Genomic DNA, 144,179 nt, shown 5'->3' on the forward strand with positions numbered 1-144,179 from the left:
CCTTTAACTCATTCAGAGCTCCCAAAGCCCTGACACATTCTCCCATTCCACAACCAGGAGAATCTTTTCTGGTTTCTCCTAGAATCAAAGGCCCCACCAGTCTCAGTGGAAGTGGCAAAGCCCTTGACCTATGGTTCCCCATCTGCACACCTTCTCTTTCCCTGCCAACATGGCTTCTTTCTTCAGCAATCTGCCTTCTCTCCTGTCTCACTCTGCAAACATGGCTTCTTTCTACCTCTTCTCCTTCTTTGTGAAACAGGCTGGGGACAATCAAAATCCCTCCCCCAACAAACATTAGCAAAACAATGGCCCTTCCTAAGCAGGAAGGTACTTCATAATTTCACAGACCACATATACTTGGCGCTGCTCAGTGCCATTTTGTAACAATAAAAGTGAGCAAACTCAAAAAATACAAATTTTACAAACTCAATTGCCAAACAAATTATGCAATATTGTGGCAGATGAGTGAGGGAGCTGGTGTCCCCCAGTATGTTTACCTACGCCACTTTGGACTGTTAAAAGTGCAAGTGTTCCATTTCTGTTAGGCTAGGATGTTTTTCAATTTACATCAAAATTCAGGTTACATCAGGCCCTGGCCGGTTGGCTCAGTGGTAGAGCGTCGGCCTAGCGTGCAGAAGTCCCGGGTTCGATTCCCAGCCAGGGCACACAGGAGAAGCGCCCATCTGCTTCTCCACCCCCCCTCCTTCCTCTCTGTCTCTCTCTTCCCCTCCCGCAGCCGAGGCTCCATTGGAGCAAAGATGGCCCGGGCGCTGGGGATGGCTCCTTAGCCTCTGCCCCAGGTGCTAGAGTGGCTCTGGTCGTGACAGAGCGATGCCCCGGAGGGGCAGAGTATCGACCCCTGGTGGGCGTGCCGGGTGGATCCCGGTTGGGCACATGCAGGAGTCTGTCTGACTGTCTCTCCCCGTTTCCAGCTTCAGAAAAATACAAAAAAAAAAAAAAAAAATTCAGGTTACATCACGGTCGTAGGAACAGAACCGTGCTATAAGGCCAGGACCCCCGCCCCCCATCGTGTACACTTTTACTTTTAATCCAGTCCCAAAGATTTCCCTCTGAATTTTCTGTAACCCCCATACATCTTCCCAGTTGATTATATTCTATGAAATAATTGGTAATCCCACCAATTTCTGGAGCATTTTCTCAATTCATTGAGACTGCTTTTCAGCAATTATCTAAAGATATTAAAATTCTTACAGCTTTTGATGTTTCTTAGGTTGACTTGCCCTATGATTTATCAAGACTCTCTCATGCCTCTGGAATACAATTAATGTGGACAGAAAAATATCTTGTATAATCCAGGAGGAGAGAGCAAGAAAAAGAGAATATGGTATAAGAAGGTAATTTAAAAAAAGTGTTCTGGATACTTGTTTTTTCTTTTTTCTTTTCTTTTTCTTTTTTTAGCAAGAGAGGCAGAGGCAGAGAGAGCAGAGAGAGGGACAGATAGGGCCAGACAAAAAGGGAGAGAGATGAGAAGCATCAATTGTTCACTGTAGCACCTTAGTTGTTCATTGATTGCTTTCTCATATGTGCCTTGACCAGGGGGCTATAGCAGAGTGAGTGACCCCTTGCTCAAGCCAGTGACCTTGGGCTTCAAGTCAATGACCTTAGGATTCAAGCCAGCGACCATGGGGTCATGTCTATGATTCCCTGCTCAAGCCAGCAACACTGTGCTTAAGCTGGTGAGCCAGTGCTCAAGCTGGCGACCTCAGAATTTTGAATCTGGGTCCTCTGCATTCCAGGCTGGTGCTCTATTGACTGTGTCACTGCCTCGTTAGGCCTGGATCCTTCTTTGAAATAAGTTAGTAAAACCTGATTATATTCTAATCAGTCAACTTAAACACACTTCTTTGGGGTGGATGAATTGACAAGATAGTCTAACAGAAATTTCTCTTGTTATATGAGGTTAGAATATAGGAGAAATCATCAGTAGTCCTTCCAAATCTGAACACATTTATCTGGTATTTCTGTTGTATTACACTATTTGCATAAAAAACCTAGCTAGTATTAGTAGAGCAAGCATTTAATCTACATGTCTAAGTGATTCAATTCTGCTCTGCTGCTACTTTTAAATCTTCATTAAGAAAATCAGGGTGCCTGACCAGGCAGTAGTACAGTGAATAGAGTGTTGGACTAGGATGCGGACCCTCATTTTTGAAACCCTGAGGTCACCAGCTTGAGTGAGAGCTCATCTCGTTTGAGCAAGGCTCACCAGCTTGAACCCAAGGCCACTGGCTTGAGCAAGGGGTCACTCATTCTGCTATAGGACCCTGGTCAAGGCACATATGAGAAAGCAATCAATGAACCACTAAGTGCTGCTACAAAGAATTGATGCTTCTCATTTCTCTCCCTTCCTGTCTGTCTCTATCTGTCCCTCTCTCTGTCTCTGTCACAAAAATAAAAAACAAAACCCCAAAAAACAAAACAAACAAACAAACAAAACCCATCAGGGCAACATTGCATGAGCCACAAAGACAATAAGAGATCGAGAGCTCGAGTTTTGCATACGTCTTAGAAAGTGTATGGAGAATCTGTGTTTCTCTACAATAACAAAAAAACCCCAGAAGCTGCTTGTTACAAAAGAGGCTGTATGTACGAAATACAGAGATATTACTTCACTTGCAATCAGATTTCTGATGAGACATAGAGATAACACAGAGAGAGGGGCATAAAGGGGATTGGAAAAGGCTGCAAGCAAAAAAGGAAGGTGAGACAGAGAGAGGGGTCATCTCTCAGCATAAATCCACAGGCAGAGACAGAGTCACACATACAGGAGAGGTTCAAGGCCTGTGTGCCTGCCTAACACATGAGAGCAATGAGAGCCGAGAGTGCCTATCGCTGGGGCCCCTGGCACCTTACTCCTCAGACTTCAGCATGTGGTGGGGCTCAGGGAGGATCAGAGACCAGCTAGGCAAAAGATGTGAATCTTAGACTTACAAAGAAAGGGCTTTTCTACTTTTTAAATAATAATTTCAACAGTGTATACATTTCTACCAAGTTTGCTTTTTCTTATGTGTTCATATGGTAAGGTTATTTTAACATATAATTTCTCAGAAATGTCAAAAGTCCATTTTTTATACTAATGCTACATCTGAAACATAAAAGAAAATAAATTCTTCCATTTCATTCAAATAATTTCTGTCCTCACAAATTATAAGTAGCTGTAAAATATATTAAAAAGGCTGGGCAGAGCATCGCCCCCTGGTGGGCGTGCCGGGTGGATCCCGGTTGGGTGCATGCGGGAGTCTGTCTGACTGCCTCCCCATTTCCAGCTTCAGAGGGATATAAAAATAAATAAATAAATAAATAAATAATAAAAATATTAATAAAAAGGCAGATATTGGGAAAACACCTGTGTTCGGCTTGCTCACGTGTACTTTGCATGATTAGTGCATGAGCACATGGCAGCACCATGTGTTTGTAGTCTATGTAAGGCTATGGGTGCTTTGACTCAGCATGGATTGCGGATTGCCTACCCACCACTGCAGGGTTCCATTTTGTTGTTCATTCACCTGCTGCCTGGAGAAGCGGTTTTTCTCCTGCCCATTTGTTCATCCTCCATTGCAAGACTCTATTAAACAGGAATGGCCCAATGCTTTTCAGCTCCACAGGTCCTCTACCATCTGCCCGAATCTAATGTGAAACTGCCTTGCCTTGGCTACCAGCATTACATAGTGGGCAGGATTCGGATCAGGATTGCACGAAGCCACTAAGGGTGGAAGAGAAGTGTGGCTGTCCCCTATGGCTCTCCTTTTGGGGATCATGGGCTGGTTGTTTTTTTTTACAGCCCTGCAAGCAGAATCTGAAAGCTCTGTGCAAGAGGCTGTCTGAGGTCAAAAGCTTCAGGATGAGCTGCAGACTGAGAACCAACAATAGCTTGAACTACAACAGTTGCTGGAGAAGGAAAGAGACTGACCACTTTTGAGAGCTGCAGTGTGAGATGCAAGCTGACACCAATGGCACCTGGAACCGAACAGTCGCTAGAAGCAGAACACTGACAAAGGCAGTTGTTAGGGAAACAACTGTGTGTTCAAGAGCTCAAGCTTACACTTCAGGCTGAGACCTGGTAACACAGAGCTGAAGCAGTGGCTGAAGAAGGAGCTGCATTCACGCTGGCAGAGTGGCTCTCAGTCAGCAGTTCTAGCTGTTTCCAACTCTTCTGAGGAGGAGCAGATTCGGGCTGAAACTGTCATTGGCAGACTCAGAGCCTGGCCAGTGATCACCCAGAAGGTAAAAACCCAGTAGCCTAGAGTGTCTCAGAGGCAGGCATAACCCTCTCCACAGGTAGTTGAGCACTCTGTGGTCAAGCCCTACACCCAGACAGAGTTGATGGAGTTAGGGGTACAATTTGGGCAGAAACCCACCGAGTCCCTGGCAGCTTGGTTGCTGCAGTTATGGAATATAGGGGTGGATGGCATCATGGTCTCCAGAACAGAGATGGAGAAATTGGCTGCCACTACCACACATTCCTCCTTGAGGCAGCATTTTCAGGACTGTTATGATAACCCAGGAAGCCATACCCTATGAAAATGGGTGGCGGTTGTCAATTATATGGTCTGACAGAATGCTGGGGACTTGCTGGGGGCACTAAGTTGGTGGCAGTTGTATAGTGAGCTGCAGTATGTCCTCCAAGAACTAGGTATGAGGAATGCTGCTTTCAGCCTGAGGTCCCATGGGCCAGATGAGGAAGTGTTTATGGCAGAAATGAGAGACCTTATTCTTTATAGTGTGCCGTCAGCCTTTTTGGGTCACTAGTGGCTATCTTGGGACCCTGTAGTGCACCAATGCAAGTCCCCTGCTGCCCATGCTGTCCCCTCCCCCTACTAACAAGAGAAACGGGCCTGTAAAGGTAACCTGAACACAGTTATGGGTAGATGTGATTGTGGCTGGGGCAGATGGGCAGAAATTAGATAGCAGGCCTAATAGAGTCCTGTTAGAGTTTTAGCAGCAGCTTAAGCTGCAACAGAGGTTCAAGCCACTGAAAAGCGAGGGAAGTGAGTGGCCCTGGAAGCTGCCCAGAAAATGGCTGGCATTCAGGTTTATGATTTCAAGATTACACGTTGGAGACAGCTGAAGGAGAAGAGGATTCCCAAGACATTATTCCAGTTTGAATAGGAGGAAGGCCAAGGGAACCATCTAACAAGGACGGGTAGGGCATGAGGCCCCATGTGGAATCAGTCTAATGTGCAACAGGTATTGATAGGTGCTTTTTGCAGTAGCAGCAGCAGCAGCAGCAGCTAAGAGAGCTGTCAAGGTAGCATAGGCCTTGAGTGTGTTTGACTTCAGCAGGCCCTGTAAACTTGGACCTCTGAGGGGTTTGAATGGGCCTTGTAGCAATGGACAGAGTGCTTACGGAAAGGTGCTAAGGTCCATTATCAAAGAGCTGTATGGCTAGTTGCTTGTGAACCTTTCCTTGGTGATTTGTACAGACAGCTGGGCTGTCTATTGTGGACTGATCATCGAGTGGTACAATGGACTCTTGAAGCAGGGACTGTGACAAGAAGGGTCTCTGTCTCCATTTCTGGATGGAAACTTTGCTTGTGGATAGTAATTAGAGACCCTGATAGGCTAACCCAGTACCTGTGGAAGCCCTCCTGCACCACACAGCTGCTCCCATCCAGTTACAGAGATGCAACAAGGACACTTTCTTCAGTGGCATAACCCTGGATAATATAGGCCCTCCCACCTACTATGCAGCAGGAGGATGGGGGGGGGGGCTTCCAGTTAACTCTCTGGTCAGAGTTCTCAGGGAGACATTGTAAAGGGCACCTTTGTCATTATTGTCATTTTTGGAATAGCTTATGCTTTTGTAATTCTGTTGCTGCTATCTGTACTGTTTCTGCAATGTAACATACCTCAATCCTCACACAGGGACCATTGCAGAAGACACTTGTCATGTAGATAGTGAGGTGAGCAACCCTAAAGGGGTGAATTGTTGGGGAAAATCTGTGTTAGGCTTGCTTGCTTCTACTTTGCATGATTAGTGCATGAGCACATGTCAGAGCCACATGTGTCTAGTCTATGTAAGGCTACGGGTGCTTTTACTCAGCATGGATTGTGGATTTTCTGCCCACCATTGCAAAGGACCATTCACAATTTCCTCTGCCTGTTTGCTCATCCGCCATTGTGAGACTCTATTAAACAGGAATGGCTCAATGCTTTCCAGCTCTGCAGTTCCTCTGCTATCTACCTGAATCTAGTGTGAACCTGCCTGGCATTGAACACTGGCGGAATAAAGAGAAATTAAAATTTGAGTTTTGGTCCTCTTTGGCTCTCATTGCTACTTATATACAAAGGTTAATGATATTCAGTAATTGAGAAAATTTGTGAACCCAAACCAGCCTGTAGGGATCTGAGAAGTTGACGAGCTGTCCTAACAAGAAGATGGCCAAATTGAAAATTAACAAGTCTTCTTAAATCCTTAAAATAAGTGAGGGCAGAGCAACTCAGTACCTTAAAAAATAGACAGACAGTCAAAGATAGAGAGCTACAACTTACCAGAGAAGAAACATTCTCCTAGCTGGTGCCAGGTATGGAAACAAGAACTTCAATCGACAAATTGCTGGAGGCTCAGAATGGTCTACTTCAAGTGTTGAAAGTTTCAGGGAGACCCAGGAATTAGGTCTCTGGCCCCCACACTTTTGGAGTTCTTACTAGGTTCTCCCACTGTCTCTGTGAGAAAAAATCCTGTGCTTCAAGCCTGGGGAGGAAAAAAGAAACTACATACTTGGAAATACACCAGGACATGTTATACTTCTTAATGAGGTCAGCCTTCAGGAGAAGCTAATTAACTACATATTAACCAGCTGGGGTATTATCAGAGCCTAGTTGATCTGGGGGAAGAGAAATAGCCTACTCCTTGTGGCTACCTAATTCCAGCCTGCTCTAGCCATCCCGCCCAACCTAAGCAGGGAAATACTGACAAGCACCAGTGAAGCTCACAGCACAGAGGCTCACATGCACTAAAAGACTGAGACCTAATCAGGGGTTACAGAGCTCTTTTCAGCCCTATTGCTAACATCTCATCAACAGCATTTCCTTTTCCTCAATACATAATGTCCAGTTATCAGGAAAAAAAATCATAAAGTATACCAACAGGCAAAAAAACAAAGAAAAACCCACACCGTTTGAAGAGAAAACATAAAACTAGGCATGGCAGGAATGTTAGAATTATCAAACCAGTCACAGAAAACAGCTTTTAATAACCTAAAAGCTGTAATGGATAAAGTAGACGGTATGTGAGCAGAAAGATGGAAACCCCAAGAAAGAAAGAAACAAAAATGCTAGAGATAAAAAACACAGTAAAGCTGTAACAAAAATATAGTATGTCTTTTCCGGGCTTATTAGTAGGGTGGACAAAAATAAGAAAAAATTTTGGCCTTGAGCATTTTTAATAAGATCTTTAAAACTGAAAACCAAACATAAGAAAAGATTGAAAAATATAATAGACTATCCAAGAACAGTGCAATAACTACGAAAGTAAAGCATACACATAATTGGAATAGTAGGATAAGAAAGAGAGAAAGGAAATATTTAAATTTGTAATGACTAAGGCTTTTCTCAAATTAATCTCAGATACCAAACAGAAGATCCAGAAAACTCAGAGTACACCAAGTAGAATAAATGTCAAAACACTACACAAACGCATACCATTTCAAATTACAGAAAAAAAAGAAGTAAATAAAATAATTCTGCAAAAAGACAGAGGTAGGAAAAAAAAAACAACAACAACACAACTTTCCCCCACAGGAAAATAATGCAATCAAGAAGGGAGTAAAGCCTGACCAGGCGGTGGCACAGTGGATAGAGCGTCGGACTGGGATGCAGAAGACCCAGGTTCGAGACCCCGAGGTCGCCAGCTTGAGCACGGACTCATCTGGTTTGAGCAAAGCTCACCAGCTTGGACCCAAGGTCGCTGACTCAAGCAAGGGGTTACTCAGTCTGCTGAAGGCCCACGGTCAAGGCACATATGAAAAAGCAATCAATGAACAACTAAGGTGTTGCAACAAAAAACTGATGATTGATGCTTCTCATCTCTCTTCATTCCTGTCTGTCTGTCCCTATCTATCCCTCTCTCTGATTCTCTCTCTGTCTCTGAAAAAAAAAAAAAAAAAAAAAAAAAAAGGAGTAATGAAAAATAGTTAAAGCATTAAGAAGGGGGAAAATTCATTAGTGTAGTATTCTGTATCCTTCAAAATATACTTCAAAAATGAAGAAATAAATATTTGTCAGACAAACAAGAATTGAGAAAATTTTTGCTAGTAGACTTGCCTCTTTTTTTTGTGACAGAGAAGAGATAGACAGACAGAAAGGGAGATGAGAAACATCAATTCTTAGTTGTGGCATCTTAGTTGTTCATTGATTGCTTTCTCATAAGTGCCTTGCCCAGGGGACTACAGCACATATAGTGAGTGACCCCTTGCTTAAGCCAGTGACCTTGGGCTTTAAGCCAGCGAACTCTGAGCTCAAGCTGGTAAGCCTGTGTTCAAGCTGGTGACCTTGAGGTTTCAAATCTGGTTCTTTTGCATCTCAATCCATTGCTCTGTCCACTTGGCCATAGCCTGGTCAGGCATAGCAGACTTGCATTGAGGAAATGTTTTTTAAATTTTTTCAGAACAAAGAAAAATGATATATATTAGATAAAGATATACATAAAGAATAGCATTACGAAGTAAGAGAAGATAAAATAAAAACTTTTGTTTTTTATTTATACTTAATAGATGTTTGTTCAATATAATAGCAACAATGTGTTAAATTATGTTTGTGTATATATAATTACATATGATTATACATATGTATATATAAGTGAAATATTAATAGATGACACCAATGATACAAGGAATGAAAAAAAATTAAGTTATCTTGTTATTAAAAGATATTTATATTACTGGTAAGTTAGTAGAGTGTTATTCAAAAGTAGAATTGGATTAGTTGTAAATTTATATCACACACTTTAGGGAAATCACTAAGAGAAGTAGAAAAATAACTATAACTTTTATGTTAAGGAAAGAAAAAATATGGAATCATATTAAATGCTCCATTAAAATCATAAAAGGCAGAAACAAATTTAGAAAATATATAAAAAAAAAGAGCAAGGGCAACAAATAAAAACTGAAAATATAAATATGAATCCAACTTTCAATAATTTCTTTGAACATCAAAGGTCTAAATGGACCAATTAGAAGTCTTGTAAGACTGGATCCAAAAATAAACCTATATGTGGTGTCTAAAAGAAAAATGCTACTAAATATATATAAAGATACACATAGATTAAAAGTAACTGGATGAAAAAAGATGCACCATAATACCACTAATTGCAAAAAAGTGGGAGTAAATATATTAATTTTAAATAGGATAGACTTCAAAGAAAGGAAATTTATCAGGAAAAATGAGGAGCATTACATAATGATGAAGAGGTCATATTTCTAAAAATAATTTTAAGATTCTTTGAAGTATATGTGCTTAGCAAGTAAGTATTAAAATAAATTAAGAAAAAATCAGACATATAGAACTGCAATAAGGAACATATGACTCTACTATTACAGTATTATTCCCCTCTATCAGAAATAGACAGACCCACTATAAAGAATATCAGTAAGATCATAGGTGAATTCTCAACACTATCAATAAATTGAATATAAAGGACATTTTGAACTACTTCATAAAACAGCAGCAGAATACTTATTATTCTAAATTTCATATAGAACATTTACCCCAATAGACACATTTTGAGCCATAAAACCATAAAACATACCTTTAAAAATTTAAATTAACAGAAATAATGAAATGTCTGCTCTCAGACCACAATAAAATTAACTAAAAATCAATAATAGAAAGATGCATGAAAAATATAAATACTTGAAAATTAAACAACATACTTGTAAGTAACACATGGATTAAAGAAGGAAGATAAGAAATTGAAAATTTTAACTAAATAAAAATGAAAATATAACTTATTAAAATTTGTAGGATTCAGTGAAAAAAGCAGTACTTAGAGGAAAATTAATAGCACTGAATGTATAAATTAGTAAGAAGAAATATATAACATAAATCATCTAAGATTTGACCTTAGAACTAGAAAAAACAGAGCAAGAGAAGATATAATAAAAATAGAAAAAAGTCTATGAAATTGAAAATTTTATCTAATAGCATTTGAGAAAATCAACAAAGTTGTAAGCTGATTCACTGGAAAGATCAATTCAATAGATATGCCTCTAACCAGGATATTGCAGAAAAAAAAAAAAAAAACAAGGGAATACAAGTTACTAATATTAGAAATAAAGAGGGACTGCACTACTGGTCCCATGAAAATTAAAATATAATAAAGGAATATTATGAACAACTCTATCCTAAAAACTTAAAAACCAAGAAAAAATAGACCAGTTCCTTTAAAGACAAAATTTGCCGGACTCACACATGAACAAATATACAATTTGACTAGGCATATATCTATTAAAGAACTTGAATGAACAATTACTAGCCATTCAAAACAGAAAATACCAAGGCCTAGATGAGTTCACTGGTAAAATTTTTTAAAAACATATAAGAAAGAAATTTTACCAACTCTTTATTACACCTTTCTGAAGAATAAAGGCAGAGGGAATACTTCCTATTTCATTCAAAGAGGCCAGCGCTTAATACTAAAAGCAGACAAAGAAATTACTAAAAACTAAGTACAGACCAATTCCTTCCATAAACTTAGAAGCAAAAATTCTGAACAAGATATTAGCAAATCATATACATAAATGTATAAAACTAATTATACACTACAACTAAGGGTGTTTTATCGCTGACATTCAAGGCTGGTTTAGCATTTGAAAATCAATTATAATTCATAACATCAACAAGCTAAAGAAAAAAAGTACATGATCATATCAATAGGTACAAAAAAATTTGATAAAATCTAACACTCATTCACAATAAAAATTATCAATAAATGAGAAACAGAGAAAAACTTTTTCAACTTGATAAAGTATATCCATAAAGATCCTACCACAAAGATCACACTTAATGGTGAGAAACTCAAAGCTTTTCCATGAAGAACAGACAAAGATGTTCCCCCTCACCACTCCTTTTCAAATTGTGCTGAAAGTGTTTGCAAATACAATAAGGCAAATAAGGAAACGAAAGCTATACAGATTTCAAAAGAAGTCACAAAACTCATTATTCACAGATTACATGACTGTGTATGTAGAAAACTCAAGAGAATGAACAAAAGACCTGAAACTAAATAGAGATTATAGCATTTTTTAGAATTTAATATACAAAAGTAAATTTATTTCCTGCATACTAACAGAGAATAAGTAGAATTTGAAATTAAAAGTACAATAGCATTTACTTAGCTAGCATGCCCCCAAATATAAACTTTATTAGATTTTTAGATAAATCTAACAAAGATGTACAGATCTATATGATTAAACTTCAAAATTTATAATGTAATCAAAGAATTAAATAAAGGAGAGCTAGTCCATGTTCCATGGAAAGGGAGACTCAGCATTCTCAAGATGTCAGTTCTTCCCAGCTTGATCTATCAAAATCTCAGCAAGTTATTTTATAGAGATCAACAAACTGATTCTAAGGTTGCTGTGGACAGGCAAAAGCCCCAGATTAGCCACATAATAAAAAAACACAAAGTTAGAAGATTGATACTACATGACTTCAAGATTTCTTCTAAAGCTATTACAGTAACCAAAATAGTATGGTATTAATGAAAGATTAGACAAATAGATCAAGGAAGAGAACAGAGAACTCAGAATTGGAACCGTATAAATATAATCAACTGATTTTTGACCAAACAGCAAAGATAATACCATGTAGCAAAGCTAGGGTCTTCAACAAATGGTGCTGAAACATAGCAGACAGACACACACACACACACAATATATATATCTAGACATAATCCTTACACCCTCCCCCAAGTCTGTCAAGTACCTAAATGTAAAATGCAAAATTATAAAACCCCTAGAAAATAACATAGGAAAAAATCTAGGTGACCTTGGGTGTGGGTGGAGTGCAGAGCTCATCCCTAGCAGCTGTGGCTGATGCAATGCTATGAGAACACGCCAGCTCCCAGAAGCCTCCTGGGCATACTCAGGAAGGAAGCTTGCCCGCTATAAGGAAGTGACTCGGTGCCAACCATGCAGCTCCCTGATCTTTTCAGCCATTGGTATGAACAACATGCTGTAACACCCTATAGGCTGAACTCATGTATATAAGCTAGCTTACTTCCTGAATAAAGTGAATCTTCATCACTGAACCTGGTCCCCGGAGTCGGGTCTTTGCGTCTCCGTTGTCCTCACCCCCGGCAGGACTTGTCCACACTTCGGTATTTTTGATACAACACCAAGGACTTGGTTCTTAAAAGCAATAACAGATAAGCTTGACTTCATTAAAATAAAATAAAAAGTTCCATTTTGTGAAAGACAATATCAAAGAATTCCAAGACAAACCACAAACTGGGAGAAAATATTTGCAAAGATATTTGATAGGTGTAATATCTAAAATATTCAATAGGCAATAAAATCTCAGATATTTCTTATAGCAATATTTTTTTCTAATGTATTACTCCAGGCAAGGGAAACAAAAGAAAAAAATAAACAAATGGAACTACATCAAACTAAAATGTTTTTGCATAGCAAAGGAAACCATCAACAAAATGAAAATACAACCCACTGAGTGGATGAACATATTTGCCGTGATATAGCTGATAAAGGCTTAATATCAAAAATTTATAAAAAGCTTATAAAACTCAACACCAAAAAATGTATTTTTTCTTAAATTAGCTTTAAAATACCTGTTGCATAAAATGGTCTAAAAAGAGAAAAAAGAAAAGAACAAATTGAATGAAAAAATTGCAAGAAGAAATTAATAGTGAAAAAACAAGAAGTCCTGTATGAACATAAAATTATAGTTACTATAATGATAATAACAACTATAAAATTATACAATAAAACCATTTCTATTTTTCAGGATAGAAAAATCTGAAAGACTGACAATTTATTCTGTTGGCTAATATATAGAAAATGTTACAACCTCTATTAAGTAGAGTATTATTTACTTTTATAAATATAAAACAATATAATGCACAGGCTTATTGTTATACTATTTTTATTACAGAAAAAAATGGAAATAATCTTCACAAAGCTTCAATATGATAATAGATAACTAGTTGTATAAACTTTGATACATGTACACCAGGGTGCACAAATTAGTTATAAAAATAAATAAAGAAAATGTTTATTGTGGATTTATTTCTATAATATATTGTTAAGTTAAATTCAGGTTCTAGATATTTTATATAGTTGGCTATAATTGTGTACAATATAAGGTATAATAACAGAAATGTGTGTTCTTGCAAAAAAAGATATTGCAGAAAACATTGAAAATTATTTGTTATGAAGAGGGCCAGAAGAAAGAATAGAACTGGTATAAATGAAAGTAATGCTTCTCTAAAGATACCATTTTAGAAAGTTTTTATTTTTAAACCATTTCTTTGTTTTACAGAGTAAAAGTATATAATTCAATTTTTTAAAAAATTGCAAGACTCTATTTCTGATATTATATTAAATAAGTTAACAGAACTACATCTCAGTTATTTAACATAACTGCAAAGAGAAATAACTTTTATAATAAATTTTAACATATTACTTTAACTGCACATTCTTTGTAGGCCATATTCAAAGGACAATGGAAATTGCCAAGGAATCTTAAGCTATAATATTCATATTCTAACTTCTTTTTATAATTTTTAAATTTTATTTAGAAAATTGACTTTAACATGGTGACATTGATGAAAAAGAGTACATAGGTTTCTTGGCCCTGGCCCATCGGCTCAGCAGTAGAGCATCGGCCCAGTGTGTGGAAGTGTCAGGTTCGATTCCTGGCCAGGGCACACAGGAGAAGCGCCCATCTGCTTCTCCACCCTTCACCCTCTCCTTTCTCTCTATCTCTCTCTCTCTTCCCTTCCCGCAGCCAAGGCTCCATTGGAGCAAAATTTGCCCCAGGCCCTGAGTTACAACTCCATGGCCTCTGCCTCAGTTGCTAGAATGGCTCAGGCTGCAATGGAGCAACGCCCCAGATGGGTAGAGCATCACCCCTGGTGGGCATGCTGGGTGGATCCCAGTCAGACACATGCGGGAGTCTGTCTGACTACCTCCCCACTTTTAATTTCGGGGAAAAAAAGAGTACATAGGTTTCAAGTAAACATTTCTATAACATTTAAACTGTGGATTATGTTGTATACCCATCACCCAAAGTAATATACACTTCCGTCACCCTATATTTGTCCCTTTTTACACCCTTCCCTCCACCCCCTCCCCTTTCCCCTTTTCACATACCCCCTTCCCTCTGGTAACCACTTCACTTTTATCTATGTCCATGAGTCTCAGTTTTATGTAACACCTATGTGTGAAATCCTATAGTTCTTAGCTTTTTCTGATTTACTTATTTCACTCAGTATAACATTCTCAAGCTCCATTCATGTTGTCATAAATGTCACTATATCATCATTTCTTATGGCTGAGCAGTATCCCATTGTATATATGTATGACTTCTTCTTTATCCAATCCTCTGATGAGGGACACTTTGGTTATTTCATGTCTGGCCACTGTGAACAATGTTGCAATGAACATGGGATATAAAAAGCCTTTGAAATTATCATAGGATAACACAAATAAACACACATGTCAATATTACTAGTATAATGTTTCATATTTGAGAAAAAATAAATATAACATTGATGAAGGTCTAAAAATGTTTCAATATTATATATAAGTTGAGAATGTTACTAAAACTTGGCTTTTAAAAAATATAAATTTAAAAACTTCCAGTTTAACTTTAACATGTACAAACTTGAAAGTTTTTCTCCCTCTTTTGTGTGTGTGTGTGTGTGTGTGTGTGTGTGTGTGTGTGTGTGTGACAGAGACAAAGAGACAGAGAGAGAGAAGGATAGGGACAGACAGGCAGGAAGGAGAGAGATGAGAAGCATCAATTCTTCATTGTGGCACCTTAGTTGTTCACTGATTGCTTTCTCATATGTGCCTTGACTCAGGGGCTACAGCAGACCAAGTGACCCCTTGCTCAAGCCAGTGACCTTGGGCTCAAGCCTGTGAGCCTTGCTCAAACCAGATGACTCCAATCTCAACCCAGCGACCTTAGGGTTTCAAACCTGGGTCCTCTGCGTTCCAGTCCAATGCTCTATCCACTGCGCCACTGCCTGGGTAGGCATTTTCTCCCTTTCTTAAACCAGAAACACCTGAACAAACTAAAAATCAATCACCTATCTTGGACTCATCAGGAAATTGGGGTTGCAAGGCAAAATGTCTCTTTGAAAGTCAGGGAGGCAGGTAAATCCATTACCAGCTGCTGGGATGACAGCTGGTAAGCTCCTCACCTAGAGAAGAAACAGGTGAAATGGTAAACTTGGTAAACTCGTAGAAAGAGTTATAAGGGAATTTTGATAAATTATTACAAGACAAATATAAAAATAAAGGACAGAGTGAGAAACTCTTAGGGTCTAGAGTCTTGGAAGATTACAAATATCTGTGAGTTTCATCTCCAGGAAACAAAACATATTCTCAGGGTGAAGAAATGCCAAAAAAAATGTCTCTTCCTGAATCTGTCATAGGAGATAACAAAGGCCTACTCTCCAGAAAAAATACCTTCTTAAAGCCTTATTGGACCCTGGAAAGAGTATTTTTTCAACACTAGCCCCATCTGGCTTGCCTGTCTCACTGATGAAGATAAAAGCTAAATAAAAAATAATAAAAAATAATATAAAATTAAAAAAATAAAAATGCTTACAAAAGCTATACCTCAGGAACACAGTGCCACTAGAATACTAAACTTAATCATAATTTTATAGAATGCTTTTCCTTCCCCAGACCTAATTGCACATAACCACATCTAGTATAATAATAGATATGCAAGTCTCCATCTAAAGAATAATTATTAAGGAAGTCCAAAGACAGCATGAACAACCAAAGCAGGGATTCTAGAAGACATTGAATTTTCTGGTGCCTACAGCTATAGCAAACATTATAAACACAACTTCTAGTCATAATGACATAAATGCTCACACTAAGGTCTATTTACCTAAATTTCTAGTTCCTTATACATCCTGTCTGGCATTGAATAAAAAATTAAAATTGTGTTAAAAGGCAAGATGAAACAGTCTGAAGAAACAAAGCAAGCATTAGAAACAAACAGATGTGACAAAGATGTTGGAATTAATAGGGGATTTAAAATAACTATGATTAATAGGATGAAAACTCTAATGGAAAAAGTAAATAAATTATAATCACATCTGAGAAACACAAAAATTACGATAGGAATGCCAAAGATGAATTAAAGACTATGCTGAGAATCCAAAAACTCACATTCATAGCTGACGAATGCTATAATAAACTTTTCAGTGGACTCAACATGTCCTAGAAAAGAATCAATGATTTTGAAGTGATGCCAATATATATACCTCCCAAATTGAAATGCAGAGATAAAAGAACAATAAAAATATAAAATGTAACATCCAAGAAATATGGGACAATTTCAAAAGGTGTAATATAAAACTGACTAGAATATAAGGAGAAGACAGAGTAGAAAAAATGTTTGAAGCTTTAATGGGTGAAAATGTTACAAAATTAATAAACATATATCCAGGAAGGTCACAGTACATAAAGCAGTACAATCCCCAAAAATTTATACCTAGGACAATCAAATTCAAACTACAGAAAAACAAGGAGAGAGACTCCAGAGAAAAAAATTACCTAAGAAACAGAAATAAGAAATACAATTGTTTTCTCATTAGGAACCTTCTAAAAAAGAGAGTCATTATAATATATATATATATATATATATATATATATATATATACACACACACACACACACACATATACATACATATATATAATTTAATATTGATATATATAAAATAAAGTGTGTGTGTGTGTGTGTGTGTATATATATATATATATATATATATATATATATATATATATATGAAGTGTTGAAAACAATATTTATCAGTGTAGATTCTTTATCAGGAAGCTAATCCTTTATAAGTGAAGGAGAAATAAAGATTAAATATAGATAAAATTCAATCTTTAATTTTTCTTATTCTTAATTAAGATAATCCAAAAGATAACTTTCTCTGAAGTACAAATAGTAATAACATATTGGGTGACTATTGAATATGGATAAGTTGAAGGAATGACAGCAATGCCATAAGGAATAGAGTAGGGAGAAATTGGAAATATTCTGTTATAAGCTATACCTATCACAGATGAAACAGTATAGTGTCATTTGAAGGTGCACTTATATTAGTTGAAATATGTATTGTAAATCACTTAAGAAGAGAGAAAGAATTAAAATTAATATGCTAACAGCAGAGGTTATCAAATCAGATAAAGCATGGAAGGATGAAAAAACAAAGAACTAATTACACATACAACAATTATAAATATAGTAGATATTAGTCTAACTAAATCATTAATCACTTTAAATGTGAATGATATCAATTCTACAGTTATAAAACAGACAATCAGAAAAAAAATTTTAAAAGACAAAACTATATATTGCCTTCAGAAAATCCAATTTTAAATATTAAGTTTCACATAAGTCAAAAGAAAAGGATTAAAGAAAGATATATCATGGTAATCAAAAGAAAGCAGATGTAGTCATATTAATTTAAGATAAATTAAGCTTTGGAACAAAGAAATTAATCATAGATACAGTCACTTAATAATGATAAATGGGTCAATTCTGCCAGAAGATATCGAAGTCTTTAATGTGTATGCATTTAACAACAGAGAAACAAAATATTTGGAAAAAAATTTACACATTTTCAAAGAGACATAGACAAATCCACTAACATTCTAGGAATTTTTGCAACTTTCTATGCCCACTAATTAGATAATTCAAATGAAGGAACCAGATCTCTGAAAGACACAAACTATTGTACCAAAACCCACATAGTGAAAAAAAGATAATCTATAAAGGCCAATATTTATTAAAGGAATTAAATCAATAACTAATAATCTTTTAAGGAGCAAATAACCACATCCACATGGTTTTATTGGTAAATTCTTCCAAATGATTAAGGAAATAATGATATCAATTTTATATAGTATCTTATATAATATAGAAGCATAAGGAAAACTTCTTAATTCATTCTATTAAGTTATCAGTAACTCAATACCAAACAAAATACTTTAAGACAAGAAAAAAAACCTGTGGACTGATGCCTCTATAGATGCAAAAAATCCTCAACAAACTATCAGCAGATAAAATTCAGTAATATTTCAAAAACAATTATATCCTACACCCAAATGGGATTTATTTTAGGTATTCAGGGCTGTTTCAACATGCAAAAATCAATGACCCGCCACATTAACAATTGAAACAGAAAGATAATTTGACAATATCTAATATTCATTAAGAATAAAAACTCTCAGCATACTTGGAATAGAGGAAAACTTTCTCAACTTGATAAAGATCATCTATAAGAAGATAGTTAACATTATATTTAATGGTGAGACACTCTATGCTTCCCTTTCCTCTCAAGGATGAGAACAAGTCAGAAGTGTCATTTCTCATTATTGTTATGCAACACTGTGCCAGAAGTTCTATGTAGTGTGGTAAGACAAGAAAAAATATACATACAGAGTGGGAAGAAAACAGTAAAACTGTCCTTAGTCTCAAAAATCAGGATATTTGTAGAAATTCTCAAGAATCAATGAAAAAAATTCATAGAACTAATAATGCAGTACAACAAGTTAATAGGACACGAAGTTATATAAAAGTTAATTACTTTCTATACACTAGCAATAAAAAATTTGAAGTGAAAATCAATAGCATTTATAAGAGCATCCCAAAAATAAATATATAATATAAATTGAACAAATTATGGGTAGAATCTTTATGTGAAAACTACAGACTTCTAATTTAAAAAATCAAACAAGATTTAAATAAATGGAGAGATGTTTCATGTTTGTAGATTGGAAGACAATAGTATATCAATTCTCCCCAATTTGACGTGCAGGTTCAATACAATCTCAACCAAATTCCCAATAACCTGTTTTGGCAAGTAGTATGTAATTAATTTGCCTTCTAGGAAGTGAAGTTTAATTCCATACTCTTTAAGTGTTGTCTTCATATTTTGACTTCTCTCTAAAGAGTATTTTATGAAAATAGGGAAGAAGGCACCTCAAAAGTGGAGAAATATGACAAACCACTACCTCAGCCAGGAGATCAAGGTTAATAGCAACTGAAAGATAGGATCCCATGTACTCTTGATGTAATGTGCTAAAAACGTCACTTCGCCTTTGGTCTTCCTTAGAAAATCCCATAACCGCAGTCTCATCATAAGGAAAACATTAAAATTTCTAAGTCTAATTGAGACCATTCTAACTGAGAAACTTTCTACGGCGTACATGCACAGCACTCCCCATGGCTTTCAAGCTCACTAAAAACAAGGCATGTCTGGGAAACTCTTACAGCCAAGCAAAGCCTACAGAGACATGGTGACTAAATACAATATGGTATCTTGGATATGATCCTGGAACTGCAATGGAACACTATGTGAAAGTTAATAAAATCTGAGTTAACAAAATATTTTATTCAATATTCTTCTCAGTCTAGAGCAAAGCCAATGTACAAAGAATTATTAGTGTTTATGTAAATCACATACCAATGAGGTGCAGACTTTTGGTAATAATGTTTCAATATTGGTTAATTAATTATAAGAAATACATCAAACAAATGTTAGATGTTAATTGAAAGAGGAACTGAATTCAGTCTAAGGAAACTACACTCTTTGCAACAATTCTGTAAATTTATTATAAGAAAAAATTCCTTTAAAAATATATTATGTATCTGTTCACTAAAAACATCTAAAAGCAATGACGCCTCAAGTGCAATTAGCATACCTAGCACACTGGTCTGAGTTTTCAACTACCATTTGCCACTAAAACAAACTTGAATACCTTGAGAAATGGCTGAATATAGATCTATGGCATAAAAAAATGCAAGTGAGACTGATGTATTTTGTTACACATGAAGTATTCAACCACTAAAGGAATCATGTAAAACAAAACTGAATGCTGCTTGAAAGAGCTCCTGTTGGTCACTTCTGGTGCAATTTGAGCATCAAAATAAACAGTTATAGCCCTGGCCGGTTGGCTCAGCGGTAGAGCGTCGGCCTAGCGTGCGGAGGACCCGGGTTCGATTCCGGGCCAGGGCACACGGGAGAAGCGCCCATTTGCTTCTCCACCCCTCCGCCGCACTTTCCTCTCTGTCTCTCTCTTCCCCTCCCGCAGCCGAGGCTCCATTGGAGCGGGGATGGCCCGGGCGCTGGGGATGGCTCTGTGGCCTCTGCCTCAGGCGCTAGACTGGCTCTGGTCACAACATGGCGACACCCAGGATGGGCAGAGCATCGCCCCCTGGTGGGCAGAGCCTCGCCCCTGGTGGGCGTGCCAGGTGGATCCCGGTCGGGCGCATGCGGGAGTCTGTCTGACTGTCTCTCCCTGTTTCCAGCTTCAGAAAAATGAAAGAAAAAAACAAAACAAAAAAAAACAAAAACAAAATAAACAGTTATAGTAATCATTAAGTAATAAAAAGCATGTAAATTAATACCAATATATAAGAAGACATATATTGAGATAGGAAGAGAAAGAACATTCTATGCATGTTTAGTTCACTTTAATTACTAAATAATCCAAAACATTTAAGAAACTCAGAGCAGTGATTAATTTGAACTTCACTAGCACAAATTTAATCTTTTTATGTATATACATTTATACATACACACACACACAAATATAAACACAAATTAAGATTTTAGAAACAATGTAAACTCTGCAGGTAAGTACATATATCAGAAGTATTAATTCAAAATTAGGCATTTAAGCATCTTGAATCATAAAGAGTATTTTACTGTATTTAGTAAGAATAAATTGAACTAAAACATATATAAAGTATTCAAAAATGTACCAAATACACAATATTTTATATAATTATTATTTAATAATAATCATAAAATCAAAATGGTTTGAAAAGACATAGTGCTTTTTTCATTTGTACCTATTCTCTAGCTCAGTTGTTTTTAAATAATTTTTCTCATAAAATTTACTGTATATATTTTCATCTGTAGTATATGTAGCTTATTTAAAGGACATACAGATGCAATTTTTTATACCAGTAATTTTCACCTTAATTTGAACCTGGCTTTCAAGAAACATGTAATCCTAAATTCTCTAGTATATTAAAAAACATTTCACTGTTTTCATTTCATTATATGATATTGCACAGGTATTATTTCTCATCCCTTAGGCTTGTTTCAGCAAGATGCACTTCAGAAAATGTGATTCACTTTTCCCTGGTATATAACATTACTGGGTACATAGAATTATGTGTTCAATGAATCATTTGCAGGTTCACTTTTTATTAAAAAATTTTTTGTTCAATATTCTTTTCAGTCTAGAGCAAAGCCAATGTACAAAGAATTATTAGTGTTCACGTAAATTACATGCCAATGAACATAACCAATTGAATATTGAATCTCTAAGAGGCAATGATAATTATTTGTTTTTAATTAACCATTTTGATTATAAGCAAAGTTTTTCAATAAGATTAAAAAAAGGTATACATGCAACATACAATAGTATCATAGTATATTAATATAAACTTTGTTCTACACATTTTTATTGGTAACATTTTTATTATAGACATATTTTATTTTATAGAAATATATTATTATAAAATATTTATTATAGAAATAATTTTAAAATTATTACATTAGAGTACTAGATATTCAACTTCCTACTACTTTTTTTTACCATTCATTATGGTGATCGATATGAACAGATTGCAAATATCAGATGTTTGACTTCCTATGCTTGGAAATTTCCATGCTTTGGTCTTAAAACTTCCAACAGTGAAAGTGGACATCATGATAAATCAAATAAAAAATTACTTATATAGTGGTAAAATTAGTCAGCTAAAATTGAATATTTCAGGTTAAAAGAAAGTTGAAAATGTATCTCTCTCTTTGTGTTTTCTTCTTCAAGTACAAAATGTGATTCCTTAGTAGTCTCAGACCTGTGGAAAAAAAATATCAAGCAGATGGAATTGAATACATTTGGAAAGGTCTTCATAAAGGATTCCAAAATGAAGGATAATAAACACTAAGACCTTATTATTATGGTGACATAGAAAAACTTCATCAGTTCAACAGTTTCATATAGTTTTTGTATTTCCAATCTCCTGCCTAGAAAATGATCCACAAATAGGAGAAAGGGTGAAGTGGAAAAGAACTTACATTTATTAAGTACCAGCTGCTGTGTTTAAATCCTTTATATTCTCGACTATTTAGAGATAATAAACCCCATTTAAAAATTTTTTAAAGAAAGTTTATCAAAAGGTCGCAAAGTAATTTGCAGAACTCAAATGCTGAATTTAAATCCACCTAGACATTTATAGAAGGCAACAAGTTACCTTATTAACAATTCTGAGCATAGGAAGGATTCAAAGAAATATCTTGAATGAATATGACTCTGAAATGCACTATGGTCAAAAGGATACCAGTTTGCATTTTAAATACTATATAACACAATTTAAAATTAACACTGTAATAAGAGATATCAATTTTACAAATCTAACATAAGCATGATAATTGCTAAGACAATGATATATTTGAGAAAGTATTCTACACTTATAACCATCTCTGTCATCTTCACTGTATACCAAACAAGGAAAGACATTTGTAAATTATAGTATGAACAATTCTGTAGCAAACACTGCTACTATCAGCATGAATTTTTTTCCTTTTACCTTTCAGTAAGGAACCTTCCAAATTTAATTTAGGCATATGACTACGTAGTTATCATCCATTTCTTTATTCTCTTGCATATAAGTATGTCATTGACTTAAGCCCATGCTATGGGATGTGCTAGCAGGCATCCCCAAACTATGGCCCGCAGGCCGTATGTGGCCCCCCGAGGCCATTTATCCGGCCCCCGCTGCACTTCCAGAAGGGGCACCTCTTTCATTGGTGGTCAGTGAGAGGAGCACTGTATGTGGTGGCCCTCCAACAATCTGAGGGACAGTGAACTGGCCCCCTGTGTAAAAACTTTAAGGATCCCTATATGTGTGTAAATTCTGATGATAGTTACACTGAATTTCCTTCATAATATTTCCTGGGGGATGGAAGATAGATAAAGCAATGGGTCCTCTTCACCCATGCAGATAAGGAGACTACTCAGCGGAATGACACCACAACAAGAATGCAACCATGTTATGGTAACCTGGGCCCTTGAAAGGCATTGCTGAGGACCAGTGCCCTAACAGCCTACATTGCTCAACAACTAACTGCATGTGCAAGAGAATAAGCAATCTGTGTAAACTGCCATTCAAGCAGTTTAGCTGATAATTCATTAATAAAATATTAACTATGTTTTATTTTTCTACTCCTTCTGTTCTCCTCTTCTTGGCCCTCTTCTCATTACTTTTCTGATAGCATGATAGCAAGTCATTCTATGCTCACACCTAAAAGAAAAGATGTGGAAAAACACATCAGGAAAAAGAAAACTTCATCATATTAATTACTAATAAAGACACCCTAGTAAGTTTATGGGAATAACAGTTAATATTTGGGTATTACTATGTGCCAGACAAGATCTTGAATTTTTACACATATAAACCATAAATACTGGCATCATTCCTATCTCTCAAATGAAGAAAGCAAGGTTCAAAGTGGTTAATAAGTCTGCAAAGCTAGTGAGTGGACATGTAGGTGTTCAATCCTAGTCTGACTTCAGACTTTAAATAATTCTTAATAAGAAAATCAGGTTATAGGCAATAGACATAAGAAAATATGGGTAAGAAACTATAAAAGTCCCTACCAATGGGATTGCAAAAGGAAGATTAATGGTTAGCAGACAAATTTAGCAAGAAATTAGATAATATTAACATTTGAAAAAAATATCAGTATAGTAGAAAGTCTACAGTTAGATTAATCATATTAGAAAAGTCTTCATAGAGGATTAGAAATATTTGGTGAAAAGATGGAAGCTTTAAATATAAATTATGGTTTTCAAAATTTCAATAGAAAAGTAATGAGAAACTGATCATTTCAAAGCGGAGTGTAATATAGAATAAAAGATGATTAATTTTTTAGTATAAGAAAGGATCTTTTTTTAAAAGGGAAGGTGGAATATATTAACAAAACTTGCCTAGATAAAAAGCAAGAATGCTCATAGGACATTAATTGTTATTTTCTTTTTGATTAGCACCCATGACTTGTACCAAAACTGTGTAGTGACCCTAGAAAAAGCATGTATGTCTATATATATACATATCTATCAATATTTATCTATCTACAGACAGTCATACACATAGGAAAAGAGAGAGAGAATAATGTGTGTGAAGATATGAAGCTATTTCCCTATATAGTTATATAATAACCAATTGACAAATTTTCTGCAAAAAAAGTGCTCCACAAAGCAATGCGTTCTCATAACTTCGCTTGGTTTTAATTATCTATTTTGTTAAAACCAGTAATGACTTAAAATACCAGAAGTAAAATTTTTTTTACAAAATCCAATGCAAACTATTCTAAATCATATAGACTTACATGATTACTACATGCTAGAGGGATTCTTGGAAACATAAAATGTTGTGAAAATATTATAACAATTTTTACCACTCACTTATGCCTTAATAGTATAATTTCATTTAAAAATTTCCTCAGTGAAGAATTAATGTTACGTTCTAGTTTGCATGTAGATTTTATGGTCAGGAGTATAAACAAATTCTAAATTTCCATGACTTCTTGTGGAACATAATTTTAACAATTATACTAATGTGTCAGTTCTTTTTATGAACTTCAAGACTCATATCCTCTATGAGTTCTTAATTAAAAGATTGTTTTCTGAAGACACAATTATCAAACCAGGTTCTCAGTTTCACCCTTCCCAAAGGATGTTTTATTACTTTTTTACTATTTGAACTTTTGGAAATAACTTCATAAGGTCTCTCTCATTCAGGGGACAGGAGCATAAGGCAACCAATATTACTGAAAACTTAGATGTTTGATTTTACAAAGAAAGTGACAAATCAAGACAAATTCATAAATTTGACATCTAGCCTAAAATTTCCATTTTATTTATATTAATTGGTTTCAACTTGTAAGCCTAATGGCATATATGTTCTTTATGACAGTTAATTGGATGCTTTAGATCTAAACCTGAAATCAAAGCTTTTGATCTAAAATGCAAACCAATAATAAGATAAAAATATTTTTATTTAACTAATAGGAAAAATCTTAAGAAATATATAAATGCTATATTTTGTATTAAAGTCAGAATGAATGGAATATTTACTATTTTATGTTTAGAATATTTTGGTATTAAGTTCTATACTTAACAGAGATCTTAGCAGTTCTTAAGAACACTATTGATGCAGGGATAATTGTCATACTGTAAAAATGATACTATTATGTCAAGATGATATTCATTTCTATATTGTGATAGAAATAAAAATATAATAAAATATTATTGTAAATAGAAATATGACAGACCCATTTAAGACCAGTGTTTCTTTTTTAAATTTGCAAACATAACAATGTTATATACTTTAAATAATGCAGTTAAAATATATTTATAGCTAGTAGAAACAAGTTATACATTAGGTATACCTTCTCAGAATCCTGCTTCTTGCTCATATATCATTTCATCAGTATCTTACAATTACCCAAGCTCCTTTTCATAATAACCTTAAGTCAAATTACCTAAATTGTTAAAACAGTGTGGACTGACATAAATTCTTGTGGCAGACCTCACTGATTACATGGTCATTAATTGCCAGTAATATTTTCTAATCCAGGTAAAATTGATTATAGTTCAAGTGATATTTCTTTATTGTTTAAGAAACCACTGTTCCTAGTCCAGAAGCTGTGACATTATTTTTATTCTACTACTCTCAGGGCAATTACTAATCAATTCTGCTCTTGTTCTTTTTAATTTATACAATAAGGACAAAACTGTCTGCTGTGTGTGTCAGAAAAGACACTGCAAATTAGAATTTTTAGTGTTAACAAAAATCTTTTTTTATGGCTTTGGATTTTCAAAATGTAAAGAAATCATGAAGGTTTAAGTCCGTTTTAAAATCAATTATGTGACAAATGCCCTTTTATCTGGGTACACATTCATAACACCTTTATTGATTGCATCTGTTAGAATAATCTGCAGACCAAAGATGCAACATTGACTTACTTTCATATTTGACCCTGTAGGTCTCTTAAGTACAAGGGCAATTTTCTGCAAGACAAGGAAGGACAAAGGCTATTTTTTTCCTGTTCCCTGATTCAACAGCATGTAGAGTGAATTGAAGTCTCAACATATTTTTTTTTTCAACTATAAAGGCCTCATAAAGGGAAATGGAATATTGTCTTAGTTTCATTTTGGAAATTTATCGCTGGCATTGCTATTCAAAGCCATGATATGATTGATAATATTTATAAATTGTTAAATGATGAAAAATAAAAATAGAACTTTACCCTTAATTTATTATATCATTTTGCTTTAATGACATAAAGCCATAACTTATTTGGAAGTCTGTAATAATAAAAAAATCTCAAAGTTTACATATTGGCAATTAGGGAGAAATTGAATATTGTGGTGCCCCTGAACCCAAGAGATAAGTTCAAAACATATGCTATTTCTCTGGCACCTAAGGAATTTCATTTTCACTGTAATTCTCTTCAACAAATATTTATTTTATTTATATGTCAGTTATAATTTACATTCAATATTATTTTATATTAGTTTCTGGTGTACAGCATAGTGGTTAAAGATTTATATAACTTACAAAATGATCCCCTCTGTAAGTCTAGTACCCAGCTGGCACTAAACATAGTTATTACAATATCATTATTTTCTCTGTGCTATACTTTATGTCCCCGTAACTATTTTAAAAGTATAAATTTATATTCGTTAATATTTTCACCTTTTCATTTAGTCCCCCAAATCTCCACCTACCTACCAACCATCAGTTTGTACTTTGTATCTGTGAGATTTGTCTTTCTCTGTTCGACTTATTTCACTTTGGATAATACTCTATAAGTTTATCTATGTTGTTGCAAATGTAAAATTTCATTCTTTCTTATGGCTGAGTGATATGTTAATATATATTATGTACCACTGCTTTTTATCAACTCATCTATTGATGGGCCCTTGGGTTGCTTCCATATCTTGACTATTGCAAATATTAGAGTAATAAACATAAGGGTGCATGTATCTTTTTGAATTAGAGCTTTGAATTTCTTTAGATAAATACCCCGAAATAAAATTTCTGGATCACAGGTAGTTCTGGTTTTACTTTTTGAGGAACCATCACACTTTTCTTTATAGAAATTGTACAAATTTGCAATCCTACTAACAATGCATGACAGTTCTCTTTTCTGCACATTCTCAATAACACTTTTTGTTGATGACAGCCATTCTGATATGTGTGATGATATCTCATTGTGGTTTTAATTTGCATTTCTCTGAAGATTAGTGACATGAAGCATCTTTTCATATATCTATTGGCCATCTGTATGTCCTCTTTGGAGAAATGTCTGTTTAGGATCTCTGCCCATTTTTTAACTAAATTGCTAGTTTTTTCAGTGTTGTCACATAAATTCTTTAAAATTTTTAGATATTAACCCCTTATTAGATGTATTATTGGCAAATATGTTCTCTCAATTGGTAGGATGACTTTATTTATTTATTATTTTTATTCTTGTACAAACTTTTACTTTTATTATATTAAAGATTAAAAATTTAGTAATTCTATAAAAACTAATTTTGCTAGTATAATTGCTTTTACAACTAATTTTATTCATGGTTTGCTCTACTTTCTAGAAGAATTCCATTCAACTTAGTTTTATACTTCAGTTTCCATATTTTTAATTGCTAAGATTATATTCCATTTTATAGCATTTTTTCTTCTTAAATAAAATTTTTTTTATTACAGAGGATATTACAGTTAATTTTTGAAATTTTATTTTCTCTTGATTTGTTTCTGTTAATAATAAGTGTTCTTAATATATTTATCATTATTTTGTTGTTGTTGTAGTGAACAGTATAGATAAAAGGCAGACTTCCTGACCTGACCAGGTGGTGGCACAGTAGATGGAGCACTGGCACAGTGGATGGGGCTCAGGGGACCCAGTTTCAAAACCCCAAGGTCACTGGCTTGAGCATGCATTCATCTGGCTTTAGCATGGGCTCACCAGCTTGAGCAAGTGGAGGGTCACTGGCTTGAGCCCAAGGTCACTGGCTTGAGCAAGGGATCACTCACTCTGCTGTAGCCCCCGATCAAGCCACATATGAGAATATAATCAATGAACAACTAAGGTGCCGTATTGAAGAACTGATGCTTCTCATCTCTCTCCCATCCTGTCTGTCTGTCCCTATCTCTCCTTCTGTATCTCTCTCTGTCTCTGTCACAAGAAGTATAATAATAATAGCATCCAAGTGTTACCATGGTGACTATTGTTGATATGCACATCTGAAAATTGTTAAGAGAGTTTACCTTGAAAGTCCTCATCACAATAAAAGTTATGAACTAGGCATAGGGATGGTTTTAAAGAGACTTATTATAATGATCATTCTATAATATACAAAAATTGCTGAATAATTATGTTGTATATCTGCAAGCAATATAATGTTATATGTCAATTATACCTCAGTGGTTTAAAAGAAACAAGAAAAAAAAAAAACACCTTCCTTTGCTGTGTTGTTTTGGACAAGTCACTTAATTATCTTTATACATCAACTTCTTCATTATCCATTTTTAACTTTTTTCTTTTTTATTGACTTTATTGGAATAACCTTAGTAAACAAAATTATGCTGATTTCAGGTGCATAAGTCAACAACACACCCTCTATACTCTGTATTGTGTGTTTACCACCACAGGTAAACTCTCCATCCATTTTTTTAATGGAGATAATAACGGTGTTAAATCAAATATTAGCTGTGAAGATATATTTTATTTTTTTACTTTTTAAAATATACTTTACTTTTTATTGAATTTATTGGGGTGACATCAGTTGATAAAATTATATTGGTTTTAGATGTACAATTCTATACTATATCATCTATATGTGTATCCATATTACATCTTTACCACCCCAAGTCAAGACTCCTTCCATCACCATTAACAACCCTCCATACCCAGTTCTATCATCCCCCACACTGCTTTCTCTCTGATAATCACCATACAGTTTTCTGTGTCTGTGAGTTTCATTTTTTTCTCTTTTGCTTAATCTGTTCACCTTTTTTAAACCAGCCCTATAGCCCCCATCCTCTCTAATAGTTATCAGTTTGTTCTCTATGACTTTGTTTCTATGAGTACTTTGTTATTTTATTTTATTCATTAGATCTCACAAATGAGTGAGATTATATGGTACTTGTTTTTCTCTGACTGGCTTATTTTACTTAGCATAATGCTTTCCTGGTCCACTCATGCTGTTGCAAATGGTAAGATCATTTTTTTTTTTTACAACTGAGTAGTACTCCATTATGTAGATGTAACACAGCATTTTTTCTGCTCATGTACTGATGGACACTAAGGCTGCCTCTAAAAGTTGGCTATTGCAAATAATGCTGCAATGAATATATAGGTGCATATATTCTTTTAAAGTAGAGTTTTGGGCCTCACTTTGGGTAGTGTAGTGAATAAAGTGCCAACCTGGAATTCTGAGGTAGTCAGATTGAAACCCTGGGCTCGTATGGTCAAGGCACATATGGGAGTTGATGCTTCCTTCTCCTCCTCCCTCCTCTAAAATAAATAAAGTCTTAAAAAAAATCTTAAAAAAACACACACAAAAAAAGTCTATTTTGGCCCTGGCTTATTGGCTCAGTGGTAGAGCATCAGCCCTGCATATGGATGTCCCTGGTTTGATTCCCAGTCAAGGAACACAGGAGAGATGGCCATCTCCTTCTCCACCCCACCTCACTCTTGTCTTTCTTTCTCACTCTCTACCCTCCTGCAGCCATGGCTCAATTGGAATGAGTTGGCCACAGATGCTGAAGATGGCTCCATGGTCTCCACCTCAGGTGCTAAGAAGAGCTTGGTGCAAAGCAATGGATCAATGCCCCAGATGGGCAGAGCATCATCCCCTAGTGGATCCCAGTCAGGGAGCATGTGGGAGTCTGTCTCTGCCTCCCTACCTCCTACTAAATAGTAATAAAAAAATTAGTGTTTTGGGTTTCTTTGAAAATATTCCCAGAAGTGGAAGCTCTGTGTCACAAGGCAGTTTCATTGTTCATTTTTTGAAGTGACTCTATACTGCTTTTCACAGTGGCTGTACCAATCTGTATTCTTACCAATAGTGCACAAGGGTCTACTTTTCTCCACACCCTTGCCATGAGATGAGGAGACGGTCAGGCTTCAGGAAGGAAACTAGAGCAACATAATTCAGTCTGTCCTAGATTTTGCCCTGATCTCAGCAGGACAAAGTCAGTAGGGGTTGGATAGGTGGGGCTTCTGGAGCCAGAGGGTGGTTCTAGTAGATTTCCCTTGAGGGGATGTGCCATTGTGGTTCACGGGAAAGTGAAGTGAATCCAAACAAATCAGTCACTGATACCCCCTGAGTCTTCCCAGAACTCTGCACCCTGGCCAGGGTAGCCAAGTCCTCAGCAGGGTGCAAAGTCTGCAGTTTGGAGGGAATGAGTCCAGAGGGTGGAGCTATTGCTTTCTCCCAGGCTGATGCTACACTGGAGGAGATTGCTCCACTCAAAAAAGATTGTGTCTGTGGTATGGGAGAATTATCAGCACAGGGATTCTGGCAACTGGCCATTTAGCTCTCTCCTCAGAGCCACAAACCTCTGACTCTACTTAAACAACTTAAGTCTAGTCCACCTCCCTCTACCAGAACCCAGGGTGAGTGGCTGCATGTGAAAATATTGGCCCTTTAAGAGGGGGCTTGTATCTCTGCAGACTCCTGTCTCTCCCTGACAGACAAAAAGCCCACTCCTTTTCACAATCATATGTTATGTGGGTGCCTCTTCCCAGCTCTGGTGCTCTTGGCTAGGAAGCCTGATTTAGAGTTTAAGGGTCTGTCTTTTCAGAGAGATCCCCTCTGCAGCTGAGCTATCCCTCTGGAAATTTAGTCTCTACCTGAAGGAGAGAAACTAGGCCTTTTTTTTTTGCATCTCTGCCCTTCCTACCAGTCTCAGTGTGGTTTCTTCTGTAAATACTTTGTTATAGGACTTCTCTTCACCTAGTCTTTAGTTGGTTATTCAGAATGATTATTCTACAATATAGTTATAATTCCAGTTTGGTCCTGGGAAGAGCTAAGTTTAGCTTCCACCTACTCCACTGCTATCTTGGATTCCCTATAGGATGTCTTTTTGTATTGTTTTCAATAAATATTTTTAAAAATAATTTCTCAAATTTAATCACCTGATGCTCAACACAGAGTCTCTTATCTGTATTTTCCTCCACCCAACTGCATTACAGAGAGATATTACTTAACTATTAACTTTAGTGAAAGAAGTACATAATGAAAGAGAAGTCTGTGTTATACATTATGTCTACAAACATCTATTCAATTAGAAAATAAGTTTTAAGAAATTCTTGTGCTAATTACTGTAGATACATAAATAACTGCAACATATAATGATAAGAACAGTTATAAATAAGAAAGAAAAGCACTATAAGAGGCAGGTACAAAGCAAAATTTGGTGATTTAGAAATTGAGGTGGATATGTGTATTAAAAATTATTAAATGAGCCCTGCCCAGTTGACTCAGCAGTAGAGTGTCAGCCCAGCATGTGGAAGTCCCAGGTTTGAACCCTGGTCAGGGCACACAGGAGAAGCGACTATCTGCTTCTCCACCCTTTCCCCTCTCCTTTCTCTCCTTTCTCTGTATCTCTCTCTTCCCCTCCCACAGCCAAGGCTTCACTGGAGCAAGGTTGGCCTCAAGCACTGAGAACAACTCCGTGGCCTCCACCTCAGGGACTAGAATGACTCTGGTTGCAATGCAACAATGCCCCAAATGGGCAGAGCACTTCCCCCAGTGGGCATGTTGGGTGGATCCCGGTCGGGCATATGTGGAAGTCTGTCTGCCTCCTCGATTCTCATTTTAGAAAAATACAAAAATAAAGTATTAAATGTTCTCACCAGATATTACTTTGATCCCATTTTCTCTCTCTCTTTTTTATACTAGGACTCCAATTTTTGATATAGCAGAACTTCTCACTGTGTCTCAATGTTTCTGACACTTTTATGTTCTTTCCCACATCTGTTTTGCTCTTCATGATTCAAACTAAAAGTTTCTATTGACCTCTCTTTTAGTTCACTAATCTTCATTTCTGATAGTTCCATATACTAGAATATACTGAATACTTAATTGTATTTGTCAGTTATAGATTTTTCTTTTGATTTTCTAAAAATATGTAATTCAATTCTCTGGTGTAGTTCTCCATCTTGTCATGTCCCATTTCAATATATTCATTGCAAATGCTTCAGTTCTATGACTTATAAATCCAATTATTTGAGTCATCTGTTGGTGACATTGACTCTTGGTTCTGAATCTTTTTCTGTAATTTTTGGTAGACTATCAGGCATTTTATCATCTTCTCTCAAGACAGGCTGAATCCTATTCTCTCGATAAACAAATAAGACAGGAATAAAACATGTTAATCTAATTTTGCTGAGCTGCCTGAATGCTGGACTAAAGTTTCGGTTAAGCTCTGCCTATGCCTGTGTCATACCTCAGAAGAACTACCTGAGAGCCCCAAGGAAGTTTGCTGGGGCTTCTCTTCTTCTGAAGTTTCTGAATTCCAATATTTGTTTCTTAATCATTGTAAGATTGCTATGAGCTGCCATCCATTTCAGCAATATTCTGCTTAGTTGGGTTTTTTTTTCCTTTTTTTTTTTTGAATTTTTCTGAAGTGGAAGCAGGGAGGCAGAGATATAGACTCCTACATGTGCCCAACTAGGATCCACCCAGCAAGCCCACTAAGGGGCGATGCTCTGCTCATCTGGGGCGTTGCTCTGTTGCAACCGAAGCCATTCTAGTGCCTGAGGCAGAGGTCATGAAGCCATCCTCAGTGCTGGGGCCAACTTTGCTCCTTTGCTCCAATGGAGCCTTGGCAGCAGGAGGGGAAGAGAAAGAGAGAAAGGAGAGGGGGAAAGGTGAGGAAGCAGAGGGGTGCTTCTCCTGTGTGCCCTGGCCAAGAATCAGATTTGGTACTTCCACACGCCATGCTGATGTTCTACCACTGAGCCAACTGGCCAAGGTTCTGCTTAGTTGTATTTATTTATTTATTTATTTATTTATTTATTTATTTATTTATTTATTTTATTTACTTACTTTTGTGACAGAGAGAGAGACAGACAGACAGGAAGAGAGATAGATGAGAAGCATCAATTCTTTGTTGTAGCACCTTAGTTGTTCATTGATTTGTTTCTCATATGTGACTTGACCAGCTGGCTACAGCAGAACAAGTGACTCCTTGCTCAAGTCAGAAATCTTGGACTCAAGCTGGTGAACCTTGCTCAAACCAGATGAGCCTGCACTCAAGCCAGTGACCTTGGGGTCATATCTATGATTTCACGCTCATGCCAGGAACCCTATGCTCAAGCTGGTGAGCCCAGGCTCACGCCAGATGAGCCCTCACTCAAGCCAGCAACTCCAGGTTTTGGAACCTGGGTCATCTGTCGTCCCAGTCCAACGCTCTATCTACTGTGCCACTACCTGGTCAGGCTCTTCTGCTTAGTTCTAAAGAACCTGTAAAAGCCTTGTGGAGAAACTGCTGAAAGTAAGGCTCACTTTTCCACATATAACTTCTCTCTAGAATATTGGCCTTCTCCCCCACTCCTTCAGTCTTATCTACTTTGTTCATTCCAAAGTAACTTTTTGGCTTTTCCAGTTCTATGACACTGCAAAAACTTCTGGTTTGTTAGCTACATGGCTGTAACTACCTAATAGTCTCAATATCTCCCCTGTTCTAATAATAGATAAATGGTCAGACAAAAAAAAAAAATCTGCTTGCAAAATTTCAACTCACTCTCTTGTTTCTTTCTTTCTGCCATCTTACCCTCAGAATCTTTTTTGTCTCAGCAGCTCACTGGTGACTTCAGGAATGTCTCTTCTACTTTTTCTTGATAGAAGCATTAACCTGATAGAAAGTATTCATTATGTTCAGAGGCAAGAGTCCTAGACAATTCGTTTCAATAATATATGTTTACAACATTTGGGAAGAGACTTGGTGGTACAGTAAGTAAAATCAAATTATGATAAAGATTATATGCCTGAATAGGGTGTGTATGAGCATACAGGCCCTATTCAGGCATGTAATCTTTATAATGATACTTTGTTGAAGACATTTAAGCAATGGAGACTATAATGGATTAACATATAAAAAAGATAACACTTTACACTTTAATGAATATCACTTATCTTTTATATGATAACATTTAAAGGTAACAAGCATTTATCATCTATACAGTCTAAATCTTAAATAAATCATAAGAAAACTATTTTTATTTATTTTATGATCATTTAATATTTGCTCTATTTTTTCCAGTTTTATTATATAATTGGCACATAACATTGTGCAAATTTATGATATACATGATTAATTGATAGACATATATTGCAAAATGATTACAACAATAAGTTAGTTAACACATCTATCATCTCACATTACTAATGTGTTTTGTGTGAGCCATTTTGCAGACTTCGCATCATTAGACTTTTTTTTAATCTACTCTTATCAGAAAGGCAATCTGTGATAATCTATCTTCTAGCATAGATTTAGAAACCTAGGCCAACTGAAGCTTTTCCACATGTGCCTTTCTGGGTTGTCCTAGTGATTTATCCAATCCTATTTGCCAGAAGGGTACATTTGTGGATAACTTCTATGGGCCAGGTCTGAAATGTTCACTCATTTTCATATTTTTATAAAACACTTTTGATGTATTCTATGTTAAACATGATATATTCAACAGCTTTTCATGGCATATCAAAATATATCTATTAATCCTTTTATTTAACTTCCGATGTATAGTCATTCAACCACTATTTTTAGGTAGTCCATACTATGCTTGTTTCATTTTAGGTGCTCAAAGTAGACAAAGATCTCTGGTTTGGGGAGGCTTTATTCTAGATGTCAGGGAGACAGAACTGGGGGTAGTGAATGTGCAGTGCAGCATACAGATATAATATTATGAAATGGTATACTGAAACCTATGTAATTTTATTATCCAATGTTATCCTAATACATTCAATTAAAAAATACAATAATACAATAAATAAGCAAACTGAACAATATGTTAGAAGGTAATGAATGCTATGTAAAGAATTCAGAATTAGAGTGCTAAAGTATAATTAGCAATTTTTAATAGAGCAATCAGGGTAGTTTACATTGAGAAGATTTAAAGAAATTGAGTATTTGGCCATGCAGATAGCTGTTGAAAGATATTTCCAGACAATAATAATGAGGAATTATGTTTATCATATTGTAGGAACAAAAAAAAACAGTGTAGCTGGAGATTAGTAAAATAAAAAATGAACCAAAGAAGAAATTAGAAAGGTCAGATCATATAGGACCATGTAGAGAATGCACTGTTTTAGGCTTTACTATGAACAAAGAGGAAGCCAGAGGACTTACATTTAAAAAAATTTATTGACTTTAGAGAGAGAGAAGAAAGAAGAGGGAGAGAGAGAGAGAGAGAGAGAGAGAGAGAGAGAGACAGGAACATCGATCTGATCCAGTATGTGCCTGACTGGGGGTTAAAGTGGCAACCTCTGTGCTTCAGGACGTTTTGAACCAACCAAGCTATCTGGCCAAGGCTGACTTACATTTTTAAAGTCAAATTGTTCTCGTGAGTATACAGTCAAAGAAAATTAAACAGTATCTGGAATAGTTATATGTACTCCCATGTTCACTGTATCATTATTCACAATTACCAAGATATGGAAACAACCTAAGTGTCCATCAACAAATAAATAAATAAAGAAATTGTGATTTTATATATAGATATAAAAGAAATAAATATATAAAATATATGTATGTGAAATATATATATATATATATATATACATACATACATATATGGAGAGAGAGAGAGAGTTGAGTCATAAAAAGAAAAGGAATCCTGCCATTTGCAACAACGTGGATGACTTGAAGGACATGAGTGACATAAGCCAGACTGAGACACACACACACACACACACATACACACACACACACACACACAAACAACAACAACAAAACCATCATGATCTCACTTCTATGGGAATCTAAAAAGGTCAAATACATAGAAGCAGAGGCTAGAGCAGTGGCTACCAGGGCAGAGATATAGGGGAAATGGAGAGGTATTGGTCAAAGGATGAAAAGTTGTAATTTTGTAGGGTGAATAAATTTAGAGATCAAATTACAACATGACTATAGTTAATAATACTGTATTGAATATTGAAAATTTGCTAGAAGAGATTTTTAAGTACTTTCATCATTAAACAGAGTAACTCTATGAACAAATGAATGTTAACTAGCTTGACTTTAGTAATCATTTCACTATCAATATATATCCCAATTCATGTGGTACACTTAAATATGTACTTTTATTTTTAAAATGACAAGTAAATAAACTAAATAATTTTAAAAGGTTCACTGTTTTTGCTGCATGATTCTGACTTTAGGGGAATGAGCTTAGAGGCAAGGAGATTAATCAAAAGACTATTGAAGTTATGCATGTGAGGAGGGTGTCAGTAGCTTGATCCAGAAAGTTAGCAGTGGAGATGGTAAAATGTTGTATATACTATCTACTTGGGATATGAATAAAAAGGTGGAATCAAGTAAAACACAAAATACTTTGAGAGAAGAAGGCTGTGAGGAGAGCAGGTTTGAGAAAGATTAGAAGAGTGATTTTGGATAAGATCAATAAGGAATAACTACTGGGCACAAGAATCAAGATTTTAAATAGACAGTTGTATTATGATTCTGGGGTTTCAGAGAGAGGTCTGGACTGAAAATGTAAATTTTAGGGAATTTGATAGGTAGACTGAATATAAAGCCAGGATACTACATGAGTCACTGAGAGGAAGAATATTGAAAGAGAAAAGAGGATGAGAATTGATCAACTATTGCCTTACAACCCAAGTGAATCCCAAAAGAAAATGAGGTCTTGTCAATCAAGGGCCAAGGAAGAGAGGGGATAAATCATGGTAAATCATGTTGTCTGGCCAAGCAAATGAGGACTGAACATTATCCATTAGATTTACCAAAATTAAACCATTGGTAAAATTATCAGAATATCTTTTTTTTTCTTTTTTGATTATATTGAGATTTTAATGAAGAGAGAATTTAAGAGAACAGAAGAGGGATAGAGAAACTGAAAATGGCCAATTGGGGAATTTTGGTAGAGAGGGACAAATTATTTTTAGAAAATATATTTCTTAGTGAGTAAACAAAATACTTTTCTAATAAGAATTATTCTAAAATTTTAATCTTTTATACTGAAAAGGTAGTTTAAATTGATCAAAGAAACCGATAAGGAGTATCTAGAAATAGATAAGTATTAGCATTTCAGTAAATTTTATTTTTTTCTACTGGAATCCTAAAAATTGAAATGCATCAGATATTTCTTACTCAGGTTTTTAAAATAAAGTAACTTGTTCCACTTTTGAAAATAAATTGCATAGCGTGTGAATTGCTATGTAAACAGCTTGGTTTTATTATAGAAATATCACAACAATTTAATATTACACAGAGGAAGGAATGCATACCTGCAATACAATTTTCATACTCATAAATGACATAAGGCCATTAAAACTGCAAGAAGAACCTGACCGGGCAGTGGCACAGTGGATAGAGCGTCGGACTGGGATTTGGAGGACCCAGGTTCGAGAGCCCCAGGACGCCAGCTTGAGCACTAATTATTCTGGTTTGAGCAAAGCTCACCAGCTTGAACGCAAGGTTGCTGGCTTGAGCAAGGGGTTACTTGGTCTGCTGTGGTCTGCTGTAGCCCCATGGTCAAGGCACATATGAGAAAGTAATCAATGAACAACTAAACTGCCACAATGAAAAACTGATGATTGATACTTCTCATCTCTCTGTGTTCCTGTCTGTCTGTCCCTGCCTATCCCTCTCTCTGACTCTCACTCTGTCTCTGTAAAAAAGAAAGAAAGAAAAAAACTGCAAGAAGAATCCATGTAGTCTTAACTCAAAAACTTATATTCTATCATTTAAATAAAGCATTTTAAATTTCATTGTTATTTCAATTCAGAACTCATTTCTATCTTTCTTCTAATAATTTGACTAACCATTTTTATCACTATACCCACAATTTAGAGAGATAAAAATACTTATTTTTATAGGTTATTTGTTATAGGTGTATAAAGTAAAATCAATTTGGATTATTAAAAAAACCACCATTATTGTATTCAAATGATTAATACACACAATGGCTAATAGCATTTGTATGTTCTATTAAACCCCCTTTCATGAAAGACAGTAATTTATAAGTAGTAAATTATTTGTATATAGAACTACTAAATCATTTAAGAACACTTAATGACAAAAAGCCGTTTTATTCTTGGAAAGATTTGGTATAAGTGGGCAAGAAACTATAGGAAAATATAAAAGGTTGAAGCCTCTCCTAGAATTATCAGTTAATTGCTTCTCTTATTTTGGGTTGGTCCAAGAAAAATTTTGCTGTGTAATAAGCCTAACTGTGCCATTTTGCTGTATTTTAGTTGTGATGACATTTGTATTGTTATAAATGCAACTGTCATCCTGTTTGTTATTCAATTTCTCAGAAAATATTTTTTCATAAATTTACAAAAAGAAAAATAAAGAAAAGAAAACAAAATGCAAGAACATTACAATGTTTAAATTTTCAGAAAATCTAAAATGGAAGGATAGCATAATATATTAAATTTTATACTATTACATATTGCTGCTTTGTTTTATAATACTGTAAAGTTAGATCATTGGGAAATATTCTGATGCAATTGTTACTAAAAAAAAAAACAAAACCTGTTATCAATTCTAGAATTGTATTTTAAAGTTTAAAATATAAAATAATATTTAACTATTGTTTGTTACTATTTGGTGCCAATAATCACATTAACAATTTTTGAAGACACAGAACATATGCAATGAAACTAAAACATAAAACATACATATACGGCTGATTATCTTTATGGTTCAGAATGCATACAGTAACCATTCCATCCACACTGTCATCACTGTGACACTAGTTAGTGGAATATTAAACTTATGAAATGTCAATTAATTCATTTTCACAGGATAAAAGTAAAATTTACAAATTTATTGAAACTACATTTTTATTATTTTAATAACTTTATACTTATTCATTCCAATAATTTAAGCTTCTACAAATGTTATTCTATATTAGAGATTGTAAGATCACTTTATTTACCAAAATTAAATGGAACAATAATGTAAACATTAATATATAAATCATCTTTTAAAAAATTCATATTTTATTTTAGCAGTCAATCACATGAGAAAACAAGACTCAGGCTTAATTCATTTCTGAATGAATGCTTTCCCAAAATGACATTATTGTGACCTTTAGATACTAATTTTATTATTATAATTCTGAGAAGTATATGAGGGTTTAAAAATTACTTTTCATTAAGTTACATTAATTATGCTGCATATCACATCAGACAGTTTATTAATTACTTGAACTCAGACATATAGAGGCAATCAAATCTAGCATTGAGAAATTTTAATAACTTGAATATATAAAATATATGATACACTGAAAGAAAATTCAATTATAGTAGTTCAGATATGGGTATAAACAGAAGATAAACTGAACTTAGAGAAATGCTTTATTGTTTTATTTACAAATTTCAACCAATACCTTTGCCTCAAATTTACTTAAACTGTGGCTTAGGTTTTTCAAACATGGATAAAGAAAAGAAAATTTTGTATCATATAATTAAGGTCAAGACCCAATGAAATACCATGATGAATGTGCAACCTCAAGAAAGAAAAATCTTTTGTATCTTTAGAAATTTTTATTTAAGTATTTCATATAAAAATGTAAAATTGAGATTACTAGAATCACACAGTAGATATTCATATTTTGGAGGCCACTTTCCTCATTATTTTCTTCTGTGAAATGTATTTAATTTTCTATGGTGTGAACATAACACAATTATGTACCATACCATCAATAAATTCTTAGGTTATTTCATTTTAAAAGACATATGTACCTACTTTTGTGGAATATTTAACAAGAAATGTAATTGTTGGGTCTTTGAGTAGACATGGTTTTAGCTTTAACAATACTGCCAAACATTTTATATAGGTTATTTGTACAAAGTAACTTTACTGAGGCATTTAGCATAATTTTTCCCACATGCTATCAAAAAATTACATTGTCTGCCTTTTTAAAATTAATCATTCTATTGGGTATATAACAATTTGCATTTATGTTTTAATTTATATGTTCCTGATAACTAATAAAGTTGAGTCCCATTTCAAAGGCATACTTTTATTTTTTTTTCTGTTATATGAAGTATCTATTGTTTTTCTTTTCATTTCTTTTTCCTTATATTCAGTGAAGGGAGGGGGAACAGAGAGACAGACTCCTGTATGCACTCCAACTGGACCTGGCAAGCCCACTAGGAGACATGCTCTGCCCACCATGGGCATTGCTCTATTGCTCAGCAACCGAGCTCTTCTTAGCGCCTGAGGCCAAGGCCATAAAGGCATCACCAGTGCCCAGGGCCAACTTGCTCCACTCCAACCATGGTTGCTGGAGGGGAGAACAGAGAGAGAGAGAGAGAGAGAGAGATAAAAGTGAGAGGGGATGGGGTGGAGAAGTAGATGAGCCTTTCTCCTATGTGCCCTGACCAGGAATGGAACCTGGGGCGTTCACATGCCGGGTGGTGCTCTATCACTGAGCCAGTCAGCCAGAGCCTCTTTTCATTATTTTATCAGGTTGTTGACATTTCTTGTTCATTGTTTTAATGGTTCTCTTCTTCCTTATTGATGTGAATGATTTTAAAATATATTATCAATTTGAGTCTTTTGATATGTATGTATCAATATACATCAATATATATATTCATAATGAATGTAAAAGTTTGGGTTAAGTCTTTTCAGTCTTATTTTGACTTTAATAAACAGAATTTCTTAATTTTTATTATAATCTAGCCTATCAGTTTTCCTTTCATTATTTTCTGTCCTGTTTAAGAAAGCTTTACCTACACCAAGGTTAGAAAGATAATCTGGGGGGGGAGGTTTAAGTGAGAAGTGGGAGAGAGAAAGACAGACTCCCGCATGTGCCCCAACCAAGACCCACTGGTAAGCCCCCTATAGGTGATGCTCTGCCTATTTGAGGCCCTCAGTAACAAAGCTATTTTAGCACCTGATGTGAGGCCATAAAGCCACCCTCAGTGCCTGGGGACAATTTGCCCAACCAAGTGATGGCTGCAGGAGGGGAAGAGAAAGATAGAGAGGGAAAAGGGAGGGGGAGGGATGGAGAAGCAGATGGTCTCTTCTACTGTGTGCCCTGACCAGGAATCAGCCCAGGACATCCACATGCCTGGTGGACACTCTACTGCTGAGCCAACTGGCCAGGGCCGATAATCTGTTTTCTTGTAGAAGCTTTCTTTTTTATACCTTTCATATTCAGGCTATGATTTATCTGAAGTTAATATTTGTCTATAGTGTTTGCTAGGGTATAAGGTTAATGTTTTCCAAAAGGATATCCAAGGATGACAGAACATTTTACTTTAAAAAGTTCATCTATATTCCAATACATTGTGATGTCACTTTATTTTATTTATTTATATTTAAATTCAATGAGAGGAGGGGAGAAAGAGAGATGGACTCTGGCATGTGCCCTGACCAGGATCCACCTGGCAAGCCCACAAAGGGGCAATGCTCTGCCCATCTTGGGCATTGATCCATTGCTCAGCAACTGATCTCTTCTTAGCGCCTGAGGTGGAGGCCATGGAGCTATCCTCAGTGCTTGGGGCCAACTCACTCCAATCAAGCCATGGCTGCAGGAGGGGAAGAGAGAGAGAGAAAGAGAGAGAGAGAGAGAGAGAGAGAGAGAGAGAGAGAGAAGTGAGAGGGGAGAGATGGAGAAGTAGATGTGTGCTTCTCCTGTGTGCCCTGACCCAGAATCAAACCTGGGAAATCCACTTGCTAGGCTGACATTCTATGGCTGAGCCAATTGTCCAGGGCCTGTGATGTCATTTTAGATATAAACAGGTGAATATGTATGCATTGTTTATTTTTTAATGCTCTACTATGTTCTTTTAATCTATTTTCCCATTATTGCATGGATAACCAGTACTAAACTTCCTTATAGCTTTATGTACAAATATTGAACCTAAACATACAAATTCTCAGGATTTGCTCTCTTCTAGAAAAATTGCTTTTGTACTATAAATATATCTTTAAAGTCTAGAATCAACTTGATAATTTCTATAAAAAACTGGGTATATTGATAGTCATTGTAATAAATGTATAATTTAGAAATAATTTTAATAACAGAATTAATTCAACATTTTGTTTTATTACTAAACATTAATATTTATATGTTATCCACAATACTTTTCAAAATGTTCCATTTCTTTGTTGCTTGTTTCTATTATCTATTTTTATATCATACAAACTATACCTGAACATAATGGTAACATTTATTTTGCTCACAAATCTTAGATATGTTCAGGAACATGGAGGGGAAAAAGCCTTGGCTCCTTTAGATGTCAGCTGGGCTGCTTCAAAGGCACTTTATGCTGGCTGTCAGCTTTTCTGACTATCAGAGGAAAAGATGCACACTTACAGGAAGAAAAAAACTCCCATCATTTGGAGTCTATATGTTTTTAAAAAGATAAACATTATTTAAAAAAAAAAAAAAACATGAAACACCAAAATACTAGAACCAAAGTGGAGACGTTAGAATAGACAACATATACAATCTTAGATTGGATACAGAATCTGGTTCTAGCTACCAAGGCAGCAAGATTATCTTAAATTTCTAACATAACCTAACTCTGATAGTGTTACCGAGGCAATTATTGAAGATAACTGTAATATTATTTTGATATGGTGCAGAATCAAGCTATTAAATTAGGGGATAATGTTTATTTATGAATTGTAATAATACATCTTTAAAATTTGTATATATTAGCTTTCTTTCAGTTGATCCCCTCTGCTCACAGCAACATTTATATTTATATATAGAATCACACAGCATTCTGTATTGAAATAGGGATTTCTCTGTGTCATAATATCATTGGCAATTTTAATGCCATTGCTATGAAGTAAATGCAACTGGTGTTAAAAAAGAAATGAACATCTTTCCCAAAATAGAAGTATGAGATAAAGTGAAAATTAGGCTGAACCATAACTCTCATTTTTAGCACATTAGCAATCTTTTAGAGAAACTTCCATTTTAGTACTTGAATAAAATAATGATAACAATTATCAGTTGTAAACTTTATTGCTGTTTACAAGTTTATGAAGTAGTTTTACATAACTAAAATATATTAAATCCCTGTGATGTATTATGCTGTTTTATAAAACTATAATCTTAAACATAGCTATGATTGTTCCCATTACTGCAATGAGAAATGAGGTTTAGAGAATTCAGAAATGTCATACCTATGGTAAGGGCCAGACTGAGATTTGGTTTCAGACTTTCTCATCCCAAAATCCTTCTTAAGCACCCTAACATTATCTCTTGCATCCCCAAAACACTGGGAATAATTTAGAAGATTTTTTTGCTTATTTTGTAGGGTGGAACTGAATCATGAAAACAATAAAGTGATAATTAAATTATGTTATAGAGAAAATGTTTGCCCAAGTCAATTGCTTGAAAATATAATTATATCTTTTTCTTTAATATAAGTATAGCCTTTTAAAAATTGACTTACCTTAGCCTTACTGGCCTAAAGCTGAATTAGGTATAAATTTCAAAAAATATAGTTTGTTTTAATTAGGTATTTGTGGTCAGAATCACAAACAAACTTAAAAATTATATTTAATACCAGAGTTACAAAGGAGTATTTTTTAAAACTGAATCCCTGTAATTGATTGGCATGGAGCATATGTTCAAGGAAAAAGGGTCAACATTTAGAAAAAAGGGAAGCATTTTACTTTGTTTAAAACTCAAACACTAAAAAGAATAAATCCAAAAATAAATGTATTATTTATTATTAATATTTAAAAGAACTTCTTTAAAATTTTTTGAGGTAAAATAGAAACAAATAATCAATAGTAGGCAAATTATTTTAGTAATTAAGATGAACTTTCTGAATTGATAGGAGAGAAAATACCACTCTTTTTGTAAGAAAGTTTATTCTTTGATATTATAAGGGGAACATAGTTATGTTTCTGGGGTAATTTAATTGTAGTTTTGTTAAAAGTCCAAACTACTGATGAGATGATTGTTGAGTGTCTTATTCAGGCTTACTTGTCTATATTTTCTTTAAAAAGGAAAATTAATATTTTTAGATATTGGCATTTTCAATAGATTAAATCTGAATAATGTATATTGTCAAGGTTGTGAAAAATTGTCATCAAAACCAAACATAAAAAGCAAATAAGTTGTTTCACAGATGTAAATTCATGATAAATTTCCTACAAATACTCTGCCATTAAAATCAAATAAGGTATGCAAGTGCACTAAATTCCCTAATCAAAAGACATTGGGTAGCAATATGATACATGGAATCAATATGTTGCTTATAAGAGACTCACTTTAGATTGTAAGACATACATGGACTGAAAGTAAAGGAATGAAAAAAATATTTCATGCAAATAGAAATTTTTAAAAAGCTAGAGTAGCAATATTCAGATAAAATGAACTTCAAGTCAAAGAACTAAAACAAGACAGAGAAGGACATTACATAATTTTTTTTTTTTAATTTAGTGAGAGAAGGGGAGGCAGAGACTGACTCCCACATGCTCCCCGACCAGGATCCACCTGGCAAACCTACTAGGGGATGATGCTCTGCCCATCTGGGGCCCTTGCTCTGTTGCAACCTGACCTGTTTTTTAAGCATCTGAGGTGGAGGACACAGGTAGCCATCTCAGTGCCTGGGTCCAGTTGGCTCCAATCTATCCATGACTGCAAGAAGGAAGGAGAGGAGATAGAGAAAGAAGAAAGAGGGGGAAAGGTGGAAAATCAGATGGGTGTTTCTCCTGTGTGCCCTGACTGGGAATTGAACCCGGGACTTTCACATGCTAAGCCAATGCTCTACTGCTGAGCCAATAGGCCAGGGCCGACATTACATAATTCTAAAGCGGTCACTTCAAGAAGAGGATATAATAATTGTAAATATCCACGCACCCAACAAAGGAGCACAGAAGTATATAAAGCAACTGTTAATGGACATAAAGGCAGAAATTAACAGTAAAACTATATTAGTTGAGGCTTTAATGCTCCATGTACTTGAATGGGTAAATTATCCAGACAGAAGATTATAAAGAAATAATGGCCTTAAATACCACATTAGAGCAGTTTGACTTACCGTATTTTTTGTTCCATAAGACACACTATTTTCCCCCCAAAAGTGGAGGGGGAAATGCCCTGCATCTTATGGAGTGAATGTTCATATTTTTTAGCTGCTGCAGGGCACTTCACTGATAAACATATGTAAAATGAGCACCAACAGAAGTGTAATCATACCCACCATGGCAGCGTATGGAACTCCTCCATCTGCTGAGTGATCTCCTGGTTCCAGTTTCCACAGTTGCATGCTGCGTCAGAGGGAAGGTGAGCGATGTTTATGGGTGCATTGTACTGGCATCATTGAGGGAAGACATGAGAGGTGCACTGCAGCACTGAAGGGCTGCTCTGCAGCTGCTGGAGCTCTGTGTGAAGTGCTGATGTCACCTCTTGCCAGACTAATAGCATTTCATTGGCTGGCTGGCTGGCAGATAAGGGAGGGGCCAAGGGTGCTAGAGGCTTTCTGAAAAAATCTGCCCTATTAGTAATATTTGACCAGTTTAGAGCACATATTAGTGAAACCATACACACAAAAATAAATAAATAAATAAATAAATAAATAAATAAATAAATAATAAAAACTTTAAAGAAGTGAAGACTCATCTACCTGTAATTCCTGGGGGTCTTACCACTCAGTGCAACCTTTCCATGTTTCCATCAACAAACCATTTAAAGTCTTTATGTGAGAAGAGTGGAACCAATGGATGGCTGCTGGTAATCATGATCTGACACCAACTGGACAAATGAGAGATTCACTATCAATAACCTTTGTGAATGGGTGAAAACGTCATGACAGTAAGTGAAGAATGAAACTATGGTATAGTCATTCAAAAAATGTGGCATTAGCAATGCTTTAGATGGCACTGAAGATGGTATCATATATGAAAATAGCAAAGAAGGTGATACCAGTGATTGTGAGCAACTGAGCTTCTTAAATTCTGAGACTAGCCATGATGAGTTCCTGGAGTTCCCAGACAACTAGAAGAGTATTTGAACATTAAAGTCTCTTCTCATTTGTTAATAACAGTGCTAATGGTTGTTAATACTGCTGTTGAGTTTACATTGTTAAAATATTATTGTGGTATATTTTATTAAATGTTTTAACACACCATTTGGTTCAGAATATTTTTTTTCTTAATTTCCTCCTTAAAACCCTAGGTGCATCTTATGGTCAGTTGTATCTCATGGAGCGAAAAATATGTAATAGACATTTCTAGAGCATTTCATCCAAAAATTGTAAAATTCACATTTTCTCAAGTCTACATGGAACACTTTCTGGAATAAATCACATACTAGACCAGAAAACAAGCCTTAATAAATACAAAATTATTAAAAATTATATCAAGCATGTTTTCTGACCACAATGGCAAGAAGCAAGTAATCAAGTACAGGGGGGAAAAGAGAAACTGAAAGAAACATAAATGTATGAAGATAAAATTACATGCTTCTAAACTATCAACAAATAAAAGAGGAAATCAAACAGGAAATAAAACCTAGCTTGAGAAAAATGAAAACATAACCTTATAAAATTTATGGGATGCAGAAAAAGCAGTTATAAAAGTTTATAGCTATACAGGCCTATTTTAAAAAGTAGAAAAATTCCCAAATAATCAATCTAAAATTTACAACTAAAGAAATTAGAAATTAGAAAAAGAGGAACAAACAAAACCCAAAAAGAGTAGAAGAAAGAAAATAATAAGATCAGGTGAGAAATAAATAAAATAGAAAAATAATAGAAAAGATTAATTAAACTAAGCTGGTTCTTTGAAAGGACAAATAAAATTGACAAACCTATAGCAAGACTCATCAAGCAGAAAAGAGATAGAACACAAATAAAATCCGAAATGAAAAATATTACATCTGAAACCACAGAATTACAAAGGATAATTAAAGAATACTATGAACTATGATACGCAAATTTGACAAACTAGAAGAAATAGATAAATTTTCAGAAACATACAACCTTTCAGATTAAATCATGAGGAAACAAAGAATATGAGTAGACCAATTTCTAGCAATGAAATTGAAGAAGTAATAAAAAAACTCACAACAAACAAAAGCCTAGGACCAGACAGCTTCACAGGTAAATTTTACCATTTAAAAAAAAAATTAAGGACTTGGATGGTTGGCTCAGCATTGTAATCTTGGGTAGTGATGGGAGGGGGAATAAATATTGTTTAGTCTGGAATGGTGGTGGTGTAAAAGATGAGAATTAAAGTAATTTAAAACTTGTTTTGATGCCTGACCTGTGGTGGTGCAGGGTATAAAGTGTTGACCTGGAATGCAGAGGTCACCTGTTTGAAACCCCAAGCTTGCCAGGTCAAGGCATACACAAGAAGCAACTACTATGAGTCAATGCTTCCTGCCCCTCCCTCCCTTTCTCTCTTGCTCTCTCTCTCTCTCTCTCTGTCATCTCTCTAAAAAATATATAAAAAAGGAAAATAAAATAACTTGCTTTGAAAGATAGAGGCAAGAGGAAGAATCATGAATAATAGGGTTTTGTCTTAAGCAACTAGATGGGTAAAATTGAGAAGAACTAAGAAAACATTGCAGGATTTGATGGACTAGGGAAGGAGTAGAAAAAAACTCAACATTTCTATTTAAACATGGAACGATTAAGTTGCTTGATGGGCATTCAGCAGAAGATGTCCAGCAAGCAGTTGGATATATGAAGCATAGAGTCCAGAAGATATTATATATATTTATATGTAATATGAATAGTTAGTGTATTATATTAATATTATACTGTTTTATAGATGATTTATTTTATATATTCATATATGATTTATATGTAAAATATCCCATGAACATAAAGCAAATGATGATACTGAGAGTTAGGTGGAATAATATTTATCCTAGAGCTGTGAGACAACATGTGGAAGAAAGAAGAGGGGACGGCTAAGGTTCTGGTGATGGTATTTTTCATCTAAGTGCCAGTTGTTCATTTTATGAATTTTAATAAACAAAGGCATATGTGCCAAAACATCTAGAAGAAGTTACCAAATCTCATTATATATATAGAGGAAAACTTGGTAAAAATTGTTCTGATTTTAAAATTTGGAAGATCCTTAGGTGTCTAATAATTTGTCTAAACACAACAATGTCCATTTATTCTGAGATTAAACTTGATTTGTAAGTGCATATTCAAATACTTTACTAGCACACTTACTTGAAAGACAAAATCAGTATTTTTTGTATGAAAAATGTATTATGCATACCTATGTGATAGTGAAATATTTTAGCATTAACGAAGAATTAATTCATCTTAGTGTCTAAAGGTTATAAACACAGAAATGTCATCACCTCAAGCTCAAACCAGCATCACCAATCTATGAAGTTCACACCTGTAGCTTGTTAAATATAAATAGCACAAAAGACACTCAGTCTCAATGTGACTAAAACCTTATCACCTCAATCATGAGGGAGCTCTTTTCATCTTTATTATTTAGATGGATTTTTCCTGCACTTATAATTACTTTCCTTTTTCATTTTGAATAGATACTCCTTTACCAGGTATTTGAGTTCCTCCATGCAAATTGCAAATAAATACAACATAAATCTAGTTCACTTGCCAAAACACAATAAAATAATTTTCAAATTATATTTTTGATAAAGTTTTATGTAACACAAAGAAAATAATAGAAGAGGTTATAAGACATAACAGAATATTAGAATATTAATATTAATACATCTACCTTTGGTAGGTATTTTCTTTTATCTACAGTGTATAAAGAATTAGAGCTTTTGCCATTCTTTGCATAGACAAATATGCTTTTGAGATTTCAAACTATATTTTTCTTCAATACAGACCCAAAACTTTTTGTCCAAAAACTAAGCAATAGAAAAATAGAAAATGTTCTTATCAGCAGAAGTAACACTTGTGCTGTTTTTTATGGAAATTCAAATACAATAAAGAATGTTATAAGTCACCTTGCAATTCTTTACAGTTATATAATGCCAAGAACTCTAAAAAGTAAAGTCATAGGTTTTGCTAAAATAATGTCCACATTTGACAGAAATGTTTTTTTTAATTCAGTCTTAATTGTATTTCTCAATATTCTAAGGTATAAAAAAGGGCAATTAACAAACAGAACATCTCAGTTGCTGTGTCCTTACAAACATAGCACAAAATAGTAGTTAAAAGCTACAAGTTGTTTTGAAATAGAAAGAAAACAATACAATACAAGGCAGCAAACCAGGTAATAAAACTCTTGCCATATTAAGTAGATGCTTCAGTGCTATTCCTCATTTTACTCATTTGTAAAGAGTAAAATAACTCTAACCTATTTTATATATAACTTTACAATTATATATAAAATAAAATACATTAAGTACAGTTCTGGACACAAAGTGTTTTATAAATATTAAATTAGTATAGTGTTAGGATAAGATTCTGTAATATTTTTACTATAATTTTTAGAACATGTATTCACTCTTTCATTCATCAAAACACATATACCTTTTTCTCATTTTCAAATCTCTAATATGTTATTTCCCATTATTACTGTGATATGTTTCTCATTCAAATGTATATAATTCATTGACATATTTGGATGTGTTGTTTTATAGATTGCTACACTGATATATTTGGATGTGTTGTTTTATAGATTGTTACTTTATTAAATGTGTTAAAATCATTATCAAAAGTTAAATATTCAAATTGTTCAAGATTTGCCCAGTGAGAGCACATTCAAGCCCATTACTGTGTCTTTTCGACATGTATCCAGTATTTTTTGAGTACTTTGTTGCTTTCAGGTACAAAATGATGCCCCAGTTTCATCTTGCACATAAACTTGTCAGCTACAGAACCAGTCATTTTTCAAAGAAAATTTTCTCGTTTAATGATCTTTAGAAGCCAAGCTATAGGAACTAGATAGGCTCACTACTATGGTGATAACGCTGTTTCTTCATTCTACCAGTGTACATAACTGTACATACATACAGGCATTTACATAGATATATTTCTTGTATGCATCTACATATTTTAAAACCATGAGTTCACACTCATCCCTTTAATTACAATCCAATATCATAGGTTTTAGTTTTATTTTCTCTATTTTCATATCTATAACATCTTTCTTTGAAAGTGATATATTTAGATAGCAATATCCTTTTTACATACATTTATTCAATATATGTATATGTGTGTGTGTGTGTGTGTATATATATATATATATATATATATATATATATATATATATATATATATATATATATATTTGAACATTTGGTCAGTCCCATCACCAATACCATCCCTTAGGTGTCTTCATCACCCTGATTAGGCTACAACTCATCCCACTATGTGGATTTCCTCTTCAATCTGCTTGTGTTATAACACCTTTTCTGGAACATTCCCAGATATGCTCTGACTCCCTATGCTATTAAGTCATCTGAGTGGATTCCACCTTCATCCCACTTAAACTTTAATTCCCTGTTCCAAGTCATAAAGTCCCTTATCACCCACTTTTGGCACATGATGTTTGTTTATTTTTATCTGCCCATCTAATTTCTTTATGTCTGAATTGGTCAGGTAGAGATGAGATGAGAAAAGAGAAATAAATAAAGAAGAAAGGGAAAAGGTGAAAAAAGAAGTGATTACTATTATAGTTTTGATAATAAGTAGACAATGGAAAACATTTCCAATGTGACATATACACAGAGATATTATTAACATTAACTTATGCTAAAACCAAACTCTCAAGATTATTATTTAATTTTTTAAATTTTATGTATTATTTTTTTTACAGAGAGAGTGAGAGTCAGAGAGAGGGATAGACAGGGAAAGACAGACAGGAAAGGAAAGAGATGAGAAGCATCAATCATCAGTTTTTTGTTGCGACACCTTAATTGTTCATTGATTGCTTTCTCATATGTGCCTTGACCGTGGGCCTTCAGCAGACCAAGTAACCCCTTGCTCGAGCCAGCGAACTTGGACCCAAGCTGGTGAGCTTTTGCTCAAACCAGATGAGCCCGCGCTCAAGCTGGTGACATCGGGGTCTCGGATCTGGGTCCTTACGCAGCTCAGTTCGACGCTCTATCCACTGCACCTCCGCCTGGTCAGGCTCAAGATTATTATTTAAATGTATATTTAAATATGTCATTAACTACCACACATACTACAAAATGTCAGTATTCTGTTCTTCATTTGAAACTTCAAAAATGTTATGTCTCTTTAACTTGCTTTGTCAAGTTTTGAATCTCCTGTTGAAGTAGCAATAAATAAATATAATTTGATGTTATTCTTTTAGAGACTGCCGGGTTTGTCATTTTATTAAAGAAAGTTTGGAATGCATTCTTTAATATTTTTTTTATTTATTCATTTTTAGAGAGGAGAGAGAGAGGGAGAGAGAGAAGGGGGAGGAGCTGGAAGCATCAACTCCCATATGTGCCTTGACCAGGCAAGCCCAGGGTTTCAAACTGTTGACCTCAGCATTTCCAGGTCGACGCTTTATCCACTGCGCCACCACAGGTCAAGCCTGGAATTCATTCTTAATAGAGGACAGGAATGGTGTGGTTCACAAAAGGAGAAGTTAGGCTTTCTCTTGGTCAATGCAAATTTAAGAGTACTGCCAGACATGTCAAACACTAGGGATGCAGGTCTGTAGATTATTATTCAGAATCAATTTTAACAAGGCTTTCTCTTAGATTTAGTTTTAGGAATGAACTACCATCCATCTAAAAGATCAAGAACTTTTTTTTTACCCTAAAGCACCATAAGTTGAATTCCAGTATTATAATATATAAAGGTTACTTACTTCTTTCTAAATTGACATTTATTATAAAAACAGGATATATTATAAAGGAATTTCTGATATGATATCAAATCTTCTAGCTGACAAGTCTGTAATACTTATATACTACAAAAAAAATGTTATTGTATCTATCTAGGCCACGACAGAGCTCAATGAAGTTTTTGAAATACTTTTTTAGGACTTAGCAATATGAATTAAAAGTTGGAAAAACTCTATTATCTACTTCAAATTATTTAAAGTAATTTCTTGGTAATATTCTGAACCATAGTACATCTTGCAAGAAAGTAATTGTACAATTATAATTAATAATTCATTCATTACTCTTCATATCAAATAAAATTTTCTTTTATTATAAAATAATGTGTTTCTTCTAGTAGATAAAAGTGCATAATGATAACATATGGGCATATCATTAGATAAAAGAGCAAAATTATCTCCTTAGTTAAAAAACTGTTAGAATAATAAAATATATTTGCTGCTTTCTTTGTATGGATATAAAATTAAAATTTACAGCTTGACTACCTTAACCAGTGGCCTAGATTTTGGAAAAAATTCTTATTTTATTTTATTTTTTGACATAATAAATTTACTCATGCAAGTACCTATTGAGAGAATAGAAAGAAAAGCCACAGTGGGACCATATATTTATAATACATATATCTAACAATTTACTTAGTAATAATAAGTGATATTTAAATATTAATTTAAAAAATACTTACAATTTTTTTTAAGTCTTACAAATTTAAACACACATCTTACAAAAGAGAAAAAAAAATTTTTGTATTTTTCTGAAGTGAGAAGTGGGGAGGCAGAGAAACAGACTCCCGCATTTGCCCAACCAGGATCCACACAGCATGCACACTAGGGGTGATGCTCTGCCCATCTGTGCAATTGCTCTATTGCAACTGGAGACATTCTAGCACCTGAGGTGGAGGCCATGGAGCCATGCTTTACGCCTGGGCCAATTTTGCTCCAATGAAACCTTGGCTGTGGAAGGGGAAGAGAGAAAGAGTGAGAAAGAAGAGGGGGAAGGGTGGAGAAGCAGATGGGCACTTCTCCTGTGTGCCCTGGCCAGATATCGAACCCAACACTTCTACACGCGGGGCTGATACTAATAAAGTTTTTCTAAATGTATTTTTTTAAGATTCTATTTATTAATTTTAGAGAGAAAAGGAAAAGAGAGAGAAAGAGAAGGGGGAAAGGAGCAAGAAGCATCAACTTCATATCTGCCTTGATTAGGCAAGCCCAGGGGTTTGAACCAGTGACCTCAGCATTCCAGGTTAATGCTTTATCGACAGTTCCACCATAGGTCAGAAAGAAATTTCAAATGAACTTTAAAAATTATTTTATCACCATTACTTAAAGTGAAATGCAAATCAAAACCACACTGAAATATCATTTAGTAAATACATATATTTACTAAAAGGATTACAATTTTTAAAGTCATTATTATTTCTTGACAATTATGTGGAGTGACTATAATATAAAATAATTTTGATAGAAATGTGCATTGATATAATTTTGGGGGAAAACCATTTAGCAATATCAACTAAAGCTTTAATTATCCTGTATTTCAAAATACATTCCTAGCAGAATAGATATAAAAATATTGTTAGCACCACTCTTTATAACAGCCTGAACTATGCTGCTCACAAAAAATAGGAGATATTTTTAAATGAATATGAAACAATTAAAAAAAAGCGTTTGATTTTTTTATTAAACAAGAACATCAGAAAAGCAAATGACGTCAAAGAAAGCTGTTCAATTATGCAAATGAGATACAACTCAACCATCATGATTGAGTAGCAAGTGACATATTGGTGGGGGTGAACAGAAGCATGTCAAACTGGATGAGAGTGCCACACATTGACTGTTCAGGAGGGTGTATAGTCAAACTGACAGCAATGGGGCATGGACAGGATCCGATTGTCTAGCAGTTTTTGTGGGATCCTCTGCCACTTTTGTTCCAGGGCAATTTACAGCATAAGATGTGTTGTGGGAGGCATTGGATGGTTTGCCAGACATCTTCCCAGTGCATCCCAAGCATGTTCAATTCAGGTCTGGAGAATGTGAAGCCCATTCCATGCATTCAATTCCTGCCTCCTGAAGCATATAGTTGACAAGATGCATACGGTGGGGCCTTGTATTATTGTCCATGAAAAGAAAGTTGTTTCTGAGTGCTCCAGCATAGGGCACCACTATAGGATGCAGGACCTCATCTCAATATCTGACAGCAGTCAATGATCAATTTCTGATGATGGGGAGGTCAGTATGACCAACAATGCTGATGCTAGCCCCACCATGATTCCACCACCACCGAAGAAATCCCTTTCTTGGATGAAACATGAATTCTCCCATATTCCTCATTCAAACCACATCAGGACACGATAATTGTCAGGCTGAAGACTGAACCAGGACTCATCAGAAGACAGTTGACCACTCATCATAGATCCATTGACAATGCCTATCAGCCCACCTTCTATGAGTTCTATGGTGTTCATTAGATAACGGAATGCATACCATTGGTCGCCAGGCATGCAGTCCAACACGATGGAGCCAATTTTCTTCAGTCTGGGTGTATATCTGTTCTCTAGTGGCAGCAAGAAACTATCTCTGCAGCTCTGTTGCATTGCTGCACCTGTTCCTTCTTGCCAATAAGGTCAAGTAATGGTCATCTCTTGCTGTTGTAGCAGATGGGCAACCCTGCCACTGTCTTCTTTGTATTGTGCCAATCTCTAGAAAGTGATTCCATAATCTGCTAATCTCTCTTTGGGATGTTCCAGCTGCTGTTGCCACTGTCATCTGTATTTGACCAGCTTCAAAATGTCCTATTGCTCTCCAGGCTTCGCATTCAGGCAAATTGTGTTGCAGGGGCATTACAAGAGCTGGGAAATTGCAGGATGTGCACTTTCAGGATCAAGGAACGTGCAAATACTCCAGTATTTTCAGCCTTTTGTATAGTGCATTTTCACCAATAAAATAAAAGTTGGTTTTGCATTTCATTTGCATAATTGAACAACTTTGACTTGTTGCTTGCTATTCTGATGTTATTGTTTAATTAAAAATATCAAATGCTTCTTTTTAATATTGCTTCATATTTATTTTGAAATATCCCCTAATATTTGGAAACAACCTACAATAGAATAAATCAATACATTTATGTATTATATATTTATATAACTATGTTTTTATATATTATATGAATTTATATAGATATAATATATAAACATATATACTATATATTATATATAATTAACTGATATATATAGAAATGATATATGATCAATGAATACCATACAGCAATGAGAATGAAAAAGATAATGCAGCATACAAGTTTCTGGGTACAGTGACATGAGAAAGCCAGCAAGAGGGGAGCAGAGACCAAATGATAATTCCAAATAGTGTTAACTTATCTTATGGAGTAAATGTCTGTGTTCCTTCAAAATTCATATGTTGAAACCCTATCCCCCAATGTGATAGTAGTAGGAAGTGAGACTGTTTTGAGGTAATTAGGATTAGATGAGGTCATGAGGGTGGATCCATCATGTAGAATTAGTTTCCTTGTGAGAAATGATAAAAAAGGGAGTTGGCTTCCTCTCTTTGTTTTTTTGCCATGTAAGAATTGGATAAGTAAAAGGTCATCGACAAATAAAGAAGAGGCTCTCCCCAGACATCACATCTGCTAACACCTTGATCTTGAACATCCCAGCCCCCATAACTGTGAGAAATACATGTCTATTGTTTAAATCATCATGTCTATGGTAACCTGCTATCGCAGCCTGAACTGACAAAGAAAGTATCTCATCTGAAATAAATTCTGTCAGCTTTTATTTCATAAACTGAACAAAGCTTGAATTTGTTCTCAACCTAAAAACATATACCTGATTGAGGGCCTGTGGGACTTAATGCAATTGATACCATTTCCTGTCTTCTTTTTAAATTATTTCCCCAATATTCTTATCCTATTAATACCTTGGACATATGGGAACCCTTAAATAGATTGATTGACATTTACCACTGGCTCTTTAGGCATCTGAAACCTATAGTTATAGAAAAATGGCCACCTGCATCCTAGGTATGACAGGTAAAAAAATAAATTCTGGGTTGTTACTGAAACTGTACAAAGGGTTGAAAACATATTACTCTGTATCCAGGGGAAGAGAATTATCTCCAGAGAAGTGCTCTTGTCAGCAATGAATCAAATAAATGCTTTGCCATACTGAACTCAGAGGAAAAGAATTTTTTAAAAATATCAACATGAACCTACGATTTAGTTGAATAAATAATAAAAATCTTGCCCCTTCTCCTTAAATTCTATTTTCAACAATGAGAATATTACCCAATATATAGCTCTTCAGACTTGATGTGTATGTGAAATGCAAATGAATCTATGAAATTAGGAAATAACATTGAAAAACATACTTCAATATACAAATCGATTTCATCTGACAACCAAAAACTTGATTGAAGATCATGTGAGGAATAGTCTTTCTCAACTCTCTCTATTCCTTTCACCCCATTCTGTTTAAGACTTTATACAACTATAAACTTTCTATTTCTTAAGTTGCATTGGGAGGTTTTAATTTAGTCTCTTACAGTTTGAAGTTTCAAAAACAAAAGCTGTTTTTTTAATGATTCCTCTAAAAAATCTACTAGAATGGTAAGCAAACAAAATAATATAAACAGTCATTTATAGATAGATTCTAATATCTAGTGACTGTTTAAAACCAAAATTATATTTTAGATTTTGATGCATTAACATTAATTAAGGGGTTTTGCAATGAGGATAGAAACCCTTTTGGTAATATGTGTAAAACTGTTCATGTTCTTAATTTAAAAAAATTATTAAAACCAAGGCTTGTATTATGCAAATTCTCCCATATTGATAACTGTGTTTTCTGATTAATGTATACAAATTAGAGAAAACCAGGGTAAACTATTTTCTGGGGTAGAATTACATAAAAATTCTCCCTTGGTTAAGAGAATTATTAGTTATATAACCTCAATTAATACTATGTCACCTAAAAGTTACCTGTAACAGTTCACTGTACTAGTTATCATAAAATCATCTAATAAATATTTTGATTAAAATTTTTAAAGTTGTTTTCTATTATTACATTAATATTTAATTGAAACATATGCAGGCTATGATATTTACATAATTCTAATTTTACCAGGACTACTCTCAGCTCAAATCCCAAAAGTTTATTTATTAGTAAACTTTTTATTTTTAAGAATATAATTTTTGAAGAGGAAAGAAAACATTCTTTTAAAATATGTAAACCCCTAACATATTCTAAGGCAATGAAGATTTCAGTTATGTGTTGCAAATTGAGTTGAGTTGAATCAAGTATAAAATAAGTATTATTCTAGAATAAATATATATATACATACATACTCATATGTAATATATTATATATTATAGCCCAATTATATTATTAATATACATGCCTCCTTTATAATATTATATATATATTCACATATACATATGTTTATTTATTTATTTATTTTTTATTCAGTGAGAGGAAAGGAGGCAGAGAAAAACTCCCACATGTGCCCTGACCAGGATCCACTGGGCAAGTGTTCTGCCCATCTGGGGCACTGCTTCATTGCTCAGCAACTGAACTCTTTCTAGCACCTGAGGTGGAGGCCATGGAGCCATCCTCAGTACCCAGGGCTAACTCGTTCCAATCGAGCCATGGTTGCACGAGGGAAGAAAGAAAGAGAGAAAAAAGTGAGAGGAGGAGGGGTGGAGGAGCAGATGGGTGCCGCTCCTGTGTGCCCTGACCAGGGATCTAACCGAGGACATCCACATGATGGGCCAATGCTCTACCTCTGAACCAACTGGCCAGGGCTATTTTATATACCTTTTAATGTTTCAACACTATATAATGAACAATTTGCCACATTAATACAGAGAAAAAACACATTGTTTTGATAAACCGCATAATGTTCCTTATAGCAAATTTATTTAGCCATTGTATTCTTTGATGTATCTTTTATAAAAATAACTATATTTTTAAATATACTCTTAAAAATCCCATGAGTATTTATCAAAGAAGCTCATAAGAGCTGAATATACATTCAGTATTTGAGTAGGCCTGAACAAATTACCTTTGGAAATGTTGCACCAATACATCCACCCTTGAATTTGAAGGTTAAACAATCATATCATCTGAAAATAATACATTTTATTCCTTTTTAAATATTATTCATCTTAATCTATTTTTGCTTTATCATGTTGGTTATAATGAGGACATATTAAAATTATGTCAATGACTGCAGTAGATAAAGCCTTAACCTGGAACTTTCAGGTTGCCAGTTAAAAACCCTGGGCTTGCCCTGTCAAGACACATACAGGAAGGAACTAGGAGTTGATGTTTCCTGCTCCTCACCCTCCCTTCTCTCTCTTTCTAAAATGAATTAAAAAACATGTTTGCATATCAGGTATCATATTTGCTATTGATTTTTAAAAGATACATTTTTTCTCATTAGACTTTTTTTAATAGTATTTAGATTCATAAGGATTATATTGATATTATTTAATCAAGAATTAGTGTTAAAATGATCAGATGTCATTTTCATATCTAAGGTGATTACATTAATCTATTAATATAATGGATCATATAAATGGTTTGCCCATCACCAGTAATCCTTTAAATTGTAGATAAAATTTTTTGAAATCATACCACATAATTTTTTAATATAATTCTGTATTAAACTTCTAATATTTCATTTAGAATAGTTCTTCTATATTCAATTGTTAATTCAACATTTTACTAGATTATATGTCATAATTATAATAATCATAATAAATTGAAGCATTGATCTTCTATGTACACTTAAAATTAGAAATACCATTTCTTGTTTAAAGGTTTAATAGAAGTGTCAATATTATATGGACCTGTTATTTCTTTTTTTTTTTTTTTAACAGACACAGAGAGAGAGTCAGAGAGAGGGATAGATGGGGACAGACAAACAGGAACAGAGAGAGATGAGAAGCGTCAATCATCAGTTTTTTCTTGTGGCACTTTAGTTGTTCATTGATTGCTTTCTCATATATGCCTTGACGGGGGGGGGGGGGGGGAGGGGGGGGGCGAGCTACAGCAGACCAAATAACCCCTTGCTCAAGCCAGCGACCTTGGGTCCAAGCTGTTGAGCTTTTTGCTCAAACCAGATGAGCCCACATTCAAGCTGGCGACCTCGGAGTCTTCAACTTGGATCCTCCGCATCCCAGTCCGACGCTCTATCCACTATGCCACCGCCTGATCAGGCGGACCTATCACTTCTTATTTCATGTTTTCTAAACCTTCCTTATTAAATGTTGGTCAATTCTATACCCTTCTAGAATATTATATTTTATTTGTTTTGTTTTTTTTTAAGTGAGAGGAGGGGAGATAGAGAGATAGACTCACACATGCACCATGATAGAGATCTACCCTGCAACCCCCATCTGGGGATGTTTGAATCAACTGGGCCACTGGCTGTGAGAGGGGAAGAGACAATGAAGGGGGAGAGGGTAGGGAAGGGAAGCAGATGGTCACTTCTCATGTGTGCCTTGTCTGGGGATGGAACCAGGATATCCACAGGCTGGGCCAATGCTCTATCTACTGAGACAAACTGGCCAGGATCATTTTACCTATATTTTTAATGTTATTAGTATGTTATTCCATTTGATACTTTCTTGGTTTTTGGTTATATATTTATTTTTCCAACTAATGTTAATTCTGTGTTCTCTATGATTTTCTTAATAAAATTTGGCATAAATCTGTAAATTTTATGAATGCAGTTATCAAATTGTTGAAAGTAATTTTTCTATTTCATATTTTTAATTGATTTTTAAAGGTTTTCCATACTTCTATGAGGTTAACCTATGTACCTTTATATATAGAAATTTATAAAATTGAACTCATAGAAACAGGGTAGAATGATGGTTACCAGGAACTGAAGGTGAAAAAAATAGGCAGATTTTGGTCAAACAATATAAAACTTTAGTTATAAGATAAATTATTTCTGAGGATCTAATGTATAGCATGTTGACTATAGTTAATGATACTGCATTGTATCTTTAAAATTTTCTGTAAGAGTAGATCTTAAGATGTGTTTTTAACAAAAAAGTAAAGAAGTTAACTATATGTAAGTGATGTGATGAATATGTTAATCAACTTGATTGTGCTATTAATTTTGCAATGTATACATATAGCAAATCACCATGTGGTGCATTGTAAATACAGTATGTAAATTTTATCTTGTCAATTATACATCAATAAAGCTGTAGAAAAAAATAACCTAAAATTAAAAATGTTGAAATTAGTTGATTCTCCCCAACAGTCTCATTCTTTCAGACCTAGAATGGAAAATTTTCAAAAAGATTTCCTGTAATGTTTTTCTTCACACCTACATAATTTAGAAAAAAAACTATTGTTACTGAGAGGTTATTTTTACACTGACATATTAGAGACAAAATTCTAGAAGAATTTGCATAACAGCTTTCTCTCCCTATTAGAGATGTGATTCACTTATCATGTCAAGCAAATGTACCGTGCAGTTAGCAATCAAAAGCCTAGATGTTATTGGCATTGTGATTCATAATCAACGACAGGATAGATATACTCTGTTCAGAGTCAAAATCTGTAAAAGATGCAGAAAGAACTAAAATGATGGGAAGTATCATATTTTTCCTCTTTAAATATATACTCTCTAGGGTTTTTGTATTTTTTGTTTTGTTTTTACCATATCCACATCTTCCTTCTTTGTATACAGTATTTGAGGTTGTTATTTCTTTAGCCCTATTGATCACATAATACAACATTTAATTTATCTTTCGTAAAAAATAAAAATTGAGAATCAAACAGTTAAATAATTGACTCAAAGCAGTCATTAGCTTGAAGTAAAGTGGACAAAATTTATCACCAAGTGTGTGTGATTCCACAAGCTGTACTATCTTCATAAAAATATGTGTCTTTTTAATTTAAAATACTCATTATAACTTTTATTTTTTTATGCTATACTAAAATTCTTAAGAATAGGGCTATACTTATTTTGTTTACTGCTGCAATCCTGAAAGATTTTTTTTCAGTTACCAAAACACAGTAGGTACTCACAATTGTCTTAATTGGAATTATCTTGTTCTCACAAAATAACTGTTCATTTATAACTGTTCAGGATTATTCAAAGATTGAAGGGTTCATTTCAATATATGAGCCAGACCTATATCTTGCTACCACACAGTATTTAAGTTAAACAATAACCTTGCCTTCAAGTTGTTCACAATTCTTTTTTTTTTTTAGTTAGAGGAGGGGAGATAGAGAGACAGACTCCCACATGCACCTCAACCAGGATCCACCTGGCAACCCTATCTGGGACTGATGCTCGAATCAACCAACCTATTTTTTAGCAGCAGAAGCTAATGTGCTCAGACCAAGCTATTCTCAGCACCCAGGGCTGACACTGGAACAAATCAAGCTACAGGCTACTAGAGAAGAAGAGGGAGAGAATGGGGAGAGGGAAGAGGAGAGAAGCATATGGTCACTTCTCTTGTGTGCCCTGATGTAGAATCAAACCTGGGAGGTTTATACACTGGGCCCATGCTCTATCCACTAAGGCAACCAGCCAGGGCCAAGATGTTTACAATTTTGTGGAAGAAATTCGTAACAACAAACCTCAATAAATGGTAGAATTCAAAAGGCCCTGAACAATTAAAAAGTGCTAAATGACTCAAAGATTTCCAAATAACAGTAATAGTGATCAGTTTAACTTTTCATGTCTTGCCAAATAATCTATAAATATATTATAAAGTAACTAGATGGAAAGTAGTGGAAAAAGAATGAACACACAATAATTTATAATATGACTAATTTAACTTTCATTTGTGTGAATAGCTTCCTAGAAATCCAAAGGAACATGTCAACTTAAAATTGCTGCCCATGACTCTAAACTAGTATAAATAGAAATGTAGGTCCAATTTTCTTCCTAATGATGCCACTTAATCATTTTTTTTAATTTGTACTTAAAATGAGCAGACTGTTCTATTATCTATCTTTCAGATATAACCATTGATTAGTTTAATCATTTTTTTTACAAATAAGGATCAACTAACTTAAGATAAAATCAACAAAATTAAGAACATGATTGTCTCTTTATACTAATTTTGAAAGTAATAATAAGTACTTTGATGCATCATATTTCCCAAGAATCACTTACAAAATATCTCCATGTGTGTTATGTCACTAAATTCTTAAACATAGAAGCAAAACAGGTCATAAGGCTCATTTTATAGATGAAAAATCTAGGGACATATGTTAAATAAATTTACAAACATCATCCAGCTAATAAGCAGCCAAAAGTCAGCTATACAAGAACCTGAGTCTTCAGCCTTCAGGGTTCATTTAAAAAAAATGACTCAAATTTCTGTTCTGATTTCTAATTATTCTTTGATCTTTGATGACATTATTTTCTAATTATCACCACAGTGCTATAGAATGAACAAAGAAAAAAAAACCACATTCTGATAATTATATTTTTCTTTTAAAAAAATCCTAAAGATTTTTAATATTTAAAAAAGTACAATTTTCCCACTATCTTAGTGTCAGTAGAAGTGTTAAGGCAATCAAATTTAAGTCTCCTAAAATAGCTAACCCATGAAATATTACAAAGTCTGTTAATTGGTACCAAGATTACAGAATAAAATTAAATCAAAGGATAAAAATTTATTTGTTGAGTGAGATTGGAGATATATAAATATAGTCTCAGTGGACATTTTAAAAAAGGCCAAATCTTTCTTTCTTATTGATTTGTCTAAATGTTACATATCAGAAATAAAAAACAAGACTTTTTTTCCAGTTGCAGTAAAAAAAAAACTATGTTTCTAACTTGATATATTAGTTAAGTATTTGAACATATAATTGGGTCTATTTTTAAATACGTTTTCTTGAGGTGGTAAGAATTTCTACATTGGTATTATAATTATCATACATATTTATGGTTGGGATATATAACTATTAATAATAGCAATTATTCAATAAAATGTGATGATATTTGTTCCTCATCTATTAAAATATCTGTGTCATTTATTATTGTAAATAAAAAGAATAATTTTTAAAATTTTTTTGCACTTTTTAATTACATCTTGACATACAATGTTATATTAGTTTCAGGTGTATAACATAGCGTTTAGACATTTATATAACTTAGTGATCACCTCAATAAGTATGATAAAGTTAATTTCAATTCAACTTCATAGAAAATACAGGTTAAAAATTTAAACTATCCATCTCTGCAACATAAAGATTTGTTTACAAAGAAGGTGAAAGGAATTGGACAAATTACATAATTGACCTTTTCAAATAAGTTAAAAGGAATGTCACTGTGTCTATATGATTAAGTGGATATTGGGAAGTGCAACAGAGCATATGTCTCCTGATGTCCCCAATGGCCTTTTTTCATTCAACGATCATACACTACTGCAGAAGGTTTTAATCTAGTTTATTTTGTGAGCTCAAGCTGTGTGATTATGTTCAGAAAAAAAGTTGAAGAGTGAAAAGCACCATTCTTCATGGCACCCCATATCTGTAGCCCAGTTGATTTTAGGAAACATAATTCATCAAATAGTTGACAAGGCAGAGAGCCTCAATGTATCCTCTGCCTCCTTACTTGGTCTTGCAATTGGTTGACAGATGCCCTTGAGTTTGAGTGGCATGAATCAATGAAAATCTGTACTTAAAAACAGCAACATCACAAAATGGAAGAACCAAATTCCAGATACGCCACTAGTTTGACTGTAAATGAGATTGATATTTATTTATGAAGCATTAGCAATGTTGTGTTTTTTTTGTGTGTGTGACTATGTAAATATTTTTATCAGAGATTAAGTGACTATAAAGCATAATAAACTACAGCAAACACCTGGAAAACTCTCATTGGCAATTTAATTGCAACATTTTCAAAAGTCTATATATAACATTTACAGTCATTTCAGATATATTTCAGAATAAACACTCTGTAGACTTTATCCAATAGAATGAGTCTGCACCAACTGAAGCATATTCATAAAATAATAGACACAGACAACATTATGCTGATTAACAGTAAAAGAAAATAGGAGTAAGTAAAATGGGTAAAGAAGAGATGAACAGTGGTGGAAGGAAACGACTTGGGGTGGTGAACACACAATACAATATACAGATGCAGTATTATAGTATTATACACTGAAACCTATACAATTTTATTAACCAATGTCATCCTAATAAATTCAATAAAAATTTTTTTAAAAAGCATACTCATTACTCAAGGTGACTGCTCATTGCCTGTCAGCAAATGTAAAAAACTTATTTCTAAAAGTAGGAATACTGGAGAAAACAGATTATCTAAACATATCTGTCCAGAAACCAAAGTAGAATTCATCTATACACTGTTAGATTACTTCCTTTTAAGCACAACTATAATAATTTATTGCCCTGCTTATTAAATTCAAATACCATTGCATCCTCCACTCATCTCCCATTTAAAAATGTCCTTAATCAATAATATCTCATCCTAATACTCACAGTTCTCTATATTCTGGATAAACTTTTCTTTTTATCTTTCACTCTTCTCTACATATACCATCAATTGTCTCCAAACATCCTTTGCACTGTCTAGGAATATCCACACCAGCCCACAGCTATTATAAATTCAATTAATCAAATCAAATAGTACTTTCTTCAAAAAGCACAAAGCACTCATTTCTGATATTTCCAGCTGAATGCAATCTCTTCCTTCTCTAAATTTCCATAGTATTTTATAAATCATGATCTCAAACTGATAAGACAGAAGAACATGGGGAATATTTTTTCCATATTCTTTTCTGTTTGATTTGTTTTTTATTAGAGTTCATACAAGCAGTGAACATTGCCTGTAGAATATCATGATATTATACCTTTTATTTCCAGAATTTTAAACTATTTTTAATTAAAAATAATTTCAACATTGCTAAGCTCGTATCAATTTGTCATTCAATTAACATTAACCAAATATTAGTAATGGCTAACCTATAATGTTTGCTAGTTATCAAGAAAATAATTTAATCTTTGTAACAGTTTGAGGTACAGACATATATTTCCAAGAAGAGAGGGAGACATATAATACTTGAGGAAATTAGGAAACTCAATTAAGGTCAGGAAAGTAGCAAGAGCTAGAGAGGCTTTCTTGTCCTAAATTAATTCTGCACTTTTAACCACTTTACTAAACTGCCTAACCTTGTTATTGGGTTTTGGTGGTAAAGTGGTCATAAATATTATCATAGGATCTGACCTCAGATGTAGAATAAAATATATAAATAACCAGTAATAATTCCATAGCCTAATAAAAACTACAATGAAAGATGGACTTGTAAATTTTGGAGGACAATTCAGGGGAAAGTAGTCTCACCATAGGAAGTAAAAATATTTCACCTATTTTAAAAGTAAGAGAATTTCAGTGGGGAAGGCAGCTTGGCTTTTTTTTATAGTAGAAAATTCCTAAACTCACAAAAAAATATTAAACATTATTTTAGACAATAATATCTTTAAGAGCAATGACCATATTTATATTTTAGAATTTAAGGCTTTTTAAATTCATTATAAAGCATAGCATGATAAAATATTTTGTTGATTGGGTTGATAGAAGATATAATTAATAAATGAATTAAACAGTAAACTAATAAATGAATCATTGAATAAATGAGAAAGATACTGGCTGAAGACAATGTTTTTGCAAAGGATACTCAAAAACATCAAAGAATGCAAGGGGAAGCCTTTTCTCTCTAGGTATGCGTCACATATTTAACTTGACAATCTCCATGTGGAGGAAATAAAAACATTCTTGTATTTTGCAATTGAGTCATTTTCCCATGACATTTTCAGATTTAATTATTTAATACAATAAAAAGATGAAAAAAGAGAAGTAGCCTGACCTGTGGTGGCGCAGTGGATAAAGCGTCAACCTGGAACGCTGAGGTTGCTGGTTCAAAACCCCAGGCTTGCCAGTCAAGGCACATAGAAGATGTGACTTGTTGCTTCCCACTCCTCTCTCCCTCTTTCTCTCTCTCTTCTCTCTCTGAAATCAATAAATTAAAAAAAAAAGAAGTAAAATGAAAAATCAAAAAGTCATTAAATTCAAGGAATATTGTCTGCCTATCTCTTTCTGTTTAGTTGGTAATCATGCAAAATGTAGGTATAGCACTGTCACTTGCACTTTGCAATCAAATGCCAAATACAGGGTTATATTTTTATTCTAGTTGAAATATTTTTTTATTATTCACCTTCTCTAATAAACTGGCACTTAAAAGAGGGTCTGATAGGTTTTTTTCACAATGAATCAAAGAACTGCTCTATATTCTGGTTTATTATGCATGCAACATTTGAAGCTAATGAAGCATAACTTCTGAGCTGATAGTTTTATAGATGAAAGAGACATCATGTCACATCTTCTGTTAATTTTATCAGCTACTCACAGTCAACACAAAACACATTGATCGCTCTGTACTTTATTTTTGACACTTGATGGGCATTCTTGCTGCTATCTAATTGTTTCCTACCATATGCATAGTTTAGGCATTAACTATGAAGGAAACTCCTAGAAAAATATTATCTGTGATATCAATGGTACATTTCATTTAAGAAATATAATAAAGATAATCCTGTTTATTCTATTTTATGGAATTTGATATGCCCAGCCCCTTGAACAAATATTGCCTTGAAATAGTTACTTTTAAGAAGTATAATATCATCTAATATTGTTATTATTTTCATGAGGCTTTGTTATTTATGAAAAACACATAGAAAGTCAGTTCAGGCTAAACCATATAATCCTCTCTGTTAGTAGGACTGCTTTATTAAAGGACATCATAAGGAATAATTTATCACTGAAGAAATGGTTTCATTACAATAATACTACCCAATGTCACTCATTGAAGAACATTACTCAATTAATGAGTAATAAAATAAAGGAATAAGCTATCTATGATCAATATCATGATATAGGGAATAAACTACTATAAAAGCATGTAAATATATGTAACACAAAACAAGTTTTTATACATAATGATTGGTGGCTCTTTAAATATTTTAAAATGCAAATGTGAAATATAATGTCTAAAATATTGGCTCTCAAAATAAAATTTCAAGAGTGCAAAGTTACTTTTAAAATAGTAAAGTCTTTCCCTGGCCAGATGGCTCAGTTGGTTAGAGCATTGTCCTAAAGCATAAAGGTTGATAGTTCAGTCCCTGGTCAAAGCATGCACAGGAACAGATCAATGTTCCTGTCTCTCTTTTCTCTCTCTCTCTTCTTTCCTCTCTCTCTAATCAATAAAATAAACATTTTTTTAAAATAGTAAAGTCTTACTATTATGAGGAGAAATAAAGCTTTCACTCAGAGTAGAAAATAAGTTTTGCATTTTCATTTTATTCTATAACTTGCATGTTTATAATGGATGGCTAGTGTGTTTAAATAAATCTTACTTGATTCAAAAATAGTAAGTGTTACATTTGGAAGTGAGGAAAAGTATTTCAGTAGGACATTATATACATATTATAGGAAAAATGTATCATGAGTTATCACAACTAAAACAGAGTTGATAAAGCTGTTGTAAAACTAGAGCAACTAACTGGAAAATTGCTCTGCAAGTGCACGATAACAAAGTTATTAAAAACATGCATAATAACAAGTTATTAAATTTAGTGACAACAAAATTAATAGAGAACAAACACCTTCCATGTACAAATACTTTGTAAAGACTTTTTTTTTGGTAAAGACAACAACTGTAAAGGATATTTAGAGTAAAAATGAGTATACAAGAAGAAATGAAAATGAATACGTGTAATTTAGTCAACTAAAAATCAGATTCCAAATTTGACATTTTTACATACATGGAATGTTGTGGAATTTTAAAATTTATTTTAAGGAAGGTAAGCTATGAAAAGTAAAAGTTATTTTCAACAAAAATTAGCTGTATATTCTTTCATCTCTTCAGCTATGCTGATCAATATAGGTTGTATAAGTCACTGATTCAGGATCTACTATTGCCTTATTAACTCTTAGTATACAACTAAATTAATTTTCAGCTTTAAGTTCCCAAGAGACAATCTGGTTCAATCTCTGCATGAAATTGGTCTGTTTCTAAATATACTGTTGTCAAGTGCACTATATTAGAAATCAGAGAAAACCCTTTCTATTCTCAGTTCACCCATTCTGAGTCAGTTTCTTCATTTGTAAAATAAAATATGTAACCTACACCATAACTCTAAAATTTAGTAATTTTAAACAATCTAATATTACTAATGTTATTACTCATTTTTAAAGACTATTGTCAGTGTATGTTTTTGGATTTAAAACACAATCATACCATGATGTCAATCAACAATCTAAAAATATTGTAACATTGATTATATGTCTATGGATTTTTTAACACCTATGTAAATTCATGATTTTACATTCATTTCAAATCCTCCTTGACTGTGTAGTTATGACCCTTTACAAAACTTATCTGTCCATGTCTTCCTAGTAAATATATTCTAACAGATTAAGATGATGATAATTAAGTGGTTAAATGGGTAGTTTCAAGAACAAAATCAAAACTTGGTTGAACTGCTTATTTCTCTGCATTTATACATCTCTCTGGACTTTCCCTTCCTTTTATATTAAATGCATAGCAATATAACATATTACATATAGTTTTCATGAGAATCGCATGTATTAAAAGTTATAAAATACCTAGAATATTGTCTGGGTACTTGAGTATTGTTGTTAATATTATTATATTTAATTATATCAGTATTCTATTATATCAAATATTTATACTATAATATTAAATTATATATGGTTATCATTGCAAAATAAATTTATCTTCCTTGATACTTCTTCATAACATAATATATAACATATGTTATAGATACAATAATATACATTATTTTATAGAAATCAGACAAAGAAATAATTTAAACCCAAGAAAAAATGCTTCATATTTAAAATATTTCATTTGATATATGTGAAAATATACTCAAATAAATATTTTGCTTTACAGGTATTTATAAAATGAAGTTAATCATTTTTCAAGCTTTTACTATATTCATATTACATATCTCAAAAAATAGAAAAACATATTCTCCACTGGTACTAGAAGAACTTGAATAATGTTCACCCATAATGAGATTATCAAAGATAACTTCTTTTAACCTGTCTATAGGGCAGGATGAACTTCTGTTTACTAAATGTTCGTTCTTCTTTTCATCCCACAATGACCCCTTGAATCCCCCAAGATGCATTACATCATCCTAAACTCAGGATGTCTTTATTTACCTCTATCCCCTTTTCTGTCTCTTAATCTCTTCTGAATATAGGGGTCTCTGACTCTCTCATGTATGGGGGATTCCCATACCTATGTATTCATTATATTTGGTTATTTTCTTTTGCTAATCTGTTTTATGTATACTTGATCATTAGACCAGCCTAAGAACCTTGAAAGAAAAGTTTGCTACCTCCCCACACTACTATAAACTATTATTGTTCAAATACTTTAAATCAGAAACAAGATTTTTGACAGTTTGATCATCATAGCTCTGGTTCATCAACAACCTGCATTTCTGCTGTGTAATTTGAAAGCATACTTCATTTTTTCTGAGTTTTTGCGCAATTACAAACCAGCATAAAGAAACATGTTCCAATCCTATATCTGTAAAAAAAAAATCAATGCAATATGCAATTAAACAAACAGGTTCTAAATATCTACTCTAAACCAATACTTTCCTAGTGCCAGGGACAGACATTTAGCAACTAAATTCTTGAAGATTTTAAAATCTTTTAAAGGAAACTCAAGAGAGGGGCATTAAATTTTGTATAAGCTACAGAGATTTATTGGAGGGTGTATTTTGGATCTATATGCAATTTTGTGTTGCTGGACCATAAATATAACTAATGGTTCTTATAAAGTCCTACAAGGCTTTATCCAATTTGGCCTTTGGAAGATCCGGTGGAAGTCATTCTGACCAAAAGAAGAAAAGAAATTGAAGTAACTCAAGGTAAGCGATTTGGGAATAGCCTGAGACAGAGATTGTACTGGTTTGGGAGGCATTGCTTTTATCTATTAAAGTGTATAAAGGAAGGGAAGAGATACATATAAAAGGTGGCCTCTTACCAGTTTGGAAGAGACAGTTTAGAAATTGTAAAAATATTTGATAATTCCATGTGATAAGCCAAGCTGATATTACTATATATGGGAAGCAATATATAAGATAATATATAGGATGATAATATATAGGAAGCAAAATCAAGATTCTAGCATATGTCAACAGATCAAATATCATCCCAGAAAAGTATTGTTGATTAAGTGTCAATTTTTTTTTTTTGACAGAGATAGAATCAAAGAGAGGAACAGATAGGGACAGACAGACAGGAAGGGAGAGAGATGAGAAGCATCAATTCCTCACTGTGGCACCTTAGTTGTTCATTGATTTCTTTCTCATATGTGCCTTGACCAGGGGGCTACAGCAGCCTAAGTGACCCCTTGCTCGAGCCAGCGACCTTTGGCTCAAGCTGGTGAGCCTTGCTCAAACCAGATGAGCCCACGCTCAAGCTGGCGACCTCAGGGTTTCGAACCTGGGTCCTCGTTGTCCCAGTCCGATGCTCTATCCACTGTGCCACCTCCTGCTCAGACTTGAATTTTTTTACAAAGTAGAATTTCTAGGAATTTTCAATATTTAAATGTTTGAAGTATGTGAACTAATTAATGTTAATTGACATTAAAGACAAATGATACTTTTTGAGAATATCTGTTCCCATTTTCTGTTAACTTCGATCTCTTCCTGAGTCTAACCTTAGAATCTATATTACTCTCTACTCTGGACTCCACTGCTCAGGAGCTGAATATCACACAGGCACTACACTTATATCCAGTTTCTATTTCTTTGTCTGCTGAAACATCATTCAACATGGATTTTTTAGGTAATACCAAGAAGTGTCAGCTTTAATTTTTTTGTTTCTTATAAAAATCTGTCATTTTTTTTTAGGTGAGAGAAAAGAAGATAGTGAGGCAGACTCCTGCATGTGCCCCACCCAACAACCCCATATGGGCCAATGCTCAAGTACCAAGCTATTTTTAGCACCTGAGGCTGTCCTTTTCCCACAGAGCTCTCCTCAGTGTTCTGGGCCACGCTCAAAGCAACGAGCCCTGTAGCTACAAGAAGGGAAAAGAGAGAGAAGGGGAAAGGGGAGGGGAGGAGAAGTAGATGGTCGCTTCACCTGTGTGCCCTGACTGGGAATCAAAACCAGGACATCCATATGCCAGGCCAACAGTCTATCCACTGAGCCATCAGTTAGGGCCTAAAATCTGTCATGTTTTAAAGCTTGGTTAGTGAGACCTAAGTCTCTTCTTTTTAAAATGTTTTGCATCTGTATAATATGCCTTGTTGCAATATGCAGATTCTGATCATATATATATGTAAAGTTGAAACATGTAAGTATTAATGTACTTTAGGTGATAATTATTACTTTTTGAATTGCACAGAAATGAGCTCTTCTTGATAAAGCTGCTTTGGTTTTAAAAACTATTAATGTCATATTTTATGCCTTTCAAAAGGTACAGAGTAAAACAAAGTAATTGGGCCATGAAGTTCAATGTAGTATTTTATACAAGTAAAACATATAGCTTCTTGATAGCTTTTCTAATCTGATTCTAACACATGTAATTTCTTGCTAAAGCTTAAAGGGTCTGCATAGAGATCTATTATATGTGTAAATCAATAGCCAGAACATATTTTATTTTTCTATTATCTGGTTCAAAACTGTTACCAAAAGATAACTAAATTTGTACTGTATATTATCTTAAAAGTGAAGCTTACTAGCCCCTGGCAGTAGTGGTTAAAATAACAAGGGTTTCATCCAAGAATGAAAAGAAAAATGTTTGCTGATTTGTTGATATGGATAGTGTTGAAAAACACAATAAGGAAGAAAGACCAACATTTTCAACAGTTTCCCCAGTGCAAATAAGAAGGTAATAAGTGGAGGGGGACTCTAATGAATCTCATTTATTTAAATGTTTTTATTTTGAAGATTTTCAAGGTTCTCTGAATTGTTACTTAAGATTTCATCATCCTTTATCTCCCTTTCTTAAAGAAGAGATAAAGTGCAGCAAAGTGTTGGTAGTTCTTAACTCTACCTTTGTATTTGTAAACATTCTTAAATAAAATGATCTAAAAGAAAATATAGCTGACATTTGTTTCCCATTTCATTTTAATGTATTCCACATCTAACTCACAATGAAATCATTCTTAAAATTCACTGCCAGCCAATTATTTCTCATTTACACTGGAAAATTAGCAGTGGCTACATAGATGTTGCTTGTTGACATTTGTTATATATATAAAAGATATTTAAACTCAAGAATTCCTTTATTTTGATTTTACATTAACCACTTGTGGATAACTTTGAGAGTGGTAAATAATGACTTACAGATATACTTTAAAATACTAAATTGACAGCTAACTGGAATGGAATGTTTGTTAGGACGGTTCTGGTTTTGTCATTTATTCCATTTAAACTCACAATTCTTATATGTCCTCTCTTTCTTGTGCTGTGGAAGCTCTATCTGGGGAACCAAGAGATGAGTACCCATTAATTAATGAGTACCCACTGCCACTTTTATGCAAGCTTGGGTTTAGAGAAATGAGACCCCCAAAGTAAATAAAGATGATAAACAGAACTGAGTCAATACAAAGTGACCCAAAATAGAGGGACGGAACCAATTTTTTAAGTTAGAAAATACTCCCAAGAAACTGCTCCAATCAGAACTGGGACCTGCAACAATGCGTTCCATAGAGTAGTTACGTCAACAAAGCACTGAATGGCAGTAGGGGCCTGGGTTCTGGGCCTAGCTTCCCAAATAGCCAAATTATAATTCAAAAGCATCCAGTGAGTGCTAATGTGTAGGGAAATAAATGTAACAGGTGACTAAATTTACATATATATTTATATATATTTAAATTCTAAAGTAGTTATGCCAAATAAAATCGAAAAACTCTAGAACCAGAAGAAATTATAGTCTGATTAGTCTAATTGCCCGAGTATAAATAAAAAACTTTGTTAATAATCATTCCTATTGTGAATGTATGAAAGAAATAAAGTTAACTCTGAAGTAAAACAATTTTTCTCTTTTTAACATTTTCAACTTTATATCAAATTATATAGATAACAACTATATATAGGTCATAAAATTAACAAACTGAGCACATTTTCTACATAACTCACATCAAATTTAACAGTCTCCTGGTCTTCACGGATTCTTTGTACTGAGAAAGGATATTTTCACTTGTCTGCCTTGTTCTTAAGACTAACAACAGCCTTTCTGTCATCTTCAACCTCTTTAGTCCCAAGAAGCTCTTCTTTATTTCCAGGTTGTCACTCTGTGGCTTTAATTTGGAGAAGTGTTTCCAGGAGTATTTTTCTGAGGAGCTATTTGTCCATATATACTCTTCCATGTCTGCTTCAGCCTTATTTTTCTCCCATTCCTCAGTTTTCCAAGACTCATGGTATAAAACTGTTAGAAGATACATTGCATAATCATAATTCTGTTTCTTTAAAGGGCGCCTATTGTGGACTGTTAATGGCAGGAAGCCATTATAGATTCGAGGCTTGGCAAAAGGCTAAGTTCTCCCCCCTCCATCTCCATGTTTGGCTTTGATGCTGAGTATTTGTACCCACTCCACTTGCTTCCTTGGGTTCCCAGAAGCAATATACATGCCCTTCCTCTGACTCTTTGTTTGTATCAGATGTTTGTAAATTTCACTAATGTATCCTGTTCTTGCCTTGGGAGAGTTCCTGTCTTAGCCCTTGATGCGCAACTTTGTATCAGGGTCCTTGATTTGCATAGGTCTATATAATAAAGCGAACTGGGCTATGAGGCACTCAGATACTGCTGGCAGTTTGAAGAGTCCTCCCGGTCCCATCGGTTTTGTTTTGACAAAGTGTGTTTCCTCAATTGCGCACCGTTATTTGGAGCCGCGCTGGTCCGCGGCAAGTGGCGCCTGAACAGAAGACTTGAGTATGAGTACGAGGAAACTAAAACTGAAGGAAGGTGACGGAACTCCCCAAAGTGAAGTGCGCACAGTGAGTAAAGAAAGTTTTTTGGGAAAGTGTAGTTGGGAGTAAAAGAATATGGGACAAATAGGGTCAAAAGTAAGGGACCTTTATGTAGGAATGTTTCTGTATGAAGACAAATCATTGTCTGAAGAGTATCAGGGTGAGCTGGAAACAGAGGGATATGAATACAAGGATAACTTGGAGTGTGAGGATGACAGGGGGGATGAAAAATCCGTGGCTATGGCTGCCTTAGCCGCAGGGCCTCCACTGCCCTCAGCTTCTTCCTGCATTCAACCCTCTGCTCCTCTGTTCCCTTATCAGGCTGATTGCGGAGTCTATAGCTCAAAATCTGGGAAATCCCCCCTCCAACAATCAATAGACTAGGCTCAAAATGTAGGGGAAACAATAAATGATGGCTTTACCTGTTTTCCTGTTGTAGAAAGACAGGATGATACAGAGAGATTAGTGCGAGAACATGAACCTGTACCTTTTAGAACTCTGAAAGAGCTTAAACTTGCTTGTGTTCAGTATGGGCCTACTGCGCCTTCTTCACTTGGTTTATTAGATACTATTAGGGCAAAGGCTCTTCCCCCAAATGACTGGAAGGTGATGGCTTGTGCTTGTCTCTCTGGTGGTGATTATTTGCTGTGGAAGTTGGACTTTCATGAAGGGGCTGTTGACATAGGAGAAAAATCTCAGTATAGTCAACCTGAGCCACTGGTTACAGCAACTATAGAATTTGAGAATGGATAAAAGATTCAGGTATTAGGAAAGTTACAGCTTTTCCTGTCATGATCTGTTTTTCTTTAATGTTTTAACTATGATCTTCTAAACTATCATTTTGTTTCTTTCTTATTCTTTGCCTGGAGGTTGAGGCAGGGGACCTGGGTGTTGGATCTGACTACAGAATCCCAGCAGCTGCCGAGAGCAAATTTTCTCGGGGAGATTTTGTTTAGTCACATCCTTCAGTCCCTCTGTCTGAAAATGCCCTTATTGATATCAGGCAGGCATCTTTCTAATCTGGATGTGCTCTGAAATCCCAGGTTTCTATCTGGTTTGTCTGGTTCGTCTAATTCTTGTTTCTGTTTAGTTTTTGTTTAATGTTGTCAAAATGTGTCTGTTTTTAAGGCCTAAATTAAGTTTGTTTTGCATGCAAAAATTGGAAATGCTGGCTCTAATATTTAGAAAAACTAAAATGTTTTTAGAACTTGTAAGGAGCACTCACTTAAATTTAAATAGAATAGAATGTAGATCCTTAAGACTTACTGATTTGGATAGTGCATTGTGAGATGTGTTCAGAGTTAGGAGCCAAATAGCAACTTAAGTATTAGGAAACTCCTGCAAATCTTCTTTGTCATGCTCTTTTTACTTTAAGTTTTTTGAATACTGATGGACAGAGTCATTCAGCAGCAGAGAGACTCTGGAACCCTACGAGGAAAGCCTTCCCTGAAGTGTGATGGAGGGACCTGCTCACAGGAATCTGGCAAGGGCCAGACCCTGTTCTCTTATGGGGCCGAGGATATGTGTGTGTTTTTCCTAGGTCTGCTGAAGCTCCTCAGTGGATCCCTGAATGGTGAGACACCATGATTCTAGATGAGAGACTCACTTCACAAGAGCAATTGTATGAGGCTTATTTTACTATGCTCTCTTCCCTTTCTCAATTATTATTATCTAATTTTTTAATGTTTTAGATCATTTTATTTCCTTTCTGCTCCATTGCTTGAAAAGAGGGCGAAAGGGGGGCCTGTTTTGGGTGTTGCTGAACAGAAATCTCATACGGCCGTCTTGAGATTTTTTTGAGAGAGATCTCTGTTTAGTATATATCCTTATTACGTTCCTATTAAGGTAGCCCTACTTAAGTTCAAGCAGGCCATAGTTTAATCTCTAAAACCTCGGGTTTCACTCTTGATTTGTGTGATTGTATGTGAAGTCTTTGTATAATGTCTAAGTGTTTTTGTTTATAAGGCCTGAATTAAGTCCTTACATGAAAAGTAATGATGATAATAGTTTTGGCTCTAGTATTGAAAACAAAATGAGGATAATTTCATTTCCCTACATGGATATGATTTTGTTTGGAATAAGTAAAGTGTGCTCATTTTGGATCCAAAAGACTTGCTGGTTTGGCCAGGCTGCTCCAGGCCACAAGTGAAAGGCTTGAAGCAGCATAGATTTACATTATAAAAGTGTAAAGATTTTTTTTACTATAGGAGAACAATGAAGATCACACTGGGTTTTTTCAGTTTTGATATGTACTCTTTAGGGTGCCTGTTAATTAATATTAAGGGGGTGTTTTGATAAGTGTGGGAATGTTGCTTGAAGGTGCATTTACTCGATTTTTGTTAAAAGTTAACAAAATCAAGAATTTCTTGCAATCTTTGAAGTCAAAATATTGTAAAGTGTGCTTAACATTTGCTTGAAGATCAATTGTAAATAATATAAAAAGAAGGGGGTGGAGTCATATCCTGGAACTCCTGCAGGTCTACCCTATCATGCTTTTTACGTCAAACAGTTTCTTTTTTTTTTTTTTTTTTTTTTTTACAGAGGCAGAGATAGACAGGGACAGACAGACAGGAATGGAGAGAGATGAGAAGCATCAATCATCAGTTTCTCGTTGCGCATTGCGACTTCTTAGTTGTTCATTGATTGCTTTCTTACATGTGCCTTGACCATGGGCCTTCAGCAGACTGAGTAACCCCCTGCTGGAGCCAGCGACCTTGGGCCAAGCTGGTGAGCTCTTTGCTCAAGCCAGATGAGCTCGCGCTCAAGCTGGCGACCTCGGGGTCTCGAACCTGGGTCCTTCCTCATCCCAGTCCGACGTGCTATCCACTGCGCCACTACCTGGTCAGGCCAAACAGTTTCTTTTGAATGCTGATGTACAAGAGATGCCAAATTTTTTTTGTCCTGCAAACTACTACCCTTTTTTTATTTTTATTTGATTCCAGCTGATAACAGTGTTTTGTCCTTTTCTGAATAGCTCCAGATATATAGGCAGAGAGGGACTCTCAAGCCCCTTAGCGAGATCTTCTGAGCATGGCTTTTAAGGTACCAAGAGGCAGAAAAAGCCCAAAGGAGATCAGGTAAAATACTAGCTCTTGGCATACGCCCTCAGAGGCTCGAACGCTCCAACTGGAACTTCATCAGGGCCCTGCTTCAATAGTGGAAAGGATGGTAATTTAAGCCAAAGCCTGCCAGGCTTACATGCTTTTGCTGTGAAGAAGAAGGGACACTGGAAGGTAGGCTTCCCCCTCGCTCCTCTAAGGGAGGGTTCAGTCTCTTCCAGCCCTGCTCCAGCCACCTGTGACTTAACCTTGCCCAGAATACTGGGATTTGCCACTGAAGGCTAAAAGGTGCCCAGGGCCATCGGCCCCATCTATGACAATGTGGATGAGCCTGGGGTATTTCTTCCAAGTAGCCGGTAGACTGGTCTCATTTACACAAGGGCCACTTAACTATGTCTTGCCTGAATAGTCAGGTTTTTTATTCTTCCCTCGAAGATATCTGTTGTGGGTATTGATAGTCTTGTTTTCTACTGCTTTGTTTAATATATAGTCTTTCCTTTATTCCTCCTGCCTCAATGCCCCACTCATATTTTAGGCTAGGACCTACTCCTAATTCAGAGCTCCTTTTTTCCTTTTTTGCCAACTTACAAATTTACCTCTGCCACCCAGCTTAGTGTATGCCAAAGTTCTCGTCACCACCTCATGGCTCTAAAGCTCCAGTATAGGACCCCTGGGTTCATCTTTCCAGTTTAAAAAAAATGGAAGTCCCGTCTTCATGTGTGCTGCAGATGGCTTTTCCAGTCTACCTGGGTTATTACCAGCTAGAAGCAGCGGTCATTGGGACTTTGACGCTAACTGCAGAGTGTGGAAGTGTGACAGCAATTCCAGTGCCATGAGGACTTCTCCTGAATGTGGATTTTTCCTGGACTTCTCCTGAATGTGGATTTTTCCTGCTCCTGTGACAATTTTTGATGAACTGAACTGGGATTGGGTTGCATTTGCAGAGATTTGGAATGGTGTTGGTACCAACTTGGACTTGGCGAACACTTAAAGGACATTACTCTTTTATAGATTCTTGTTGTATTATTAGCTTAAAGAGTTTGCTTAAAGGCTTTAATCACTGTGATGTATTAGTATACTTGTTTTGGGTATCTGTTAGCATTGGCTATACTAATTTTGTGTTTGTTCTGTATTTTTTCTGTCTGCCTCCAAATTAGAAAATCAGATGAGTGCAAATCATAGCACACAAATAAAAAAGAAAAGGGGGATATGTTCTGGACCGTTAATGGCAGGAAGCCATTATAGATTCGAGGCTTGGCAAAAGGCTAAGTTCTCCCCCCTCCATCTCCATGTTTGGCTTTGATGCTGAGTATTTGCACCCACTCCACTTGCTTCCTTGGGTTCCCAGAAGCAATATACATGCCCTTCCTCTGACTCTTTGCTTGTTTCAGATATTTGTAAATTTCACTAATGTATCCTGTTCTTGCCTTGGGAGAGTTCCTGTCTTAGCCCTTGATGCGCAACTTTGTATCAGGGTCCTTGATTTGCATATGACTATATAATAAAGCGAACTGGGCTATGAGGCACTCAGATACTGCCAGGCAGTTTGAAGAGTCCTCCTGGTCCCATCGGTTTTGTTTTGACAAAGTGTGTTTCCTCAATTGCGCACCGTTATTTGGAGCCGCGCTGGTCCATGGCAGGCGCCTATCTGTTGATGGTAAGCACTTCTGTGATCTTGCAGTATTCCTCTCCTACAAGTTTAATAAATTTCTTCTTTGCATGATCATCTAAATTCAGGCTGGAAAGTTTAACCCTTAAGATTATTGCTCCTACTTTGGGGTTTCAATAAACAAAATATAATCATCTGTGTCAATTTCAACTAGAAAATACTTCTCACATTCTTCATCACTGTCTAGAGCAGCTGGCCACTCAGTGCAGAAATCTCTAAGAGTTTTCCAATGCTTTTAATTGCTACAGGAGTCAAATGTAGAAAGTTAGGGATCTTTAAAAGTTCTAGACTTCCCTCCTTTGCTATGGACATCTCTGTTTGTACTAGATAGCCCATTCGAACAGGAAGAGTTACTGCGAAGGTATTAAATAGCACTGCAATAGAGTCAACAGTAGGCCAGTTCTGGTCAACAGCCATTTTCTCTGTCCTAGGAGATAGTGCCTTTCTTCGCGGTGGCCTTTCAGATATGGATGTTCTTTCTTTTGTACATGGGTTTGGTTTCCGGTAGAGAATGGTCAGAGACAAGGCAGTGGAGAAAGTACGCAGGGTACGGCACCTCGGTCAGAGCCAGCCACACCGGGAGCAAGGAGCCACCAGGACCACCCCACAGCAAGCCAGGGGAAAAAAACAAAAAACATCTTGATTCTCCATTTATCTCTGATCATTTCTACCCAATTTTCTTGTTGAACCTCTCTCTATTACTATATATGTCTATGTAAATATCATTTAAATTTTTATCCTTTGCTCTGCTATCAAAATCTCTGAGAAATTCCTTCTAGCTCATGGGGTTTTTTGCTGGGTTTTTTTTTGTTTTTTGTTTGTTTTCTTTTTTTTAAATTTTAATGACAGGAAGGGAGGTAGAGAGACAGACTCCGACATGTGCCCCTGCCAGAATTCCACTTGGCAAGGCCACTAGGGGGTGATCTTCTGCTCATATGGGGGTTCCTCCTTTACTCAGCAATGGAAGTTTATTTTATTTTATTTTTTTAGCACCTGAGAGGTCAGGGAGCCATTCTCAGCACTGGAGCCCAACTTGCTCCAACCAATCCAGCCATGGCTGTGGAAGGAGAAGAGTGAGAAAGAGAGAGAGAAGGAAGAGGGGTAGAGAAGCAGATGGTTGCTTTTCCTGTGTGCCCTGACTGGAATTGAACCCCAGACATCCACATGCTGGGTGGATGTTCTACCACTGAGCCAACTGACCAGGGCCATGTTTGCCAGTACCATTCAATGATTCCCAGTCCTGTATCTCCATCCCTGTCCTATGTCCTGAGCACTAAGACAACATTGTCAAACAGACAGGGACTGTAACACACATAGGTACATTCCCACCAGAAACGAACCATGATCAAAACTGCACTCCTACTCTTTCTCCTCCTGTTCTCCAGAGTTTCTCTTCCTTTTATTTTCCTTCTACTATGTCCTTTATTCATCCATCTCTCCTATTGATTATCTACCATTAGTTATTAAGTGCTGCCAGTTTTCTTAAATGTCTCACATCTCACATCCATAGGCTACTTTTCATCCTACTGTCACTATTCTATTCCTGATCTCATTATCTGTCACTTAAATCTCATTCTAATTGCTCTCTCTCTCCTTTCTTACTCTATCTGTGCTGTCAGAGTTATCCTTCTAAAGTACAGTCATAAGACTATCTTATAATTATATCTTTTGATATCTAAGGACTAAGTATGATAAGGCCCAAACTCTAGGCTGGACTAAAAAGTTCTGTACAAGCTGATTGCTATTCACCTTTTCAGCTTACTTTCTAAATCTTACTCCTTCCCTCCACTCCCTTTAAATACTCAACTCCCATCATTGATGCACTCAACACTTTTTACATAACATAATTTGAATCACTTTAGGGGTGGTAAAACTGAAAATTATAGATTTTATATAGATATCCCAAAGTTACATAATTATAGCAGTGAAATCAACCATTAGTTCAAGGTCATTTCATAAAAAGTCCAAATAATCATTTTAATACTTAAAGTAAAATACTATCAAAAGTTTTTACACAAGATAAAAAAGTGAAAATTGTTTTTTGAAGATATTTAATCTCATAGGTATATCTATATCAATTAGTCTTGAAATCAAGGCTTATGATTTTTATCTTTATTCAACTAGTTCTGAAACAATGTTCTTTAACCACTTTAAACACCAGCCGCCTCATCCTAAAAGAGGGGTGAAAAAGGATTTAACTCAGAACATTACTAACTAAAATCAATGAATAAATAATAAATATTATTTTATGAGATAATTTAATTAAGTTTAGTTTGAAGAGTATGGAATTCCTAAAGGAATTTTTAAATGTTTCCAATGTCATTAAAAATAAATAGTTAAATATGAACAAAGGCATGTTAAAATAATTTTAAATATTTTATGTTTATCTGTAACATATTATTAGAACATGTGCATGGCATAAATAATAGCATTTTTTTTTGCAGTAATAATAAGAGGTGCCATTGTTCATCATCTGTGGAAGTTTTAAAGTGTATATTTACTTTTACATGAAGTAAGAATTATTTACTCATTTTAATTAAGAGAATTCATGTAATGAGAAAACCAGAGATGAAATTCAGATATGCTGGCTTAAAGTCCAATTTATTTTTAATCAATTTTATTCTATTTAATACTTTCAAGACAATTACTGCAAAAAATCCTGTCTCTTCTATCTTTGGAGGATCCCTTCTTTGTAAGAAATCTTTTAATTTAGGACTATTTAAAACATATTTAAAATATATTTTTAATAATTTTATTTTAAATAATTTGGTAAAATTAATATAATTGTATGCAGCACTTGAAACCCTAACCAATTACCAGTTTCAAATATTTCTAAAATAAGAAAATAAAATACAGAAGAAAATATTTTGAACAGCCACGAGCTGCTTACTCCAAGTGCTGAGAAATGTAAATAAGTAAATCAAGAGCCAGACACGATTTTTACTAAACATTACTTGGTATGAATAGTGCCCCACAGAGTTGTTTCAGGATAATTCATTTCATCTATAATGAGAACCAACGGGGTAAATTTGCAAGCACTAAAGACACACAAATGGTACTGCTGATTACCAGTGCCATCACAACATGCTTCTTTCTTCTGACAAAATAGTGAGTGAAATTACAATAAGCACAGTCTAGGGACATATAGGAACTACCAAAGTAGTTTGCCTAATCTTGATAATTATGTCCGAAGTGCATTCCTTTCAACATTTCCATTTGAATTTAGATATTATTTTTTCTCTGTCTATGAAAATTATAAAGGAAAATGTTATGCTTTAGCTTACAGGTATGTAAGTTTCATTGGAGAAAGTCTTTTCTTCAAAAAGTTATAAAGACCTTGGAAATATATCACTCATGGTATGCTTCAAGCAGGGTCCATGTGGCCTTTTCTAAGATCATGGACTTGCATTGATCAACTGTTTCAGTATGGTTGAGAGGTCAATTAGTGTCTTATAAAAAGAAATTTCTATTTTCAAAAATAAGATTAAAATCCACAGACTTAACCACAATAGTACTGCATTCCACTGAGATGCTTTACTGTTCCTAGCAAAAGGTCAGAGGGAAAATTCTACAATTTGTGACTCAACTTCATAGCTTTAACTTTTGACAATAATCATGCATATTAGTTTTCTAGTACAAGTAGGTATGGCTTTGTGTGTGTGTGTGTGTGTGTGTGTGTGTGTGTGTGTGTGTGTATGTGTGTATGTGTGTGTGGCCAAGACAGAGAGAGGGACTGATAGAGACAGACAGGAAGAGAGAGAGATGAGAAGCATCAATTCTTAGTTCTAGCACCTTAGTTGTTCATTGATTCCTTTTTCATATTTGCCTTGCGGGGTGAGGGGGCTACAGCAGACTGAAGGACCCCTTGCTCAAGCCAGCGACCACGGGTTCAAGCTGGTGAGCCTTGCTCAAACCAGATGAGCCTGCGCTCAAGCCGGCAACCTTGGGGTTTCCAACCTGGGTCCTCTGCATCCTGGTCCAATGCTCTATACACTGTGCTACCACCTGGTCAGGCTAGGTGTTGGTTTTAAGAGAATTGTTATATAGTCCTAACAATCACATAGAACAGGTATGTGACTTAAACCAGGTTATGTCATATCTCTGATCCCACTGCTTCTCATCTGTGAAATGAATGAGTTTAAGACTAACACACATAAACTTGATTCTCTTCTATGATGTGGAAAGACACTGAGCTACATTCATTTTCAGAACAGCTCCCTTTTTTATACTCTATGGTGATAGATTTTGGTGAGACTTTCCAACTGACTTCTGATGACTTTATTGCCCTATACCCTAAGTAGTTCTCTGCCTAGCATGTGCAACAAAGCTTTATTTTTTCTTTCTTTTTTTTTTTTTCATTACTAACTGAAAGGCGGGGAGGCAGTGAGACAGACTTCTGCATGCACCCCTACCGGTATCCACCAGTAAGCCTCTTATTGGGCAATGTTCTGCCCCTCTGGGGCCAGTTCTCTGTTGCTCAGCAACCAAGTTATTTTAGCAAAGGCCATAGTGCCATCCTCAGTGCCCGAGGCCAACTTGCTCAAATGAGCCATGGCTGAGGGAAGGGGAGAGAGAGAAAAGGGGGAGGGGAAAAGTAGAAAAGCTGATGTCACTTCTGTGTGCTCTGACCAGTAATTGAACTGTGACATCCACACACCAGAGTGACACTCTATCACTGAACCAACTAGCCAGGGCCTCAATGAGACTTTCATTGAACAAACATTCACTAAATGCCACTAGTGCTAAGCACCATGTTGAGTGCTTAAGGATAATATATATATATATATATATATATATGTAACATAGACCTCACCCTAAAGATGCTATCATGAAAATAAACTACTCATTATTTCATACATGCTTACTATGCATCCATCATGTTGTCTAGTTTCAAAGTTAATAGACAAGCAGAAAAATTTGTATTCAAACCTAGATTGACTGGCTCCAAATTCTGTGTGTAGTCAATTATATTACACTACCACATGGGGAAAAGAAGTTGGGAAATATTTATATAAACTCTTTGCATTCCAAATCCTATTCCCTGCTGCTTTTTTTTTTTTTTTTTTTTTTTTTTGCAACAGAGACAGAGAGGTACAGATGGGAATAGACAGGAAAGGAGAGTGATGAGAAGCATTAATTCTTCATTGTGGCATCTTAGTTATTCATTGATTGCTTTCTCATATGTGCCTTGACTGGAGGTCTAGAGCAGAGTGAGCAAACCTTACTCAAGCCAGTGACCTTGGGCTCATGCCAGTGACCTTGGGCTTCAAGCCAGCGACCTTTGGATTCAAGCCAGCACCATGGGGTCATGTTTGTGATCCCACACTCAAGCCAACAACCCTGCACTCAAGTTGGTGAGCCCATGCTCAAGCCAGCAACCTCGTGGTTTCAAACCTGGGTCCTCTGAATCCCAGTCTGATGCTCTATTCACTGCACCACCAGACTCCCTGATGCTTTTAATTTAGAGGCTTTTCTCACCAACTTTCCTGAACCAATTCTGATCAACACAAACAGCTTATTCTATGTCCTTGGTCTGGCCAGTTGGGAGATTCAGGAGTTAGTCTCATGGCTCCACATTGTACCTCATGCCACAGGAAATTCTCATTAATGTTCTCTCAACTAACTTGCCTAATAAAAGCCTGACCACATAAGTTGGCTATGCAAATCACCTCCTCAAAGTGCCACCATCTGGAATCTAGACTGTATCTTGGAACAAATACTTACATGAAAAATAATACTATCTATAATCAGCAAGAAATATTAGCACCTTTAAACTTGATGCTTACCTCAGAATGTCAAAAATTGTCCCAGATTTTGATCGAATGACTATTTCTCTTGGGACCAGCCATACAGTTGAGTTTTTTCTTGGTCTCAGCTCTGCACAACCCTAAATTGCTTGCATTGTCCTCCATCCAGCTGAGGTCCTGAAGATTATCAAAATTGTTTTCCTATTTAAGCATTCTGACATTCTTCAATTTACAATAATTATGTTAACCTAATGAGCAGACCATCAATCCAATACGATTTGTTTAAATTAATGTATATTGCTTAAGTTAAATAGGTATAATGAGCCTTAAAATGTTTATTTATTTGTTTTTAAGAATTGAAACACAAATAAAAACCTTATTTGAACAGATTCTCTTTCTTCTAGTTTGAGTCAACACGGTATCATGGTAACCATGCTTTATGGATGCCAAACTCTTCTAGGGAAGTATCTTTCTCTGTGTCATTTATCTGTTTTGTGATCTCTGTGGATAATGTTTTAATTACTATGGAATTAACTTGAAAATGTCTGTGTGACCAGGCAGTAGAAAAAACCCTGTGCTTTGCAGGGTGCCATGCTCTGATAGCTTAATTAGTTGTAATCTCTGGGAGCATGTACATTTTTAATTCATGTGCATATTTAATTGTTGTACAGAGGCTACAATTGTAGGATCAATGTCTTAAACATACACTGAGTGTTTTACATGCCACTATAGGAAAACAGGTACTGGTTTCTTTTAAATACAATTACATTCAAAAATAGAAAATGCATTTATTATTTGAAAAGTTTCCTTATTACCTTATTATAGAAGAGAGAATAGTTTGTATAAAAATGCATATTTATTATATTTTTGAGAGAAATTGTTAGAATTGATATAAAATATATATTTTTTAAGATTTTATTTATTCATTATAGAGAGGGGAGAGAGAGAGAGAGAGAAAATGAGGGGAGGAGCAGAAAGCATCAATTCCCATAAATGCCTTGACCAGGCAAGCCCAGGGTTTTGAACGGGCAACCTCAGTGTTTCCAGGTTGACACTTTATCCACTGCGCCACCACAGGTCAGGCTGTATTTTTACCTTATATCTTTTTAAAAATGTTTTTAAAATTATAATTGACATTCAATATTATTTATTAGTTTTAGGAATACAGATTGTGGTTAGATAATCATATACTTTACAAAGTGTTTGCCATGATATTTCCAGTACCCCCTGGTACCATAGTTATTACAATATTATTGACTACATTCTCCATGCTGTACTTTACATTCCTGTGACTATTTTGTAACTACAAATCTCTAAATTCCATCAGCTTTTCCAACCAGTCCCCCATTTCCCTTGTTCTCTGTATCTATGAGTCTGTTTCCATTTTGTTTGTTCATTTATTATTATTATTATTACTATTATTATCTTTGTTTTCCTTGCTTTTGGGGTTAAATTCATAAGTTGTTCTCTATGGGCAATCTCACAAGTTTAATACCTATGTTTTCTTCTATATAATTTATTGTTTCAGATCTTATATTAAGGTCTTTGATCCATTTTGAAATAATTTTTGTGCAGGGGACAAACTATAGTCAAGTTTCATTAAGTCAAAGCATGTGAGAGAGGACGTCAGAGTAATGGCAGGGTAGGAAGCGATTCCGATAAATCTCCCCCAAAACTCAACAAGATCTTCAACCAGAAACAGAAAAACCTATACTTGGAGCCTCCAGATACTTCGCAATACACCCAAAGGTATGGTCAAGTGAAAAATTGGCTAAATATATAACCAAACCCCGAAGGAAATAGGGAGTAAGAAATGCTCCGCCTTCCTCACTAACCTAAACAGGGCAGCTTTCTCTGGTAACTGTGAATATAGAAACTGAGGCGGGCAAAGGGGGTGAATAGATTCAGGCCACGGCACAAACGGCTGAACCAGGCTGTGGCACGGAGATCCAAGCCGAGGAAAAACTGATCCTGTAGCAACCTGGGCAAAACAAGCTAACACTCGCGCCAAACCCAAACAAAGAAAGACAAGCGGGGTGGACATTTTACCCGGTCTCCTGGTTGGTGCGCAGTTAGTGGGGGAGAGATTTCTTCCTAGGCCCCGAGAGTGGGTGCCCGTGTTGCCCCACGGAGAGGCAGGGTCAGAGGCCTTTCTGTGGGCTGAGGGCAGAGTCTCTGGGCAGCCCCAGTGCCCTGGGAAAGCCACGCACGGGAGGGAGTGAGAACTAATTCCAACAGTGGAAATTTTCTGTGCGGCTGGGGGTTTCATTCAGAGGGAAACGCGGCCGGCCTCATATCCGGGTTTGCGCGCGCAGATAGTGAATGAGAGATTCCTCCGAGTGCCTCGCCTTGGCAGTGCGCGCCCGTGTTATCGCACAAAGGGGCAGAGTCAGGGGCCTTTGTGTGAGCCAAAGCGGAATCTCGGGCCGCCCCAGCACCTTGCAAAAGCCGCGCACGGGGACAGAGCGAGACTCAATTTCAACGCTGCAACTTTTCCCTGCGGTTGGGGGTTTCACTCAGAGCGTGAGACTGCTGGCCGGATATCCTGGTCTGCGGGCGCAGCCAGTGAGTGAGAGTTTCCTCCAAGCACCCCGGAAGTGGGCGCCCGCTTGTGTTACTGGACAGAGTGGCAAACAGAGCCAGAGGTCTTTGAGTGGGCGGAAAGCCCGTCTGATTATGCTAGCAGCTCTGACTGACTGAGCCTTACCCAGAGCCCTGTGCTGAGTGGAAATAGAGTGGGGAGTTGCCAGCTCTTTGAGCCTCTTACTATCCAGGCAGAGGCAGCAGCAACCCCATAGCTGGATTATCAGGCTACTAATTGAGGAAGGAAAGGCTAGGAGAAAGGCTCCAGGAACACGGACTCTCTCACTGTCGGAGCCTATAAATGCTAATAGCCTCGACTGCCAATGAGACTAAAGCACAATACATGACATTGCCATAGAGACTTATCAACTGCAAACCTCTACCTGAGCGTGCCAAAGGGGCAGAACCCGGGGTACAGAGTCACCGACCAGGAAGAGGGAGAGAAAAGAAAAAGCAAGAAGATAACCTCTCAAAATCAAGAATAATCTGCAGACTTTATAACCTATCCCATTTTATTATATTTGTTCGTTTGTTTCTCTTATCTTCATTCTTGATACTTTTTTTCCTCCTCCAATTTGGCTGATTAACTCTCTGCCGGTCTTACTCTCTCCTCTCCTTGAACTACACTACCCATAAGTGTTACATCTCCCATTATCTTTTCTCTTCTCTTCCTTTCTCTCTATGAGGGTTGCACTCCAAAACCCTTAACTCTTTCTCTCTCTCTCTCTCTCCTTTCTTTTTTCTTCTATTAGTGGTTTCCTCTTTTTTTCTCTCTCTCTCTTTCTTTTCTCCCTCTATATTAGTTTCTTCCTTTCTCCTTTACATCTCCTCTCATTCAAACCTCAATAACAAACAAATTATCTTATCTGGGACTCAAACTTATGTTTGTGGCATTTTGGGGGGGGTTTACTTCACCTTTTTAACTCACTAGCAGTGCTCCCATCCCTGGCTCTCCATTTTATCTAGTTCTTGTTCCACTAAATACAATAGTAATTTTTTAATTTGTCTCCCCATTTTTCCGTTTTCCTCTTATTCCTCTCATCATAACTCTTAGACAACCAACACCTAAAAGCAAATCATTTTATTCTTGACCCAAATTTTTTCCTTATTTGCCTTTTGTGGGTCCATACGCTCTTTTTTTTTTTTTTCTTTTTTTTTTTTTTTTTGCCCCTTTATTACTTTTCCCCAATTCAGGCCCTCCATCACAGGCATTGTTTGTTATAATTCACAGTTCACCACAAGATTTTCTCAAGTAAGAGGGGAGAGGAGAGGAGAGGAAAAAAGGAGGGGGGGGAATAATTTCCTTTTTTAAAAAATTTTTATTTTATTTTTCTTTATTTCATTATTAATTTTTTAAAAAAAAAACAACTATTTTCGATTTTTTATTTTTTTATTATTTTTTTTAACTTTTTATTCTTTATTAAATCTCATTAATACTATCAACAAAACCACCCTCAGATGCCATTAAGAAAGAGAAAATCGAATATCATGGATACAAAAGAAAGAGAGGTAACACAGCTAGATGAGGAAAAATCTATGGAGAAAAAATTTAATATATTGGAAACCTTGGAGCTAAATGACAGAGAATTCAAGATAGAAATCCTAAAAATCCTCCGAGATATACAAGAAAACACAGAAAGACAATTTAGGGAGCTCAGAGAACAACTCAATGAACACAAAGAATATATGTCCAAGGAAATTGAAACTATAAAAACAAATCAAACAGAGATGAAAAACTCAATTCACGAGCTGAAAAACGAAGGAACAAGCTTAGCTAATAGAATAGGTCAGATAGAAGAGAGGATTAGTGAAATAGAAGACAAGCAACTTGAGGCACAGCAGAGAGAAGAAGAAAGAGACTCAAAAATTAAAAAAAAATGAGATAGCCCTACAAGAATTATCTGACTCCATCAAAAAGAATAACATAAGAATAATAGGTATAACAGAGGGAGAAGAGAGAGAAAATGGAATGGAGAACATACTCAAACAAATAATAGATGAGAACTTCCCAAGCCTGTGGAAAGAACTAAAGCTTCAAGTTCAAGAAGCAAACAGAACTCCGAGTTTTCTTAACCCCAACAAACCTACTCCAAGGCATATCATAATGAAATTGACACAAACCAACAGCAAAGAAAAAATTCTCAAGGCAGCCAGGGAAAAGAAGAATACAACATATAAAGGAAGGCCCATTAGATTATCATCAGATTTCTCAGCAGAAACTCTACAAGCTAGAAGAGAGTGGACCCCAATATTTAAAGTCCTGAAAGAGAGGAACTTTCAGCCACGAATACTATACCCATCAAAGCTATCCTTCAAATATGAAGGAGAAATAAAAACATTCACAGATACAGAAAAGATGAGGGAATTGGGGTTCTCCAATCAGATACAAAGAACAAAAAAAAAACAGAGCCACAAGTAAAAGCTCCAAGAAGAACACAATAAAACCAAATTTAAATTGTGACAACAACAAAAAGAAAGAGGGGGAGAAGATGGAGATTAACAGTAGCAAAGGATGATGGAATGCAAAAGTACTCACAAAATAGTTCGCTACAATGAACAGGGTAGGGACCCTTTTCATTACTCAAAAGTAACCACCATTGAAAAAACCACCACAGAAGCACATGAGATAAAAAAGATAGCAACAGAGGAAAGATGTATGGAATATAACCAAATAAAAACAAAAGATAGAAAAACGAAAGAGGAGGATCAAACAAGACACAAAACTAACAGAAAGCAAGATATGAAATGGCAATAGGGAACTCACAAGTATCAATAATTACACTAAATGTAAACGGATTAAACTCACCAATAAAAAGGCACAGAGTAGCAGAATGGATTAAAAAAGAAAATCCAACTGTATGCTGCCTACAGGAAACTCATCTAAGTAACAAGGATAAAAACAAATTCAAAGTGAAAAGCTGGAAAACAATACTCCAAGCAAATAACATCCAAAAAAAAGCAGGTGTAGCAATACTCATATCGGATAATGCTGACTACAAGACAGCAAAAGTACTCAGAGACAAAAATGGCCATTTCATAATGGCTAAGAGGACACTGAATCAAGAAGACATAACAATTCTTAAAATATATTCACCAAACCAAAGAGCACCAAAATATATAAGACAGCTACTTATTGATCTTAAAACAAAAACTGACAAAAACACAATCATACTTGGAGACCTCAATACACCGCTGACGGCTCTAGATCGGTCATCCAAACAGAGAATCAACAAAGACATAGTGGCCTTAAACAAAACACTAGAGCACCTGGATATGATAGACATCTACAGGACATTTCATCCCAAAGTGCCTGAGTATACATTTTTCTCCAGTGTACATGGATCATTCTTAAGAATTGACCATATGTTGGGCCACAAAAACAACATCAGCAAATTCAGAAAAATCAAAATTGTACCAAGCATATTTTCTGATCATAAAGCCTTGAAACTAGAATTCAACTGCAAAAAAGAGGAAAAAAATCCCACAAAAATGTGGAAACTAAACAACATACTTTTAAAAAATGAATGGGTCAAAGAAGAAATAAGTGCAGAGATCAAAAGATATATACAGACTAATGAAAATGACAATACGACATATCAGAATCTATGGGATGCAGCAAAAGCAGTAATAAGAGGGAAGTTCATATCACTTCAGGCATATATGAACAAACAAGAGAGAGCCCAAGTGAACCACTTAACTTCACACCTTAAGGAACTAGAAAAAGAAGAACAAAGGCAACCCAAAACCAGCCGAAGAAAGGAGATAATAAAAATCAGAGCAGAAATAAATGAATTAGAGAATAGAAAAACAATAGAAAAAATTAATTGAACAAGGAGCTGGTTCTTTGAAAAGATCTACAAAATTGACAAACCCTTGGCAAGACTTACCAAGGAAAAAAGAGCAAGAACTCATATAAACAAAATCCAAAATGAAAGAGGAGAAATCACCACGGACACCGTAGATATACAAAGAATTATTGTAGAATACTATGAAAAACTTTATGCCACTAAATTCAACAACCTAGAAGAAATGGATAAATTCCTAGAAAAATACAACCTTCCTAGACTGAGTCAAGAAGAAGCAGAAAGCCTAAACAGACCTATCAGTAGAGAAGAAATAGAAAAAACCATTAAAAACCTCCCCAAAAATAAAAGTCCAGGACCTGACGGCTATACAAGCGAATTTTATCAAACATTCAAAGAAGACTTGGTTCCTATTCTACTCAAAGTCTTCCAAAAAATTGAAGAAGAAGCAATACTTCCAAACACATTTTATGAGGCCAACATAACCCTCATACCAAAACCAGGCAAGGATGGCACAAAAAAAGAAAACTACAGACCAATATCTCTAATGAATACAGATGCTAAAAACTAAACAAAATACTAGCAAATCGAATACAACAACATATTAAAAAAATAATACATCATGAACAAGTGGGATTCATCCCAGAATCTCAAGGATGGTTCAACATACGTAAAACGGTTAACGTAATACACCATATCAACAAAACAAAGAACAAAAACCACATGATCTTATCAATAGACGCAGAAAAGGCTTTCGATAAAATACAACACAATTTTATGTTTAAGACTCTCAACAAAATGGGTATAGAAGGAAAATATCTCAACATGATAAAGGCCATATATGATAAACCATCAGCTAACATCATATTAAATGGCACTAAACTGAAGGCTTTCCCCCTTAAATCAGGAACAAGACAGGGTTGTCCACTCTCTCCACTCTTATTTAATGTGGTACTAGAAGTTCTAGCCAGATCAATCAGACAAGACAAAGAAACAAAAGGCATCCATATCGGAAAAGAAGAAGTAAAGGTATCACTTTTTGCAGATGATATGATCTTATACATCAAAATCCCCAAAGAATCCACAAAAAGACTACTAGAAACAATAAGCCAATACAGTAAGGTCGCAGGATACAAAATTAACATACAGAAGTCAATAGCCTTTCTATATGCCAACAATGAAACAACTGAGAAGAAACTCAAAAGAATAATCCCCTTCTCGATTGCAACAAAAAAAATAAAATACTTAGGAATAAACATAACAAAGAATGTAAAGGACTTATATAATGAAAACTATAAACCATTGTTAAGGGAAATCGAAAAAGATATAATGAGATGGAAGAATATACCTTGTTCTTGGCTAGGAAGAATAAATATAATCAAGATGGCTATATTACCCAAAGCAATATACAAATTTAATGCAATTCCCATCAAACTTCCAATGACGTTTTTTAAAGAAATAGAGCAAAAAATCATCAGATTTATATGGAACTATAAAAAACCCCGAATAGCCAAAGCAATCCTAAAGAAAAAGAATGAAGCTGGGGGCATTACAATACCTGACTTCAAACTCTATTATAGGGCCACGACAATCAAAACAGCATGGTATTGGCAGAAAAATAGACACTCAGACCAATGGAACAGAATAGAAAGTCCAGAAATAAAACCACATATATATAGTCAAATAATTTTTGATAAAGGGGCCAACAACACACAATGGAGAAAAGAAAGCCTCTTCAATAAATGGTGCTGGGAAAACTGGAAAGCCACATGCAAAAGAATGAAACTGGACTACAGTCTCTCCCCCTGTACAAAAATTAACTCAAAATGGATCAAAGATCTAAACATAAGACCTGAAACAATTAAGTACATAGAAGAAGACATAGGTACTCAACTCATGGACCTGGGTTTTAAAGAACATTTTATGAATTTGACTCCACAGGCAAGAGAAGTGAAGGCAAAAATTAATGAATGGGACTACATCAGACTAAGAAGTTTTTGCTCAGCAAGAGAAACTGATAACAAAATAAACAGAAAGCCAACTAAATGGGAAATGATATTTTCAAACAACAGCTCAGATAAGGGCCTAATATCCAAAATATACAAAGAACTCATAAAACTCAACAACAAACAAACAAACAATCCAATAAAAAAATGGGAAGAGGATATGAATAGACACTTCTCCCAGGAAGAAATACAAATGGCCAACAGATATATGAAAAGATGCTCATCTTCTTTAGCTATTAGAGAAATACAAATCAAAACAGCAATGAGATACCACCTGACACCTGTTCGATTAGCCGTTGTTAGCAAGACAGGTAATAGCAAATGTTGGAGAGGCTGTGGAGAAAAAGGAACCCTCATACAATGTTGGTGGGAATGTAAAGTAGTACAACCATTATGGAAGAAAGTATGGTGGTTCCTCAAAAAACTGAAAATGGAACTACCTTATGACCCAGCAATCCCTCTACTGGGTATATATCCCCAAAACTCAGAAACATTGATACGTAAAGACACATGCAGCCCCATGTTTATTGCAGCATTGTTCACAGTGGCCAGGACATGGAAACAACCAAAAAGCCCATCAATAGATGACTGGATAAAGAAGATGTGGCACATATACACTATGGAATACTACTCAGCCATAAGAAATGATGACATCGAAACATTTACAGCAAAATGGTGGGATCTTGATAACATGATACGAAGCGAAATAAGTAAATCAGAAAAAACCAGGAACTGTATTATTCCATATGTAGGTGGGACATAATAGTGAAACTAAGAGACATTGATAAGAGTGTGGTGGTTACGGGGGGCAGGGGGGAATGGGGGAGGGAAAGGGGGTGGGGAGGGGCACAAAGAAAACAAGATAGAAGGTGACAGAGGACAATCTGACTTTGGGTGGTGGGTATGCAACATAATTGAACGACAAGATAACCTGGACTTGTTATCTTTCAATATATGTATCCTGATTTATTGATGTCACCCCATTAAAAAAATAAAATTATTATAAAAAAAAAAAAAAGTCAAAGCATGTGGCTTTCCAATTTCTCCAGCACCATTTATTAAAGTCTTTCTTTTTTCCATTGTGTGTTTTTGGCTCCTTTGTCACAGATGATTTATCCATATATATGTGGTTTTATTTCTGTGCTCTCTATTCTGTTTCATTGATCCATGTGTCCCTTTTTTATTCCAATACCATGCTGCTTTGATTTTTATGGCCTTGGATTATAGTTTGAAATCAGGTAGCATGATTCCTTCACCTTTAATTTTCTTTCTCAAGATTTCTGTGGCTATTCAAGGTCTTTTGTAGTTTCATATAAATTTTACCTGTTGGTTAATGTATTCCTAGGTTTCTTTTTTCTTATACAATTGTAAATGGTATTGTTTTTTTAGTTTTATTTTCTAATAGTTTATTTTTGGTGTATAAAAATGCAACTGCTTTCTGGGTATTTATTTTGTATCTCGCTACTTTAATTTATTTATCAGCTTTAGGATTTTGTGAAATTTTTACGGTGTTTTTTTTCTTTGTGTGGTATATAATATTAACTGATTGGATATTGTACCAAATTTTCATTCCAGGAATAAATTCCAGTTGATTTTAATGTGTGACCTTTTTAATATATTGCTGGATCCAGTTTGCTAATATTTTGTTGAAGGCTCTTGCATATATATTTTTCTGGAATACTGGCTTATAATTTCCTTTTTTGAAGTTTTATTATCTGATTTTGGAATTAGAATAATGCTGGCCTCATAAAATAATTTGAGAGTATATTCTTTTCTTGAAATTTTTAGAATAGCTTGATATTAAGTGTTAATTCTTCTTTGAATAGTTGGTAAAATTCACCTATGAAGCCTTTTAATCCAGGACTTTTGTGTGTTAAAAGCTTTTTTTCATCTGACAGCTTTTAAAAAGAAATTTATTTCAAATATTATCAGATAATGACTATATTCACTACACTTCCATAATTAGGGGTAATAACAACAATTATGACAACATTGTTTTGATAAAAATGTCTCACATTTCTGGCTTTTAAATTTTCAGAGCTTTTTAGAACAAGGTCCTTGTAACATAAGTGACTTACATATGATTTCTAATCTGTTATTTACTAATTATTTTGACCTTAGGATGATTACAGCCTCTCAGAAAAGTTTCCTATCTTTAAAATGAGAATAAATATACCTAACCTTCTATGGTAACTTTAAGTTTTATCTGCTTTAATATAGATAAAAGGGCTAATTTCTGTTGATTTCAATTACTTAATAAATATCAATTTGTATTAGTACAGATTTTATCCCCAAAGCAACTCTTTAATATTCTCATCCACTGAACAAACTCACCTATAGGAAATATTTATAGACATGAATGCATCATCATAAATAGTGTTAATTAATTAGTTTTGTAGTATTTTTTTACTTTTTTTTTAATGTGAGAGAAGAGAAGGCAGAGAGACAGACTTCCGCATGTGCCCCAAATAGTATCCAACTGGCAAGCTCACTGGGAAGCCATGCAACCAAGCTTTTCGTAGCACCTGAGGTGAAGACCATGGAGCCATCCTCAGTGCCCGGGGCCAACTTACTCCAATTGAGCTATGGCTACAGGAGGAAAAGAGAGAGAAAAGCAAGAGGGGTAGGGGTGGAGAAGCAGATGGGTGCTTCTCCTTTGTGCCCTACCAGGAATTGAACCCAGGACATTCATACACCAGTCTGATGCTCTACCACTGATCCAGCTGACCAGATTTAGCTTTGTCGTATTTTGAAAAGCACTGGTAGTATATACATTATTTAAGTAATAGATGATACATGAGTGTAATAAAAAAAATTGTTGCTGGGTGGATCCCAGTTGGGCACATGCAGGAGTCTGTCTGACTGCCTCCCCATTTCCAACTTCAGAATAATACAAAAAAAAAAATTGTTGGAAAACGAGAGTTGAGGGTATGTCAAATTATATGCTGGACAAATATTTTCACTGTATACAACAACCATCTTAAAAATTTGGTGATGTTAGCGTACAGAAAAGCAACTGAGTTTTTAACATTAATATATATTCTGCAATAGTGCAGAATTCATTAATTAGTTCTAAGAGTTTCTGTGTATGTATAGTCTTTAGTTTCCTACACATAGGATCATGTCATCTGTCAGCAGAGATATTTTACTTCTTCTTTTTTAATTGGATGTCTTTTTTGTTTCTTGCCTAAGTGTTTTGGTTAGGGTTTCCAGTACTATGTTAATAAAAATGGCAAGAGTAGGGTTTTTTGCCTTTTTCTTGAGCTTACAGAAAAAAAAATCACATTTTCACAATTCATTATGACATTAGCTCCAGACTTTGAATATATGGCCTACATTACATTAAGGTAAATTCTTTCTATATCTAACAGAATTTTTATTATGAAAAAGTGATAAATTTTGTAAAAGGTTCCTCTGCATCTGTTAAGATAAAAGTATAATTTTCATTCCAAATGCTTGATATTGATACAATATATCATATTAATTAATTTGTATATATTGAACCATTATTGAATTACAGGAACAAATTTCATTTGGTCATAGTATATGATCCCTTTAATTTGCTGGTAAATTTAGTTTCCCAATAGGTATTTTTTAAAGATTTTTGCATATATGTTCATCAGGGATACTTCCTATAGTTTTCTTTCTTGTGATGCCTTTGGCTTTTGATCAGTGTGACAACTGATCTCATAGTAAAATTTTGAAAGTGTTTCCACTTATTTTTTAAAAGAGTTTAAGAAGGAATTGAAAAGTATATTATCTAAATAGGAAATTAAGGGAACAGTAACATTTACAATTACAGCAAATAAAATAGTTCAGAATAAAGGAGATAAAAAATGTATCTACTGAAAAAAATAAATACTGGTGAAAGAAAAGTATTCACAAATAAATTAAAAGATACTCTATGTTTATGGTTCAAATAATTGTTAAAATAGCTGTTTACCCAAAGTGATCTATAAATACAATGGAATCCCTAATCTTATTTTTTACAGAAATAGTAATAAACATTTCTAAAATTTATACAAAACCACAAGTGATTCTGAAAAGTCAACACAATTTTGAGCAAGAGAGCAAAACTAGAAGTATCACACTGCCTCATTACAAAATATATTTAAAATCACAGTATGATACTGGCATAAAAGGGACATTTTGATAATGTATTGGTATAGAGAACCCAGAAATAAGCCCACACATTTATAGTCAACTGATCTTTGACAAGGATGCCAAGAATAAACAATAGGGAAAGGTTTCTTCAACATATAAATGTTTCCTCAATAAATGTTGCTGGGCTAACTGGAAATAAATGTTTTGGGGCTAATATGGAAAATGTAAAACTGGACCCTTATTTCACACCACACAAAAAAATCAACTCAAGTGGATTGAAGACTTAAACATAAGACATGAACCTGTAGCCTGATCAGGGACTGGCACAATGAATAGAGAATCAGTCTGGGATGCTGGAGAACTATGTTTAAAACCTCAGGGTTACCAGTTTGCATGTGGGCTCACCAGCTTGAGCATGGAGTCACTGGCTTGAGCGTGGGATTATAGACATGACCCCATGGTTGCTGGCTTGAAGCCCAAGGTCGCTGGCTTAAGCCCAAGGCTGCTAGCTTGAGCCCAAGGTTGTGGCTTGTGCAAGAATTACTGTCTTAGCTAGAGCTCTCCAGTCAAGGTATGTATGAGAAAGCAATCAGTGAACAACTAAGGTGCCACAACTCTGAGCTGATGCTTCTCATTGTTCTCCTTTCCTTTGTCTTCTCTCTCTCTCTCTCTCTCTCTCACACACACACACACACACACACACACACACACACACACACACACACACAAAGAAAAGAGAGAGAGAGAAAGAGATCCATGAACCTGTAAAACTTATATAAGAAAATATAGGGAGAAATATTCTAGATATTGACTTTGCCAATTATTTTTTTGGAGCCCAAAAGCACAGGAAACAAAAATTGGTAAGTGGGACATATTCAAACTAAAAACTTCTGCATAGCAAATAAATAAATAAATAAGTGAAAAGGCAACTTATGAAATGGGAGAAAATATTTGTGAGTCCTATATCTGATAAAAGAATAATAATTACATTAATTAAATTTTTCAATTGATAGCAAATTAATTCAAAATGTGCAAAAAAATAAATATGTACAAATGTTCTATGAAAGGTGCTTAATATCAACAGCAAATGCAAATAAAAACCACAATGAGTTAATACCTCATATCTGTTAGGGCAAGTATTATCAAAAACAAAACCAAAAACAAACATAAAAAATAAATGTTGCTGAGAATGTGGAAGAAAAGGTGACCCTTGTTCACTGTTGGTGAGAATGTAATTGGTACAGCCACTAAGAAAACAATAAGGATATTTAATAAAAAACTAAAAATAGAAATTGCCATATAATCCAGCATTCTCACTTTTGGGTATATATACAAAGGAATTGAAATCAGGATCTTGAGAAGACATCTGGATTTCCATGTTCTTTGTAATATTATTTTTATAAGCAAGACATGGACACAATCTAAATGTTCACTGATCAATGGATAAGGAAAATATAATATATAGATACAATAGAATATTATTCAGACATTAAAAAGAAGAGAATTCTGCCATTTTCAACAACATGAATAAATTTGAGGATAATATGCTAAGTGAAATAAAACAGACATAGAAGAACAAATAGAAAATACCACATAAATCTAAAAAAATGATACTTCTAGATGCAGAGAGTAGAATGATAGTTGTCAGGGGCTAGGTGGGGGCAGAAATAAAAAGATATTTGTCAAAGATTATAATGTTTTGGTTATACTCTTATAAGTTCAAGAGATCTATTCTACAGCATAGTGTTTGTAGTTAATAGTAATATATTGTATACTTAATTTTGTAGAGTGTTGATCTTGTGTTTATACCACATAATAATATTAATATTAATAATAATAAAAATAATAATAAAGAAGAAAAAGAAAGAACCATTTGCAGGTAATAGATAGGTTTATAGCATAAATTATAGTGATGGTTTCATGGACTCCAATGGTTTCATAACTCTAATCTCATCAAGTTGTATTCATTACTTATGCACAGCATTTTGAATGTCAAAAAATTAATTAAAAGTATTTGAAGATGGAAAAGAGAAGGTTTATGTTGAAGATAGAACAAAAATTTTAAAACAATAGAAGAGAATGGGAATCTTATGATGAAACAGGTAAAAATTTACTATAGTACCCTTCTTGTAACTTAATTTTTTCTTTCTATTGTTTTCAATCTTATTCTTCTACAATGACCCTTTCTCTTCAGCAGTTGAATATGTCTCATTTCTGTAATTTTTAACAAATGTCTTAAATTTACAACCAATTTATTCAGTGACTTTATTCTGCCATTGTTCATGTAGTTTTTCATTATTTCTAACTCTTTAAATCTGTAATTATACTCACTGCCTTAAGGTTTTATCTAGTAATTTAACATTTATTTCTATTACAGCTGTTATCCTCAGCTCTCAACTGAAGCTACTGTAATAAATTATCCAATGAGAGGAGGCGGGATAAAGAGACAAACTTCTGCATGTGGCCCAATCAGAATCCACCCAGCAACCCCGTCTGGAACCCATGCTTGAATCAACTGGGCTATGCCCAGTGCCTGGTGCCAATGCTTGAACCACTGAGCCACTGGCACAAGAGGGGAAGAGAGAGAGAAGGGGATAGAGGGGAAGAGAAGCAGATGGTAGCTTCTCATTTGTGTCCTGACTGAGGATCGAACCTGGCACTTCCACATGCAAGGCTGATACTCTCTCCACTGAGCAAACTGGCCAGGGCCCCAGGACTTCCTTCTAAAAATGCTCATTGGCCTTGTCATATTTTTATCTTAGTCTAATGTTCTACGAGTTTATTCCATAACCAATTTGATAATTCATGAATAGAAACTATATTAATGTAAATACCAAAATATTCAGGATGGACAGCAAATTCAGTGGAATAGGATTCATTAATTGACTAAGTCATGCATGAGAGAATAAATGGGTGAATGAATCCTCCACTAGAAATTGACAGCTCATTATTGAAACTCTTTTCAATGCATTTCTCTGACTGCCTGTGACTGTTATTTCCAGATCTCTTATTGCCTTGTTACTACATTTGTCACCTTAGCTTTGAACTTCACTTTTTCACTGTACATTTTTTTGGCCTGTACATTACTAAATTCATCAACTGAAGTTTTTCAATATCACCTTTGTGCTGAAGACTCCCAAAGCTGCTTTTCAGTCCTGATAGTGGTTGTTTTGCCATTTCAAATTTCTACCAGTCTTCTAGGTAATCCCTTTGGATATTCTCTTTTTCCTTCAAATATCCCAAAACTAAAATTAATTGATTAATTTATTACACTACCTTTAACTTTATTGTGCAAAACACCATAGTTGATATTTTGCAAAATAATGTCAGCAACAATTTTCTGGCATATACCCCCAACTTCAAAACTCAGTGCCCACCCCCCACAAGCATCTGGGATCACTCTTCCTAACTTTATCCAAGGACAAATCCACACAGTGACATCACATGGAGCTCTTCCCTGATAGTACATATCCACTAATTTCTTGCTTTTCCTGCTAGCAAACAAAAAAGTTTATAATTTCTGTTCATCATATATCCCCATAGTCATCAGAACTTGTCACATAATAAAATTACCTGAGATTTTAACAGATACTGGTACTTAGACTATGTCCTCAAATATTCTTATTTAAGTTGTAAAAAGTAAGACTTGAGCATTTGGATTCTTAAAAACTCTGTGGATAATTCTAAGGTATATTCAGATATTTTAGCCATTGACTTACAAGACAGCATCTGGATTATTTTGTTTAATTACAAATGTTGTCTAAATGCATCTTCCTTCTCTTTCCAGGCTCAGCTTCCCAATATACTTTTCACTTCAGCAAAGTTATACTACACTTGTCATTCCTTAAATCAGGGGTCGGGAACCTATGGTTCACGAGCCAGATGTGACTCTTTTGATGGTTGCATCTGGCTTGCAGACAAATTATTAATAAAAAATAATAATAACGTAAAAAATATAAAACGTTCTCATATATTACAATCCATTCATTTCCTACCGCTCATGTTCATGGTTGCAGATGGTTGGAGCCAATCACAGCTGTCCTCCGGGACAACACCAAATTTTTATTGGATAATATTACATGGGTCATTGTATGGCTCTCACAGAGTTACATTTTAAAATATGTGGCGTTCATGGCTGTCTCAGCCAAAAAGCTTCCCGATCCCTGCCTTAAATATATTCTGTGGTCTATGTCACCAGACTAAGTTAGGTGTTTCTCATAATCTTGTCATTCTTTTTCTAGTTCCAACTTTCTTTCAAATATCAGTGCATACACTGCCTCTCCCAGAAATATTCCCGGGAACTAACATCCCTTTACTTCAGCCTATATCCTCACCTCTCTTCATTAGTAATGGATTTAAGAATACAGAGTTATATCTGACTTACTAAATTTCAGAAAGTCAACTCACATAGCTATGTAAATCTTATCATAGGTCACTCATGAAGAATTTTGGATATTTACCTGAAGGTACAGTGCTGAGTTGGCTAAGTTCGACCACAGGAGCTCAGAGTAATCATTGCTGTTTTAGTCCATTGCCCCTGACTCTGCTAACTGTGTCCCATTGTCTTCCCTTTTTGGAAGAGGGAAGTGACAAGAAGAGGACAGAGAGAAGAATTAGACCAATCTGGTATTAAAATAAAGCAGGGTACAGTAGAACATCCTTTGTGGAATGGTGAAATGATAGATAAGAAATAACTTACCAGAATCAAGTCTTCCTTATAGCTGTCTCCTGACATTAAATTACTTAACTTTTTATTACTATATTTTGGAAAATTCCTTTACTTGTTGCTTTTGGACTATAAAACTTTCTGAAACACTGTGTTTTATTCTTGATTATTCATTTACCCATTTCTCAAATTAATTGACTACTATTTAGTGCCTAATACATATTAAATAGTAATTAATATAAATTCATTAACTCTAAACAACAGATATTACTCCCAATTTACATGTATAGAAACTCACATTCATAGAAGTGAGGAATAGTTAATATAATCACACTGCTAGTAATTCAATTTGAATATGTGTATCTTTACTATTTCTTCTAAGTAATACAATCTCCAAATATTCTCAAGCTACTTAGAGTAAGCATGTCACAGTAAGTATTTAGTAAAACCTTCTACTCACAAGGCATATGGCATATAAAAGGATCTGGGTGAAATTAAAAAAAAAAGACCAAAACAATAACAGCTAAAGGGAGACAGATTCAGAGATTAGCTTACACAAAAGTAGGTATGCAGTAAGGGACTGACAATGAACTGAGGGAAAAATCATAAAATATAGAAAGTTATCAATAAGGCAATACTTATTTAAAGCACATATGTATGTATATATGGTATATATGTATATGCTCCCACACACATATATACATACATAAACACATATTTATAAATATGATATGAGTATATGTATACAAATATATATACATGATACATTATGCACACATTGAGATACATGTATTTCTGTACATATATATATATACAGATATATGTATATATACACAGACATACATATATAGATATAAATTAAAACAGTGGACTGCCAATTGTTAGAGTCATACAGTTATTAGTCATTGTTGGTGTTCTTAGGTACTAGCCATGAGCTGACATGTTAAAGAAAAATCCTTATGACTGTTTATATAGAAAGACTGCAGGGACACAAAGATGGACATGGATACCTGTAAGAGAACAATTTGGATATGACAGTAATTTGACTGTGTGAGAAGAGAGGTCATAAGAAATTATTGACATGTATATTTGAAAGGAAAAACCAATGGGATTTGCCTATGGACTGGATACAGAGTATTAAGGAAAGAAAGATGTCAAGAATCACTTCAGGATAAGAGTGATTAAAGGAGTACTGATGAACACTGTGCTAATTCAGATGAAAAAAAAAATGTCTGCATCCAACTAGAAAGATATGAAAGGCTGCATTAATGAGACTATATTTTGGTTGGGCCTTCTAAATTGTTATATGAGTTTTTAAAAGATGAAAGTGAAAATATTTCATTTTTCTTCTCTTAAATAATTTTATCTTATTCTAGCTTCTCTGTTGGTAACTGATGATAAGTACAATTTTAGCTGCTTATAAAGCTTCCAATGTATGTCCATGGGATCATATAATGACCCAAAGTTTACAAGGAGCTAGAAAATTGAAAGGGGACAAATTCTTTACCAATGTTTGTTACTGTTATTGTCATTACTGGTACTCATTCTATTATGTTAAGTTTTCTCTGGGTGATAAGCCACTGATACCTTTCAGGATCTATGGCATAGGTCCCTTACAGAGACCCACACTAGAGACCACAGAGTCACATAACTTGTGACGAGATGCTTCTGAGAATGTTCAATCCCTTCTGCCACAGAAAGAAATCCCCCAAACCACCAAACATCTTAGTCTTTAGAAAATATAAAACCATTTAATGTGGCTCTGTTTACTTGACATTTCCCTAAAAAACAATAATGAAAGCTTGTTGAGTTAGAATTGTTGTTTACATACTTAGAAATCTCTGGTTTTGACCTGAAAATACACAGCTCATTAAATTCTATCCACACTTCTCTGACTTCATGCAATGAACTAAAACTTAGAACTAACCTTAGCCGCTTCCTTAAAAAGGGAATAAAAAAATACCAAAAGCAGACAAAAATAAATCTCAAATCTATTGCCATAAATCATCCTAATGTAGAATTTAATTTTTGGTATCCACTAAAATTGGGAAAAGATATTCAAGGTAACACTGCCAAAACATTGCTTAAATATATACTGAGGAGAACAATTAATGGTTATTCAGTAATTAAAACTGGCTTCTCCTAAAAGTGAAAGCAACTCTGTGACTCTGAGCAGATTCTTGGTTTTTATTCATCTTTGGATATAATATTAAATCTAATTCCCAATTGGATGATGTAATCCTGAATATTAATTTTTTTATTCTATTCAGTTATATCTTTAAAGAGTTGTTATATATGAAAGAAGAATGAGAGCATCATGCAAATAGGTAAAATGCTGAAGATATTCATAGTCAAATAGAACTGAAATCATAGGCAATGTTACTACTCACCTAGGATAGCTAGGCTGCTATGTCTAATAAAAATGATTTCATCATTTTCAAATTCAGACAGATACTACAGATTCATAATAAGAAAATTATGCAAACTATATTTAAATGTCTTGCAATTTACCAAATTAAGGATGTGAACAGGTATTTTTATCATTTATTAAAATTTTTTAAACCTCAATGATTTTTAAATCAGATATAAACATACATGTATTATATATGCTAAGATTCTTACATAGATAAGAAAATAAAATGTTACCCAATTTTTCAATATGTACATTAAGTTACAGTATTATTGATGGCAATATGGAATAGTTAACCTTGGAAAAAGACAAAGCCCTGGTTTGGCTGGTTTCCCCCCTTTCCTATGTGCAGAAGCCATCTGACAAGTCTGCCAACATGTTAACCTTTATTCTTTCTCCCCAGAGTCTCTAGTAATAGAGCAAATGCTTCCTATCAAAAATGAGCCATGTGTCTGTGGACGAGGGAGTACTTCACCTTCAGCTTGATTAGGCTTGACTGCATGGATCCACATATGAGTTTAGAAAACATGTACAATCTGAAGTTGCTTTACTTCCTGAAAGGCAATAAAATAAGAAAGATGGGTAGAACACTAGTGTATGTATACAATGAGTCAAAGAACTGTTTGAAATCATTTTTTTTAATCTTGTGTAATCATTATAAAACACCACAAGTGGAAGTTCTAGGAGATCTTTAGAAAGTCTTTACTATTTATAACATAACAATAATCTTTATTTCACCTTTTAGAAATTAGATTACAATTATATATTTGTTCTTCATTTACTCCTTAAATTTATGCTCCATCTTTCATTTTTTATTTTTTATGACAGAGATAGAGACAGAGACACAGAGAGGGACAGATAGGGACAGACAGACAGGAAGGGAGAGAGATGAGAAGCATCGATTTTTTGTTATAGCACCTTAGTTGTTTAATGATTGCTTTCTCATATGTGCCTTGCTTGACTGGGGGGCTACAGTAGACTGAGTGACCCTTTGTGACCTTGGGCTCAAACCGGTGAGCCTTGTTCAAACCAGATGAGTACATGCTGGAGCTGGCGACCTCAGAGTTTTGAACCTTGGTCCTCTGCATCCCAGTTCGATGCTCTATTTATGCACCACAGCCTGGTCAGCCTCCATCATTCATTCTTTTAAATTTTTATTTATTTATTTATTGAATTTAGAGAGAGTAAGGGAGAGAAAGACAGTGAGAAATAGGTTTTTTGTTCCATTTATATATGCATTCATTGGTTGATTTTTGTATGTGCCCTGATCAGGGATCAAACCCGCAACCTTAGAATATTGGGATGATGCTCTAACCAACTGAGCTCCCTGGCCAAGGCAGATTCCATCATTCTTGACTCTACAACACCCATCAGGAGACTATTTAGGAACCACATCTCTCAGGCTCCATTGTCCTCTGACATCTCAGATTTGGCCAATTAGAGGTGTGGCATGAGGTCAAAGTGAGAAGAGAACAAGCCAACACTGTGTTTTTCCTTTCTTTCTTTTTCTGAAGTGGTTCTGACAAAGGTTGTGGCCCTCACAAAACAGATTCAGTGAGGGAACTCCACTTGCCTCTTGGTTCAATACCATCCTTACAAACACTGAACTTCAGGCCCAGACAGGATATATCAGTAACATCAATGTGACTCAGTATACTTAGCTGATCCTTAAAACCTAGCTCATACATCTCTCAATAGTCTATTACAAAAAGCTCTTTAAAATCACAACTCAATATACTGACTGATTCTTCTGAGAATGGTACTGAAACAATGTTGTTATTACAAAGCTCTGAAGATTTCCCCCCAAATGAAAATTTATTCAAGTTAGAACAAAGGAAGAAATATGAGTTATTCTAAACAAATGAACTAACAAACAAAAGAAACCATATCTATATGTCTGATTCCTCTTTCCAAATAAGTAATATGGATTGACTATTTTGTAATGTTTCCATTAGAAAATAGAGGACATCACCTTTCAATAACCTAAGTAAAAAAATAAAAATGTATCAGATATAATCACTGACAACCATCTAGATTAGTGATTTTCAAAATATAGGTTGTAATTCTCAATGTATTGTTAAATCAAAGTAATAAGTCAAGACCAGCGATTTTTCAAAATTAGTTGTCAAGAATTTACTCAAAAAAATATAAATGATCATAATGAGTTGCACATACAAAGGATCTTTTCTGAATCTTGATTTATTAAAAACACATGTTTATGACTGTCACAAGGAAAATGTAGTTCTTAGCATGAGTTATACTTTTAAGTTTAAAAATTTCTATCATACAATAGGGATCTGATCTTTTTTTCCTTTGAAAGCATTTACAAGGTGTTGTCTCCAGAAATTAAATAACTCTGTATGAAGTAATATATATATATATATATATATATATATATATATATATATATATATATATATCTTCTAAAATCGAAGGTGTCACCATTCTTCAGGATTTTTATACAAAATAAAGAAAACAGCTGAGAATTGAGAGAAGAAAATGAGAAAGAACTCATTTTTACTTAAGATATCTTGTGTAGAATATAAATAAGGTTTTTTTGAACTTTAAACTTTTGCATCTCTTGCTCACTGTTTAATGGGAAAAATATATACATATGATACATATATTTGTATATATAGTCTCCTCATAAACAGCAAGCAGGATATTTCAGACCTGAAAAAAGAAAGAAACTTTCTCAGATCACAGGCAAGAATTACCTTTAAAAAACAGGAAATAGCCTGACCAGGCAGTGGCACAGTGGGTAGAGCATTGGACTGGGATACAGAGGACCCAGGTTTGAGACCCCATGGTCGCCAGCTTGAGAGCAGGCTCATCTGGCTTGTGAAAAAAAAAAAAAGCTCACCAGCTTGGACCCAAGGTCGCTGGCTCGAGCAAGGGGTTACTCGGTCTGCTGAAGGCCCACGGTCAAGGCACATATGAGAAAGTAATCAATGAACAACTAAGGTGTCACAATGCAAAACAAAAAACTAATGATTGATGCTTCTCATCTCTCCGTTCCTGTCTGTCTGTCCCTATCCATCCCTCTCTCTGACTCACTCTCTGTCCCTGAAAACAAAAACAAACAAACATAGGAAATATTACTATCTGAGAGAAGAGAGGATTTAGACATAGTGAGATAATGCAATCTCTACACCAAAACAGAGCCATCTTGAATATCATTGACCATTAACTGGAGGTATAATGATATATAGGCTAGGCCTCAGGGACAGATTTCCTTCCTTTATCATGGTTTAGCTATGGGATCTAATTCATGTTTTTAATCTTAATTCCTCAGTTTTTCTTCTTAAAATAAAGACAATAAATATAAGATTGTCCTGAGAATTATATAAGGTCTACCGGAAAGTTCTGTCCGTTTTTGGAATAAAACAAAATACAAATTCTTCTGACTTAATTCATGTGGCACCCATCTTGAATATTTCCACACCAATCCTATCTTCTGAATATGGTCCAAAATGGTTTGCTGAGCTGAATTAAGCCTTTCTGTGATCTCCGATGTTGTCAGAAAAGGATCTTGCTCCAACATGGTCTTAACAACTTTGTCATCGATCAAAGATGGTCACCCAGAACGTGGCTTATCAGAAAGGTCAAAATCACCTGTTTTGAATTTTTTGAACCATCTTCTGTATGTCCTATCAGAAACTGTACTTTCATCAAACACTTTCAATAAATTTCTACATGCTTCTGTAGCATTTCTTCCTTGTTGAAATTTGTAAAAATACAGTGGCGTAAATGAACTTTATCAGTAGACATGGGTACACTATTGCTTCACACATAAGACTAACGTGAATCAACTTTGTTTTAGTTAATTTGCTACGTCAGTATGTATACATTAAGTGATAAAAATAGAGAGGCACACATGCGCCAAATAAACATGCTTACGTGTCGAAACTTGTGATAGAAATGAACAGAACTTTCCGGTAGACCTTATATAACAAACAAATAAATGCTTAGACAACATCTGTCATATTATAAGCATCCAATAAAAGTTAGCTACTGCTTTTTTAATTTTCTCTTTCTTTGTTATGAAAAATCCTCATTTTCTGGTACTTTCCTCATAATTATTAAAATGGACATACCTTTATATAGGACCTGGTTAAGCTTACTAAATATATATTATCTTTTATTTAATGCTTACTAAATATATATTATCTTTTATTTCTTTTATATTTGAAGGAGACAAAAATGATCATCTTACCACAAGAGATATAGCATAATATACATTTAATAGATATTAACATATTTTACATAATGTAAATAATACACACACAACATAGAGTACATTTATTTTAATTTGAAGATCCTTTCTGTGAAAGAATTCTAATACACAATCTGTATAACAGTATCAGGGAATATGGTATTTACTATAAGATTTTCAGATCATTTTAAATTGTTCATTTAATTTTGACCAAAACCTTTAGGAAAAAACATAGTGTATTAACCAGGCAGGATGATATGGTTCAAATAGCACTGTATTGGAAATTGGACCTGATTTCAGCTCTAATGTATCAACTTACTATGTCCTTCTGGTAAGTTACTTATGTACACTGGACCTTGATTTACACATCAGTAGAATGGAATTTTAGAACTATATATCACCTAAGGTACTTTTCTATAATCCTCTGATTTAATATAATCATTATAAATATAATGTATTAGCACTACTGCAATGCATTAATACTCTCAGGGACTGTTCAGAACAGTAGTACTACTCCCCTCACAATAAAAATCTCCAGTCCTTGATTTTCTCTAATTCTATGAAGTAAAATTTTTCTCTCTTCTTTAATGATACAAGTATATTCTACTGCTTTCCACTGCCTCTCTAAGTTTACATTTAATTTTATCAACTAAAATGCAGTGCAGTGATTGAGAATGCTAGTATCATTTCTTTTACTTACTATTCATGTTACTGGTCACTGTACTTTAATCTCTTAAGTCTTGATTTACTTATTAGTATAAAATATATATTAATAACAATAGTTATGTCACTTTGTGAGAAATAAAATCATGCCCTGGCCAAGTAGCTCAGCTGGTCAGAACATTGACCCAATACACCCAATTGCAGGTTTGATCCCTGGTCAAGGCATATGAAGGAGTCATTCAATGAATGCACAAATGGGTGGAACAAAAAATGATGTTTCTCTCTCTCTCTTAAATCAATAAATAAAAATAAAATTTTAAAATTAAAAATAGAGCTAATGCCTTTAAAAAAAGAATAAATAAAATCATTTCTTTACTCATCTAATCCTTGACTGAGTATTGTTCTATGTACTCCCAAGCTGCGGCAGAAGAAGGCAAACATAAAGCCCTCATGGACCCTTATTGTAGGAAGATACATACAGTCCTTGCTTGCTGTCAAAGGGAATATGAGTCTTGGGCACAGAAGGAAGTTGCAATGGTATACAGAGTCAGTAAGAAGTGGTATTCTGGTAGTAAAAGTAGAGTTTGTAACTAAATATTTTTTAAAAATTTCAGAATCCTGTTAAGTTTATAGGTTAAAAAATAAAATTTTGCATACAAAACTTGTAGCTGTTATATATTAGTTTATAACTAATATATAACAGCTACAAGTATGTATTATAGATTCTACTGAGACACAGTTTCTTTCTCTAAAAATTATTTTATCAAAGAGCCAAATTAAGAAAAAATTGTTATCTGCATTAAGTTGAGTTCAACTTGTCCTGATTATGTGAATAAACACAACAGGAATCTCCACATTGAGCTTTAAGTAGCCTCTCAGGGCACAGATGCCAAGCCGCAGAGTATCCATCAAGTTCACCTGCAATACCTATAAGTTTGGGTGAATTCCTCAACTTCTCAAGGTTTCCAAAATGTCTTGAGGTTCTTTCCTTGCCATCTCCCAGAATGCAACCTTTATTCCCTACCTGGAAAGACTTCCACGAACCATGTAAATAAGCAAGAAATCGAGTAGTTCTCTAAGGGGTTTTTATTGGCTTCCAAAGTCAATCTTAATTCCTTAAAACTTTGTGGTGACATCCAGAATTAGAAATGTCTCTCTCATACATGACATCCCTCTCAAAGTCCTAATTAATAAAACCATAATTGGATTTATGTGTACTATTATAAAGGGATTTGATTCTTATTGGATTCATGTAAGCCAGCAGTTCTCAACCTGTGGGTCGCAACCCCGGCAAAACACAGGGTCACCTAAAGCCATCGGGAAATTTCCCGATGGCTTTAGCCGCTGAGAAGCCACGCTACCGTCTGCAGCAGCGTTATTCAGCTTGAACGCACGCCATTATGGACGTGCATTCCAAACTGAATGCCTGCGGTCATGCACAGACGTGATTGCATCATCCATCTGGAGCCTAAGGGGTGGGGGAAGTAGGAGGAATGCTCCACAGTCCATAGCAGCGCGGCTGCTGTCCATAGCAGTGCATTACATGTGTCTGGCGCTTGCTGACATAATTAGTGGGCGGGTGCAGCAAGCGTCGGAGGACAGAAGCCTAGAAGGCAGAGAGACAAGAGGCAGAGAGCCAAGAGAGCCTGCAAGACAGCCTGCTGGTGTAAAAAAGGTTAATAATGTAAAAACAGTACACACACCATACACACAATACTGTGTAAGTGTAAGGTGCTTTGTGTGTAATCATTACACAATACACAAAGCAGCTTACACTTACACAAAGCACCATACATTTACACAGTGTGAACTACATCGGTCTTATACTATAAGAGACCACTATAAGATGTAGTTCACACTGTTCCCCAATGTATAATTATCTCCCATATCTCCCAATCTTTTCCCATATTCTGAATGAGGAAACTGCTGAAATCAGCGGTTTCTGGCATTGAATCCGCTTCCTATTGATTTCATTGGGAGTGCGGCAGATTTTGTGGAAGAGAGCTCCCGAGAATCTTGAGTTACCACACAATCCGCTGCAGCCTCCTTTTGATTTCAATAAGAGGCGGAGAAATGGCAGTTTCCGACACATTTCTTCCTCTCCTATTCAAGTCAATGGGAGGCCGCAGCAGATTCCGCTCAAATATAGAGCATGTTGCTTAATTATTTTCACGCTAGAACTTTTCCTAGAGCAGAAAAATTCCAAAGATGGAATCCGCCACCCCCAATAGACTGAAAGAGGCCTCACATTGAGGAATCTGCTGTGCAGATTCTGCAGTGTAAAAGATCTGCCTCCTATAGAAGTCTATTGAGGGTGGCAGATTCCACCTTTGGAATTTTTCTGCTCTAGGAAAAGTTCTAGCGTGAAAATAATTAAGCAATATGCTCTATATTTGAGCGGAATCTGCTGCGGCCTCCCATTGACTTGAATAGGAGAGGAAGAAATGTGTCAGAACTGCATTTCTGCCGTACAGGGAATCTCCCTTCTGCGGAATCCACGGGTCTCCCATTGAAGTAAATGAGATGTGGATTCCACCGCAGAAACCACTGCTTTATAGTGTGAAAGAGCCCTGAAAGAAACCATGCTGTGCAGAAACTGCAGTGTATTCTATGACGTAGTTCACACTGTTCTATATAGAAAACTTGCCACTAATCTGGAAAAAAACAGATCCATTAGTTAAGCAGCTATTTAAGGAATGGTAGCCCCAATACAATAGGTAAGGAGGTCCATTAGTAATAAATATTTCTCAATATATAATTAAATATTGTTTTTGTGATTAATCACTATGTTTAAATTATGTTTGATTTGTAGCAATGAGAATACATAATGCATATCAGGTATTTACATTCCAAATCATAACTGTAGCAAAATCACAGTTATGAAGTAGCCACCAAAATTATTTTTTGGTTTGGGGTCTCTGCAACATGAGGAACTGTATTGCGGGGTCACGGTATTAGAAAGGTTGAGAACCACTGATGTAAGCAAACACATTGCCTTGAAAATAAAATAATAATAATCACTCATTAAGAATCTCAATGCACTGGCTGTTTTGCTCAGTGGTAGAGCATCAGCCAGATGTGCAAAAGTCCCAGACTTGATTCCTGGTCAGGCCACAAAGGAGAAGCGATCATCTGCTTTTCTACCCCTCCCTCTCCCTTTCTCTCTCTCTCTCTCTCTTACTCTCCCATAGTGATGGCTTGAATGGTTGGAGCAAGTTGGCCTTGGGTGCTGAGGATGGCCCCATAGCCTTGTCCCTTTGTTTCAGATGGGCAGAGCATCACCCTGTAAGGGACTTGCAGGTGGATCCCAGTTGGAGGCATGCAGAAGCCTGTCTCTAGGTCTCCCCACTTCCCTTCCTCTCACTTAATTAAAAAAAAAAAAAAGTCAAAATTCTGGAGGAAGCCTGACCAAGCTGTGGAGCAGAGGATAGGGTTGCAGACTCAGAGGCGGAGGACCCAGGTTCGAAACCCTGAGGTTGCCAGCTTGAGCGCGGGCTCATCTGGTTTGAGCAATGCTCACCAGCTTGAGCCCAAGGTTGCTGTCTTGAGCAAGGGGTCACTCGGTCCACTGTAGCCCCATAGTTAAGGCACATATGAGAAAGCAATCAATGAACAACTAAGGTGCCACAACAAAGAATTGATGTTTCTCATCTCTCTCCCTTTCTGCTTGTCTGTTCCTATCTGTCCTTCTCTGTGTCTCTTTCTGTCTCTGTCAGAAAAAAAAAAATCCTGGTAGGAGAAGGTAGTGAGAAAAATACATAATTTATCAAATTGCTTGAAAATATATGTATCCTTATATTTGGAAAACAAAAAGAAAATCTTTGTCGTTTTAACAGAGTGGAAAACAACCAAACTCTAAATTTTTATTAGCTTACTTCTGATATTTAAATTCATTTACTTAATTAAATTTATTATTCAGATTAACCACACAATATCTTTTAAAGATTTGCATTCTTTAGATTGGCAACTATATTTGATAACTTCTACAAACACTGGTTCTTCTACTGGCAAAACATACACTTTTAAGAGACATATTTCTTATAAAGTATTAATTTACAGTTCTAATTCTATTTTCTAAATTCTTTCATAATAAAAAGGCAAAAGTAAGTGAATGTCTCAGTATTTCATATTATTTCAAAATATCCAATACTCAATCATTTTTATTGTACTGAGATGGCCATGTTTTTTGTTTTTTTTCTCCTCAATAAGAATTAACTTGGGCCTTGGCTGGTTAGGTCAGTAGTAGAGCATCAGCCCAGCATGTGGATGTCCTGGGTTTGATTCCCTGTCAGGGCACACAGGAGAAGTGACAATCTGCTTCTACACCCCTCCTTCTCTCCCTTCTATATCTTTCTTCCCTTCCTGCAGCCATGGCCCAGTTGGAACAAGTTGGCTCTGGGCTCTGAGGATGGCTTCAGGGCCTGCTATATGCACTAAAATAGCTCTGTTGCTGAGCAATGAAGCAATGGCTCCAGATGGGAAGAGCATGGCACGTAGGGGGCTTGTGGGGTAGATCCCAGGGTACATGCAGAGTCTGTCTTTCTGCTTCCCTGCTTCTCACTTAAGAAAAATAAAATTTAAAAAAAAGAAGAAAAAAAGAATTAACTCCCACTGTCTTTGATACAGTTCTCTCTTCCCCCTTTCCTCTGATAGCTGTCTATCTGTTCCCTGTGACCCTGCAGGGATTAGCTAAAAATAATCATTCATATATATATATATATATATATATATATATATATATATATATATATATATATATATTATGTATATAAAGACAAAGAGTAGCAATAAATAGAGGGCAAGGCTGGGGAAGGGTATGGAAATAGACTCTGCGTGAGGCATGGGGGCCACAATGCAGTATACAGATGCTGTTATATTGAGTGAGATACTAGAAACCATGTCAACACAATAAATTTAAAAATAAATTAGAAAAAAAAAGAATTACCTCCCAGAAGCTTGCATTTTAAAAGATGGCCCAGGTTAGAGTTCTTGAACAAGACCAGCCATTTACATCTGAAAGACACAAGGAAAGAAATTCATGCTCTTTCTAGAAGGACTCTGGTTTCATAAAGCCAATAATCTATATGACTTTTGAGACAAATAGTGAAGGTTTCGGGTAAGTAAAAGGATTTTATGGGCTTTGCGTTGTTTCTAGAGCCACAGCTATGGCCCCGCAAAGACTTAATTTGTAAAATAAGGAAAGTTGTTTTTAATATGTCAAGAATTAGACTGCCACCCAAATGTTGGCAAAGGACTGACAAATCCATTCACTCATTTTTTTTTTTTGGAATTTTTCTTTCCATTTGGGTACATTTTTGTCTAGTTTACAGGTAGTACCTAGCTTAGGGTCATCTTTGGGAGCCATTAAGTCTTGTATTTATGGAATCTCCATTCACTTCTCTTGGGAATGAGAAAAGAAATCTAGCTGCAAGTTAGTATTAAAATTAATGGTGCCATTGACTGACCAAGCTCTTCAACACCCAATTTACATTGGGACCAGGTCATGTTGCAAAGAAGCTTAGACTTTTATTTGTGAGGGACTCAGGGTTAAATTTCTCCCACTTGACTGGTATGCACCCCAAAACAGGTTTCTCTAGTCACTTTGGAGTGGTTTTTCTTCTATGGAGAGACAGATGCATAACAATCTGAGATTGGAGGTATCTCTGCAAGTCTATGGGCTGTTTTGGGCCACCTTGAGTAGGGCAGGTATCCTGTCACCTGGGAACTACCTGGAGCTAGGGTATTACCCTGTGTTCTGACAGCAGCCTTAGGAACAGTGACAGTGGTGATCAGGCACAATGATGATGGCCTTAGTCCACTCAGTCATGTGGCCTTAATCCTACAAGTATACCTTGATGCCCAGATGCCACCTGGGTCTTAAATAATCACCCCACACAATGAGAGCAGCATTACTCATAGTCACAGTGGTGTCTGGGAACTGCTAGCTAAACTTACTCCACTCAGTCATATAGTCTTAACTCCACACAAATGATAAGTATGGTCAATTTCCTCAAGCAAGGTATTCCTGCTTGATGGCATTCAGCCTTAGCTAGCCTTACTAGAGCTCCCCTACCGTGTGTCTGTTTGTACAAGGGGTGCCTTAGTACCTCCACTGCCTTAGGTGAGAATCTTGTCCCATAACTCTGGTCTTAAATTGTCAGGCTATTATTGACTTGCTGTTCTGTCTTTCATGTTCCCAGAGTCCCTAGTCCTTTAAAAGGCCCAGTGGAGAGAGGGCAACGGCCCCTAGAATGGAGGGGAGGGTCCCTGTTAAGCCATCCCTGAGGCTTTCATGGAAGTTAATAATAATAAAAAAAGATGTTTAGCAAACATTCAGTCAGTCTCAAGATTACTTTTCTCTAGTGGAGATTCCTTTAAAATTATTATTCCCTGAGTTGGTTCAGTATTAGATTCATTTAGTTCTAAATATATTTCACCTTTCTGGAAAAAGGATATGTGGGCATCGCTGATTTCAAGAAAATCTCATCCTGTCAGGTGAATTGGGACAGATTTGATTAGTAAAATATATATTGTTCCATAATATTCCATAGTTTGAAGGGAACAGTTTCTGATTTAAAAACAGACATTGGTTGATTAAATATCCCTACCGTTTGTACAAAAGATTCACTCTGAGGGAGAAGACAACTTAGTAGCTTTCCTTATTATGATACTTTGACCTCCCAAACTATTAGCAAGAAGGGGAAACACCTTCTCATACTACTCAGAATAACCCTATGCTTGCTTCTGTTTCTTATTCTAAATCCCATTTCAGTTTTCTATAATCCTTCTTAATGTACCTGGCTTTCTACAATAAAAACAGACTCTCCTAGAGGAGTATCCCAGCAGACTCTATTTAGTAATTCTGTTGTTTTGCTCACAGAAACAAGCAAGTATATTAGTGGAATAGGTCAGAATGGCTAGGATTGCATGTTCCAACAGTTCAATTAAATTCCTTTGTGAACTCATCAGGGTTCTAAAAAAAGTTGGGGTAAACTTTAGATAGATTCTTTAATTCTGTTCTAGTCCAAGGAACATATACAATTACTGGTTTCTTACTGCCTGACACGAGCTTTTCTGGTTTTCCATTCTGAGTGTCCCCCTTGGTCAGCAGGGATCTGTGGTGGAAAACATGAGAAAAGAATAAGAGGAAGGAGAAGGAGTACAAGTCTGGAAAACAAAGTAAAGGGTACAGAAGGGCAGTTAGGCAAGAGAGAAATGTAGAGTGTTGGCACTGAGCAGCTTCAGAAGACTTCCTTAGCTCTGAGACAGACTCTAAAAGTTCTTATTCTTGTACAAAAGAGAACTTATCAGTATTTCTCCTAGAAGCTTCTAATTCACAATCAAGATAAATTTCTCACTCTGGCTGGCTCAGTGATAGAGCATTGGCCCAGTATGTAGAAGTCCCAGGTTCGATTCTTGGCCAGGGGACACAGGAGAAGCACCCATCTGTTACTCCACCCTTCTAAGGGAAGCTCAAACAAGTTCACCCTGAGGGGCAGAAAAGATATATTTTGCTCACTTTGTTAAAGATGGTGCTGCCTACGTGGATGGCTATTGCCTAGATGGTAATATTAATTGCCTTCTTGCTTAGGAAAGGGCGTGGTTATGCTAATATGGGTTGCGGGAGGGCTTTTGCGCCAAAAGGTTTTAAAAGGAGGAGCTAGGAGGCCATTTAAAGAGAGAGATCACGATCTTCTAAAGAGGAAGAACCCACTGTGTAGCAGGGCAGGGAGGCCACATGGAGGAGGCAGCCAAAATGGCAGAATGGGGGAAGGAGAAGCCAGTACATGGAGGAAAAGGAGATGGAGAACAGAGGTGAATAGGACTGATGAGGTGGAAGCCTTTGATTTTAGGAAAACTCGGATGAGTCAGTGGCTTTAGGAGCCCTAAATGAAAAGGAAAGTATTTTCCGCTGTGTGTATTTTACTCGCTTGCCGAGTGCAAGTCTAGAATAAAGTCAATAGACCACCAGTTTTTGGCTGTTGCTTCATTACCATTGGTCCGAATTAAACCTGAATCTGCATTGACCAGGTAGCTATGATAGCAGCAGTGGATACTGGCTATACAACCCAATGCAAACCAAGAAGCTGGTGGGACACAATGTGTCTCTGCTGGTACCTAGCACAGGTCCAGTTCTGCAACGGTGGTTCTTGGCAGGCTTCTCTGGAACCCTGTGGAACTACACCACTTAAGACAAACTGCATCATGATCTGAGACACAGCACCAAAGTAACCAATTTTGCAATAACTATTACTATTTGATTCCCAAACCATGCATATTCCAGAGTCTATATATATATTAATATGTTCTTTCTGTGATCGATCACCTATTTTTGATTTTATATATTTTAATCATATATGCGTTTTAAAAATAATTTTTAAAATTAGTAAATTTAACCATCAATAATAGCATAAAGAAACAATTTATAGAGTTAAATTTAAATTTCATCTTAAGAAAAAAATAATTTTTCAGGAATTCAGAGTGCATATATATTTGTACACTTACATGCACACACACACTAACACAAACACATATTGAAAAGTTTTTCTAATTTTTATTTGAAATACAAATGTTTAAGTAAACTTAAATTCAAGACAGTTTCTGTCATTTTCTTCTCAATGAAATTATTCAATCAGAAAAGATCCACTGGTTTTCAAGAGAAAATTCTTGGAAGTAGAAGCCTATTTGTATGGCCAGTAACTGTGGCCACCAACACAGCCACCCGGCCCATTCAGGTTCACATTTAATTTGGACAGACGGTAATGAAACAATGAAGCCAAGAACTGGTGGGCTATTACCTTTAATCCTAGCTTACACCTGGCAGGCGAGTAAATACACACAGTGGGAAAACAGTTCCCTCTTGATTCAGGGCTCCCAAAGCCATTGACTCATTCGAGTTTTCCTAGAATCAAAGTCCCCACCAGTCTTATTCACCTCTGTTCCCCATCTCCTTCCCTTTGCACAAATTCTGCACAAACTAGCTTCTCCTTCAGCACTCTGCCATCTTGGCAGCTTCTCCTCTGCAATGCTAATGGCAAGAACCGAGGGAGAGAGAGCCCCAGTTCTGCTTCATTTTAGAGTGCAGAAAATTAAAGCCTTTAAGCCAAATATACAAGCAAGGAAGTCTCTGATACAAAGCCACTTATCTGAGGCATAAATGGGATTCCTCATAAGAGTGCACCACCCCACATCAAGCAACAGTCAAGGGTGTGGGAAAAGCTTAGTTTTGAGAAGATCTTAGTATTAAGGGGGCTGGAAAGGCTTAGTCTTAAAAATAAGCCTTAGGCTATAAGGATCCTGCCTGCTTACAGCCTGTCCCCCACACCCAATGCAAACTATAAGCGAGCAAACATATATATCATATTTACAAACCTATTTGACTAACACTATTATTGCTTGAAGTAATTCCCTACTGGGACTACAACCATCTGACACAGAAATATGCACATCAGAGTAGAAGGGAAATAGTACTTCTTAAAAGTAATTTTCTTTGAGGTTTTTCTTCCTGGTATTTGGCCAACACAATTATTAAACTCTTAGCTTGATATACAGTAAGAAGCTCCTAGCAACAACATTCCTGGATTAGGAAAGGCCTGTTTTGTGCTTCTAGTTTTAAAGAAAATAATAATTAGAAAAGCCAAAATAGAAACAAAGACCCTTAATTTTATAGCAGGCATGTTAGTGGGTTATTTTCTTTCTATATTATTCACAAATTTCTTTTGAAGAAACATCTTCCTTTGAAGACAATTTTGGGATATGGAGGCAATCTTAATTATCAATATAAAGAATTCATGCTGATGGATTTAAGATCATGTGGGATGTAAATTTATCAGGGTATAAAAGTGAAAACAATAATGGGAATGTGAATACAAAGACAATAAGTTAGACTCATTTTGGATTTGCCACACCATGTAAGTATGTCCGAACCTGTGGGGGTCAGGAACGGGTATCCCCAAAATACTTTGACATGCAGATTATTATGAACCAAAGCCAATTAAAGCCCAACTGTTGTAGTAATATGTTATAGTAGTTTAATATATAGAAATATAAAAAAATATGGAAGATACATAAAAGTAATTAAGATATATTAAAATCAAATAAGGAAATTAAATAAAGTTATGCCACCTGGATAGCAATTAATATAGTGTGTACAGATATAATAAACAGACTCTGACTTTCGAGCAGGGCCCAGTTAGAGTGTATGTGAAATTATATACAGATAAGAAGTGCTTGATGTCATAACACTGTAAGTTAACATAAACGAGAAGCTTCCCTAGGAACACCTTAAAAGTGGCTTGATGTAACATTTCAGTAGATTAACATAAAAAGGGCCCTGTGAGGAACTCCCAAAAAGGTGGTTTGAAGTGATAATTCTGTGGATTGACACCTGTTAGAAGGCTTTGGCCAGAAAAGGTACTAAATCTAAGGGGCCCCCCAGCTGCCATAGTCTCCCAGACTCCAACATGAAAGTGGACTGTCTCCATGCCGCTCTGAGCTCTGACCAAAGACAGCAGAGAGGAGCACACCAATGGCACCCCCTTAAGCTGTGCCCTGACATGCCAAAAGAATTTGTGAGTAATAAACTGCCTATGTGATTCTTGCAACTAACTTGTGTGTAGTTGTGCCTTTCCTCCGGTGGCAGTTAGTGTCTGCACTGATAAGTAGATTCCTCATAGCCACCTTACAAGTAGTCTTGAAGAGGTTGCCAGCCCTGCTGATAAGCAGGAGTGTCCCACTGCACAGAGAATTCGAGTCAGGGACAGCTGATGGATGTAGAGCTTGGACTGTACTGGGACACCAACAAACTCAGAAAGTATTAACTTCCCCTTTTTCTTAGAGATTCAGATAGAAAATCCTTAAAAAAGGAGACTTGCCGTAATCATCTGAAGGATTTACACCCTAGCATTAGTCAGGAAGAGTACAAGCATGTACAACTAAATATCCCACACCTTCCTTGTGTTCCACTGTTTCTTACTTACCTAGAAAGGATTTTGCTGCACTGTGTATTCTGCTCTTCTTCAACTACCTGTAAATCACTCATTCTCCCATTTAAAATATAATAGCCCATTCCCTGCCATTTTATTCATTGTCTAATAATGTCATATAAACACAACATTGTCTCATTGTCTTTGGAATTATCATCCTTATGTGAATTTTCAGTTGCGTGTATTAACATTTTTATTTTTTTCTTTTAATCTGCTGTATGTTGTTTGAATTATTCAACCAGCCAAAAGGATTAAAGGGGTTAGGGGACAATTTTCAGAATCCCAAAAGCCAGAGGATACATCTGGAGGCAAAATCTCAAGAGACTGACATTGATAAATTCACCAGAGAATAAGAGTTTACAGTTTATGCCTGAGCAGGTGGTAGTGCAGTGGATAGAGTGTTGTACTGGGATGCAGAGGACCCAGGTTCGAAACCCCTTCCACTTCCCCTCATACCCTCCCTTCTCCTCACAGGCTATAATCTTTTTGACTCCTCTGACCACGTGGTGCCACCACAAGCATTTCAACCTCCTCCTCCTCCTCCTCCTGCAGATTCTGACCCTCCTTCTTCCCATCCAGCTGCTCACAGCTGTCCATCCGTCTGCTTCCTCTCTTCCTCCCCTCTATGCTGACAACTCCTTGCCATCTCAAAAAGCTTAAAAAGGCAGAGTTGTCTATTAAGCTGTGTGAGTAAGTAATCTGTTTTGTCTCTTTGTCAGAAAATATCTCTAATATAATTTTAATTGAAACAAGTAAAGTGCACTTATTTAAATCTCTTATAATTTATATATAAAATCTTTGTTTAATGTGTAACTATGTCTGTTTCTAAGGCCTTAAACCAATAATTACCCACCCTTAAATCAAGGCTTACTCATCCCCATGGACTCTCCCTGCAATACCCCCATTCTTCCTGTTCAAAAACCTTCAAGGGCTTATTACCTCGTACAAGACTAATCAATGAGGCGGTAGTTCCCCTCCATCCAGTAGTCCCTAATCTCTACAAGTTACTGTCACACATTCCCTCAAACACCACTTACTTCATGGTCCTAGACCTCAAGAATACCTTCTTTACCATTCCTCTACACATTGACTCTTACTTTCTGTTTGCCTTTACTTAGACTGACCCAGACACTAATGCTGCCCAGCAACTTATGTGGACTGTCTTACCCCAGGGGTTCAAAAACAGCCTACACCTGTTTGGGCAGGGACTAACTCAGAATTTATCAATCTCAAAACTAGTACTCGCTTACAATATATAAATAACCTACTCCTCTGAAGCTCCTCCCTGCCTGCCTCAAGGAGACACACCGTCACCCTTCTTAACTTCCTTGCCATGAAGGGATATCGTGTTTTCTCTGCTAAGGCTCAACTTCACTCTTAGTCTGTAGTCTATCTGGGCATCGCCTTAACCCCTACCACCTGAGGTCTCACCCTAGATTGAACTCAGACCCTCCGCAGTCTCCAACCACCTACCACCACAAATCAAATCCTTTCTTTCCTTGGTCTAATAGGCTTCTTTAGACATTGGATTCCCAATTTTGCTCTCTTAGTCAAGCCCCTCAGTGAGATCTTCTGAGCATGGCTTTTAAGGTCTATAATGGCCAAGGGAGTAACAGAAAAGGTAAATAAGGTCCAAAAAAGATCAGGAAATACCAGCTTTTGGCATACGTTCTTAAAGGCTCCAGTGCCCTAAAGGGCTTCATAGAATTCCATCAGGACCCTGCTTCAAGAGTGGAAAGAACTGAAGCCTGTGAGGATTCTCAGTCCCACCAAGGAATACATCTTTGCTGTGGAAAGAGGAACACAAGAAGGTCCATGCCTCTTTGCTCCATGGAGGGAAGGTTTAGTCTCTTCTAGCCCTGCTCCAGGTACCTGTGACCTGACCTTTCCCACCATGCTGGGAATTGCCACTGAAGACCCAAGGACATCGTTCATGAGCCTAAGGTGTTTCTTCCAAGTAGCAGATAAACTGATCTCATTTCTTGTAAATAAAAGGGCCATTTACTATGCCTTGCCTAAATATTTGAGTTTTATTTATCCCTCAAGATCTCTACTGTGGGTATTGACAGTCTGAGTTTGTTACTTTATTTAATATATAGTATCTCCTTTATTTCTCTTGATTCAATGCCCCATGCCTATTTTAGGCTGGGACCTGCTGCTAATTCCAGCTAGAAGCAGTGGTCACTAGGACTTAAACTCTAACGCAAAGTGTAGAAATGTGACCACCCTTTCCCTAAGTACTTGCAGGATTTACAGGTTACTCAGTAAACTGTTCAAAGACTGTCCAAGAGGCACTTCCAGCATTACATCACCCAAGGATTGACTTTCACGTGGTCCGGTCCACATACCATGATCCTGACAACTCCCACTGCTGCTAAAGTAGAAAAACAGCATGCGTTACTCTAACCACAAACAGGTAGCTGGTTGGTCTATGTATGGTGAATATATGAAAAAACTAAGGACTCTTTTAATCAGACTTTGGGAAAAGGGAAACTAGGGTAAAAGAAAGTTAACTTATTGTCACTAAAGGTTAAAGTTTTTTTAAATCAAGAGTTCTGACTAGAAAGGAATTGTATGGTTTTGATAATAGAAGGTATAAGGTATGGAAATACTTTTGAAAGAAAAAGGAAAATGCAAGTTGTTATGAAAGCCAGTTATTTCTGGATAAGAAAGTGCTTAAAAGCTGAGGGTTTATGTAAGTTGTAGGTTTGTGCAGGTTGTAGGAGGTTTGTACAGAGAAAAAAGAATTTGAACAGTCAGAAAATTGGTTTCCGAAGAATGTTTAATTAGTCACCCTAGCTAACAATTCTATTGTCTGCAGTGATTAGTCCTCTTATTTTAATATTGTCTTGTACCATGTTTAATCAATTTTATAGCAAGGTTTGTTCCTGTCTGTTAAATATCTGTTACATGTTATAAGTTAATATCCCTAGACAACAGCCTCATACTCTTCAATAAATTAAGTTAAAGATTTGATTTAGGAAATAGAACCAGTGGGGATGTTGTAAAGTACCAAAGAACTGAAAATTGATGTTGATATTCTGGGAGGAAAGGTCAGGCTTTCCTATCAGGCTTTCCTGTCCCATCTCTCCTTTACAAATGGGAGGAAAAAGAATGTAGAAGTTTCTGGCTTGCAAGAACAAAGGATCATTCAGTTTTAAATCTAAAATAAAGGTTAACCTAGAAACTTCTTCTCTTTCAATAGGAGGCAGCATTTACATACCACCTTGCATTGATTGTAGTTCCTCCTCCTTCCTGGAATCATGAGGGTAAAATACCTCTAAGCTAGTGAGGGAAGATGAACCCTGAAATATTTGTAAACATTTTTGTTTGTGTTACCTTAAAAGTATGCCTTACTGCTCAAGGTACTGTCCCATGGGGTCACCTCCTTTCTAACCTCTACAACACCACAATAACTATCAAATTTCCCCAAAACCATTACAATTATCAAGTCAACTATCAAGTTTCTCCAAAAAAAAACCCCAAATTATTTTCTAATCCCATTCGATTCACAAGACCCCCTACTCTTACAGCTTCACAACATAAATGCTCCTATCCCACAGCTATATCCCTAGTTCACTACCCCTACCACACGGTTGCAATACTCAAAGCAGGCCTCTAACCATGTTTGTCCCCTCTAGTAGGGGCTGCACTTTCCTCCACCCTGACTATCTGGAGCTCAAAAACAGAGAAATAAAACCAACCCCTTGTCCTTATATTCTCTATTCACCTCTCAGCCTGCCTCACCCAATCAGGGGCTTTAGACTTGTGTGGGACCAACTCTTATATGTGTCTCCCTACTAATTGGACAGAAACATGTACCCTAATATATCTCACCCCAAATATCAACCTAATCTCACCCCATAAGCCTCTTCCAGTTCCTAGTACACTAGCCATCAATCTAAGGACCAAACGAGCTATACAGGTAATTCCTCTTGTTGCTTTAAAATTTTCCATAAAAATAGGTCTAGGGGCAGGGGGACTGACCATTGCCATGTCTTATTCCCATCTCTCTCCCTCTGAAGCCCAGAGAATTTGAAAAAACCAAACCAAGTCATGGAATCAGTGGTTTTGCACAAACTGGGTGTCTTGACTATTGCCTTGCATTGGTCCACTCACTCTCCTATTTATTTTTTAACTTTTGAACCATACCTCTTATGTTTGTTCACTAGTTTCTTATAGAACCACATGCAGACCTTCACCAATCAGAATATTGGAAAAATCTACCTAACCAATTTGAAACCTGCCCTTGTGAAACAGAAAAATATGAAACCCTATAAATACACTCCTACCCGACAAGAAGCCATCACTGCATCTCTCTACCCCTCACTGAGAGTGATCCTTAGAGAGGTGAATACTGCTCACTCCCCCTACTCAGCAGGAAGAAGTTACAGAAAAGAATGACCTCAGTCCCTTTTCCCTTGAGGCCTCTCTAGAAACCACTCTCTTTCCTTTTTTTTATATATCAAATAGCCGGGAATCTTAGGTTTAATTTCTTTAAGCCTGCCAGTAAGTCTCATTTCAGGGCTTGCAGCAGATGACCAACTGCAAAGGAATGTCTGATGTCAAGTCCTGGATGATTGAAAACCCCACAGCCCTTCCTACTCCCCCTCCCTAATCTTTAAAAAAGCATGGTCCTGTCTGTGCCTGGCCTAACTCTCCCTTATGAGTCAGCCCAGCAGGGTTCCTTTTCTTCCTTTCAATAAAGCCTGTTATACTGGTCTTTTCAGACTCCCATGGATTCTAACACTTTCTGCTGTACAAGTATAGTGGTTAGACAATCATATACATTACAAAGTGTCCCCCGATATAAAATCAAGTATTTTTTCTCCCCAGGGACTATCAAACTAAATTCAATAACCCCCACATAGTGGTTAAGTCTTCCATAAGTTAGTTCATAGTTCAACTCTTATATTTAAAACTCAGACAATAATGTACTAGTTGTAAGAGCAAGGTGTTGGGGTAAGATTCTCAAGTGTAAATCATAGCTTTAATGTGTACTTCAAATTGTTTAAGTTTTTTAAGTATCTATTTTCTTGTGGTAAAGTACCAAAAACCATAAAACTTAGTACTGGCAACACCATTTTAAAGAGGAAAAGTCAGTCTTCCAGATATTATTTCAAAAGGCATAAATCCTTCTCTATAGGGGGTACACCTTGCCCTAAGGAGGGCCAGTGGAAGTAAGGTTGGCCTGTTTTCACCAGTTTCAAAAAAAAATTTGGTTAAAGTTTCCCTCATGATTTGATTCATGCATTCTATATATCCTGAACCTTTTGGGATCTGTAAGCACAATGTAATTTCTAATTAATTTCCAATTAATATTGAGTGCCTTTCCCACTAGCCGTGATACCTTGGATACAAATGCAGGCCCATTGTTAGACCCAATATTAATGGGCAAGCTAAATTTGGAAAGAATTTTATATAGCAATTTCTTAACTGTTATTGTGGTCTCTTTTCTACCTATTTGTCAATTACTTTAGTAAAATCTATTTCTAAATGTTTACCTGGGAAAGTTTCTCTCTTCCTGTTTTTTTTTCTATAATTTCTCTACTATGCTTAGTATTTATTTGGGCATAAACTAAACACTCAGATATTATGCCTTCTGTAATAGATTCTAAGTCTGGCTTTTCTAATTATCCCTTTTCCTGCTAGCAAAATCTTTTTCTTAATTGGTTGCGAATAAACCTTTGGCAGCAAGGGCTCTACCAGAAGATACTAAAATTTTCTAGAAGCCCCACTGGTTTTAGATAGCATCTTCAGCTGTTTGGTTTTTCTTAAGTTTTAGGGAGTCTCCCTTCTTTCGGTGTCCTGGTCAGTGGATGAAAGCCACTATCTCAAGGGAACAGGCACCTGCATTGTTGTAGTGAGGGTTTGAGCCTCACCTTTGTTAATTCTTAAGCCTTCTCCTTATGGCCCCTCTTTGACTGTGCCTGTCTTATGTTGTCCTTTCTTTTGGGGATCTTACCTTTCATTGACGAACCAGCCAACTTGGGAGCCTGGCAGAGTTATGTGATTGAACGAGGAGCAATGTCCCTTCTGAAATGCTTAGTTTTATTTATTTATTTTTATTTTTAGCAGCTGATGATGCTACCCTTTTAAAATTTATAATACATTTTTTTTTTTTTTTTAGAGCTGATTGTTATGTAAAGGCTAAGTTGACTGCTTCAGTATCTTTTCTGATCCTGGCTAACAGAAACTGAGGAAAAATGTTTAAATCTTCCTCACTTGCTTGGGAGCTAGAATCTTACTTAAGCTTAGGTAATTAGAAACATTTTCTTGAGGTGGTCTTGATTAATTTACAGATTCTAACAGTTCTGCTAGGGCTTGAGGCTTCCCCCATAAAGGGAATTCTGAGCTTTCTAATTCTATAGATCACTTGGGAGAAAAGGATTTAAACTGTTTCCTATTAGATTTATGTCTCAAATTCTAAAGATTTAGTTAAAATTACCAACTGAAATGACCAATATTTTATAACTAATCAATAGTAATATTTTTCACTCTAGGTTTGGTGACCTAACATTGACTAATACCACTTCAAAAATGATAATAAACTAAACATTATATAAAAAGACATTATTAATAATTATTATATATTCTCTAATACCCAAACTAAGATTTCAACATCACAGGGCTATGAAACAGCAAATAAAAAGGAGAATTAACAAAAGGCTTTTGAAATAACACATACAATTCTAACATGGAAAATACCTTTAACATAATAAGGGATCCTTGGTACAAAAAGGAAGTCTTTGGATTTGTCAGACTATACAATTCTATATGCCTTATTATTAGTACAATTTTAGTACAGTTTACAGTAAAAGGATTGTAAACTACTACCCCAATAAATTCTTGATTTACTGAGTGTAAGGCCAGGAGCCGCCATTGTGGCCATTCACATGCAGGTTCCCATTGGATTCGGGCAGACCATAAAGAAATGGCGGAGTCGGAGGATGGTGGGCCATCCTATTTATTGGTGTCTCACCAAGACAGGCAAACCACAAGAGAAGACAAGGGAAAAGCAGAAAATCAGCTTTTCCCATGAAGGGCAAGGGATCAGGGAAGCCCCTGCAATTGTGATAGCAGGAACTGTGTGAGCTAGCTCCTGGTCTGTCCCACTTTATAGTGTAGAAAACAAAAAACCCCTAATCCAATATACAAACAAGGAAGTCTCTGATATAAAGCCACTTATCTGAGGCATAATGGGATTCCTCATGAGAGTGCACCACTCAGATCATACAATCAGTCAAGGGTGTGGGGAAAAACCCAGTCTTAAAACTAAACCCTAGGCTACAATGACCCTGCCTGCCCACAGTCCGTCCCCCACACCCAACACAAACCACAAGTGAGCAAATGTTACATCCTAGCGAGAGAGGCCGCAGCAGACAGAAAGTAAATTTTATAAGTTTTATTGCAAACCTGCGCAGGGACTGCAGGCAACCCACGCCTCCGAAGAGACTGGAGCACTGCAGCCCCCCAAACCTGTGCAGGGACTGCAGGCAACCCACGCCTCTGAAGAGACTGGAGCCCTGCAGCCTCAAGCTTCTAAAATGGCTCCTTTTTATAGGGTGGCTATCTAGGATGAGCAAGCATCATACAGAAGCTGATGTGGCTGTTAGTCATTGGCTAGGGAGGTTGTGCGCAGTTACGGGGGGGGGGTATTACTCAGTGGAGAATTTCAAACATAAACTTCTGATAAGGGTCTCTGACTCAATGCAGGATGTTGCTGAACTCTTTGTTCTCAGCGTCACAGGGACCTTGTACACTCTTGGCAGCCCCAGCATGTCAGCACTCCCTGAATCTAACACAAACACATATATCATATTTACAAACTCATTTGACCAACATTCCACCCCTTTTGTTTGCTTTACAATCTAAACCACAGGTATCTTCCATGATGGTCACTGTGCAAGGAGTGGGATACATTGCATAAACAGAGATAGTACAAATACAGCAACAGGATTAACAGATCAAAAGCTATGGACAAAATGAGAGAGCTGTCAGTGGCACCGAGAGAGGCAAATCTTTTCCCTCTGGCAGAATACAGGCCAGAGTTTTGTCTGCAGACAGCACGGTAGCTGGCACCAGAGGCTGCCCTGAGCGGGCATACCAAACTTTATTGGCTAATACACCAGCATCTGCTGGTTCTATGTGTAGTAAAATAGGAGAACTCATTATTGGCCATAAAGAAATTACAAAGGTGCCCTTCAAAATGCTGTCCCCTTGAGCACTCAAGGGATAATACACTTCTACCTTAGGTGGCCAGGTGCTGGTTGCCCAAGGAGTTAACTGGAGGTCCACCTCTAACCCCTTTCCCCATGGTGCCAACAAGGCCACCCATCTCAGATGGGGGGCCTGTACAGTCCAGGGCCAAGTCCATTGAAGCTGTTGTCCTTTACACATATATCATATTTACAAACTCATTTGACCAACACTGAGAAAAATAAGGAATGATCAAAATGCACTCACTATTTCATAACTGCCCAGCTGGCAAAGAGATACTAACCTTTTTTGACCTACAGTGCTTTACACCATCAAGTCAATATAAGGATCAGGGTGCCTGGTATTCTTGCTTTTTAAGGAGATAGCAGGTTTTAAGAGCTGTGAGAGAAGCCTGCTGCTTTTATTTTTTCTTTTCTCTGCTGTTTTTCCTGCAACCATTAGCAAAACAATGGCCCCTCCCAAGCAGGAATTTAATCCAATCCACCACCTGCAACCAACTGCCTTGCTCTGAGCAGTTGCCCAGTGCTATTTCCTACAACAAAAGCAGCACATCAAAAAAATACAAATTTCACAAATTCGTCTTCCCAACAGTGGGCTGCTTTAACCCACATGAGGTTTTTAATTTTCCCACAATTCCCTGAGAACCCTCTTTTACAATTTTTCACTATTATGGCTAGAGCAGCGGGTCTCCCCCATGACTCTCATACCTCTCACATCAGATAACAACCATGCCACACAAAGGAACTAGGGAAGGGTAGGGGAAACTTGGAGGGGACCCAATATCCACCTTGGCCCTGCGGGATAGAGTCGGAACCCTTCTCCCACTGCTAGTCTTGTACACTTTATACTTATTTTTCCTTCTATAATTTCTTACACACTGGTGGAGGGCAACAAGCCACCATCCCTAACCCATGGAGTGCCCACGTGACCCCTATGTCCTAAGGAGGGGAAGGGAAGAGGCAACCAGAGGGCCTGCCTCTGATAATCCCATCTCCTATAATCAATCCTATTACCATGATCCCATCACTCATTCTGAAATTGCAATTCATTTCAAGGAACTGATATCCATCAAGGTCCATATTAATTTGTTAATTTCTAAACAAATAATTTGTTAATTTCTAAACATTTCTACCTTGTCCCATTTTTTTCTTTTTCTAAGATTTCTTTAAAGCAAAGTTTTAATTTTAATACTATTCCTATCCTGTATTTTCCAAATGGGCAAAACCTCTTCTGGTCAGTAGGTGGATATCTGAAAACCTGAAACTAGTTTCTATTTTATACTTTCTCCAGTCACCATATCTTTAGTTGCTCTGTCACCTTACTCTAGCGCCCTTCCCCCGCCGTTCCACACACAGCATGTCCCGGCCTTACCTTTCGCTCTTCTCTCACCCAAACCGCTTACTTGCGTGCTCTTCATCCCCAGAGGCTGGAGAAACACTTCCCAGAGCACATTCCTCAGCCTTTTCCTCCTATATTTAATGTTTGGGGCGCTGATTTACAAAATTGAAACTGTCTGGGAGAATGCAGAAATTAGCACACAAATAAAAGCAAAAAAAGATAAGACAGATCAGGGGTCCCCAAACTTTTTACACAGGGAGCCAGCTCACTGTCCCTCAGACTGTTGGAGGTCTGGACAATAAAAAAGAACAACATTATGAACAAATCCCTGTGCACACTGCACATACCTTATTTTAAAGTAAAAAAACAAAACGGGAACAAATACAATATTTAAAATAAAGAACAAGTAAATTTAAATCAACAAACTGACCAGTATTTCAATGGGAACTATGGGCCTGCTTTTGGCTAATGAGATGGTCAATGTGCTCCTCTCACTGACCACCAATGAAAGAGGTGCCCCTTCCAGAAGTGTGGCGGGGGCAGGATAAATGGCCTCAGGGGGCTGCATGTGACCCACAGGCTGTAGTTTGGGGACCCCTGAGACTGATAATAACTGACACTCAGAATAAAGGATGTTTGACTATAGAGGTGTTAATTATTACACAAGACAAGAGTAAGGAGCCAATAAAAGAGAATAATTTCGTCAGGGGAGAAGTCTGACAGAGTGCCCTGAAGTCAGAGGTCTTGGATCCAAGAATAGAAATGTAGTGGCTCTGAGGAGAGAGGCCCAAACCATGAAATGTCACGAGAGATTTCTCAGATGAACAAAGAGAATCTACAGTACAGAAAATTTACCATTTAAGAATTTTAATGCTTCTATGAATTTTGCAAGTTTTTATAATTTGTGGATTCCAGTGGACAGCCACTAACCCAATATGAAGTTTACCAATTTCCTTTCACTTTTGCCATCTGGTTTTGAGCCAAAAATTTCCAATTTTTGCATGCAAGAACTTAATTCAGGCCTTAAAAACAGACACATTTAGACATTTAACAAGGACTTCACATACACAAATTACAAATTAAGAAATTTAAATGAGCACACTTTACTTATTCCAATTAAAATTATACCAGAGATTTTCCTGACAAACAGAGACAAAATAGATCACTTACTATTTAAGCACACAGCTCAATAGACAAAGGAAGGGGTTCCCATTAGTGGCCTCTCAGGTACCTGCTCAGCCACATCCCAGAGGAGGGCTTAGGCTTAGGCACCAGAGATTCCCACTCATACAGTAATCACTCATTAGATTCCCTCCTAGCCATGTTTTTGGAACTTAGGCTCAGGCACCAGAGATTTCCACTCACAGACCAATCACTCAGGGGGTTTAGACAGAAATACTAAAAGCAAAGAATGAGATCTGACAAACACAAAGATGTCTCTAGAAATTTGAGGCAAGATTGATCAAACTGGTTAACTCAGTCCCCATGCAGTGCGATGTGAGACTGATTAATCTTGGTTAATTCAATCCTCACTATGCCTTCTTAAAGCACAAAGTCCCCACTAATATCTTTTTCTGAGAGCACAACTAGATGCCTCTGAAAGTTCGAGGTGAGACCTGGTCCCCACTAATGTCTTCTGAGAGCACAAACAGATGTTCCTAGGGGTCCGAGGCAAGACTGACCAACCTGGTTAACTCAGGTCCCACTAATGCCCTCCTAGGGTACAGATGTCCCTGGGAGTCTGAGACAGGACCTAATCCCCACTGATCATCCTTCCAGAGTACAACTAGATGTCCCTCAGAGAAGCCTAAGGCAGGACCTAAAAACTCACCAATGACATCTCAGTCTTGGAGAGACTGCTTCATGAGTAAGACTGTGTCCAATCCTTATGCGGTAGTCTGAATTGACTAGTCCTGAACAGAAAAGCAAGAATTCAGAGGAAAGCTAAAATTCAGTAAAGCAAAAGAGTTGCTTTACTTACCTCCTTGATTTCTCTGCCAAATTGTCCAAATTGTTGAATTTGGGAATCGGGGGATATCTACTGAAAAACTGTCCAAACCCTACAGGAAAACGGGGAGTCCTGAAAACGTCTCAGGTTGTGCTTCTCCTCGAGATTCCAGCAGGGTTGGGCAGTCCCCTGGAGAAACCAGCTGATTTAGGTGTCTCTACCTGGTGACTTGGAACACCATATCCCAGATGAGCCCCCAAATGTTGTAAAATACCGTACCTCACTTCTGCAGGTTTACGTAGAGACACAAAGTCTAGATAAATTTTGAAGGGTTTTATTAAAAGGAGGAGATTTATTAATATGCCGGCCGCATATGACTAACACGGGGCATATCTGACCCAAATCATGCAGGCCCAAATGTATCTCAGAGGCTGTTTTTATACCCTTTGACCACATACAGGTTAGGGGGGGCATGACAGCATGAAACAATCATTAACAAGCTTATAACATTTGTCTAAGGGATTTAAAAAACATTAAAACTTTCAAGATAACACAATGGTGATGTCATTTTACATATTAAAATATATAAACCTTTTAATGTCTATCTTTCCTCCTTTGTCTAGAGGTACACATTAATCTTGGGATTCCAGAAAGGGAGGGAGAGAAAAATCAGTGTAGGGAGGTATGTAAATTCTGTCTCTTATTGAAAGGAAAATTAAGTTCTTCAGATAACCTTAATGCTTTCAGAGAACTAAAGCTAAATGAACCAGTTGTCCTTGTAAGTCAGGAGATTTCTATATCCTTTTCCCTCCATTTTCCAAAGAAAGGATGGGACAGAAAGCCTGACTTTTCCTCTTTAAAATGACGTTGCCAATACTAAGTTTTACAGTTCTTTGGCACCTTACCACAAAGTAACCAGTCCTTCTTTAAGTACTTTCAGGGTCTGTGGATTACTCAGCAGGCTGTTCAAAAGACTGTTCAAGATGCACCTCCAGCACTGCCAGGAGATTCGGTACATCCTTTTCAGCCTGAGGACTAGTCTGGGTAAAGAAGAATATTACCCAAGGACTGACTCCCACGTGGAGAGGTCTACACACAGTAATTCTAACTACTCCCACTTCTGCCAAGGTAGAAGGCATGCCCTCCTGGGTCCACCATAGTCAGTTGAAGCCTGCAGTCCCCGCAGAGATACCTTTGTGGGCAGTGGAGATTGACCCCACCAACCCTTGTAAGTTAACCCTGAGAAGGATGGCGTGCCCTGCTCCAGCCACAAACTGGAAGCTGGTTGGTCTATGTATGGATCCTGCATGAAGAAACTCACTGAGGACCTCTTTTAATTAGACTTTGAGGAAGAAGGGAAACTAGGGTAAAAGGAAAGCCAGCTTGGTTATCACTAAATGTTAAGATTTTTTAATAGTTCTGACTAAAAAGGGATTGTATAATTTTAGTAATAAAAGGTACAGGGTATAGAAATACTTTTTGAAAGAGAAAGGAAGAAAGTAAGTTGTTATAAATGCCAGTTATTTCTGAATAGTTAAAAAAGTTTATAAAAGTTAAAGATTTATACAAATTGCAAAAGGTTTGTACAGGTTATAAAAATTAATCAGTAGCATTTGTTTCTTCAGTAAATTGTATAATTATTAATGAAAACATCAAGTCTACCTGCTAAATGTCTGTTACAGGCTGATATCCCTACTCAACAGCCTCATGCACCTAGTTAAAATGAGTCAAGGATTTGACTTAGAATATAAAACCAGTGGGGAATGTAGTAAGGTACCAAAGAACTTTAAACTTACCTTGAAAGTTTTAATGTTTTTATAAACCCCCTAGACAAATGTTATAAGCTTGTTAATAATTCTGTCATGCTCCCCCAAGCTGTATGTTATCAAGGGTATATAACCAGCCTCAGAGTTATATTCAAAACTGCACAATTTGGGTCAGCTATACCCATGTTAGTCATATGTGGCCAGCATATTAATAAAACTCCTCAAAATTAATTTGGACTTGGTGTCTCTATGTAAACCTGTGGAAGTAAGGTACAGTACTTTACAACACTCTCACCTTCAAATTTGATATTAAATTTTACCTTGTGATTTTATCAGGAGCAAATATAATATACATAAGAAAAAGTAATATTTAATAAACATTTTCTTTCTAGGTGTATGTAAAGCCAGTAGCCACGGCCACCATCACAGCTGCCTGGCCCATGCAGGTTTGAATTTGATTCAGATAGATGGTAATGAAACAATGAAGCCAAGAACTGGTGGGCGATTAGCTTTAATCCTAGCTTGCACCCGGCAGGCAAGAAATACACACAGTAGAAAAACACTTCCCTTTCCATTCAGGGCTCCCAAAGCCACTGACTCATCCGAGTTTCCTAGAATCAAAGGTTTCTACCTCACTAGCCTTATTCACTCTGTTCTCCATCTCCTCTCTGCACAAACTGCACAAACTGGCTTCTCCTCCAGTACTCTTCACCATCTTGGCTACTTCTCCTCTGCAATGCCAATTTCAGGAACTGAGAGAGAGAGAGAGAGAGCCCCTGGTCTCCCTTATTTTATAGTGTAGGAATTAAAGCCTTTAAGCCAGTATACAAATAAAGAAGTCTTTGATACAAAGCCACTTATCTGAGGCATAAATGGAATTTCTCATAAGAGTGCACCACCCCACATCTTGCAACAGTCAAGGGTGTGGGGAAAAGTTTAGTGTTGAGAAGATCTTAGTATTAAAAGAGTTGGAAAGGCTTAGTCTTAAAACTAGCCTTAGCCTATATGGATCCTTCCTGCTTACAGCCTATCCCCCACACCCAATGCAAACTATAAGCAAGCAAATGCATACATCATATTTGCAAACTTATTTGCTCCACAGTGTAGTTCCTATTTTCATCTTATCCTCCAACTAAATTGTAGTACTTGTCACTTGCCATTTTGCATTTTTGTCTTTTTTGCCTTAATATTTTGCTGCATCCATTACTGCTAAATATATTGCCCCCCCAATTTTGTTCTAGAAAAAAATCTATTTAAAGATCAACTAAATATTACGTCTTCCAAAGAATTTTCTCAAGGAAAGTTTCCTCTCCAAACTTCAACTCTTATAACTATTTTATTCCTAGTACTGTATATTCTACTTTGTAAGGTAGTTATTGGTTATTTTTATTTGTCTGTATGAAAGAATTGAGCTTTTCTTGTCTACTACATTAGAAATTCAAAAGCAAGAACAGATGTATCAATCCCTTCCCCACCTATTATGGTAATATTTATGTAGTAGGAATGCAATAATCACAACTTTAAGGTAATTACACATACATTATCATTCATTTTACATTTTCTAAGGTTGCAGTGCATGCATTGTCTACTGATGTAACTATATAGTGCTTATAGCTTTACCTACTGAGATATAACACATAGTATAGTGTGGGGACAGAAAAAAGTTAATACTTTTTCCTCCTACCTTCTAAATTTTTCTGGCTGGGCTAATAATTAAATTAATAGACAGAATAACAGGAAAAAATCAAAGATTAAACATGCACATGAAAAACTCATAAACACATAATAAACCCATGAAAATTATAAAAACAGTATGATAGCATTTGGGTATATAAGATATAAGATATTTTTGAACAAAGGAAAAAGGAGGAAATTAGATATTAGATTTCAAAAGTGAGAATGTGTGCTTTACAGGTAGATAAGGAAAATCAGAACACACGTTGCAGGAAAATTTTTGCTAAGTGACTCAGAAACAAGTCAACACAGAGACTATATAGTTAACAGGCCTGCCTTAAGCCTTACTGTTTATTATACTTAACTCATATTAGGCTAAAGCAGCCTCCTAAGACCTCCTTCCTGAAACAGGTTTCTCTGGCTGAATCCCTTGGATTGAAAGAGGGACAGGATAAACAGCTTAAAATCAGTATTTCAAATAACAGCATCAGAGTGGCAGTATTTTGTTCTATTCAATAGTAATTTAATCTCTAATGCACATAATGCATTTGTCTATATATTGACATCAACCCACCACTGATGATGTCCTTTGGATCCTTATATAACAACTGAAAGGAATTGCTTAACCTCTATCGCCTTTTTTCTACAGTCTACATCTTGAGTATTGTGCCTTTATCCTCATTGTTTCCTCCAGATAATTATCACTATTGTCAGCTCTTTCCTGGTATTTCCACTTTTGTAGACAATTCAAGCAAAACATGCATCCTTAAGCTGTAATTTTTTCCCTAGTGCAGAATTTCTACAAAGCTTTAAAAATGAAACCTCTTATCAGCTCTGGAACAATACTTGCAGTTATTTCCCAGGTGTTTGGTTGGACAGTTTAGTCAAAATGGGTTTATAACTATCAGGAATCACTGTGCAGTTTATCTGGGTTTTACTTTTTTTGTGTGTCTGTCTGAGTACTCTCTCCTCATTGCTTAGGGTTCAGAAGAACAATGGAGAAAATGACACAGTAATATGTGATTCTTTTTTTATTTATAAAATTAAATTTAACAGGGTGACATTGATCAATAAGAGTACATAAGTATCAGGTAAACATTTCTATAGCATTTGAATTGTTGATTATGTAGTATACCCATCACCTAAAATCAAATCATTTTCTGTCATCATATATATGTTCCTCCTTACACCCTTTCCCCAACTCCTCTCCTTGTACTCCTCCCTATGTCCCCCTACCTTTGGTAACCACTTCACTTTTATCTATGTCCATCAGTCTTAGTATTATATCCCAACTATGAGTAAAATCATACAGTTCCTAGCTTTTTCTGATTTACGTACTTCACTCAGTATAATGTTCTCAAGGTCCATCCATGTTGTTATAAATGTCATATGTCATCATTTCTTATGGCTAAGTAGAATTCTATTATATATATTTACCACATATGTTTTATCCACTCCTCTGTTAGTGTACACTTTAGTTGTTTCCATGTCTTGGCCACTGTGAATAATGCTGTGATGAACATGGGAGTGCATGTTTCTTTAGGTACCAATGTTTTCAAGTCTTTGGAGTGGATACTCAGTAGAGAAATTGCTGGGTCATATGGTAGTTCTATTCTTAATTTTTTGAAGTACCACCACACTTTCTTCCATAATGGCTGTACCAATTTATATTTCCTCCAGCAGTGAACAAGGGTTCCCTTTTATCTACAGCTTTTCCAACACTTATTACCTGTCTTGGTGACAATAACCAATCTAACAGGTGTGAGGTGGTATCTCATTTTAGTTTTGATTTGCATTTCTCAAATAGCTAATGAAGATGAGCATTTTTTCATATATCTGTTGGCCATTTGTATGTCCTCTTGGGAGAAGTGTCTGTTCAGGTCCTCTCCCCATTTTTTAATTGGATTGTTTGCTTGTTTGTTGTTGAGCTTTGTGAATTCTTTATATATTTGAGATATTAACCCCCATTAGAGGTGTTGTTTGTGAATATCATCTCCCATTTGGTTGGGGTGCATGCATAAGTATGCTTTTCTGCCTCTGTCTCTCAAATAAAAAAAGAAAACAAAAAAAGTCAAAAGCACCCACAAAAAATAAGAATAGAAATTAGAGAAATTAAACAAAATAAAATTCAAGACAGAAATAGAAAAAAGAAAAAGGCAAAAGGAAAATTTAAAAACAGAAAAAATAAATTTCAGTTTAGAAATTTTTCTTTCTGTAGGTGTCAATGTATTATAAGTTTTAGTGCTCTGAAATTCCTGGGCTGTCTTCCACTAAGATGTTGCTGTTACAATGTTGTAGGTGAAGCTGCAGTCATGTTGATGGGTAAGGCATGTTGTGAGGGCTGTATGATTCCACTTTATGGCTTCAGATTTCTGGCTTTATGGCTCTAGCAATGGTGATCTCAGGCCTCTGGGCACTTCTTCACACATCTGGACAAACCTGAACATCAGAAGAAGAGCATCTCTGTTCTTCAGAAGAGAGAGTAGCTCTGTAGAACTAGCTGTGGGGTTTCTCTCTGCCACTCTTTATACTTTGAGGTTAGGGAAGTGAGATCTTAAAGCCTGGGTAATGGCACTTTAGTTTTCCCTGTCTCTACCAAGTGTAAGCTGTAGGCAGACCACAGGAACACTGGGTGTAACCCTGTGCTCTGATAACTTTGGTTTGGTTTCTCCCTCTTGCCCTTTATCACACCACTTCTCCTTGCAGAAAGAGATCCATTCACTCTGGATTTCCCTTTCTGTAACCCTCAGACAAAATCCGAACAGCCTGAACTTCCCTCCTACCCATAGTCTAGCAGGAAAAACAAAACCCAGTAATTCCGTGTTTGTCTCCTCCCTAGAGCCCACCACAAATACATTATATCTTCTGTCCTGCTTTCAACCTATCCTACCTCCAGACCATTTGGTGCTTGGATCTTTCAGGCACACCTGTAAGCCCAGCAGGGATTCCTTTGCTTCATTATCGTTGTTCAATTTGTGGAAATTTCAAGGGGTGATATCAGGAGTATCTCTCACACTGCCATTACTTTAATGTCATCTCATATGATTCTTTTTTTTTCTTTTAATAATTTTATTTTGTTAATGGGGTGACATCAATAAATCAGGATACATATATTCAAAGATAACATGTCCAGGTTATCTTGTCATTCAATTATGTTGCATACTCATCACCCAAAGTCAGGTTGTCCTCTGTCACCTTCTATCTTGTTTTCTTTGTGCCCCTCCCCCTCCCCCTTTCCCTCTCCCTCTCCCCCCTCCCCCCGTAACCACCACACTATTATCAATGTCTCTTAGTTTCACTTTTATATCCCACCTACGTATGGAATAATGCAGTTCCTGGTTTTTTCTGATTTACTTATTTCACTTCGTATAATGTTATCAAGATCCCACAATTTTGCTGTAAATGATCTGATGTCATCATTTCTTATGGCTAAGTAGTATTCCATAGTGTATATGTGCCAAATCTTCTTTATCCAGTCATCTATTGATGGGCTTTTTGGTTGTTTCCATGTCCTGGCCACTGTGAACAATGCTGCAATGAACATGGGGCTGCGTGTGTCTTTATGTATCAATGTTTCTAGTTTTTGGGGTATATACCCAGTAGAGGGATTGCTGGGTCATAAGGTAGTTCTATTTTCAGGTTTTTGAGGAACCACCATACTTTCTTCCATAATGGTTGTACTACTTTACATTCCCACCAACAGTGGATGAGGGTTTCTTTTTCTCCACAGCCTCTCCAACATTTGCTATTACCTGTCTTGTTAATAATAGCTAATCTAACAGGTGTGAGGTGGTATCTCATTGCAGTTTTGATTTGCATTTCTCTAATAACTAAAGAAGATGAGCATCTTTTCATATATCTGTTGGTCATTGGTATTTCTTCCTGGGAGAAGTGTCTGTTTATGTCCTCTTCCCATTTTTTATTGGATTGTTTGTTTGTTTGTTTGTTGTTGAGTTTTATGAGTTCTTTGTATATTTTGGATATGAGGCCCTTATCTGAGCTGTTGTTTGAAAATATCATTTCCCATTTAGTTGGCTGTCTGTTTACTTTGTTATCAGTTTCTCATGCTGAGCAAAACTTCTTAGTCTGATGTAGTCTCATTCATTAATTTTTGTCTTCCCTTCTCTTGCCTTTGGAGTCAAATTCATAAAATGTTCTTTAAAACCCAGGTCCATGAGTTTAGTACCTATGTCTTCTTCTATGTACTTTATTGTTTCAGGTCTTATGTTTAGATCTTTGATCCATTTTGAGTTAATTTTAGTACAGGGGGACAGATTGTAGTCCAATTTCATTCTTTTGCTTGTGGCTTTCCAGTTTTCCCAGCACCATTTATTGAAGAGGCTTTCTTTTCTCCATTGTGTGTTGTTGGCCCCTTTATCAAAAATTATTTGACTATATATATGTGGTTTTATTTCTGGGTTTTCTATTCTGTTCCATTGGTCTGATTGTCTATTTTTCTGCCAATACCATGCTGTTTTGATTGTCATGGCCCTATAATATAGTTTGAAGTCAGGTATTGTAATGCCACCAGCTTCATTCTTTTTCTTGAGGATTGCTTTGGCTATTCGAGGTTTTTTATATTTCCATATAAATCTGATGATTTTTTGCTCCATTTCTTTAAAAAATGTCATTAGAATTTTGATGGGAATTGCATTAAATTTGTATATTGCTTTGGGTAATATGGCCATCTTGATTATATTTATTCTTCCTAACCAAGAACAAGGAATATTCTTCCATCTCATTATATCTTTTTTTATTTCTCTTAACAATGGTTTATAGTTTTCATTATATAAGTCTTTTACATTCTTTGTTATGTTTATTCCTAGGTATTTTATTTTTTTTGTTGCAATCGTGAAGGTGATTATTCCTTTGAGATCGTTCTCAAATGTTTCATTGTTGGCATATAGAAAGGCTATTGACTTCTGTATGTTAATTTTGTATCCTGCGACCTTACTGTATTGGCTTATTTTTTCTAGTAGTCTTTTTGTGGATTCTTTGGGGTTTTCGATGTATAGGATCATATCATCTGCAAAAAGTGATACCTTTACTTCTTCTTTTCTGATATAGATGCCTTTTATTTCTTTGTCTTGTCTGATTGCTCTGGCTAGAAACTCTAGTACCACATTAAATAAGAGTGGAGAGAGTGGACAACCCTGTCTTGTTCCTGATTTAAGGGGGAAAGCTTTCAGTTTAGTGCCATTTAATATGATGTTAGCTGATGGTTTATCATATATGGCCTTTATCATGTTGAGATATTCAATATTTTCCTTCTATACCCATTTTGTTGAGAGTCTTAAACATAATATTGTGTTGTATTTTATCGAAAGCCTTCTCTGCATCTATTAATAAGATCATGTGGTTTTTGTTATTTGTTTTGTTGATATGGTGTATTACATTAACTGTTTTACATATGTTGAACCATCCTTGAGATTCTGGGATGAATCCCACTTGATCATAATGTATTATTTTTTTAATATGTTGTTGTATTCAATTTGGTAATATTTTTGTTTAGTATTTTAGCATCTGTATTCATTAGAGATATTGGTCTTTAGTTTTCTTTTTTTGTGCTATCCTTGCCTGGTTTTGGTATGAGGGTTATGTTGGCCTCATAAAATGTGTTTGGAAGTATTGCTTCTTCTTCAATTTTTTGGAAGACTTTCAGTAGAATAGGAACAAAGTCTTCTTTGAATGTTTGATAAAATTCACTGGTATAGCTGTCTGGGCCTGGACTTTTATTTTTGGGGGGGGTTTTTAATGTTTTTTTCTATTTCTTCTCAACTAATAGGTCTGTTTAGGCTTTCTGCTTCTTCTTGACTCAGTCTAGGAAGGTTGTATTGTTCTAGGAATTTATCCATTTCTTCTAGGTTGTTGAATTTAGTGGCATAAAGTTTTTTTTCAAAGTATTCTACAATAATTCTTTCTATATCTACAGTGTACGTGGTGATTTCTCCTCTTTCATTTTGGATTTTGTTTATATGAGTTCTTTCTCTTTTTTTCTTGGTAAGTCTTGCCAAGGGTTTGTCAATTTTGTTGATCTTTTCAAAGAACCAGCTCCTTGTTCTATTAATTTTTTTCTATAGTTTTTCTGTTCTGTATTTCAGTTATTTCTGCTCTGATTTTTATTATCTCCTTTCTTCAGCTGGTTTTGAGTTGTCTTTGTTCTTCTTTTTCTAGTTCCTTAAGGTGTGAAGTTAAGTTGTCCACTTGGGCTCTCTCTTGTTTGTTCATATATGCCTGAAGTGATATGAACTTCCCTCTTATCACTGCTTTTGCTGCATCCCATAAATTCTGATATATCATATTGTCATTTTCATTTGTCTGTATATATCTTTTGATCTCTGCACTTATTTCTTCTTTGACCCATTCAGTTTTTAAAAGTATGTTGTTTAGTTTCCACATTTTTGTGGGATTTTTTTTTTCTCTTTTTCGCAGTTGAATTCTAGTTTCAAGGCTTTATGATCAGAAAATATGCTTGGTACAACTTCAATTTTTCTGAACTCCCCACTCTGATCCCACTCAGCACAGGCTCTGGGTAAGGCTCAGTCAGTCAGAGCTGCTAGCATAATCAGGTGGGGCTTCCCTCCACTCAAAGACCTCTGGCTCTGCCACTCTGTCCAGTAACACGGGCGGGTGCCCACTCCTAGGTGCTTAGAGGACATTCTCACTCACTATCTGTGTGCGGACCAGGACATCAGGCTGGCAGTCTCACATTCTGAGTGAAACCTCCACCCACACAGAAAAGTTCCAGCGTTGGAATTGGCTCTCACTCCCTCTCCGTGCGTGGCTTTTTCAGGGTGCTGGGGTGGCCAGGAGATTTTGCTTTTGGTCCACACAAAGGCCCCTGACTCTGCCCCTCTGTGGGATAACACAGGCGCCCACTGCTGAGGCACTTCGAGGAATCTCTCGCTCACTATCTGCGCACACAGACCAGGATATCAGGCTGGCCACCTCACCCTCTGAGTGAAACCCCCGCCCGCAAGGAAAAGTTCCAGCGTTGGAATTGGCTCTCGCTCCCTCCCCATGCACGGCTTTTTCAGGGCACTGGGGCAGCCTGAGATTCCACTTTTGGCCCACACAAAGGCCCCTGACTCTGCCCCTCTGTGGGATAACACGGGTGCCCACTACTGAGGTGCTCGGAGGAATCTCTTGCCCACTCTCCATGCGTACCAACCAGGATATCAGGCCGGTCACCTCACACTCTGAGTGAAACCCCCTCCTGCATGGAAAAGTTCCAGCATTGGAATTGGCTCTCACTCCCTCTCCGTGCACGGCTTTTTCAGGGTGCTGGGGCGGCCTGGAGATTCCACTTTCAGCCCACACAACGGCCTCTGACTCTGCCTCTGTGGGATAACACAGGCACCCACTCCTGGGGCTTTCGAAGGAATCTCTCGCCCACTATCTGCACACCAACCAGGAGATTGGGGAGATGGCTGCCCAACTTGTGTTTCTTTGTCTGGGTTTGGCGCGAGTGTTAGCTGGGTTGCCACAGGCACAGTTTTTCCTCCTCGGCTTGGATCTCCATGCCACAGCCTGGTTCGGCCGTTTGTGCCGCGGCCTGGATCTATTCACCCCTTTTGCCCACCTTAGTTTCTATACTCTCAGTTCCCAGTGAAAGCAGCCCTATTTAGGTTAGTGAAGAAGGCGGGGCATTTCTTACTCCCTATTTCCTTCGGGGTTTGATTATATATTTAGCCAATTTTTTGCTTGACCATACCTTTGGGTGTATTGCGAAACATCTGGAGGCTCCAAGGATACGTTTTTCTGTTTCTGGTTGAAGATCTTGTTGAGTTTTGGAGGAGATTTATCGGTATCACTTCCTACCACACCATTACTCTGACGTCATCTCCTCTCATATGATTCTTAATCTTACTGCATTAGAACTGGCATACCAGAAATCAACTATTATACAATTCTTGAGGTAAATCATCTTTGGTTAAAATTTGTTAAGTTTAATTTAGCTTTGCTAATTTTAAATGTTAAGCATTTTAAAGCACATATAATAAAAAATAATAATTTCATTTTTCTACTTTCAACATGATATGACATTTACATTATGAACTCATGCTATTTGTACCTCTTGGATTGTGTTGAACTCTGGCTTAGTGCATCATCTTTTAAAAAATGTACTTTTACTACATTCTATAACTATGACCTTAAAATAGAATATTATTTAATCACTCTAGGTCTTAGCTTTCTAACCTTTAAAACAATAAACAAAATTTATTTCTTTCTGCCTTGTAGTCTAGGTGTGAGAAATAAATATGATAAACATAAAAGTTGTGTAATAAATTACAATGTTTTATAACTTTTATTATTATAAATGAGAACTTATTTTTACCATAAGTTTTAAACTTGACATAATCACTGTCTTAGCACAAATGTCTTTTGGTCAATTCTACTATCTCACCCCTTCATATACATACCATTACTCTACTCTTCATCTATATCAGGACTCTGATCATTGATACCAGTTTATTAATAATGTTTTCAACTATTCCTATATTAACAGATGCATTAAAATACCCACTAAATTAGTTAAACTTTCTTTATTTCTAAACATTTTTTATTAGTTATGGTAATACCTTCAATAATTACCAAAAATCTGAGGGGCTTTACACAATAGAGTTTATATATTAGTTATAAAAATACATTTATCAGAGGTCAAGAATGAGAAGAAATAGAGTGAAGTTATTTATTCAGTCATTAGGGATTCAGGCTGATGGATTTGACATCAAATTGTATATCAATAACCAACTGGCATAAGAGATAAAAAAATGAAGGTTCACTATTGGGCAAATGAGTTTTTAAAATTTGTATTTAGAGTTTGCTCACTTTTATTGTTACAAAATGGCACTGGGTAGTGCCATGTATATGTGGTCTATGAAATTGCAATTTACCTTCCTGCTTGGGAAGGGTTATTGTTTTGCTAATGTTTGCTGAAGGAGAGGTTTTGCACTAGAAAGTT

The 144,179-nt window shown here is 35.8% G+C and overlaps 1 pseudogene; it reads right to left on the reverse strand.

Annotated features, from left to right (window-relative positions):
- Positions 1 to 3,796: 3,796 nt before the first annotated feature.
- On the reverse strand, positions 3,797 to 79,517 carry LOC136391382 (small ribosomal subunit protein mS35-like; annotated as a pseudogene).
- Positions 79,518 to 144,179: the final 64,662 nt, after the last annotated feature.

The sequence above is a fragment of the Saccopteryx leptura genome, chromosome 2 (genome assembly GCF_036850995.1).
Source record: "Saccopteryx leptura isolate mSacLep1 chromosome 2, mSacLep1_pri_phased_curated, whole genome shotgun sequence".
Classification (NCBI taxonomy): Eukaryota; Metazoa; Chordata; class Mammalia; order Chiroptera; family Emballonuridae; genus Saccopteryx; species Saccopteryx leptura.